Genomic DNA, 113,382 nt, shown 5'->3' on the forward strand with positions numbered 1-113,382 from the left:
GGAGCTGGAGAGGGAGAAGAAGCAGGCTTCCCACTGAGCAGGGAGCCTAATGCGGGGCTTGATCCCAAGACGCTGGGATCATGACCTGAGCTTAACAACTGAGCCACCCAGGCACCCCACCATGGAATATTTTTAATATTTTTCATTTTATCCATTCTGGAATTTGTATTGACTACTTTCCCTTTTAAAATCCCTCAATGCTTCCCATAGATTTCAGGATAAAAACCAAACTCCTTTGCTTAGCACCCAAAGGCTTCAGCAGTAGCTCTTGCTCCCCTCTCTGGCTCTGTTTGCCCCTGTGACCCCCCTGCCCCAACCCCCATCATCTTCTCCATATGTTGATCCCTTTGCTTGAAACTCAGTCCCCCACCATGCATTCTCTGGCCTGTCATTCTATACCCTGCTCAACTGTCACCACAGGGCTCCTCTGAATTACCACAGACTCCACACTGCCCTCCTTGACAGCACCCTCATGCTGCCTCCCCCTTTGGACTGTGAGCTTAAAGGTCAAGGTAGCCTCTTCTTCTCTTCTTATCTCGAGTTCCTAGCACTGGAACTGGCACACAGCATGCATTCAGAACAAGATTTGTTGAATAAGTTAGCGTGCCCAAGTAAGAATGCTCACCAGCACAATGGCTTTGTGAAGACTCTGCTTTGGACATTTCCTATGCAAGTTTTATGAAACTTGCAATAGTCCTTATGGTTAAAATTTATTTTTTTTTAAATTTTTTTATTTTAATAAACATAGACACGAATGTTTGATTTTTTTTTCTTATGGTTAAAATTTATTGAGCACTTGCTGTGCCCTAAGCTCTGTGCTGTGTGCTTAAGGTGGGCTGTCTCTGTTTTAGCTTCGTAGCAATCCTATCCTGAGGAGAGGATCCCAGGGGAAACAAGCAGGGCGTGGCCAAGGTTAAGGTGAGCGGAAGCGTAAAGGGCACTCCTGGGTCACTCCACGAATTTATTCAGCACGTACCCCTTGTCGTCTGCTGTTCAGGCCTCGGTAATCGATAGCCCCTTTTCTGTTCCTTGTGGGGTGAGTCCTTCTTTGCGCCTCTCATCACTCCAGTCTCTCTTCTGCCATGGCTCTGCCACAAGGAGCTTCAGTTTTGGGTTGGTCCATCGTCTAACCCAAACTTCAGCCAAGACTGTGAGCTCCTCGGCAGCAGAAGCTGAATCGCATTTGTCTCTGTGTCCAGAGCTGGCAGAGAAGGAGGACCTTGGTGGACACAGGTGAATCGTCAAATCTGGGGGATCTTGAATCTACGAGATATGGACCTGGAGCATCAGTCGTGGACATTCATCTTATCACCTGTTGCATGTGTCCACCCCGAGACCCCCCTCTCACGGCATCCTTGTTGTGCCCAAATGAAGCACGTCACTTCCCTGCATACACACTTTCCCTCTGATCGTCACCCCAGCCAGAAACCTGGGAATCCTGGAAGTCTCTTTCTATCATTCGCCACCAGCAGCCTTCTCAGGATTCTACGGTTTAAATACCTCTTGGGTCTCCCTCCTTCTCTCCATTCCTATGGCACGGTCTATGGAAGGCTGTCAGGAATGCTTCCCACCTGACCTTTGGCAGGAACCTCCTACTTGATCTCACCACCTGCAGGCCAGTGTTATCCGATAGAGCTTTCTGGAGGGCTAGGAATGTTCTCTGTGCCATCTGATAGGGTAGCCACAAGCCACCTGCCGCTATTGAACACTTGAAATGTGGTTAGTGCAATTGAGAACCTAAACTTGAATTCCATTTAAATTTTTAAAAAGATTTTATTTATTTATTTGACAGAGAAAGAGAGAGAGAGAGAGAGAGCACAAGCAGGAAGCCTGGTGTGGGGCTTGATCCCATGACCCTGGGATCATGACCTGAGCTGAAGGCAGACGCCTAACTCACTGAGCCGCCCAGGTACCCCCAGAATTAATTTTAAATTGAAATAGTCACACGTGGCTCCTGGCTGCCCTGTTGACCAGTGCAGTACTTGGCTCCCGCTCTAGCCCACCCCTCCAGTCCCTGCTCCACACTGCTACCCACGTGAACTTGCAGAACTGAACATCTGAGCACATCCCGGGGCACCTGGGTACCTCAGTCAGTTCAGTGTCCGCCTTTGGCTCAGGGAACGGTCTGAGGGTCCTGGGATCTGGCCTGCATCAGGCTCTCGGCTCAGTGGGAGGTCTGCTTCTCCTTCTGGGCTCTCTCCCTCTCTCTCTCTCAAATAAATAAACAAAATAATTTAAAAAAAAAATCTGAGTGTGTCCTATCCCTACTTCAAGTCCTCCAGCAGCTTCCTAAGGCATTCGAAACAAAGTTCCAACTCAGTTCAGCATGGAAGCCAGTTCCTGCTCCCTTCTCTCCACATTTCCTGCCAGCCCCTCCCTCTCATACAGCTTTCCCACCAGTCAAAGGAAGCAGCTTCTCATTCCTCCAGGCTTCTGCCTCTGTGCTTTCACATATGCTGTTCCCTCTGCCTGGAACACCCTACCCTCCTCCCAACCTTCTTCCCCAGCCAACAAACACCCTCTAAGAAAAGTACTGCTTCCAGATTAGGAAAGCTAACTTATATTGTGGTATTGGGATGCGTTAATGACAAAGGATTCTCATCTCTCCAGGAGAGCAAATCCTCCCAAACTCAGCCCCGGGGGTCCCCCTCATCTGAGGCATCCCGAGCCCTTAGTCTGGTCCAGATCCTCTGCTTTGGGGGTGCGGCTCTCCCGTGGAACCAACACACCGGTGTCATATTGCTTGGTTTCCTTCACCCTCTCTAGACTGGACAGCTTGAGACAAACGGTGTTCTCATTCACTCAGTTTTGAGTGCCGTGCCTGTCACTAGCAGATGTTCAGCCATATTCTTTGAGCAAAGATTGTGATGCCAGCCACTGCTTTAGGAGAAAACTTACAGCAGTGAACAAGATAGGCCCTGCCTATAGGGAGGAGACTGACAACAAGCAGGCAAAAAGATGAATGAGATCAATGCTGTCTTACCGAAACTCCTCTTTGTCCTCCAGATCCAACCCCCCTTTTCTCTGTGTACCGAGAGACTGACCTCTGCAGACTGTATCAGTGGGCTCCCCCATCTTCTGGCTTCTTGTTGGGTTGAGTCAATGGGAGGCACGAACATGAGACACGAGGGTGGGAAGAGAATGAGACTGGGGTACTTTTTCTCCACAGGTCCCAGCAAAGTCACTATGGTAGGCCACAGCTCCTGCCTGGCAGTCCTCCTCTCCCTAGTCTCTCTCTGGGTCTGGGAAACACCTCCTTCTTCTTGTATGTTCCAGCCTAAGAGAGTGAGGGCTTCTCTCTGTTACTAATTGTATGGTACCACACTATCCTGTGTTGGTTTCCCCAAACCCTGCCCACACCTTTGTAAATCATCCTTATTAAACTCTCCCTAATGACCCAGTTTGAATGGATCCTGTTTCTTGCAAGGACTCTGAATGATCAGTGGGTTCTTTGCAAATCTGTGGTACACCATCCTTGGAAAACTCAGCTTTTTGGCCCAAGCTGGTTCCCTCTGATCACAAGATAGCTGCTGCAGTTCCAGCCATCACATTCAGACATGACAAGGGCCAGAGGGAAAGACTGCACCTCTTGCCATGTATCCATTTTCAGAGTGAAGAAGCCTTTCCCAAAAGCTGTCCCAGTTGACCCTGGCTTTCAGAATAGCTTGCCTTGAAGCATTTTTTCATTAAGGGAATTCCCCTGTCCTTCCTATGGCTTTCAGTAAATGACCACAAATGTATTCCAGAAAGTATTTGGTCCCAGCTGTAATAAAATTGGTCTTAGTAAACAAACAAACAAACTTTGTCAGCCAGATGTTCTCGGATGTGCTCTCACTGTCTCTGCCAAGGAGGTGGTCTCTTTCAGACCTATCGGGGACAGCCTGGCTGCCCCACCAGACACTGACGGGCCACTTGACAAACTTAGGAACTCTATCCCACCTGCCCCACCACTTGTAGACACCTGATGACCATTCCTTATCTTTTAACCTGGAGAATAAAAACTCAAGCAGAATCTCAGTCTCTCCACCACACTGCTAGCTCTTGGCTTCTGTTTCCCTGCTGGCCACGAGGCTTTGGTGGGCCTTCTCAGGCTCTTGGGAGCCTCTGTCTTCCTGGCCAGTGGTGCAGGCACTGTCTAGGACCCAACACCCTTAGGAAGAGCAGTGGCCTTGACTTTCAGTCCCTCCCAGGCTCCTTGGCAGCTGCCTCAGTTGGACCTTGTTTCATACACAAAACATTCTTCTTTCTTTCTTTTTGTTTCATACTTCTTTCTTTTTGAAGGTTTTGCATGTGTTGTTTTCGTTAACCTGGCCTTTTTTTTTTTTTAAGATTTTATTTATTTGAGAGAGAGAGAGAGATCATGAGCAGGGGGAGAGATAGAGGGAGAAGCAAGCTTCCTGCTTAGTGGGGAGCTCGATGCGGGGCTCAATCCCAGGACCCTGGGATCATGACCTGAGCCAAAGGCAGACACTTAACTGAATGGGCCATCCAGGTGCCCCTTAACCAGTCTTTCTTAACCAGATTCCTATCATGAACCAGATTTCTCCTACATATCATTGGCCAGAATCCTATCACGGATCTGTGTTTAATCCAACCACCAGCAAGGCAACTGGGGCCGCAATGGCTGGTGCAGAGCAGCCGGGACCTACTCTCTCAGGTTGGGGGGTTAGGGTCAGCCTCCTCCAAAGGCACATAGCTCAGGAAAGGAGGATGGAGGACACTTGCACAAAACAGGGGTGGAGGAGGTGTTAGGAAGAAGAGAACTCAAGGTTATTGGGGGGGGGTGGAGAATGGCCATCAGGTGCCTACAGGTGGTGGGGCAGTTGGGAAAGGGTTCCTCTGTTGGTCGAGTGGCCAGGCCCTGGCTGGTGGGGCAGCCAGGCTGTGCCCCGATAGGTCCGAATGAGACCACCTCCTTGGCAGAGACAGTGGGAAATCATCCAGCAGCATTTGGCTGACAGAGCAGAGGCCTTGCTTTGATGACAGGATGAGAACATTCTCTCTCAGCAGACCTCTGTGTTTATATATAAAAGGGCATTTCTTTTTTTCTTTCTTTCTTTCTTTCTTCTTCTTCTTCTTCTTCTTCTTTTTTTTTTTTTTAATTTGACAGACAGAGATCACAAGTAGGCAGAGAGGCATGCAGAGAGAGAGAGAGGAGGAAACAGGCTGCCCGTTGAGCAGAGAGCCCGATGTGGGGCTCGATCCCAAGACCCTGGGATCATGCCTGAGCCGAAGGCAGAGGTTTACCCGAAGGCAGAGGCTTAACCAACTGAGCCACCCAGGCGCCCCTGTAAAAGGGCATTTCTAACTGGGAATCGGAGCATTCCCCTGAGCATGCCCAGCACCCCCTTTAGCAGGTCAAACATTTCCCTGCGAGGCTGTTTTCACAATTCCCTGGCTTGGTAAACATTCCCCAAAAGTAAAGGCAACTGCCAACCTGAGTGGAATTAGTCGAATTGGGACATATACTATGGGTCTAAATTATTAATATCTGTTGCTATTGAAGGAAAAGAGACAAAGGAGAAAGAAGGTCTGCCTTCGTCTCCACTGCCACTATCCCTCCCTGCCTAGCCTTCTCTGTGCAGTTTCCCAGGTCTGCCCCTTCCCAGCCATTCCCCACCTATCAAAACACAGAGGTCTCTCGTCCCAATCCTGCAGCGCTCCCTCTGTTGAGGGCCACCCCAGAGCCTGCCCTCTGCCCATTATTGTAGGGGACCCAATTGTGGCCCCATTGAAAGGAACCAGGAGACTTTGAAACAGAAAGAAATTGAGAACTTCTGGTGACCATGGCCATGTGGTTAGCCATGTGGCCTCGCCCGGATGCTGGCCTTGGACAGAAATGAAGGAGACCTAAGGTAGGACATCTGATCTGGGCCAGGCGGAGATGAGCTTCTGAAGGCAGGAGGGTGCCTGATGCCCTGTCTGCTGGGAACAGAATGACGGACAATCCCTTAAAGAAAGGATCTTTCTTTAAGAAAGGGGTGGGAAGATCCATTTAGCTGACCACCTTGGGCTTGGTGCCCTGCCTACATAGACCCAGAATCTCACTAGGCCTCTGCTGTTGAAAACTAGATGTGTTTTCCTATTTGGGGGTATCGCATGTTTCCATTCCCTTATGTAACAAATATGCATTTACCATCCACAATGTGCGGGTTTGCTGTTGATGAAGCATTGATCAAAACAGACAAGAGGGGGTGCCAGAGTGGTTCCATCAGTTAAGAGTCCTACTCTTGATTTTGGCTCAGGTCATGATCTCAGGATTGTGGGATTGAGGCCCTGCACTGGGCTCTGCACTCAGGCCGGAGTCTGCTTATCCCTCTTTCTCAATTTCTGCACCTCTCCCTGTTCTCTCTCTCTCAAATAAATAAATAAATAAATAAATAAACTGTATCTCTCCCTTCTCTCTCTCTCACTCAAATAAATAAATAAAATTATTTAAGTGAGAGAGAGAAGAGACAGAGCACGCAAAAGCAGGGGGAGTGGCAGGCAGAGGGAGGGAGAGAAGCATGAAGTTTATAAGTATACAAATTAAAACTCAAGTTGAGAAGGAAGGTAGAGTGGGAGTCAGTGTCTAGTCTTACATAGGATGACTAAGGAAGGTGTATTGAGAAGGTGATATATAAGGAAGTAGGATAGGAAGATTTGGGGAGAAATTTTCCAGGGGGAGGGGGAACAGCAAGCGCAAAGGCCCTGAAGTAGAGTTTAGAACTCTGGCCCCTTGCTTCCTGGCCAGGACTCTACCCACCACAATATCAATCCAGCAAAGCCTCAGGGACCCAAAAGTGGACAGGCTCAGCCCCTGGGTCAGGGCCCCCCATTTCCCTCTACTCCTGGACAAGAGTCTGGTGCTACTAGGGTTATGGGAGGCATTGCACTTCTCATTGCCAACCGTGTCTCAGTGAATAGTCCACAAGAAAAAGGGGCCTCCGAATCACCAGGCAGAGAAGGAGGGAGGCAGGCAGGAGGTCAGAGGTCCTTGATGTGGAGCTAAACAGCCTATCCTGGGTCAAAGTTCGCATGCCTTTGCGTGAGAAGACCTTTGGCTAGGATTCCCTAGCCATCGATCCATTTGCTACCAGGAACATGGGGACAGTGGGGCAGTGGGGAGGGAAGAGGGCTCTGGGCTGAGGGTCTTGGCCCAACCAACAGTGTTTGGTCAGCACTGTTGAAGACTGTGGTGGGCAGGGGGCAGATGGAGAGACAGTAAAACCCACACTAAACCCCTCTCCCACGGTGGGGATGGGAAGCACGCCCCAAACACAGCCTATGCTGAATCTGGAAATGTTCCAGAAGCTGTGCGAAGGCTGACACCTTGGGGTGGGGGCAGGTAAGGGGTTCTACCAGACGAGTGTAAGGGGGGCATTCCAGGCTTGAGGAGAGGGCATGGCAACGAAGATGTGGATTTACCTGCTTAACGGATTATTAATACCTTGCAAAGGCTTGGCTTATCAATCTATTTCCCCCAGGTTGGTGTTTGTTCTGTGTTAGGGCATGGAGGAAGAAATGACAGGTTGGGTTGCGGTCACAGCAAGGGTCAAATGCCCTAAGAGTTACTATGGAGGAGTGCTGGGAACATAGATCAGGAGACATTGAACTAGCTGTGGGGAGGACTTGGGGTGGGGTAAGGGCTTCCCAGAAGAAGTGATGTTTTAGCTGAGATTGACTGATTGATTTATTTAAAGATTTTATTTATTCGAGAGAGAAAGCATAAGCAGGGGTTGGGGGGAAAGAGGGCAAAGGGTGCAGGGGAAGCAGACTCCCCACTGATCAGGGAGCCCGATACCAGGCTCCATCCCAAGACCTCAAGATCCAGAGGCAGACCCTTAACTGACTGAGCTACCCATGTACCCCTACTTATTATTTTTTATTTTTGTTTATTTCTTTAAGAGATTTTATTTATTTATTTGACAGAGAGAAATACAGTGGGAGAGGGAACACAAGCAGAGGGAGTGGGAGAGGGAGAAGCAGGCTTCCCGCTGAGCAGGGAGCCCAATGCAGGGCTCGATCCCAGGACTCTGGGATCATGACCTGAGCCAAAGGCAGATGCTTAACAACTGAGTCATCCAGGCGTGCCCCTATTTATTTTTTTAAGGAAGATTTGTTTATTTATTTTAGGGAAAGAGAGAGAGGGAGAGAGAGCAAGGGCATGGGCAGTGGGAGACGAGCAGAGGGAGAGAGTGAATCTCAAGCAGACTCCCCACTCCCTCTCATGACCCTGAGATCATGACCTGAGCCAAAAATGAATTGGATGCTTTAACCAACTGAGCCACCCAGGTGTCCCCTAGATGACATATAAAATAGGGGAGATTGGGGCGCCTGGGTGGCTCAGTGGGTTAAAGCCTCTGCCTTCGGCTCAGGTCATGATCTCAGGGTCCTGGAATTGAGCCCCACATCGAGCTCTCTGCTCAGCAAGGAGCCTGCTTCTCCCTCTCTCTCTGCCTGCCTCTCTGCCTACTTGTGATCTCTGTCTGTCAAATAAATAAATAAAATCTTTAAAATAAAATAAAATAGGGGAGATTAGCAGTAGAGGTGGTGGGGTTCCTTGCTCAGTGGGAAGCCTGCCCTCCACGTATTTGCTCTGTCTTTCTAATAAATAAATAAAATTAAAAAAAAATAAAAAGTGTGACACCTTAAGATTTAAAAAAAAAAAAAAAAAGAGGAAGTAGAGGTGGTCCGGTCTGGTAGGTTCTGCCAAAGATTCTGGTTTCCATCCAGAAGGGAGCCACTCAAGGGGCATGGTTGAGACAGAATGAGAATTTCGCACTTTTGGAAAGACACCTGTGGATGCCACAGGCTTGAGAAGGAATTGGAGGGAGCAACAGGCAAGTGGGGACCAGGTTTGGAGGCTATTTTTACTCTAGGGAGCAATGATAGGTTGGGAAGATTTGCAGTGGGGTTGGACAGCTGTCAGGGTGGGTAACCTATCCTCTGTGATCTTCCTTGCCTCAGACCCCACAATGTGTCCATCTCACAAACAGGAGATGTTTCTCAATGGGGTGCTCTCTGCACCCGGGGATGGGGGCACTCCATGCTAAGAGAAATCCCCAGTCACTAGACCACTGCCATTTCCAGGGCCCCCGGTACTGTTCCTTACCCCCCCCCCCCATGACTGCCTTTAGGGGCCTTTGAACTTGCTGTCTCTTCTGCTTCCAGATACCTGTGTGCCTTGAGTCTTGATTCCACACTTTTGCCTCTGCTTAGTGTCATTTTCTCAGTGAGGCCTTCTCTAACTACCTCTTTTTTTTTTTTTTTAAGTAGGTTCCAGACCCAACATGGGTCTTGAACTCAGAACCTCCAGATCAGGAGTCCCTCCACCAACTGTGCCAGCCAGGCGCCCCTGACCACCCATCCTATTTTGAATTGCGATTTTCCCCTGGGGTGATTTCTACCCCTTCTCTCCTGTATTTTTCTCTAAAGCATTTTTCACCCTCTGACATTCTCTATGTGTGATCCGCACCCCGCGCCCTCTCCCCCGCCCCTGTCCCGACCCCAGAGTAAGCTCCATGTGAGCGGGAGCAGGGTCAGTTTTGTTCACTTGTGGATCCATTGCCAGCATGCAGAACAGTGCCTGTCACATAGTAGGCGTTTGGTAAGTATTTGTCCAGTGTTTGAGTGGAGTGGTGAAGGGGCGGAATGAGCCTCTGTTTGTGGTTGGGCCAGCGGATGGCGGTGTCATTCGCTGGGTCGCGAAGCACGGGGCGGGTTGGGCGGGTGAAGTGGTTAGTTGGGGACAGGATGAGCAAGACACGCAAATGCGACTTTTCCCTCCTGCGCGTTCTACAGCAGGAGGGCTCGGCACCGGCAGCGTCCAAGGCAGCCAGCCAGGCGATCCGTGTGGCGCTGGGGCTGCGTGTCCTGCCACAGGCGTGGACCACAAATATGACAGGCGCAGGCTCCTCCTTGCAGGCAAAAGCCTAGTTCCGCACGCAAGCCCGGGCCCTTTGCACCGCCCCCCCCCGCCCCGCAATCGCGCACCGGCCAGGCTTCGCGGTTCCTCTCCCTCCACCCTCACCTCCAGGCTCGCCTAGAGACTGGCGCTTTAAGAGCCCCTCCCCCGACTCCCTTTCCCCTTCGCGTGACTGTGCCGGGATCCGAGGTGGGGAGTCAGGCAGCTGGGTGGCTGCGCCAGGCTCCGGGCTCTTCTCACGCGACTCCCGGGCACCGCGCGCAGGCCAGGTGGAGCGGGGATGGGCCGCGTGACCTCTGCCCCCTGGAGGGATGTCCAGACAAGTGCACGCTAGCCTGGAGAGGCTTTTGCGCTGGGCGTCCCCCTCCTCGGTCCCTGGGCCCCCTCTCCTCCCCGGTCCGAGGGTCCCCCTCTCCTCGCTCACCTGGAGGTGGCCGCACAGCCCGCTCGATTTCTCAGTCCCGCCACTAAGCTGGCAGCCCCGGAGTCAAGAGGGAACCTCGAAGACCTGTGGGTTCCCCCTGGAGGTACCCCCAAAGTGGTCCTAGAGCTAGTGAGGGCCAGTGAGCGCTCAGCGAGACTGCGCGTTTCCATCCATTCCCACCTATCTATCGTCTATCTATCGGGGAGCTCAGACTTCGGCCAGTCACCCCGGCTCTGGGGGCTCTTGGGGAATGAAGCCAGCCCTTCGGCGCCTCTGGCCTTCCGGCCCGGTGACCTCAGGGCTGGGGTCGCCGTGCTTCTCACGCGAGCCCGGACTCAGTAACCCGGGGGAAAGAGGTCATCACAAGGCAGCCCCGCCCCGCCTGCCAGGCCCCCGTCAACTAGTAGCAAGGGGGAGGCACTTGCAAGCCCAGTGTCCTGGGGATGCAAAAATTAGGGTGAGGGGTTACCGCACCCGGATCTGGAGGGCTTCCCATACCGTGTCTTTGGGCGGTTTGGGGACTTCTTCAAATCCCCACCTCAGGTGGGGTCTGCGCTGTCCGTGGGGACTTTGGAACTGGGGTCTCAAGTATCCCCAGCCGTCACCCCTTTTCCTGCTGGTACTTGGATGAGGAGTCCCCATAGTGAGTTCTTACCTGTACCTGAGTTCCCCCAACCCAGTCTAACCCCCACTTCCCATCTCCCGTTCCTCCCCTCTATCCCCTCTATCCTGGAGCAACCCCCTCTTCAGTCCGCCCCTCCCTCTGCCTAGCTCCAGGGGGTGTGGCCAAGCGCTCCAGCTGTTTATAAAGGTGGAAGTGCTTTTCACCCTCATCCTGAAGGTGACAGTTCCTAGGAGCCTTCCCTGATCTTCTTTGGGGTCTCTGGCTTAAGAGACCACTCGTCCCAGCTCACTTCAGTACCTCCTCACAGCCGCAGGTGAGTGCTGGGGACTTCTGGCTTGCCCTTTCCCTCCCAACAGCAAGAAAATTTTGATGCCTCCTAGGTTTTCCTAGGTGGCCGCTGACCTGGCACCTCAAAAAAGGAGGCTAAGAGCGTCCTTAGTGACCAGGCACTCCACCTCCATAGTGGGAAGACTGAGGCCAGGGGAAGAACAGGAATTAGCCAAGGTCCCATGGCTAGTGCCAGAATTCTAGATTTTCCATGGACTCCCTTCAAGGACTCCAGGATTCAGCCTCCAGTTCCATTCCCACTGACTCTCTGAAAGCCTCTGGGCTTCCCCATCAGGGTCACCTGGGAGGCTGAAATACGTATACCGTATACCATATACCACTGCGGGAGGCAAGAATGATGTGCAGCCCCTTGTTCAAGCTGTGTGAGGAGGGGGGCTTCTCCCTGGGTGGACAGGTTGGATGGAGGGGGCAGGCTGGGTTCTTATCTCTTGTACCTTGCCTTATCTAAAAGCTACCCCTGGCTGTCTCAACCCTCCCACCCCCAAGGCCTGGCTTGTCAGACCCAAGATGTGCTGGCTAGGACAAGAGATGCTGATCTGAACGGGAGTCCTGGGCACTGCCCAGGGTCCCTCTGTATCCCACTAACTGCCTTCTCTATCCTGTGCTCGGGGGCAGTCTATGGGAAAGCCTACGGAGAGCTGGACTGTCAGTCCCTGAAAACTCACCAGTCACATCTTTCTTGGCCTCTTACTGTCGTGCTAAGGCTGGAGGTCATCTGGGCACCCCGTGTGCCGAAGGGAAACCATGGCACCCCAAGACCTGTCCCTACGTCACTCAGGGAGTCAGGGCTTGAAGGATCCAGCTCTTCCAGGAGGCCTCCCTAGACAGATGGCTGTATAAGGTAGGACCCAGGCAATCTCCCCATCTTGGGAAGTTGTGTGGGGAAACCAGGATTCAGATGGGGAGGCTCCCAGGTCAGATCTGGGTTTTCTCTTCTCTGAGATCTAACTGAGCCTCCTGAATCAAAGATCATACCCCACCTCCACCCCAATTGATATAACTGCCAGAAAGGCAAAATGACAAGCCCAAGGCCCGTGGACTTGGAATGGGGGAACCCTGGAGCTCCTCATCTCCAGTCCGGGACACCTGGCAGGAGCCCCAGTCAGAGGCCCATGTCTTGAAGAGAATACTCAATGAATTTGCACACCCTTTCTAGAACAAGCCTAGAGAGAAAGTATTGTTTCCACTTCTGTTAAATTTAGATTGATTCCTAATTTCCCCAATTCCAGTCTAGTGTTTCCTTGCAGCCCTTATCTGGTGGGAGTCTCCCATTTATTCTCTGTTCTCTGGTGACTAGGAAATGGGGGAGGCCCAGACCGTTCATTCATCTAGAACTGAGCCCAGTGGAAACCCTGGCCTGGATTTCTGTGACTGGGAGCCTCAATGTAGCTTGTCTCTGGTTGCTTTTAAACCCTGGGTCAGTCTGACTCAGAGAACCTCATGAGGCGGAGTAGTGTGGCTTAGGCAGTGGCTTTGGGGTTCCCTGTCCCAGGGTCTGGTCTGGCAGGATTCCCTAGACCCTGGGATGGAGATATAGAAAATGGAGGGTTCTAGGAGAGAATGTGACCACTCTTCAAAGGGAGGTAGCTGTGACAGGAGCTCCGGAACTTCCTAGGGAACTTTCCCTAGGAGGTCTGAGTCCCAGCTCTGTCACTGAGTGGTGGGTGACTTTAGTCAAGTCAATGGCCCCTCTGGAGGTCAATGTCCCCAAATGTGAAATGAGCCAAAAGGAGCACATGATCCCTAGTTCTCCTGACGTCCTTGTTTCCCCAAGTGAGGTGGATAGTACTCAAGGGGGTTGGTGGTGACATATGTCGATTATGTGTTTGATAAACATTAGGGGGAAAAAATCAAACCTGTACTTTGACACAGATATTTTTGTTTGGGATGATGCTATGTGGGTAGATTTAAAGTTGATTTTATTTTTTTTTTAAGATTTTATTTATTTGTTTGACAGACAGAAATCACAAGTAGGCAGAGAGGCAGACAGAGAGGTAGGCAGAGAGAGAAGGAAGTAGGTTCCTTGCTGAGCAGAGATCGATGAGATGTGGGGCTCGATCCCAGGATCCTGGGATCATGACCTGAGCCGAAGGCAGAGGCTTTAACCCACTGAGCCACCCAGGCACCCCTAAAGTTAACTTGAGAAAAGCAAAAAATAAGTGACAGTATAGGTGCTATATGAGAATCACAGACTGATGTGTAGAAAACCCTTTTTTAAAAATTTATTTTATTTTATTTCATTTCACTTTAAGGGGGCTCCACACTGGGCTTGAACTCACAACCTTGAGATCAAGACCTGAGCTGACATCAAGAGTCCGATGCTTAACTGACTGAGCCACCTAGGAGCCCCAAAGAAAAACCTGTTTTAGATAGGTGCAGCAATGTTCTGGAATTGGGCACTTTGGGTTAGGAGTGTGGATCCAACACTGTGTGACCTTGTGCTAGTTATTTAACCTCTCTGAGCCTCACCATAGTCTACCTTATAGGCTGTGGCCAGGACTGAATGAATGACTGTGAAATTCTTGGCACATGGCGGCATCTCAACAAACAGCTTCTCCCAACTCCTCCTCCCCTTCATGTCCAGATAGCTGTTCTGGACAGGAAAATTTCTCCTTTCTTTGACCAGCATGCTGACACTTTAGGACATTGGTTCTTCATATCCCCCCATCTAATATCTTGGTCTTTTCTCCCCACCCTGCCTCTCAGCAGCCATCTGGAGAACTCTACACTGATGATGTCCTCTGTGTCCAGACTCTCCATCCCCATCTCGGCCACAGAGCTTCTCCTGGCCTCTGCCGTCTTCTGCCTAGTGCTCTGGGTGGTCAGGGCCTGGCAGCCTCGGGTTCCCAAAGGCCTGAAGAGTCCCCCAGGGCCGTGGGGCTGGCCCCTGCTGGGGAACGTGCTGACCTTGGGGAAGACCCCACACCTGGCACTGACGAAGCTGAGCCAGAGGTACGGGGACGTGCTGCAAATCCACATTGGCTCCACACCCGTGCTGGTGCTCAGCGGCCTGGACACCATCCGGCAGGCCCTGGTGCGGCAGGGGGACGATTTCAAGGGCCGGCCTGATCTCTACAGCTTCACTCTGGTTACTGATGGCCAAAGCATGTCCTTCAGCCCGGACTCCGGACCAGTGTGGGCTGCCCGCAGGCGCCTGGCCCAGAACGCCCTGAAGAGCTTCTCCACCGCATCAGACCCGGCTTCCTTGTGTACCTGCTACCTGGAAGAGCACGTGAGCAAGGAGGCCGAGGCCCTCCTCAGCAGACTGCAGGAGCAGATGGCAGAGGCTGGGCGCTTTGAACCCTACAGATATGTAGTGGTGTCGGTGGCTAATGTCATCTGTGCCATGTGCTTTGGCAAGCGCTATGACCACGATGACCAAGAGCTACTTAGCTTAGTGAACCTGAGTAATGAGTTCGGGGAGGCGGTTGCCTCTGGGAGCCCCATGGACTTCTTCCCCATCCTTCGTTACTTGCCCAACCCCACCCTGGATTCCTTCAAGGACCTGAATAAGAAGTTCTACAGCTTCATGCAAAAGCTGGTCAAGGAACACTACAGAACATTTGAGAAGGTACTGGCTGGGGAGAGGCAGGTGGCTGTGGGGAGCAGTAGGGTTGGGGCCGGAAGGTCACAGACAACTGGAGGAGTAGGGGGTTCGGCGGGCTCTCAGGGACTTCGCCCTGGGATTTTGAGGCGAGCGGTCAAGTGGACTCCATCCTTGGCAGGGAAATAGAACTTTTCCTTGATTGGCCTTTGTATCCTTCCATCAGACAGCAAAATTTACTGAATACCCAGTCTGTGCAGGACCCAAGGCCAGTGGTTATGGGCAACAGAGAGTTAAAAAGCTGGTCTCCTGGCCTCATAGATGACACCTCTGTCTCTGGGGTCCCTTGAATTGGGGCTGCCAGGATTCCAAGGCAGGAGAGAGCCTTAAAGAGGCATGAGAAGCTGGTCTGGCAGCCTTGGGGTGGAGGGGTCACCTCCTGAATGAAGGTGCAAAGGATGTGAGGAACCAGGCCTCATGGAAAGGTAGGCCTGGGTTTGGGATCTCGTTCACCTGTGGGCCTTCCCTACCCAGGGCCACATTCGGGATATCACAGACAGCCTGATCGAGCACTGCCAGGAGAAGAGGCTAGATGAAAATGCCAACATCCAGCTGTCTGACGAGAAGATTGTTAACATTGTCTTGGACCTGTTTGGAGCAGGTATGAGCTACCCCGTCGTGCCTTTCCTATGCCCAGCTGCCCAGACCTGCCAACTGCTTGATCTTTCCCTTTGTTCTCCCCGGGGCAGGATTTGACACGGTCACAACTGCCATCTCCTGGAGCCTCCTGTACCTGGTGACGAACCCCAGTGTGCAGAAAAAGATCCAGGAGGAGCTGGGTAGGTGGGGGCTTCCTTTGAAGTGCTCAAGGCAGAAGGCCTGACCAGGTTCTGGGCAGCCCCTTCATGCACATAGTCCTTTTATTTTATTTTATTGTAAGTATTTTATTTATTTGAGACAGTGAGTGAGAGAGGAGAGCACGAGCTGGGGGAGGGAAGGGGGAGAGGGAGAGGGAGAAGTGGGCTCCCTGCTCAGCAGGGAGCCCGATGCAGGGTTGGATCCCAGGACCCCAAGATCATGACCTGAGCCGAAGGCAGATACTGAGCAGACTGAGCCACCCAGGCGTGCCACATGGTCCTTTATGTTCTGCAGACACAGTAATTGGCAGGGCCCGGCAGCCCCGGCTCTCCGACAGGCCCCAGTTGCCCTACATGGAGGCCTTCATCCTGGAGATATTCCGACATGCTTCCTTCGTCCCCTTCACCATCCCTCATAGGTGAGGCCCCATGGATCGACCGCTGTCCCTCCAGTCCGTGCACCCCATCAGGGCCAGTGGGAGGGACCAGTGTGGGAGGCAAGGGGATGTCCTTGCGGTCCTGAGCCTGACCGGGCTTCCTTCTTCCCCAGCACCACAAGAGACACAAGCCTCAGTGGCTTTTACATCCCCAAGGGACGTTGTGTCTTCGTGAACCAGTGGCAGATCAACCATGACCAGTAAGTTGAGAGGAGGCAAGGGCAACTCTGCCCTCTCCCGAGCTCCAAACCCTGCTGTCCTCGGGCCACTTGGCCATCCCCTGCCCTTCTGGGCTGGGGTTCAACCCACTGGATGCTTCTGATCCCCTGGGCTACTACTTTAGCTGCTTCTCTCTGATTACAGGAAGCTCTGGGGTGACCCGTCTGAGTTCCGACCAGAACGATTTCTCACTCTCGATGGCACCATCAACAAGGCACTGAGTGAGAAGGTGATTCTCTTTGGTATGGGCAAGCGGAAGTGCATCGGTGAGACCATTGCCCGCCTGGAGGTCTTTCTCTTCCTGGCCATCCTGCTGCAGCAGGTGGAATTCAGTGTGCCCCAGGGCACAAGGGTGGACATGACCCCCACCTATGGGCTGACCATGAAGCACGCCCGCTGTGAGCACTTCCAAGTGCGGGTGCGCACTTAGGGAACTGAGAACCCTGCAGCCTAGACTCTGCCTACCTGGCCTGTCTGGGCAGCCAGGACAGGGGGCTGGCCCAGGTCCAGGGGGTGTTCTAAGCCTCAGCCGGAAACCCACAGATATTGGTCTGGCTGGATTTTGCTGTCTGGGCTGCAGGCAAGGCTGAAGGATTGTGCCTGCCCACCAGCCTGGACTTGCTGCTCTGCGTACTGACCATGGACAGTGGGCACAGCAGGAGCCCCAAAGGAGCAGATGGAGCCTTCTGGAATTGTGCTTGAGCCAGGAGGCTTGGTTGGTTTGGGAGGTCCTAAGCCCCTGGAGAGCTCGAGGGAATGCACTAAAAGGCTGTAAACCCAGCGGCTGACTGGCTTTCTGTGGGGTGGATTGGCTGGAGAAACATTCAGAGCAGGCCACACCGGGGCCTGTCCAATCCCTCTGACACTTGGGAGCTGTCACTAATGAAGGGAAGAAGCATCTTTAGATCTGCCAAGCGATCTGACCACGGGATTCTGGGCCACTGTGATGCCTTTTTTGCTCTCCCTGCAGGCAGCAACAGTGCTGCCTCCCAGCCTTGGAAGGCCCCTGTTCCTGTCCAGGAGGGGCTGGGGACTTGGACATGTCTAAGAGGAGTAGAGAGCAGAGGGAGGGCCCAGATTCAGGCACCAGAGACCAGTTCTCTAAGCTTTATATAAAAATGCCTTTTAAAAATGTTTGTACGCAAGAAGCTTTTTTTTCACCTGCATTTATCATATACAAGAGCTTAAGAACAACTTACTGAGTGCAATAGAGAAAAAGGTCTAACCCAAGTATCCAGAAATGTGTAAGAAACACCTACCTAAGCTAAATAAAGATATTATCCAGGACTCCTATTGTGGAAATTTTTTGATTCTTGAGTGAATCCGTCACTCCTCTACCTGCCCAGTCTGAGCCCAGTCTCATGGTAGGTTTTACTCTGGGAGGAAGAAGAGGAAGAGGAGGCGGTGAAGAGGTGAAGCCACGGCTCTCTGACGCTCAGCGTCCAGCTGGGGCCCAGGACTACCGCCTCACTGCCTTTCTGTAACTGATCACACACCGATGAAGTACATTCTCTAGACCAGGCACTGGGGGATATACAGCAAATAAGACACGGTCTTGGCCTTCAGAAGTCTCCCAGACTCGGAGGAACCAACTCCTAAACACATCACCCAATTCATTGTGACGAGGGCTCTACCAGACAGATGCATGGAAGACGAGGCCCAGAGCTGGGGCTAGGTGGCAGGGAGAGAGAGAGAGAGAGAGAGAGAGAGAGAGAGAGAGAGAGAGTGTGTGTGTGTGTGTGTGTGTGTATGTAAGGGGATGCTGCAGATCTTGGGGATATCTATGCAGATTCTTCCTCAAAGAATGAGAGGCAGGGGACGCCTGGGTGGCTCTTGATTTTTGGCTCAAGTCATGATCTCAGGGTTGTGAGATCGAGCCCTGCCTCAGGCTTTGTGCTCAGTGAGGAGTCTGCTTGAGATTCTCTCTCCCTCTCCTTCTGCCCCTCTCCCCCACTCACATGTTCCCTCTCACTGTCTAAAATAAATAAATAGATCTTAAAAAAAGAAATGAACAATACTAAACTGCAGTGTCTGGGAATACACACTTGGCAACAACTCTTACAATAAGAAGAAGGAAATGATTACTATCAGGATATGGAGAGTGGTCGCTCTGGTAGGGAGGGAGTGTGTTATAATTGAAATGGCCATGTAGATGGCTTCCAGGATGATCGATAAAGTTCCACTTCTTTTTTTCCCAAAGATTTTATTTACTTATTTGACAGAGAGACACAACAAGAGAGGGAACACAAGCAGGGGGAACGGGAGAGGGAGAAGCAGGCTTCCTGCCAAGCAGGGAGCCTGATGCGGGGCTTGATCCCAGGACACTGGGATCACAACCCGAGCTGAAGGCAGACACTTAACAACTGAGCCACCCAAGCGCCCCTAAAGTTCCATTTCTTAATCTGGGTGTGGTCCAAAGATACTTGCTTTATAAAAATAAGAACCCCCCCCCAAATATCTTGTACTTCTCTTTGCTTTTTAGAAATGTAATGAATATATATGGTCGATGCCCTTCAACCAAAGACCACCAAGAACGTACTTGTAGTGACGCAAGCTGGGTTTATAATTCATTGCAGTCAGTGAGGGAAAAGGGCCACCACAGGGAACTGTGGGGTGTCCCAATAAGAGGATGTTAGAACCTCTTACAAAATTTGGGCTTTGGCTGAGTATTTTAGGGGAGGGTTAGTTCTGGATTGGATGCTGTTAGAAAGTGGAGACAATTCTATGCGTGGGTATCTCGTGGGTAGCAAGCACTGTGACCTGGCTTTTCTCTGTGCTATGACAAAACAAAGAAGTGGCCTTATGTGTTGTTTTTTTTCCCTACATTTTAAAAAATTTTGGTAGAATACATATAACATGAAATTTATCATCTCGGGGCACCTGGGTGGCTCAGCCGGTTAAGTGTCTGCCTTCAGCTCAGGTCAGGATCCTGAGCTACTGGGATTGAGCTCAGGTGTTGGGCTCCCTGCCCAGCGAGGAGCTTGCCTCTCCCTTTCCCTCTGCTACTCCCACTACTTGTGCTCTCTTGCTCTCTCTCTGTCAAATAAATAAAGAAAATCTTAAAAAAAAAAAAAAAGAAATTTACTGGGGGCACCTAGGTGGCTCAGTGGGTTAAAGCCTCTGCCTTTGGCTCAGGTCATGATCCCTGGGTCCTGGGATGGAGCCCTGCACCAGGCTCTCCACTCAGCGAGGAGCCTGCTTCCTTCTCTATCTCTCTGCCTGCTTCTCTGCCTGCTTGTGATCTGTCTGTCAAACAAATAAATATAATCTTTTAAAAAAATAAAGAAATTTACCATCTTAACCATGTTTCTTCTTCTTCTTCTTCTTCTTTTTTTTTTTTTTTTGAAGACTTTATTTATTTATTTGACAGAGAGAGACTCAGTGATGGGGGAACACAGGCAGGGGGAGTGGGAGAGGGAGAACAGGCTTCCTTGTGGTGCAGGGAGCCCAATGCAGGGCTGGAGCCCCATATGGGACTCAATCCCAGTATCCTGAGATCATGACCTGAGCCGAAGGCAGACACTTAACCCACTAAGCCACCCAGACATTCCCCATCTTTTCCTCTTTCAATTATTTCTAGTTTTATACCCATGCGGTTGGAAAAGATACTTAGTATTATTTCAGTATTCTTAAATTTGCCATGACTTGTTTTATGACCTATCATATGACCTATCTTGGAGAATGTTCCTTGTGCACTTGAATAAAATATGTTCTCGGCTGCTATTGGATGGAATCTCCTGTGTATCTGTGATAGGTCTATTTGGCATAAAGTATGGTTCAAGTCCAACGTTTCCTTGTTGATGATGTTCCTGGATGATCTATTGTTGACATTGATATATATTGATATATATATTGATATATATTGTATATATCATATTTATATATGATTATTATTCCTTGTTGATGAATTGACTCCTTTAGCATTACACAGTGACCTTCTTTGTCTTTTGTTAGCATTTTTGGCTTGAAGCCTTGTTTTGACAAAATATGGCTACCTATGCTGCCTTTTGGTTTTCACTTGCATTGAATATCTTTTTTCATCCCTTCCCTTTGAGCCTCAGTGTGTCCTGAAAACTGAAGTGTTTTTTGTTTTTTGTTGTTGTTTGTTTGTGCCTTTTTGTTTTTTTCTTGTTTTTGGAGAGCAAGAGCTCGGATGGAGGACTTTGTGACCCCAGGGAAGCAGCAGCTATCGAGCAGCCCCGAGAGCCAAATGGGCTTCTGAGGGCACGTAGGAGACGTGTGGCGTGCGCCGCTTGGAGCCCCGGCTGGGTCCTAGTGACGCCCCTTCCTGTTCACATGACCTTCACCGAGTGTTGTAAACTGTAAAGATCCCTCCGCATCCGCGAAAGGGCAACAAGCGGCCTTCGCAAAGAGCTAAGTGCCCGACTTCGCCAGCACGAGGCACCCAGCAGCTGAGTTAAGCCTCATCACGGCTGCGCGCGCAGGCACCGTCCCCCCAGTGTTCCACTTGAGAAAACAGAGACGCAAAGATGGTAAATACCATGTCCCGCGTGGTCCTGGGGCGGGGGTGGGGGGGGCGTCCATACATTATTTCAAATTCTCCTTTACTTCCAGTTGGGGCACGTCGGTAGCGGCACCAGGGAGAAGGTCAGGTCAGGGCTGAGGTTGGAGAACGCCGAGCACAGCTTCCTCACGCCTCCCTCTCTCCGGCTGAAACACCTGTTCTCACCCCCACGCTCTTTGTCACGCCCCCTGCCGGCTGCGTAGCCCTGAAGGACGCGGCCAGGGCTACATTTCCACTCTGGCCTCCTTCACGCGGTGAGGCAGAGAGAGGGCGGGAAGCGTGCGGTCAGGGATGAAGGCTGGGTGCGTGCTCCGTGGAGAAGCGACCTTTGTTTCCCGGCTCATGCTTGAGGCCACATGGGCCTGCAGCCTGGAGGCAACAGAGAGGGAGGGACCCGTGGGCCCCGGGGAGGTGAGTGGGGCTGACTGCCGGGGTGAAACAGAGATGGTCCGTCCGGAGGCTCATTGCGGGGGCTCACATCGGGCGGCTGTCTGCTGCCTTCAGCCAGGCCTGCTGGGCCCCCGGGGACCTGGGAGGGAAACCGCGCAGGAAGGTGGTAGGTGGGGACCTGGGGCCGGGCTGCGGGCCTTCCAGAAGAGACAGTGCTTCGCCGTGAAGAATGTGTAGGCGCTTGCTCCATATGAAAGTAGGGAAAGGCATTCCAGGGAGAGGGAACAGCATGCACAAAAGCTGTGGCTCCTCAAACCCTGGCTGTGTTCAGGGAGCTGTGGAAAGCCAGGTGTGTCCGAGGCCTGGAGGGCCCGGGAGTCGGGTAGCTGCAGATGGTCCTGGAAGAGAGGCGGGGCCAGCTCATGGACACCACGGGCCTGGAGCTGGGCCTTTGGGAGTGAAAATGGACAGCAGGGGACTGGCCTGTTGAGGTTTGGGCTTTGGAATGCCCCTGTGTCAGAGACTGTGGAGTTGAATGAAAAGGGGGAGATTCTAGAAGGGGGTGGGGGGAGAGGCAGAAGAAGAGCTAGCAGGAGACTGAGATACAGTTTGAACATTTATTTTATTATTTTACTTTTTTTTTTTAAAGATTTATCTATTTATTTGACAGATAGAGATCACAAGTAGGCAGAGAGGCAGGCAGAGAGAGAGGGGGAAGCAGGCTCCCTGCTGAGCAGAGAGCCCGATGCGATGCGGGGCTCGATCCTAGGACCTTGGGATCACGACCTGAGCCGAAGGCAGCGGCTTAATCCACTGAGCCACCCAGATGCCCTGGAGCATGTGACTCTTAATCTCAGGGTGGTGAGTTCAAGCCCCACGTTTGGCATGGAGGCTACTTAAAATTAAAAAAAAAATAAAATATTTAAAATAATTTTTGATAGGTGAGAACTAACTAATACCCTCTTAATTGGTTTACTGGCTATTCTGAGGTTCTCTTGCATCTTTCTTCCTCTTTCTGTCTTCCTTTGCGATTGATGGTTTTCCATTGTGGTATGCTTTGACTCCCTTCTCTTCATCTTCTGTGAATCTACTGTAGGTTTTTGCTGTGTGGTTACGACGAGGCTTACATAAAGCTTCTTCTAGATATAATTGTCTGTTTTACATGGATAGCAATTTAACTTCCAATGGATACATAAACTCCATTCTTTTATGCCCTCCTTTTGTTTTTGATGTCACAATTTACATCTCTTTATATTGTGTACCATTAATAAATTATTGTAGCTATAGCTATTGTAATCATTTTGGCCATAACCTATTTTCTTTGTAAAATTCCGGTATAATTAAATGTAGTTAATGTTATATAGGTTTCAGGTGTACAATATAGTGATTCAAAAATTTTATACATTACTCAGGGCTCATCACGATAAGTGTCTGTCCTTTCACCTTTATATTAGAGTTAAGTGGTTAACACATCACCACAGAACAGTATTAGAGGGGCGCCTGGGTGGCTCAGTGGGTTAAGCCTCTGCCTTCAGCTCAGGTCATGATCTCAGGGTCCTGGAATTGAGCCCCGCATGGAGCCCCGCATGGAGCCCCGCATTGCTTCTGGCTCTCTGCTCAGCAGGGAGCCTGCTCCTCCCATGCCCTCCCCCACTCTCTGCCTGCCTCTCTGCCTACTTGTGATCTGTCTGTCAAATAAATGAATAAAATCTTAAAAAAAAAAGGAACAACAACAAAAAAAGGAACAGTATTAGAGTATTCTGAATCTGACTCTTGCTTGCCTTTAACCAGTATGTTGTATATTTTCATTTGCTTTCATATTACTAATTAGCATTTTTTTGTTTCAGTTCGAATAACTCCTTTTACGATTTCTTGCAAGGCAGGTCTAGTGGTGGTAAATTCTCTCAGCTTTTGTTAAGAAAAGTCTTTTTTTTTTTTTTTTAAGATTTTATTTATTTATTTGACAGAGAGAGAGATCACGAGTAGGAAGAGAGGCAGGCAAAGAGAGAGAGGGAAGTAGGCTCCCTCGATCCAGGGCTCCATCTGGGCCTCCATCCCAGGACCCTGAGATCATGACCTGAGCCTAAGGCAGAGGGTTAACTTACTGAGCCACCCAGGAACCCCACTTGTTAGGAAAAATCTTTATCTTGTACAGGGTTTAACTTAAAATAGCTGATGAGACATATGTTACTTAATATGTTCATCAAATTTTAATTACATTTTAAGATTAAGAATTAAAACGTTAAGTACTATTGTCATCCAACATTGTAGGGTATGACTAAATCTTTACATATATTAAAATAATAATGTCAGTTATCAAAAAATTTTAAAATGGTAGGGAAAAAGGAACTTATAGGTAAAGGAATATTATAGGGTAGAATATAAATTTGCTCTGGATATGAAGAAACAAATAGTATTCTTTGTCCTCTGTACACTCTACTCAGACAATACAATTATATTTTGCCTCACCTATGTACATACTCTCAATTCTCAAAAATCTCATTTCTGTTTCCAAGCTGCTTGTTCCTATACTCCCTGGCTCTTTTATTTATTTTATTTTTTATTTTTTCCTACATTGTTCTAATAAAGCAACAAGAATTCTTTACTTCAGGAAGGATTTAAATTCTTAATGATCATCATGCTAACTTTTATTATGTAACTGTTTTAAATATTGCTATTATTATTCTGATTAATGAGGTAGCCAAAATAACATATTCCTTGTTCTTGAGGCCGGTCGGTTCCAACAACTTTTTTTGACACTGCCTTTCCAAAATTCAAAGTAATGAATTTTAAATTTGTAAGTCTTTGGGATAGTGGAAGATGGTTATACAACCTTGCTAATGTACTTAATGCCATTTAATTGAAACTTTAAACATGGTTACAACAGTAAATTTCATGTTATATGCATTTTACTACAATTTTTAAAAGAACAAGAGTCTTTTGTACCTAAATTGACTTTGAGATTTCCCAGATGGCCAGTAAGGAAACAGAGATTTGCTTCTTCTCATTGAAGGAGGAATAATCAGTTTATTTGTTACTTTCTAGATTTTATTTAACTGAAAATATTGGAAAATTCTTTTGTTTTCCAAACTCTGGATGAAAATCAATTAAACCTGACACTTCAAAAGAGTTCAGTTTTGATATTAATATAAGTATGTTTTAGGGACTGTCTTATATGCATTTTAACTTGAGAACAGGCATGCTCGTGCTCACCGACAACAACTGGAACAGTAACTGCACAAAGACTGATGAGTAACTTTTCTTTCTGGGCTTAAATACACATTTCAGTTGGGAACAATCATAAGAAAAAGTGTGGTCATGATCTCGGGTCCTGAATTAAGCCCCATGTCAGCTCCACACTCAGTGCAGAGTCTCTTAGGACTCTCTGGCCCTCCCCCTGCGCTTTCTCTCCCTCTTTCCCTCTCTCTTTCTAAAATAAGTAACCTTTTTTTAAAAGATTTTATTTATTTATTTGACAGAGAGAGATCCCAAGTAGGCAGAGGGGCAGGCAGAGAGAGAGGAAGGGAAGCAGGCTCCCCGCTGAGCAGAGAGCCCGATGCGGGGCTGGATCCCAGGACCCTGAGATCATGACCCGAGCCAAAGGCAGAGGCTTAACCCACTGAGCCACCCAGGCGCCCCTAATACAAATAATCTTAAAAAAAAAAAAAAAAAAAAGGAAAACTTTGTGGTAAAAGTGGCAGACTGAATGTGTATTATTCTCAAGAAAGCTTTCTACTTTCCTCGTTCTAGTATTTTTTTTTTTTTTTAAAGATTTTATTTATTTATTTGACAGATCACAAGTAGGCAGAGAGGCAGGCAGAGAGAGAAGTGAGGAAGCAGGCTCCCTGCTGAGCAGAGAGCCCGATGCGGGGCTCGATCCCAGGACTCTGGGATCATGACCCGAGCCGAAGGCAGCGGCTTCAACCCACTGAGCCACCCAGGCGCCCCTAGTATTGTTGATATTAAAATAGATCAGAGCCATTCAGTCTTATCATGCTCAAGTAGATTTTTTTTTTTTTTTAAGATTTTATTTATTCGGGGCACCTGGGTGGCTCAGAGGGTTAAGCCTCTGCCTTTGGCCCAGGTCATGATCTCAGGGTCCTGGGATCGAGCCTGAGCATCGGGCTCTCTGCTCAGCAGGGAACCTGCTTTCCCTTCTTTCTCTGCCTGCCTCTCTACCTACTTGTGATCTCTGTCAAATAAATAAATAAAATCTTAAAAAAAAAAAGATTTTATTTATTCATTTGATAGAGACAGAGAGAGAGAGAGGGCTCAAGCAGGGAAAGCAGTGGGCAGAGGGAGAAGGGGAGAGAGAGAGAGAAGCAGACTCCCTGCTTCTGGGGTTGGATCCTAGGACCCTAGGATCATGACCTGAGCAAGGCAGACAATAGACTTGAGCCAATGTTTTTTTTATCGGTCAGAGAGAGAGAAAAAGACCACAAGTAGGGAGAGCAGGGAGAACAGCAGGCATAGGGAAAGCGAGCCCGAAGCGGGATCATGACCCAAGCCAACCACTTGCCTTCTTCCTTACACTGCCACAAGTTATAGATCAGAAATTGAGTTTTCTAGAAGGAACATCAAAAAGCTTCAACAATGAACCATTACAGACACTCACCAGACTGTATTAAATAACCAGGTCAGGACCTTTCAGACCTTTTTAGTCCAGAAACATGGTTTTCATGAAAGTAGACAGCTTAACCCCAAGACTTTTCAGTCAAGATCAATACCCGAAAATAATTCTAATTTCTGCTAAAAGATACATTGTTAACAACTTAAACCTTTCTTTAAAAGGTAAATCTTTTGGGGTGCCTGGGTGGCTCAATTATTAAGCGTCTGCCCTCAGCTCAGGTCATGATCCCAGGGCCCTAGAATTGAACCCTGCATTGGGCTCCCTGCTCAGAGGGAAGCCTGCTTTTCCCTCTCCCACTCCCCCTGCTTGTGTTCCTTCTCTTGCCGTCTGTCCAATAAAGTCTTTAACAAAAAAATCACAATGAGATTGCTTTACAGTCACTAGAATAACTATAATAATCATCATCTTAAAAGGGAAGATAAAAAGTGTTGTGAGGGTGTGAAAAAAATTCAAACCCTTGTATATTGATGATGGGAATACAAAAAAGCAGCCACTGTGGAAAACAGTTTGTTAGTTCCTCATTAAGTTAAACACAGAATTATCATATGACCCAGCACTTGCCCTCCTAGATACATACCCCAAAAGAACTGACAACAGGTGTTCAAATAAAAACATGTACATGGGGGCACCTGAATGGCTCAGTGGATTGAGCCTCTGCCTTCAGCTCCGGTCATGATCTCAGGGTCCTGGGATCAAGCTCCGCATCGGGCTCTCTGCTCAGCAGGGAGCCTGCTTCCTCTCCCCTCTCTCTGTCTGCCTCTCTGCCTACTTGTGATCTCTGTCTGTCAAATAAATAAATAAAATCTTTAAAAAAAAAAACATGTACATAAATGTTCATAGCAGCAATATTTATAATAGCCAAAAGAAAGAAACAGCCCAAATATCTATCATGTGATATTAGATAGATAGAGAAACAAAATGTGGTTTGTTCACACTGTGGAATATTATTCAGCCATAAAAAGGGATGAAGTGCTGGTACATATTACAACATGGATGAATCTCGAAAACAATATTCTAATGAAAGAAGATACAAAGTCCCTGTATTGTGCTAATCCCATTTAAATGAAATATCTAGAGTCAGCAAATCCTTAGAGACAAAAGGCAGATTAGTAATTGACAGGGTTGTAGGGAGGGAGGAATGGGGAGTGACTGCTTTATGGGCGGGGTTTCCTTTGAGATGATGAAATGTTCTGGAATTAGTGGAGATGATTGCACAACATTGTAATGTGCTAAATGTCACTAGTGATAAATTTTATGTCATGTGTATTTTACTTAAATAAAAAAAATGTTTATGGGTGCCTGGGTGGCTCAGTCAGTTAAGTGTTTGCCTTTCGCTCAGGTCATGATCCCAGGGGCTGGGATCAAGTCCTGTGTAGGGCTCCTGGCTCAGCAGGGAGTCGGCTTTTCCCTCATCCTCTGCCCCTCCCCTTCTGCTCATGCTCTGTCTCTTGCTTTCTCTCGCTCTCAAATAAATAAAAATAAAAACTTAAAAAAATTTTTTTTAATGTAAAGGAAAAAAAAACTCATAAGGAGTGGGACCCTTGTGGAATGTTGAAGTAGCTTAGTTTTGGTCTAAGAACCAGTCAGAATCTTTTCCCGTGTCTGTTAGAGCCATTTAGAATCTCCATTTCTGTTGGAGCCAATCAAAATCTCCTGCATTTATTCAGTGTAAAATCTATCAGACCTGCTCAAGCGTTGCTGAGACTCTCTGAATGAACACAGGGCTCCCTTGCCTGGCAAGTTTAATTCATTCCTATCTTTCAGCTGGTCTTGGTATCTTATGAATAGGGCCAGTCTCAGCTCCTCCAATTACTGTGTGATCTTCCGCAAGTGACTTCAACAACTTGGGTCCATGTTTTCTCAACTATGAAATGGGGTAATACTTCCTACCTATTCTATATTGTGTACATGTTGCATATGGTAGGATAAAGTTGGTGAGGCCACAGGAGGAAACAGGAATGAGGCTTGGAAGGAGGACATTTGTATTCACAGGTGCCAGAGAGGGGGTCACCGCACACCACACAGGGCCACAAGAGAAGGGCCTTGTTACTTGCTTTGGTCAATAGAAGGAATTGCGGGGCGCCTGGGTGGCTCAGTGGGTTAATCCTCTGCCTTCGGCTCAGGTCATGATCTCGGGGTCCTAGGATGGAGCCTGCTTCCCCGCCCTCCACCTGCCGCCCCCCCCCCGCAAGCCTACTTGCGATCTCTTTCTGTCAAATAAATAAATAAAATCTAAAAAAAAAAAAATAGAAGGAATTGCAGGTGATGGTGTGCTAGTTCTGAGCACCCCTCTGTCCTTTGTTGGGCTCCTGACACCACCATAAGCAAACCCAGGCTAGCCTGCTAGAGAATACAAGACTGTGTGGAACAAAGAGCAGTCAAGGCCACCTTCAACCAAACAGACTCTGGCCAGCATTCCTTGAGCAAGTCCAGCAAAGATCAGCCACTCCTAGCCCAATCAGCAGAACTATCCAACTAATCCATAAACTAATGAGCTAATCCATAAACTAATGAGCTAATAAATCATTGTTATTTTTTTAATATTTAATTTATTTGAGACAGAGAGAGAGAGAGAACATGAACGGGGGAGGGGGCAGAGGAAGAAGCAGACTCCTCGCAGAGCAGGGAACCCTATTCGGGGCTCAATCCCAAGACCCTGGGATCATGACCTGTGCTGGAGGCAGGTGCTTAACCGACTGAGCCACCCAGGTGCCCCAAATGGTTGTTAATTTTAAACCACTAGGGGCGCCTGGGTGGCTCAGTGGATTAAAGCCGCTGCCTTTGGCTCAGGTCATGATCCCAGCGTCCTGGGATCGAGACCCGCATGGGGCTCTCTGCTCAGCAGGGAGCCTGCTTCCTCCCTTCTCTCTCTGCCTGCCTCTCTCTGCCTACTTGTGATCTGTCTGTCAAATAAATAAATAAAATCTTTAAAAAAAAAAGAAAAACACCACTAAATGGGGGGGGGAGTTTGTTACATAGCAATAAATAACTGATAACACTGTATTAATTTGGTTTCCTTGGTTGAACAATAAGCTTCTTCATGGCAGGCCTTATTTGTTGCCTCCATCCCAGCTTTTAACACTAGGGATAAGCACAAGGTTGCCATTCCATACATACTTGTTGATTTCTTCCCTAATAACTTTCTCTGTTGATTGGGTGACTTGGAGCCCCTTATTTTGCTTGTCTAGGTTTACTCCTCTCCTGTTTACACCTCTGTCTGCGTTTCCACAGGCTTGGGTCATGACTAAGTAAAGATATAAATTGCCCTGTTGGGGCTTTTTCCCTGAGCATTTCTTTCTTTCTTTCTTTTCTTTTCTTCTTTTTTTTTTTAGAGAATGGAGAGGGAGCAGAGAGGGGGAGAGAATCTTCAGCAAGCTCCATGGCCAGTGTGCAGGGCCTCTCAGGGGGCCCGATCTCATGACCCTGAGATCATGACCTGAGAGGAAATCAGGAGTCTGATGTTCAATCAACTGAGCCACCCAGGTGTGGGAGTTCCTGAGTGATGCAGGAGAGATGTTAGAGTTTAAGCGGATGGCCAAGAAAGAATTCTTGAGACGTCTTTGGTGAAAAAAGATGGCTTTATTAAAGCATGGGACAGGACCCATGGGCAGAAAGAGGTGCACTGGGGTCATGAGGAATAGCCCATTATATACTTTCAAGTTGGGAGGGGCTTAAGGATAGCTCAAGCCTCCCAGGTATTTTGGAAACAGGTTTCCAGGATCCTGTGGGGCTAGCTATTGTTAGGAAAAGGTCATTTATCACTATTTAGTAAAAACTCAGTCATGAGACCCTTCAGATGTATGTCAGTGGGTCATATGCTTGGAGGACTATTGCCAAAATGCATCTTGGGGGATGGAGATAAAGGAAATTTCCAAAGGAATTTTCATATGTTAAGGTAGACTTACAGGATCCTGGGGATTGGGCCTAAGATTGCCTTTTGCCCTTAACAAAGGATTAACATCAAAACAGCTGAGTTCCTAAAGGAATGTCGCTCTGCCTGTTTCAAGGACTTGTCAGTGGGCCGCAAGTAGTAGGGAAAATTAAATAATTTTTCTTCTGCCTTCGTTTCCCAAATCACTGAGCAGGCTCAATCTATTAGATTCAATCTATTTAAGAAAAATGCAGGGGCGCCTGGGTGGCTCAGTGGGTTAAAGCCTCTGCCTTCAGCTCAGGTCGTGATCCGCCTGCTTCCTCCTCTCTCTCTGCCTACTTGTGATCTCTGTCTGTCAAATAAATAAATAAATAAAATCTTTAAAAAAAAAGAAAAATGCAGACTCATGAAACAGGCCATGGAGTTCTTGGGTTTATCACAAAATTTGTTTAAAGGCTCTTACCCTGCATGTGAAACTATTCGTTAATTTCCCACTTGGCATTCTCTTAAAGGGGAAATGTCAGTGATCTAAGGATGTGGTACCCAGGTGAGTGGTAGTAGACAATAAGGCATCACGGAGATGTACAACCTGTAGTCATCACCCATTTGGGCTGTGGGGAGCACCCAGAGGTGTCCTGAACTCCTAATTATTCTGCACCACGAGTTCAACACTTGAGGTATGCTGGGGGAGGACAGCTGGCTTCTAGGTCCCCAGGAGCACAATGAAGCCAGAAGGGAGCTCAAGGTCTGGGCCATCTGCCAGAATGACCTAGGAGGTTTTTTTCCATGCAACCCCCTCCCTGCTGACCTCTGAACTTCCACTGGGTCCTGCTCTGTACCTGTGTAGTGAGATCTTCTCTCCTGAGTACTTTAATAGTAGGCTTGCAGGTTCCAGTGAGGAGAATTGCAAACCTGTGCACACCTGCACAACCCCTAAGGCTTGCCTGGGAACCTGTGAAGGGAGGCAGGCACTCCTGAAACTGTTTAAAACCCCAAGGCCCAAGCAGGAAGTGGTAAGTCAGCAACACCATTTGAAAAGGCCAACTGTAGGGGCACCTGGGGGGCTCAGTGGGTTAAGCCTCTGCCTTCAGCTCAGGTCATGATCTCAGGGTCCTGGAATCGAGCCCCGCATTGGGCTCTCTGCTCAGCAGGGAGCCTGCTTCCCCCTCTCTCTGCCTGCTTCTCTGCCTACTTGTGATCTCTCTCTGTCAAATAAATTTAAAAAATCTTTAAAAAAAGAAAAGAATGGCGCCTGGGTGGCTCAGTGGGTTAAGCCGCTGCCTTCGGCTCAGGTCATGATCTCAGGGTCCTGGGATCGAGTCCCACATCGGACTCTCTGCTCAGCAGGGAGCCTGCTCCCCTCTCCCTCTCTCTGCCTACTTGTGATCCTTCTCTGTCAAATAAATAAATAAAATCTTTAAAAAAAAAAGAAAAGAAAAGAAAAGAAAAGGCCAACTGTAGGGGAGCCTGGGTGGCTCAGTAGTTGGGCATCTGCCTTGTGCTCAGGTCATGGCCCTGGGATTCTGGGATTGAGTCCCTGCATTGGGCTCCCTGCTTAGTGGGAAGCCTGCTTCTCCCTCCCCCACTCCCCCTGCTTGTGTTCCCTCTCTTGCTGTGTTTTTATGTCAAATACATAAATAAAATCTTTTAAAAAAAGGAAAGGCCAACTGTTGCTGGGCTGGTGGACCTCCGAGGATGCAGGAGGACAAGGGGAGGGAGGACAGGAAGCTGAGCGGCTGGAGCTGGGAGCCACATCCTGGGTGAGGGGAGTCTGCGGCCTCAGCTGGGACCTTTGTCTGTTTTCTTCCTGGACATCATTTCCATCAGAAAACACACCCTCCCCTATTACCCAGCACAGTTCTACACACTCTCCTCTATTACCCAGCACAGTTCTACCTTCCCCTGGTTCTTTATGTTCATTATCTATCCCTGCCTTATTGAAAAAATGAAAGCATTCTCTCTCATTTAGACATTGGGAAAAGGGGCCCCTGGGTGGCTCAGTGGGTTAAAGCCTTTGCCTTCAGCTCAGGTCATGATCTCAGGGTCCTGGGATCGAGCCCCGCATGGAGCCCCTGCATGGACACCCCCCCCCCACAGCATGGGGCTCTCAGCAGGGAGTCTGCTTCCCTTCCTCTCTCTCTGCCTACTTGTGATCTCTGTCTGTCAAATAAATAAGTAAAATCTTTAAAATAGAAAAAAAGAAAAAAAATAGACATCATGAAAGGAGCTTGATAGAGAAGGCCAAGGAGAAGGTAAGGATCACAGGGTGTGGCGGAGAGGTGTAGTGGTGATGTAGTTTTGGAATACAGGTGAGGTTCGGTGGGGTGAGGTCTGGAGCCGATGACCAAGAAAGAATTATTGATCCGTCTTTGGTGCAAAATGGTGGTTTTATGAAAGCACAGGGACGGGCGGCGTGGGCATCAAGAGCTGCCGCCCCAGGGTGGTGAGGGGTTGCTGGTTTTATACTTGGGAATTGGGGGTGGGTAAGGAAAAGGGAGGTTTCAAAAGAACTTTCATATGCTAAAGAGGACCTACCAGATACTGGAGGCCTCGCTATTGGTCAAGCTAAGGTTGTTTTTCCCTCTAGTAAGACGTTAACTTTAAGACAATTGGGAGCTTCCTGGAGGAATGTCACACAAATCCCACCCAGGAGTGGGGGAGGGAGGAGGTTGCTGGGTGTCAGCCCGTGCCTTGCATCAGTTCGCCTTCTGATCCCTCCTCAGGCCTGATTCCCTCTAGCTGTTAGCAAAGTATTGATATTAAGGCAGCTGAGTTCCTAGAGGAATGTCACTCGGCCTGTTTCAAGGACCTGTCAATGTGCCACGGAAAGTAAGGAAATTTAATAGTTTTTCTTCTGCCTTTGTTTCCCACATCACTCAACTACTTACAGCCCATTGACAAATCCCTGAGTCAGGCAGAGTCTGACCTTCCTCAAGGAATACACAACCGCCTTAAGGTATTTGTCAATGGGCTGCAAGTTTTAAGGAAATTTAATTTTACTTAAATTTCTTTAGCCTTTGTTCTCATCTTGGAAGCAGCCAGTCACAAAAAACCACATGCTGTGTGATTCCATTAACGTGTCTGTAAGAGGTGAATCTATGGAAACCCCCTCACCCCTTTATGCACGGCAGCCATTTCCCCATTTGCTCCCCCTCAAGCCCCAGGCAAGCTCTAATTTAATTTGTCTCTACATTTATCTGTTCTTCTGTTGATAGACGTTTAGGTTGTTTCCATCTGTGGCTATTGGAAATAATGCTACTATGACCATTCATGTACAAAATTTTGTTCCAACACATGTTTTCAGTTCTCTGGGGTGTATACCCAGAAGTGGGATTGCTGGGTCATGTGGATATTTTAACTTTTTGAAGAGCTGCCAAAGTGTTTTTCACAGCCCCTGTACCATCCTCTCCCTTTACTCTCAGGGACTTTTAAAGGAGTACGGTCTTATTTAATTTTTTAAAAAAATAATTAATAATTAATTAATTTGTGAGAAAGTCAAGTTTGAGTCCAAGCTGGGGGGGGGGGCGGGTAGGGGCAGAGAGAGAAGCAGACTCCCTGCAGAGCAGGAAGCCTGATGGGGGCTCGGTCCCAGGACCCCAGGATCATGACCTGAGCCCAAGGCAGAGGCTTACCCCTCTGAGCCACCCAGGTGCCCCTAAGGAGTTGGCACACTCACATCAGTTGTTCAGGCTGTAATCGTCTAGCCTGTGGCTGCTCTATTGGGAGGAGAAAGCTTGCCTTTTGGTTGGAAGTTAGTACCCTGGCCATGGCAGTAATATTGATGAAGTTCTAGAACACAGGTGAGGTTCGGTGGGGTGAGGTCTGGAGCCGATGTCCAAGAAAGAATTCTTGAGACATCTTTGGTACAAAATGGTGGTTTATTAAAGCACGGGGACAGGACCCGTGAGCAGAAAGAGCTACTGCCCTGGGGATGTGAGGAGTGGTCTACTATATACTTGTAAGTTAGGGAGGGGATTAGGGATGATATAAGTCTCTAAGGAATTTTGGAAGCAAGGTTTCTAGGACCTTGAAGGGCTAGCTATTGTCTGGGGAAAAGGTTATTCACTACCAGTAATAAAAACTTCGTGTGAGACCATTTAGATGTGTATCAGTGGGCCATATGCTTGGGAATGATTGTGACATTATCTTGGAGATTTAGAGATAAAGTTTCCAAAGGAATTGTTAAAGTAGACTTACAGGATCCTGGTTGGGGATAAGGATTCTGTCAGGCTAGGATTGCCCTTTGCCCTTAGCAAAGCCTTAAGGTGGGGGTAGTTGAGTCCCTAGAGGATCGATTCACTCTGTCTGTTTTAAGGGCTTGTCAGTAGGTAAGGAAATTTAATAATTTTTCTTCTGCTTCTGTTTCCCACATCAATATGACCCAGAAATTGGTGTCTTGTCTTTATTCCTGTTCTTTTATAAAGTTGTCTTGGGCACGGGAGAGCCACCTAAATCACCACGACAGCTGCTAATCTTAAGATTCCTGTGTGAGTTTCCTCCTCATTGGTCTAATGTGATCCTCTCCATATCCCTGGTGTCACCTCTTCTGGCCACGAGAACTCCACTGCGAGCCGGCTGAAACCAGTACGTGATTGAATTGAAACCCAACTAGGCACCCTTTCCTAGGGAAGTTGGCTGTGAAGGCTGCGTGTGTTGGAATGTCGCTTAGACCATGATGGAAATCTATCTTTACTGTTTTCTGTCAGTGTCCTGTAACTACTTAAGCTACAAAACTGGGTACTTTCCTCTTGAAAAACTTTTTTTTTTTTTAAGTTGAAAACCTTTTCTAGTGTTTTCCATGGGTTAAAAACAGCGGGTTCTTTGTGGCCTTCATGGTGGGGACTTCAGCAAGACTAGCCAAGCTGTGGTGCAGCCTTCACAGTAAAGCAAACTCGTCCATACATCAGCACCCATCATAGTCTAGAATGCAATGGTTAGGGGTGCCTGGGTGGCTCAGTTGTTAAGTGTCTGCCTTCGGCTCAGGTCATGATCCAGAGGTCCTGGGACCGAGCCCCACATCGGGCTCCCTGCTCGGCGGGAAGCCTGCTTCTCCCTCTCCCACTTCCCCTGCTGTATTCCCTCTCTCACTGTGTCTCTCTGTGTCAAATAAATAAAAATAAAATCTTAGAATGCAATGGCAAAGCTGGGGAACGGGGGTGGCCGGCGGGGTAGAGGTGGGCAGGCCTTCATCCTACAGGGCGTTTACGGCAGGTGGTGATCATAGCAGTTTCATTTGAGGGATCCCTTGGGTCACTTTGGACTAGGAATCTCTGACAGATCTTGCATGTGGGACTCCACCCAGGAGTTGGGAGTTGGGGGTCAGGGGTCGGGGGATGGGAGTTGGGTTGGGGTGGCACACGTTGGGGGGTGATTTTCTTGGTAATGGACCTTCTCTCATCAGTCCCCAAGGACACTCCACTGGGATGCCTATTTAACCCACTGGAAACAATTCAGATTCCAAAATTTAAGAAGGGTACTGCGTGGCCTCCGTAGATCTAGCAGTTAGATCTCTTCTGCAGGAAACAGGGCAAATAGACGGAGGTAGCCTAGGTCCATCCAGACCTTCGGGGTTCTAAATCAGGACCCAGACCTAAATACCTCTTGCAGAATGTGTTTGGTCATAACCAGACTAGTAAACTCCTTCCTGATATATTGGATGATAATGATCTAAACAGGCCTCTTCTGAATAAACCCCGATTGGAGGAAACACAGGCCATCCCTGACAAAGGGATGCTGTTTCTCATTGTTCTCCTGATAGATGTAGGGCTTCTCCCTCATTCATTTCCCGGGTTAATGGCTATAATTGGAACCAACTGTCTGTTAGTTTACCCCAGCATGGGGGCTTTAAGGAATATTCCCGGGGCACCTGGGTGGCTCAGTCAGTTAAGTGTCTGCCCTTGGCTCAGGTCATGATCCCAGGGTCCTGGGACTGAGCCCCATGTCAGGCTCTCTGCCCATCAGGGAGCCTGCTTCTCCCTCTACCTCTGCTGCTCCCCCTGTTTGTGCTCTCACTCTCTCTAATAAATAAATAAAATCTTTTTTTTTTTTTAAAGGAATAGTCTCAAGCAGCTGTCAAAACTCCCTTTGTTTTGGGATAATTCTGTGTTCCCCAGCCAGATGTGGACTGCCTATTCCTTCTTTTTGGCGGGAAAATATGGCATCTGCTCCTCTGTTGAGCTGATCGCCTCTAGAACTGGGAACACTTTCTCTGCCTCTGGCCATACTTTGCCTCTTCAGTCTGCCTTTTCCCTTCGTGTTTCTGCACCGCCTTGGGTGCAGCCCGCATAAGTGGCTTCTAGACCGACCTCAGGGCCGTTGCCACCTTTGGCTCCTCCTCTTCCTCTCCCTGTCCAAGAGCAGAGAGCCTACTCTGGATTTAACACCGCCCACTTCAATTTCTCCACCAGTGTCTCAAGTAAAAATAACAATGGGGAGCAAACTCACGACTTTTAAAAGCGAATCCAGGTGGAACAGAGTTCGGTATTTAAACTATTTTAAGTTTTTTGTTTAATTAGGGTGGCCCTGTCTTTTAGAGTTATCAGCATTAAATGTGAAACTTTCATTCTACCAAGAATTGAAGTTCAGATAAGGTTGTGTTATATCTGTTGCAATTTTATTTTTTTAAAGATTTTATTTATTTGAGAGAGAGAGACCGAGCTCAAGTAGGCAGAGTGGCAGGCAGAGGGAGAGGAAATGCAGGCTCCCGGGTGAGCAAAGAGCCCGATGGGCTGCTGGAATTGGGGGGGGGGCTACTTATTATGTACCACATCTGCAACTGATCAAGGATGGGGTCCACGTCACCATCCACTCTCTCCTCTCTAAAGCCCTCCGCTCTTCTTTGGGGATAAGCCCAAGGGTGTAGAGGGAAAGCGGGAACTTTTCATCAGGACTGCGCCACAGAGTGGAGTCCCCCAGGTCCCTAGGCAGGAGAGTGGGGCAGGACCCCACCTCCAACCAAACCTCTACCCGGCAACAGTAGGCGGGGCTCACAAAATGGACGCCCATGCGCAGTTTAGGAAGGCCGCGGCGCCTGCCCTCGCCACCGTCTCCCAACCTCTCAAATTTCCCGGGCGCTCCGCCCCCCAACCGCCCGCCCTGTAGTTGCCAAGGCGTCGCGCCGGAAGTGATCTCACGACGGTGGCGTGGAGACGCGGGGCGCTTCCGGCAGCCGCTGTGGGGGTGGGTTGTGGAGAAGCCCCTCAGCCTCCGGGTCTTCTCCTGTTGCGGGGTGGACTTGGCGAGGTGTGCGGAGGAGGCGGCGGCCAGACGGCGTAGAGGTGGGAGCGAGGCGGCGGCTGGGCTGTGGGCGCTTGCGGGAGGGGGCTTCCGGGGTTGCCAGGCGGGTTTGCTTTTAGGCTTCGGGGTTCCAGGCCTTGTAGACTTTTATCGAGGCCGGCACGAGCTGGGGACCAGGTCCTAGGGGTTGCGTGAGGTGTATGGTTTGAGGTGGGAGACTGAGGGCAGCAGGGTTCTGAATAAACCGGGAATCGTGTGAGTTGCGAGGCATGAGCGGCCTAGGCTCTTGGTTTCGCCTCGTTGATGGCCGCTGGAGCTCGCCCACTGTTTGCTCCCTGCCTCAGTGTCCTTTTGCACAATGGAGTAGGTGGCATGGAACAGCTCGGGTGCCCCAGCCGTGACCGATAGCCTGAGGACGGAGGTGAACTGGAGTCTGAAAGGGAAGGTGGTTGATCCTGCCAGGGCGCAGCTTCTTGTTTCTTTTCAGCTGTAGGTTTAAGTCTGAGCTTCTTCAAGTGTTCTTTGTGTGATGTTGATTGAATTTATCAGTAGTTGGCTTGTTGAGCGGTTAAGTGTTTTGGTGTGCAAGGCGTAGTCCTCGCCTGCCTGGCTAGTTTTCAGTGACTCTCCCAATTCCAGAGCTAGGAGGAGTCCTTAACGACTCTCCTATGGTTACTGATGAGGAGTCCGAGTGGTTTTTGTTCTCTTCCCTAGCCAGCCTAAACTGATTTCAGTCTGCTGTCAAATACAGATCTTTCTACCCCATCAGAACATAAATGACTGTCTCTGAGCAGGTTAGTATTTCAGCTGGAAACCTCAGATGGATTCTAGGCTTTTTTTTTTTTTAAATGAATGGCAGATTAGGTGTACCGAGTTCAAAATTCCTGTTGGTTTCTCTGTGTGAAATGAAGATGGTTACAAACATAACTTTTTGATTACTAAGAATTTCTTTGGTGGAGTTTCCTTGTGGGGGTAGGGCTGTGGGACTAGCAAAGTGTGTTTCAAACTTTTTTGGACCTGGGACCCACTGTTAGATACATTTACATTATGACTTAATGTGCTCCCTGCATACGCAGAGTACACACACACACACAGCCCAAAAGTTAACCCGTTCTGCATATGATCCCCTTTGACACTTTCTGTTTCATTAAAAGAAAAAAATGTTGATTGCAACTCACTAAATTGACTATATGTTTGACCGCTAAAGACCCATAGTTTGAAAAACAATGGACTAGAAAATGTTTAAGATATTTGTAATTCCTGAGATGCTGTAATTAACGCAAAGTGGGAAATGTGTCTTTTTCCTGTCCTTTATAGGCAGAGGAGCAAGGGTACTAGAGTTATAAATTCTGTCGGAACAGCAGGACAGGACATTTAAATTGGTATCCCAAAGGAATGTAGTGATAGTGTGTCAGAATTTTAGCAAGGCATTTGTTAAATCTTTTATGAGGACTTGGTGGGTGATGTAGGGGAAGTTGCTAGAGTGTGGTAAAATTAGATGGAATCCTGGTTTTGAGCATCAGTGTCTGGAGGGGTTTGATTTATGGATACAACTTACAGTTGGGATTCTGGTGAGTTGAAGCTGCATCACTTTATTTATATACAGTATGTATTTAAAGCTTTGTCTGGAAGGTGTGCTTATCAGATTTGTTGCCTTTATGAAGTGAAAAGAGAAAATATCATCTGGTTAATCTCAAGATTTATCCAGTGCAGTTTAATGAAATGGAAGGGTCATATACGTGTGAAAAATTTTAGTTGGGCCCCAAAAAATGCAGTTATACCAGTTAATGAAGGTAGAGATATGACTTAGAAGGGGCTCGAGTAGAGTTTCAGTCATCTAAATCAGTCACGTGGTTAGAGCTGACGTGCCCTACAGTAGTAGATAACATTAGGAGAATGTAGAATCTAGAAGAAGAAAGGAAGGTTGACCCCAGCACTGGTTGACTCCGTTCTGGAGTATTAGGTGTGTCTGGGTACTCTACAAAAATAAATTAACTTGGGGGTAGAAGTTAAAAGGATTTGGAATTCGTCAAATTTTCAAAAATAATCTTTGTGTGTGTGTGAAGATACGATGGAGTTACTTTGGCATGAATGATTCTTTTTCCCTTGTTACTCGGGTCTTAAAACATATTTTAGTGTTCAGAACATTAGAAAATCTATGTATCTCTTACACGTTAAGTTGGCACTTGAAATTTTTCATCATGAATTTAAGTAGTTTTAATAGTTTAGGATGTAATTTTTTTTTTAATTTATTTGACAGACAGAGACCACAAGTAGGCAGAGAGGCAGGCAGAGAGAGAGAGGAGGAAGCAGGCTCCCCGCTGAGCAGAGAGCCCGATGCGGGGCTTGATCCCAGGACCCTGAGATCATGACCTGAGCCGAAGGCAGAGGCTTTAACCCACTGAGCCACCCAGGCGCCCCTAGGATATAATTTTTGATGTGTAAATACTGACTTTTAAAAAATAAGTACAAAGGGCGCCTGGGTGGCTCAGTTGGTTAAGCGTCTGCCTTTTTCTGCCTTCTTCGACTCAGGTCATGATCCCAGGGTCCTGGGATGGAGCCCCGTGTTGGGCTCCCTGCTTAGTGGGGAGCCTGCTTCTCCCTCTCCCTCTTCTCCTCCCCCTGCTTGTGCTTGCACCCTCTTTATCTCTGTCAAGTAAAAAATATAGTCTCTAGATAAAAAAATAAAAAGTACAAAGTTATCTAAATACACAATTTGATATTTTTATTTTGTTTTATTTTTTAAAGTAGCTCCATACCCAGTGTGGGGCTTGAACTCACAACCCCAGATCAAGAGCCACATGCTCTACTGACTGAGTCAGCCAGGAGCCCCTTGATGTTTTAAAAAAGTACAAATAACTTCTTTAAAAAAAGATTTTATTTATTTATTTGACAGGCAGAGATCACAAGTAGGCAGAGAGGCAGGGAGAGAGGGAGAGAGGAGGAAGCAAGCTCCCTGTTGAGCAGAGAGCCCAATGCGGGGTTCGATCCCAGGACCCTGGGATCATGACCTGAGCCAAAGGCAGAGGCTTTAACCCACTGAGCCACCCAGGCACCCCCAGATAACCTTTTCTATATTAAAAAAAACTCCTCCAAGATATGTATAAATGGTGTGTTTACTTGAGTTTTGGATATTAAACCAATCTTGTGTTCCTGGAATGAACCCCACTTAGTCATGGTGTATATATTTTTTATATGTTGCTGAATTTAGTTTGCTAAAATTTTGTTAAGGATTTTCGTGTCTGCGCTCATGAGGGATGTTGAAGTTTTCTTATGATGTGTTTGGCTTTAGTATCAGAGTGATAGTACTTCCATAACGAGTGGTGAAATGTTACTTTCTCTTTTGTTTCCTGAAAGAGTTTGTGTAGCATTTTTTATTTTTCTATATGTTTGATAGAATTTACCAGTGGAGTCTTCTGGGCCTGGGCTTTTTTTTTTTTTTTTAAGATTTTATTTATTTATTTGACAGAGAGAGCACAGGTAAGCCCAGTGGCAAGCAGAGCAAGAGAGAAAAGCAGGCTCTCTGCTGAGCAGGGTGCTCGATGCAGGGCTTCATCCCAGAACCCTGGAATCATGACCCGAGGTGAAGGCAGCCGCTTAACCAGCTGAGCCACCCAGGCGCCTCTTTTTTAAAAAAGATTTTTTTTATTTATTTGACAGACAGAGAGGAAACACAAGCAGGGGGAGCAGCAGGCAGAGGGAGAGAGAGAAGCAGGCTCCCTGTGGAGCAGGGGGCCTGATGTGGGGCTCAATCCCAGGACCCTGGGATCACAGTCTGAGCCGAAGGTAGATGCTCAACCGACTGAGCCATTCAGGAGCCCCATTTAAAAAAAAAAAATTAATTTATTTATTTGAGAGATAGAGAAAGTAGATGCATAGGGAAAGGGGCCAAGGGAGAAGGAGAGAGAATATCAAGCCGACCCCTCACTGAGCAGAGAGCTGGAAGGGCCCCATCCCTTGACTGTGAGATCATGACTTGAGCTGAAATCAAGAGCCAGAGGCTTAAATGACTGAGCTACCCAGGCGACCCACTTTTTTTTTTTTTTCAGATTTTATTTATTTGACAGAACAAGTAGGGGGAGCAGCAGGGAGCCCAATGCAGGGCTTGATCCCAGGCCCCTGGGATCATGACCTGAGCTTCAGACAGACACTTAACTGACTGAGCCACCCAGGTACCCCCTGCTTCTTTTTTAAGTTCATTTGTTATAACCTTTACACCCAACATGGGGCTTGAGCTCAGGACCTCAAGATTGAGAGTCACATGCTCTACCCACTGACCCAGCCAGGCACCCCACAAATTAAGTTTCTCTACTTGATACAGGTCCATCCAGATTTTCTATTCTTGAGTCATTTTTGGTAATTTGTATTATTCTGGGGATTTATCTGTTTCATAGTTTTCCTTTTTTTTTTTTTTTAAAGATTCATTTATTTTAGAGAGTGTGAGAGTGCAGGAGTGAGAAAGGGAGAGAGAATCTCAAGTGGACTCCACGCTGAGCTCACAACCCCAGCCGAAAGGGAGTGCAGGAGTCCAAGGCTCAACCAACTGAGCCACTGAGGCACTCCAAGTGTGGTTGTGTTCTGATTCAACTTAATTGGTAGTGGGGCCTATTTGGCCCATGGGCTGTGGTTTTCAGATTCATGTCTGAAAACATATTACTTCAGGAGTAATAAATTTATGGTTAAAAATCTTTTATTGATAATCCAATTGTGTGGGCTGTTTAGGTTTATAAAAGAGTATGGAAATGGATTCCCTTGCTTGCATATCTTCGTGTACCCCTAAAGATGTGTGTGTTTCAGTTGAAGATTGGGACTTCATTTCCAAGATGTAGAGAATCTGTTTTTGTAGTTGCGTTTTTGTAGTTTTGTTTGGGTGAGAATGGAAGTGGCCCTCACACTATGATTTTCTAGGGCTTTAACTCAAGTCCCTTATCCAGTCAATATTTCCACTAAGAGGAGACATTTGAAATAAAATTTACTAATAATAGGGTATATTCTATAATATATATATATGATATAATATATATTATATCATTTCTGTGTCTCAGAACACATCCTTAATTTGGAAAAAGTGGTAGTTTAGCATTTGAGCAAATAGTCCATAATACTCTAGGACTTCCTGTGTAATATGGCCAGAATAATGGGTACGTTTGTTCCCCACAAAGACAAATGCAAAAATGTATAATTCTTTATTCTTGGTAGCCCCCCAAACTGGAAATAACCCAGCTGTCTATCAGCAGTAGGATGAGGGGCGCCTGGGTGGCTCAGTGGGTTAAGCCTCTGCCTTTGGCTCGGGTCATGATCTCAGGGTCCTGGGATTGAGCCCTGCATTGGGCTCTTGTGCTCTACTTGTGATCTCTCTCTCAAATAAATAAAATCTTAAAAAAACACAAAAAACAGTAGGATGGGTTTATACCCATATAGGGTATAAATATAGGATGGGTTTATACATTGAAGGATGGGTTTATACATTGAAGTATAGTTACAGAATAGTATGTAGCCATGAGAAAGAATGAACTATTGCTACATGCAACAAGGATGAATTTCACAGGTGAATATTGAGCAAAAGAAGCCAAACATTTTAAAAGAGAACCTTTATGATCCCATTTACGTGAAGTTCAAAAACTGGGATCGAGCCCCACATCAGGTTCCCTGCTCAGTGGGGAGTCTGCTTCTCCCTCTCTACTCCCCCTGCTAGTGTTCCTCCTCTCGCTGTCTCTCTCTCTGTCAAATAAATAAATAAAATCTTTTTTTTAAAGGATTTAATTTATTTGACGGAGAGAGACACAGTGAGAGAGGGAACACAAGCAGGGGGAGAGGGAGAAGCAGGCTTCCTGCTGAGCAAGGAGCCAAATGTGGGACTTGATCCCAGGACCGTGGGATCATGACTTGAACCGAAGGCAGAAGCTTAACGACTGAGCCATCCAGGCACCCCCAAATAAATAAAATCTTTCAAAAAAAATAGTCTGTCTTGATATAGGTGGTGGTTATGTAGGTGAATTAGTATGCAATAATTCATTCAGCTGTACACTTAAAATATGGAGACTTTATATATATAGTATACCTTGATGGAAAGGTAGAATGTGAAAGGCATCAAAGGCTGGTCTCCTTGTGGCTCCTAAAAATATGTAGACTTTATATATATAGTATACCTTAATGGAAAGGTAGAATGTGAAAGGCATCAAAGGCTGGTCTCCTTGTGGCTCCTAAATCTCCTGCTTCAGCTGTTGCTCTTCTTTTGACATAAAGGTGTTAGCCCTATAATTGATGAAGGCTCTTTCCTTAGTGTGTTCATCTGATTAGGAACCCAGATGGTGACACTTGTTTTAGATTCACGGTTTTCACTTATAGAGGAATTTTCTTTCTTTTTTTTTAGATTTTATTTTTTTATTTGACAGACAGAGATCACAAGTAGGCAGAGAAGCAGGCAGAGAGAGGGGAGGAAGCAGGCTCCCTGCTGAGCAGAGAGCCCGATGTGGGGCTCGATCCCAGGACCCTGGGATCATGACCTGAGCTGAAGGCAGAGGCTTTAACCCACTGAGCCACCCAGGAGCCCAATAGAGGAATTTTCTTTATAGAATAAACCTTTTTGATGAGTTTTGAATAATGCATTAATGTTGTATTTTACATAGAGGGAAATTTCTGATAGTAACAAGAAAGGGCAGTTTGTTATGTGTTGAGTAGTTACTTTTTTTTTTTTTTTAAAGATTTTATTTATTTATTTGACAGATCACAAGTAGGCAGAGAGAGGAAGGTAAGCAGGCTCCCTGCTGAGCAGAGAGCCCAATGCAGGGCTGGATCCCAGGACCCAGGGATTATGACCTGAGCCAAAGGCAGAGGCTTTAACCTACTGAGCCATCCAGGTGCCCTGAGTAGTTACTTTTTAAAAAGTTTCTATTGTAGAACTGGCAATCCACGTGTTGAAACTATTAAAAATCCTGCTCAATTATTAACAGTATAAACTTGAATGTGCAACATCAGTGTCTTTTTTTTTTTTTTAAGATTTTATTTATTTATTTGACAGAGATCACAAGTAGGCAGAGAGGCAGGCGGGGGGGGGGGGAGCAGGCTCCCCGCCGAGCAGAGAGCCCGATGCGGGACTCGATTCCAGGACCCCGAGACTATGACCTGAGCCGAAGGCAGAGGCACAACCCACTGAGCCATCCAGGCACATCAGTGTCTTTTTAAATTATAGTTGACATACAATGTTGTATTTGTTTCAGGTGTACAACACAATAATTTGACAATTCTGTACATCATACTATGCTCACCATAAGTATATGTACCATCTGTCACTGTACGCTCTTACAATATTACTATGATTATCCTTGCTTTAAGATTTTATTTATTTTATTTGACAGAGACAGTGAGAGAGGGAACACAAGCAGGGGGAGTAAGAAAGGGGGAAGCAGGCCCCTGTTGAGCAGGGAGCCCGATGTGGGGCTCAATCCCAGGACCTTGGGACCATGACCTGAGCCGAAGGCAGACACTTAACTACTGAGCCACCCAGGCGCCCCCGTTATTACAATATTATTGACTATATTTCCTGTGCTGTACTTTTTAAAAAAATTTATTTATTTTAATAAACATATAATGTATTTTTATCCCCAGGGGTACAGGTCTGTGAATTGCCGGGTTTACACCTTTCACAGCACTCATCATAGCCCATATCCTCCCCAGTGTCCATATCCCCAACCACCCTCTCCTATCCACCCCCCCAGCAACCCTCAGTCTGTTTTTTGAGATTGAGTCTTTTATGGTTTGTCTCCCTCCCGATCCCAACTTCTTTCATTTTTTCTTTTCCTACCTCCCCCCAACCCCCCCCAACATTGCATCTCCACTTCCTCATATCAAAGAGATCATATGATAGTTGTCTTTCTCTGATTGACTTATTTCGCTAAGCATAATACCCTCCAATTCCATCCACGTCGTCGCAAATGGCAAGATTTAATTTCTTTTGATGGCTGCATAGTATTCCATTGTGTATATATACCACATCTTCTTTATTCATTCATCTGTTGATGGACATCTAGGTTCTTTCCATAGTTTGGCTATTGTGGACATTGTTGCTATAAACATTCGGGTGCACGTGCCCCTTTGGAGCACCACGTTTGTATTTTTAGGATATATACCCAGTAGTGCAATCGCTGGGTCATAGGGTAGCTCTATTTTCAGTTTTTTGAGGAAGCTCCACACTGTTTTCCAGAGTGGTTGCACCAGCTTGCATTCCTACCAACAGTATAGGAGGGTTCCCCTCTCTCCGCATCCTCGCCAGCATCTGTCATTTCTTGACTTGTTAATTTTAGCCATTCTGACTGGTGTGAGGTGGTATCTCATTGTGGTTTGTGCTGTACTTTTTATCCGTTACTTATTTATTTTGTAAGTGGAATTTTGTACCTCTCAATCCCCTTCATTTATTTTGCCTATCCTCCGAACTCCTGCCCCTCTGGCAGCCACCAGTTCTCTGATTCTTTTTCTGTTTGTTATTTGTTTTGTTTTTTAGATTCTACATGCAAGTGAAGTCATATGATACTTGTCTTTATCAGACTTATTTCATTTAGCAGAATAGCCTCTTGTCACAAATGGCAAGTTCACATGCATTTTGATGGCTGAATAATATTTAGGGTTTGTGGTGTACATTGCATCTTATATCTTCATCTCTCAGTGTGCACTTAGGTTCATTTCCATTTCTTGGCTATTGTAAATAATGCTGCAACGAATATAGGGGTGCATATGTCTTTCCTTTTTAAAAATATTTTATTTATTTATTTGGCAGACAGTGAGAAAGGGAAGACAAGCAAGGGGAGAGGGAGAAGCAGGCTTCCTAATGAACAGGGAGCCTGTAGTGGGGCTGGATCCTAGAACCCTGGGATCATGACCTGAGCAGAAGGCAGATGCTTAACAACTGAGCCACCCAGGTGCCCCTCTTTTTTTTTTTTTTTTTAAGATTTTATTTATGTATTTTGAGAGAGAGAGAGAGAGCATGAGCAGGGGGAGGGTCAGAGGGAGAAGTATGCTTCCTACTGAGCAGGGATCCTGATGTGGGGCTTGATTCTAGGACCTTGGGACTATGACTTGCGCCAGAGGCAGATGCTTAACTGACTGAGACACTCAGGTGCCCTGCGTATATCTTTTCAAGTTGATGTTTTCATTTCTTTGGGTAAGTATCCTGTAGTGGAGTTATTGGATTGTATAGTATTTCTTTTTTTATTTTTTAAGATTTTATTTTTGCATGTGCACGTGTGTGCGTGTGAAAGAGAACAAATGTGTGTGCACATGAGCATCGGAGAGGGGCAGAGGGATAAGCAGATTCCCTGCTGAGCAGGGAGACTCCATCCCAGGACACAGGCAGTTGCTTAACCAACTGAGTCACCCAGGCACCCCCTGATTGTAGTTTTGATTTGTATTTCCCTCGTATTTTGATTAGTGATGTTGAGCATCTTTTCATGTGTTGGCAATCTGTGTCTTCTTTGGAAAAATGTCTGTTCAGGCCCTTTGGCCATGTTTAATCAGATTATTTGTATTTGTTGTGTAAGTTCTTTATAAATTTTGGATATTAAACTCTTATTGGATATATCATTTGCAAATATATTTTCCCAGTAGTAAGTTGCCCTTTTCTTTTGTTGGTTTCCTTTCCTGTGCGAAAGCTTTTTATTTTGATTCAACATAAATGCCTTTTTTTTTTTTTTTTTTTTTTGAGAGAGAGAGAGAGAAAGCACACACATATGCAGGGAGGGGTAGAGGGAGAGGGACAAGCAGATTCCTTGCTGAGCGTGGAACATGTCATAGGGCTCGATCCCAGGACTCCAAGATCGTGACCGAGCCAAAGTCACGCTTAACCAATTGAGCACTCTTTATCAATTAGTCTTGAAGATATATGTTGAATGAGGAAGAAGTAAAAGTCTTTTTCACATCTGATCAATTTCTGGTATTCAAAAAAATTCTTGTTATTTTGGCTTTTTTCATCTATCTAATACAGGTATCTGTAGGATTATGATGGAGTATAAGTGATAGGAAGTGAAATTCATACTTTTGTGATATTAAGTAGACAAAGTCTTGTTAGGACATTGGAAATAAGCCTAAAGTGCATTTTTTGCCTTTTACCATCATCAGTGTTGTGGAAGTTGTGTTGTATTGGAAATTTACCTGGTTTCTTAAATTCTTATATTGTTAATTATAGCAGCTGAGTGATGGGTATGTGGGGCTCATTATGCTGTTCTGTTTACATTTGTATATGTTTGAAATTTTTCATAAAATGTGAAAAAAATCTTATGGTTGAGTCTGCTAATGCATTATTTTCTGTTCTGTTGGCATAGTGTTCTGATATTGCTTATTTGGATCACTGGAAAATAACCTGAGTTTTCTCCTTAGGTTTTTGTGTTTCTGATGGGTCATACTCTCCCCCCGACAAGAGTGTTTTTTTATTTTTCCTTCATTAGACTCTATATTTTATGTGGGTATGTTTCTTCTTCTTTTTTCTAATATTTATTTTTTTGAGAGAGAGCGAGTGAGCAGGACCAGGGGTGGGTGCGGAGAGACACCATGCTGAGCGCAGAGCCCCATGTGGGGCTCAGTCTCACTACCCCAAGATCATGACCTGAGCCAAAACCCAGAATCAGGAGCTTAACTGAGTCACTCAGGCACCCCTTATGTAGGTATATTTCTGAAATTGGTATTTGAAACCAGCTCAAAATACTATTTTTTATTTTTCATGGAGAACACTAAGCAATATTTCATTTTGTACTTAATACTGTATGTTATAATTACATTCTTGTGCTATCTCCTGACTTCCTTCTGTGTGTAGGGCAGTGTTAGATTCCATATCTTACATAGGATTTTGCATAAAGGGTATTATGATTTTAGAACCATTTCTAAGAAGGGCCACAACATTTAGATATAAATAGATAGTCTAGATTTTCAGCGATTAACTTCTGTCAGATTTATTACGTGTAATTCAGTCATTGATTGGATAAATATTTGAGTTTTTTCTCATTGTAAGCACTCTATTGGCTGAACAAGACAAGGTTTCTTGCCCTTATGAAGCTTACACTTTAGTGGGGTGATAGAACATAAACCAAAAAGATAATTCATATAGTGACGAATTTTGAGATCATAACAGTAGGTGAGGTGTTGAAGAGTGATGGGGAGTAGTGACATTAGATTAGGGTAGCCAGGGAAGGCCTCTTTGGGGGGTGGTGACATTTTAGATACCAGGAAGACAAGATAGAATTAGCTTTTCGTAGAGTTTTGTTGTAGCATCTTTTATTCCTTTTTGTTGTTGAGTCGCATTCTGTTGTATAATACCATAACTTGCTTATCTCATCTCCTTGTTCCCAGTTTTCCTGCTCTTGTGAATAAAGCTGCTATGTACATTTGTGTACAAGTTCTTTTGTGAATATGTTTTCATTTTTCTTAGGTAAATCCTGGGGATGAAATTTTGGGTCATAAGTATGTGTTTAATATTACAAGAAACCGCTAAACTCTTTTCCAGAGTTGTATCATTTTACACGGTCAGCCGTGTAAGGGGGGTTCCACTTGTTCCACATCATCACACATTTGGTGTAACCTACCAGCCCTTTTAAATTTAAGCCATTGTAGTGGGTGTAAATGGTATCTTACAGTGTTTTCCCCAACTTCATGGTTTTTTATTGCTGTAAAATACATATAAAAGTTACCATTTTGGGGGCGCCTGGGTGGCTCAATGGGTTAAGCCTCTGCTTTCAGCTCAGGTCATGATCCCAGGGTCCTGGGATCGAGCCCCGCATCGGGCTTCCTGCCCAGGGGGAAGCCTGCTTCTCCCTCTCCCATTCTCCCTCCTTGTGTTCCCTCTCTCGCTGTGTCTCTCTCTGTCAAATACATAAATAAAATCTTAAAAAAAAAAAGTTACCATTTTTAGGGGCACCTGTCTGACTCAGTGTTAGGTTAAGCCTCTGCCTTCAGCTCAGGTCATGATCTCAGGGTCCTGGGATCGAGCCCCACATCGGGCTCTCTGCTCAGCAGGGAGCCTGCTTCTCCCTCTGTCTCTGCTTGCCTCTCTGCTTACTTGTGATCTCTGTCAAATAAATAAATAAATAAATACATCATTTAAAAAAAAAGTTAACCATTTTTAAGTGTACAGTTCATGGCATTGAGTACACTCAAGTTGTGCAACCGTCACCACCACCCATCTCTAGAACTTTTCAGGCTCTCCCAAACTGAAATTCTGTACCCATTAAACAATAATTTACCATTCCCTCCTCCCCCAGCTGTGGCAGCCACCTTCTACTCTCTGTCTCTGATTGAATAGTCTCTTGTGATAAGTAGTCTCTTGACTGCTCTAGGGACCTCATGCAAGTGGAATCATACACGATTTGTCCTTTTCATGTCTGGCTTATTTCACTTCTCATAATGTCTTCAAGATTCGTCTGTGCTGTAACATACGGTCAGAACTCCTTTTTAAGACTGAATGATATTCCACTGTGTGTGTTTACCACATTTTGTTTTTCCATTCAACCATTGTGGACGTTGGAGTTGTTGCATTGTGTTTTAATTTGCATTGCCCTGATAATTAATGATGTTGAGCAGCCCTCCCTGTGTTTATTGGTCATTCAGATAACTTCTTTTGCTCATTTTATTTTTTTTAATTTTTAAAAAGATTTTATTTATTTATTTGACACACAGAAAGCGATCACGAGTAGGCAGAGAGGCACGCAGCAGGGGAGGGGGAAGCAGGCTCCCCACTGAGCAGAGAGCCCAATGCAAGGTTCGATCCCAGGACCCTGAGATCTTGACCTGAGCCAAAGGCAGAGGCTTAACCCACTGAGCCACCCAGGCGCCCCTGGATATAAGTCCTTTATCAGATGTATCGGCTGTGAATGTTTTCTTCTTGACTTGCTCGACCCTTTTTTTTTCCCCCCCTCTTGCTTTGGGGTAGTAAGAGAAGAGGGCGTAAGTTTCTTTTTGCTTCTTGAAGTACTTCACTTGGCTGCCTGGGAGGTAGCCTCCATTGAGGTGATTTTGGGATGTGGCTAGGTAATGTGGAATACCTTCCTAAATATTTTATTATATTACTGTTATTTTGTTATTTATTTATTACTTATTTACTTTTTTGTGGGGGGAAGAGGGTCTCCCAGTGTGGGGCTCAGTCTCATAACACTGAGATCATGACCTGAGCTGAAATCAAGGGATGCTTAACTGGCTGAGTCACCCAGGTGTCCCCTTGATGAGTAGAACTTTTAGATTTTGATGAAATCAAATTCACCGGATTTTTTTCTTTTATGATTAATACTTATTTGTGTTTTCTCTAAGAAAGCTCTCTCCCCTAAGGCCACTAAGATACTTCAATTTTTGTTTTTGTAGTAGCTTTAGTTTTACCTTTTATGTTTAGTTTGTTTCCAATTGATTTTTTGTATCTGGTGTAGGATAGGAATAGGAGGTTATTTTTCCTCATATGTCCACTTCTAGCACCATTTTATTTTTAAGATTTTTATTTATTTGACAGGGAGACCCAGGGAACAGCCACAGAGGGAACACAAGTAGGAGGAGTGAGAGAGGGAGAAGCAGGCTTCCCTGCCGAGCAAGGAGCCCAATGCCAGGCTCGATCCCAGGATGCTGGGATCATGACCTGAGCCGAAGGCAGCCGCTTCACCGCTGAGCCACCCAGGCACCCCTCTCACACCATTTGTTGAAAAATACTTGGATTTCTTCACTGATTTATCTTGGTGCTTTGATTAGTAGTCTGTGTGGGTCTGTGTCTGGATACTCTTCTGTTCCATGGATATATTCGCCTATGCTTGCACCAACACCATATTGATTTCTTTCTTTTTTAAGATTTTATTTATTTGTTGTAGGGGGGACAGGGAGAGGGACAAGCAGACCGTATTGAGCACGGAGCCCAACTTGGGGCTCAGCCTCTTGACACAGAGATCCTGACCCCAACAAAAACCAAGAGTTAGCTGCCCAGATTACTGAGTCACCCAGGTGCCCCAACACCTCACTGGTTTCTCTAGATATATGGTATATCTTGAAATAAGGTGGTATAAAACATCTAGCCTTGTTTTATATTTTCATGATTATTTTGGCTAGTCTAAGTATTTTGCACTTCTGTATACATTTTATTTTATTTTTTAAGAAGATTTTATTTATTCATTTGACAGAGACACAGCAAGAGAGGGAACACAAACAGGGGGTTGTGAGAAAGGAAGAAGCAGGCTTTCCACCAAGCAGGAGCCTGATGTGGGGCTCGATCCCAGAACCCTGGGATCATGACCTGAGCTGAAGGCAGAGGCTCAACCGACTGAGCCACCCAGGTGACCCATCCATAGACAGTTTAAAGCCAGTTTTTCAGTTTCTTCATAAAGACCAGCTGGGATTTTTTTTTTTTTTTAATTTATTTGACAGACAGAGATCACAAGTAGTAGGCAAGAGGCCCACAGAGAGAGAGGGAGAAGCAGGCTCCTTGCTGAGCAGAGAGCTCAATGTGGGGCTCGATCCCAGGACCCTGAGATCATGACCTGAGCCGAAGGCAGAGACTTAACCCACTGAGCCACCCAGGTGCCCCTCCAGCTGGGATTTTTATTGATACCTATGTTTGATACCTAGATCAACTTGGGGAGAATTGACAGCATTATCTCTTCATTTATTTACGTCTTTTAATTTTTCTCAGGGGTCTTTTATAGTTTTCATTATAGTGTTCTGCACATTTTTCATTAGATTTATTCCTAAGTACTTGATGTTTTTTAATACTATGATAAATGATATTTTAAAATTTCATTTTCAGGGCATCTCCATGGCTCAGTTGGTTGGCTGTCTGCCTTCGGCTTCTGTCATGGTCCCTGGGTCCTGGGTTTGAATGTTGCATAGGACTTCCTGGGCCAAAGGCAGCATTGCACTGGGTAGGACATACAGTATAGTGTTGAATAGAAGTGGAAGTGGTGAAAGTAGACATCCTTGCCTTGTCTTAGTCTTTTGGAGTAAAGGAGTCATTATTTCACCATTAATATGATGTTAGCTGGAATTGTTTTGCAGATACCACTACCCTCCCCTTTTTGATAACACAAGTGGATGTTGAATTTTGTCAGATTATCTTTCTGCATTTTTTTTTTAAGAAACATCTTTTTTTTTTTTTTTAAAGATGTTATTTATTCACTTGACAGAGATCACAAGCAGGCAGAGAGAGAGAGGAAGGGAAGCAGGCTCCCAGCCGAGCAGAGAGCCTGATGTGGGGCTCGATCCCAGGACCCTGAGACCGTGACCTGAGCCGAAGGCAGAGGCTCCAACCCACTGAGCCACCCAGGCGCCCCTGTTTTTTGTTTTTTGTTTTTTGATTTTATTTATTTGAGCGAGATGGAGAGTGAGAGAGCATAAGCAGAGGGAGTGGCAGAGGGAGAGGGAGAAGCAGGCTCCCCACTGAGCAGGGAGCCTGATGTGGGGCTCTATCCCAGGACCTTGGGATCATGACCTGAACAAGGCAGATGCTTAACTGACTGAGCCACTCAGGCACCCCTATTTATTTATTTATTTATTTATTTATTTATTTATTTAAGATTTTATTTTTAAGTAATCTCCACACCTAATGTGGGGCTTGAACTCACAACCCTGAGATTGAGAGTTGCATGCTCTACTGGCTGAGCCAGCCAGGCACCCATATGTTTCCGCATTTATTGATATTATACATGATTTCCTCGTTTATTTTGTTAACATGGTAGAAGACATTAATTTTATTTATTTATTTATTTATTTGACAGAGACACAGCTAGAGAGGGAACACAAGCAGGGGGAGCGAGAGAGGGGGAAGGGAAGTAGGTTTCCCGCTGAGCAGGGAGTCCAGTGCAGTGCTCAATCCCAGCACCCTGGGGTCATAACCTGAGCCAAAGGCAGACGCTTAACGACCAAGCCACCCAGGCACCTGGCATGGATTTTTTTAGTTACACTTTTTATTTGAGATACTTGTAGATTCGTATGCACTTGTAAGGAATAATACAGAAAGATTCCATATACCCCTCCTAGTTTTTCTCATTGATAACATCTTCAAAAACTGTAATACAGTGTCACTACCAAGATACTGACATTGATGTGGTCCAGATACAGAATATTCCCGTTTCTATAAGGATCCCTGGTGTTGTCCCTTTTATAGCCATCCTCATTTCCCTCCTTCTTCACACCCTTCCTAAACCCTGGGAATCACTCATCTCCATGTCTGTAGTTTGTAGTTTCAAGAATGTTAACATAGATTGAATCCTGTAGAATGTAACCTTTTCACTTTTTCTCCATGGTATGGAGGTACCAGTTTGTTTAACCATTCACCCATTGAAGGTCATCTGGGTTTCTAGTTTGGGGCTATTTGTATGAACTTGACTTCCTTTCTCTGGGATAAATGACCAGTAGTGCAGTTGCTCGGTCATGTAATGGTTGCATGTTCATGTTTTGTTTTGTTTTGTTTTTTAATAGATGGCTGAATTGTTTACCAAAATGGCCACATCATTTAATAGTCTCATCAGCAATGTATGAGGAATCCAGTTTTTCCACTTTCTTTCCAGGACTTGGTGGTGTCACTGTTTATTTATTTTAGCTATTCTGGTGGGTGTGTAGTGATCTTCACAGGAGGAGTTTTAATTTACCTTTCCCTAATGGTTAATGATGTTGAACATCTTTTCATGTGCTTGCTTGGTGTCTGTTTATTTTCTAGGTTGAAATATCTTCTTGTGTTTTTTGACCTTTTAAAAAATTGGATTGTTTGTTTTTTTTTAACTACTGGGTTTTGAGAGTTTTTATATATACTAGATATTAGTTCCTTGTCTTTTTCAGATATGTGGTTCGCAAATATTTTTTCCAGCCTGTAGTTTTTGTTTTTATCTTCCTAACAGGGTCTTTACAGAACAAAAGTTTTTAGTTTACAAGAACTCCAGTGTACCAGTTTGTGTTTTTATTGATTACGCTTTTGGTATCTAAGAATCTTTTGCCTCACCCTAGATCTTGAAGGTTTCTCTTATGTTTTCCCTAAAAGTTTTATTGGTTGACATACTACATTTAAGTCTATAATCATTTTTAGTAAACGTGTAAATTATGACATTTAAGTCAAGGTTTATTTTTACTGATGAATATCCATTTGCTCCAACACCATTTGTAAAAGCTGTGTCATTTTGAATTATTTTTGCCCTTTGTCAAAGTCAGTTCAGGGTTTATTTTGTGTGGGTCTATTTCGGGGTTTTCTATTCTATTCTATTGATTTACATATCTGTCCTCCTACCTATACCATGTAGTCTTGATTACTATACCTATATAATGTCTTGAAATTGAATAGACTGATTCCTCCCATTTTCTTGTCAAAATTGATTTAGCTATAAAATAGTTGCATAGTTTGTATGATTTGATGTCTAGGTAAATTTTATCTTTACTATTTGTTCTTTAAAGCATTTATAAAATTCAGTGTTATTTTTATTCACTAATATGCATGCTTCTACTAAAAAAAGTAAAACAAATTTTTTTCAATTCCAGTATAGTTAATATACAGGGTTATACTAGTTTGAGGTGTACAACATAGTGATTCATCAATTCTATACATAGAGCTCATCAAAATGAGTGTACTCTTGATCCCTTCATCTGTGTCACCCATCTCCCACCCACCTCCTGTTCGGCAACCGTCTGTTTGTTCTCAAGAGTCTATTTTTGATCTCATCTCTTCCCCCTCTCTACCCTGCTTTCCTTGTTTTTGTTTTTTAAATTGCATATACAATCAAAATCATTTGGTAATTGTCTTTCTCTGTCTGGCTTATCTTTTTTTTTCTTTAAGATTTTATTTACTTATTAGCAAGAGAGAGCAATGGGGTGGGGAGGGCAGAGGGAGAGGGACAAGCAGACTCCCTGCTGAGCAAGGAGCCAGACATGGGCCTCAATCCCAGGACTTTGGGATCGTGACCTGAGCTGAAGGCGGACACTTAACCAACTGAGCCACCCAAGTGCCCCATGACTGGTTTATTTTGTTTAGCATTATGCATTCTAGCTCCATCCGTGTTGTTGCAAATGGCATGATTTCAGTTTTGGGTCTTTTTTTGTGGCCAAGTAATATTCTGTGTGTGTATGTAAACACCATACCACACTTTGAGTAAATACCCAGTAGTGCAATTACTGGATCATAGGTTAGTTCTGTTTTTAATTTTTTGATGAACCTCTGTGCTGTTTTCCACAGTGGCTACACCAGTTTGCATTCCCATCGAAAGTTTTACTTTATTTTATTTATCTATTTATTTATTTAAAGATTTTATTTATTTATTTAACAGAGAAAGTGCACAGCAGGAGAAGCAGTAGGCAGAGGGAGAGGGAGAAGCAGGCTTGTCTAACAGGGGGGCCCATGCAGGGCTTGATCCCAGGACCCCAGGATCATGACCTGAGCCGAAGGCAGACGCTTAATGACTTAGCCACCCAGATGCCCCAAAAGTTTTATTTTTTATACTTTACTACTTCAGTTAAGGAAGTGACAGAATATGCAGTATTTTTTCTTTTTCTTTTTTTTAAAGATTTATGTGTTAGGGCACCTGGGTCGCTCAGTTGGTTAAGCATCTGTCTTTGGCTCAGGTCATGATGATCCCAGAACTGGGATCAAGCCCTGTCTCAGGCTCCCTGCTCAGTGGGGAGTCTGCTTCTCCCTCTCCCTCTGCCCCACCCCCCCAGTCATGCGTGTGTGTGCGTGCCCCCCCAAATCTTTAAAATAAATAAGATTTATGTATTAGCGTGTATGCACACAGGAAGGGGGGCCAGGCGGGGAGGGATAGAGGGGAAAGGAAAGAATCCCAAGCTGACTCCCCACTGAATGCAGGGTCCTATCTCATGACCCCGGGTTCTATCCCACAACCTAAGCCAAAATCAAGAGTCGGATGCCTAATGGACTGAGCCCAGGTGCCCCCAAAATATGTATTATTAAGGTTCAGATCCTGACATAATATTTGCTGAATTTAATGAAAGGTTTCTCTGTTTCTCAAGATTTGCATGACTCCTTCTCTCTACAGTGGTCTTACATCAGAAACATGGCTACAGATTGGCTGGGCAGTATTGTGTCCATCAACTGTGGAGATAGCTTGGGTGTCTATCAGGGAAGAGTGTCAGCGGTGGATCAGATCAGCCAGACCATTTCTCTCACCCGGCCTTTCCACAATGGAGTGAAGTGCCTCGTGCCAGAAGTCACCTTCAGGTGAGTGTCCTGACTGATTTCTTCAAATCTAGTCTGGTGGTCTGTGGAGCTTGGATCTAGGTCCAGTTGCTGACATTCTCTTGCATAGGGCTGCTTTTGAGTAGCGTCTTGTCAGGGGTGAGAATTTGCAGTCTTATCCCTCACAGTCTAGCTGCTGTTTCAGTATAGACTTTGTGTAGTAATTAGCTTTCAGCTACGAATCAGTGAAACCTTTTTCTTAGCTCTGTCAAGCCCTCAATATTCTTATTTAAATGGGTCAATTTTGGAATAAGCTTTCTATTTTCTTTGACTTTTATTATTTGTGTTTTCTTATATCTAAGGCCTTTACTGTTCTCCCCACCCCCCACATTAATGTATCTCTCTTTGTAGATTTGTGTCTTAATTTATCTCCAGAAGCACACTGTCACCAATAGCTGATGTCCTTAGTTACAGGAACATGTGTTTTTTAGTGTTTGTCTGCAGATTTCAAGTTCAGTTGTCTTCACATCCCTCTTTTCACCAGTTTGTCACAAAAGCTCCATTCTTAGGTTAAAATGGCAACAAAAACAACAACAAAACGGTCAGGCAAGAGCTTCCTTGACTTTCTGAACAATACCTTCACTTAATCTTTTCTCTAGGAGTATGCATTCTTTTTTTTTATTTTTTTTTATTTTTTTTTTATTTTTTTTTTTTTATTTTTTTTTTTAAAGATTTTATTTATTCATTTGACAGGCAGAGATCACAAGCAGGCAGAGAGGTGGGCAGAGAGAGAGAGAGAGAGGAAGGGAAGCAGGCTCCCCGCCGAGCAGAGAGCCCGATGTGGGGCTCGATCCCAGGACCCTGGGATCATGACCCGAGCCGAAGGCAGAGGCTTTAACCCACTGAGCCACCCAGGCGCCCCTAGGAGTATGCATTCTTAATGTCTTACCCCTTCTGAAGTCTCAGTAGAAGGCATACCCTCTGTGTTTAGGGCTACCCTTATCCCATATGCTTTATATACTATCCTTTTCCGTCTCCTTTGACACTGTTCTCTGTCTCTTTTGTGTCTTCATTTTCAACCTTCATACCTCATTTTCCTCTTTGCATTCTAACGTTCCCAGCCTTCCCCGACAGGTCACACCCTCCTACACACCCACATCCACTTACACACACGCACACCCACACACCTGCCACACCTTGGTGTTTGCCATTAGGTGTTGCCCTGTCATTTCCCTTCTCTTTATACCCACAGTTCTTTTCAGAGCAAAACAGTCTGCTTTCATTTCCTTTGTGGCCTCATTCTTTAGTCCTTCCTTAACCCCACAATTATCTTTCTTCTAACTTTATCATCTTGCTGAACGAGCTCTTGCCAAGGTTACAAATGACCGAATAGCGAAATTCAGTGGCAGTGTCTTAATGCTAACCTTAGTCAGATGCTCCCTAAGTGTTGAAGTGCCCTCTTTAATTTCTCTGTCACCCCTTTGGGTTTTCTATTATGTATTCCTCCATTCCTTTACATCCCCCTGGCACCAGATTCCTTTTCTTCTACTCACTTTTTAAGTTTGGTTTATTCAGGTTTTATTTTTTATTCTTTTCTTAGTCTGTAACCTCCCTAGACCATTTCATGTGTACTTCTTACACATTAATGGGACCCCAGACCTTTTTTTTTTTTTTTTCTTTTTTTTTGAGAGAGAGAGATCACAAGTAGACAGAGAGGGGGAAGCAGGCTCCCTGCTGGCCAGAGGGCCCGACTCGGGACTCAATCCCAGGACCCTGAAATCATGACCTGAGCCAAAGGAGGAGGCTTAACCCACTGAGCCACCCAGGCGCCCAGAGACTCCAGATCTTTAATTAAGACCCATTATCTGAACTCCAGACACTTACTTTGTCTATTGGCCATTTCCAGGTGGATATCCCAGAAAATATCTTACATTTAAGAATTTCAAAGCTGAGCTCCTTATATCACCTGCAGGTTTCTTCTTCCAAAGGTCTGCCCTTAATTGGTGGCTAATGACAGCTTTCCAAATTAGAAACTTAGAATCATTGTAAATCCTTCTTTCTCTTTGTTCACATATTCAATTAGTCACCAAACCCTGTGGATTCCAAATGTCTCTTGGGTTCATCCTCTCCTCTCCCTTTGCACTGTCACTTGTCCTGTTCATCCTCTCTTATTTCTCGCCTGTTCTCCTATTGGGTGCTTTTCCCTCTAGTTTTTCCACCTTTTCTATAGTCACCAGAAAAATCTAATGTGATTATGATCTAGTCCCTGATTACCTCCACAGCTTTACCTCTTGGTGGCTTTCCACAAGCATCTTTCCCATTAGTAACAACATGATGTTGGCACTTTCTCAGGCGGGCCACATTTTCTCAGTCTCTGAGCCGTGGTCTGTGATAGCTGCCCCCCACCCCCACCCCCCACCCCGCCACTATACTGCTGGGCCAGCTCTTATTTTCCCTCCCTGCTCAGGCTTTGTTTAAATGTTTCATCGATTTCTGCCAGAGTAGCTTACATATTTTGCTTTTGGGCTCTTTGGCCCCCTATACACACCTCTGTCACAGTGCTTAACACTTTTGATTGTCTACTTGTTTTTTCCACTGACCAGACTGTTTGTTTTGGGTATGTGTTAGTTTTTGTCTCTATGTAGTCCATTCTTAGCACAGGGCAGACCATAAAGTAAGTGCTGTATATACACTTACTGAATGACAAAGTGAGTGAATGAATTAAAAAAACGCTATTAGGCATTCTGAAAATCTAAGATGCTGGTGATAGTTTTGTGATTAATAATAGGTCTCTTTAAAGGCCAGTGCTGTGTCACTTGACTGTTGTTTGCTGAGCCTTGTCTTTAAGTATTCTACTATTCCTCACTTTTGCCTCTGATACTTCAATGAAATGGAGCCCTGGATTAAGAATTACAGATTTCCAGTTACAAATGAGTCATAGGAATGTAAAGTATAGCATATAAAATAACTTTATATGGTGACAGATGGTCACTAGACTTACTGTGGTGATTATTTCATGGTATATATAAATATCAGATCACTATGTTGTACACCTGGAACTAATGCAATATTGTATATCAACTATACTTCAGTTAGGAAAAAAACAAAAAACCACAGGTCTGCAAAAGTATAGCTGGTTGCTATTGATCCCAGTTTCATAATTTTTATTACTGTTAGACTTTGTGTGTGTGTACGTGTGTGTGTGTGTTTTACATTGCCTGTATTATTTTTTAATGTGGTAAGGTAGCCACAGCATAAAATTTACCATTTTAACCACTTTTCCGTGTACAGTTCAGTGGCATTAAGTACATTCACATAATGGGCAACCGTCACCACTCTCCATCTCGAGAACTTTTCCGTCCTCCCACACTGAAACTTCATACCCTGTAAACTAACTACAATCCCTCTTCCTCTAGCCCTAATAACCACCTTTTTACTTTCTTTTGCTATGAATTTGACGGTTCTAGATATCTCATATAAGTGGGATCATTTCATCACTGTCCTTTTGTGATGGCTTATTTTACTTAGAAATAGTGTCTTCAAGGTTCATCCATATTGTAGCATGTGTCAAAATTTCCCTCCTTTTAAAGGCTGAGTAAATATTTCACTGTGTATTTGTACCGTATTTTGTTTAGCCATTCATTTTAAGGGGGAATGGGGCTTGTACCTTTTGGTTATTGTGAAGTATGTTCTTATGAACATTGGTTGTAACACCATTACAGTTTTGAGACTTGGATTCTTTTGTGTATTTCAGGGCAGGTGACATTACGGAATTAAAAATTCTGGAGATACCAGGTCCTGGAGAAAACCAGCATTTTGGAGACCTTCATCAGACAGAATTAGGCCCGTCTGGTGTTGGGTACCAAGTGGGTATCAATCAGAATGGTACGGGCAAGCTGGTGAAGAAGCCAGCCTCTTCCAGCAGTGCCCCTCAGAATATCCCTAAGAGGACAGACGTGAAGAGTCAGGATGTTGCCATTTCCCCACAGCAGCAACAGTGCTCAAAGAGCTATGTGGACAGGCACACGGAGTCCCTGAGTCAGTCCAAAAGTTTCCGCCGTCGGCACAACTCTTGTAAGTTGGATCAAGTTGATGTTTCTTCTTAACCTTGTGTTTCAGGCCTATAAGCTCTTATCCACTGCTGTTCTTTAAAGAAATTCTTTATTACCCTCATAAAAAAGGATGCTGGCAGAGCTTCACAAAAATACAGCATGATCGACTTCATGCAGGGCTAGTCTCTCAGGATATTTTTTTTTTTTTAAAGATTTTATTTATTTATTTGACAGGCAGAGATCACAAGTAGGCAGAGAGGCAGGCAGGTAGAAAGAGAGCTGGAAGCAGGCTCCCTGCTGAACAGGGAGCCCGATGCGGGGCTCGATCCCAGGACCCCGGGATCATGACCCGAGCCGAAAGCAGAGGCTTTAACCCACTGAGCCACCCAGGTGCCCCAGTCCCTCAGGATATTAAGGGAAAGAAAATAAGCTGTTAGAGACTCACATCAGCTCCTTGCCCTCTCCCTCCATTTAACTTCCTTTAAGAAAAGCCAGTGACCTGCCGGGAGTTCACATAGACAAAAGTCATTATTAACTTCAATCTGGTAACTGATGGAAGTAGTGATGTTTGAGTTGAGCACGTGGCTGTTCCAGGGCATTTTTGAATAACTTGTGATTTGGCTTCCATCCTCAAGAAGACAGGAAGCGGGGCGCCTGAGTGGCTCAGTGGGTTGAGCCTCTGCCTTCGGCTCGGGTCATGGTCTCAGGGTCCTGGGATCCAGCCCCACATTGGGCTCTCTGCTCAGCGGGGAGTCTGCTTCCCCCTCTCCCTCTGCCTGCCTCTCTGCCTACTTGTGATCCCTCTCTCTCTCTGTCAAATAAATAAATAATCCTTAAAAAAAAAAAAGACAGGAAGGGATTGGCCTATGCCTCTCTGTGATCAGACAGTTTCTAATAGACTGTAGTTTTAAATTTGCTGTATTCCCTGTCCTTACTGACACATCAAGGAGGAAATACACAGGTGTATTGATTGCCCAGTTTTGTTTGGCACAAATTGTTGAATGCCATTTAATCACTATGGAACCATAGGTAATTCACTAGAATGCGGTTTGCTCATTAGCATATTCAGTTATGTTATATGTAATGTTATAAAAAGTGAAGTATAGGGGCACCTGGGTGGCTCAGTCCTTAAGTGTCTGCCTTTGGCTCGGGTTATGATCCTGGGGTCCTGGGATTGAGCCCCGCATCGGGCTCTCTGCTTGGTGGGAAGCCTGCTTCTCCCTCTCCCTCTCCCACTCCCCCTGCTTGTGTTCCCTTTCTCGCTATGTTTCTCTCTGTCAAATAAATAAATAAAATCTTTAAAAAAAAAAAAAAAGTGAAGTGTAACATTCACCAGAATCTGTAAGGCGTCTGTCTTAGGGGCCAGCAGTTTCAGGTTTTGAAGATGCCTTGATTTTGTGAATAAGCTATTGAAATTTTGGAAATTAAGGGGCGCCTGGTTGGCTCAGTGGGTTCAGGTCATGGTCCCAGGGTGCTGGGGATCGAGCCCCACGGCAGGCTCTCTGCTCAGCAGGGAGCCTGCTTTCCTTCCTCTTTCTCTGCCTGCCTCTCTGCCTACTTGTGATCTTTGTGTCAAATAAATAAATAAAAATCTTAAAAAATTTTTCAGAAATTAAAAAAAATTTTTTTCTGGACATTTTCCTTCATTGCTTAGGTAACTGTCTGAATCGGGGCACCTAGGTGGCTCAGTCAGTTAAGGGTCTGCAGTTGGCCCAGGTCGTGATCCTGGGGTCCTAGGATCAAGCTCCGCATTGGGCTTCCATCCCAGTAGGGAATCTGCCTCTCCCTTTCCCCCTCCCCGCTGCTTGTGCATGTGCTCTCTCGCTCTCTCAAATGAATATAATCTTAAAAAAAAAAAAAGAAAAAAACTGTCTAAATTGACAATAATTGAAAACCTGAGAGTGAAATTGAATTGTTACTTTGGTATCCTTGGAAAAAACTGTAGAATGCTTGGATAGAAAATTTGTTCTTTCCATTTCAACTTTAACCCTCACTTTTGCTTTACTCTCCCTTTCTAATTTTTAAAAAACGTCTATTTATTTATTTATTTATTTATTTATTTATTTATTTTAGAGAGTGAGCTTGCATGTACCTGTATGTGCTGGATGAGAGGAAGGAGGAGCCAGAGGGAGAGGGAGAGAATCTTAAGCAGGCTTCATGCCCAGAATTCGGACTCTGAGATTATGACCTGACCTGAACAGAAACCAAGAGGCGGGTGCTCAACTGACTGAGCCACCCAGGTGCCCCTACTCTTGTTTTAAAAAGCTCTTTTTCTTTACCAAAAACATGGACTTGTTTGTTTAAAGTTCAAATATTCAAGCAGTTTATAGGCTCATGTGCTTGGAGACAACCTTCATTAGCAGTTTTTTCCTAAATATTTTTTCCTCCTGTTATTAACATCTTACATTAGTAAGGTAGATTTGTTATAATTAATGAACCAATGTTGATATATTATTATTAATTAAAATCAGTATTTCATTCTCATTACCTGTTCTCATTATAGACTTCTGTCCCGCACACCACCTTACATTTAGTAGTCAGTCTCCTCTTGCCTCTGACGATTTCTCAGACTGATTGGTTTTGGTGACCTAGACTATTTTGATGAGTACTGGTCAGGTATTTTGTAGAATATCCCCCCATTGGTATTTGATGTTTTTCTCATGATTAGATTGGGTTATGTGTTCGGGGGAGGAAGACCAAGGTGATAAGTTATTTTCATCACATTGTATTAAGGGCATGTGATATCAGTACAGTTTATGACTTGATGTTGACCTTGATATCTGGGCTGAGGGAATGTGTGTGTCAAATTTCTCCTCTGTAGAGGTTTTCCTACCCCCTTCCATATTGGAAGGACATCTGTGTGTGCAGTCCATACCTAAGGAGTAGAAAGATATGCAGCGTATCTGCATAAATTATTCAGAATTCTTCTACATCAGAGATTTGTCTCTTCTCCCCTGTTTATTCAGTTATTTATTTTTTATCAGTAAGGACTCGTAGTTATCTTCTACCTTGGGTTATAATTCATCCCTGCTTTATTTTAGTGCTCAAATTGTTTCTGTTTTCGCAAACTGGTAGCTGTTTTAGTTAGCTCCTGTGTTCCTTTGACATTCCCCATTCTTGGGGGAGGGGTTCCCTACTACTTCTCTACTTTCTGGCAGTACAAGATGCTCCAGGTTTATCTTCTTTATTTCCTACCCTACCCTAAAATCAACCATGTCTCCAGGGAGCCCTGTTTCTTTTATTGGAGAATGGTATTACAAGCCACTATCTGGGTGCTAGATGTGCTCATTGCTATTGGGTGTTGCTTTTTGGCTGACAGAGCAAGGAAATAGGTATCTGTATACATGTATAGACATGTATCTATTAATATTTTCTGTATGACTTTCTGTACTATATTAAGCTAAATGTGAGTTCATATGGTTGTGTCCAGCTCTAGCCCATTACCATGTCACATCATTCTAGCTGCCTCCTTTTTTTATGTGTAACTTCTCACTCTAACAATGAGAGACCTGTCTCCTACTATCTGCCATTCATTGGCTTAAATGATTCCATTCTGCATGGATATAGCACTATCAGAGTTAACAACCTGTACCCACACTCCCTTCATTGACTTTTTTTGTACATTTGTAGCAGATTGTTTTGTCCCTTCTGTTGTCTGTCTTGGGATCCTCCCACCTCCTCAACGGTATTTTAAAAATTTGCATACATTAAGGCTAATTCTTTTTTAAAGATTTTATTTATTTGAGAGGGAAAGTGAGAGAGAAAGAGAGCATGAGCTGGGGGAGGAGGAGAGGGAGGAATAGGGAGCCTGAGGCAGGGATTGCGCTTAACCAGCTGAGCCACCAGGTGCCCCATGGGCTTATTCTTTGTGCTCTTAAGTTCTTTGGGTTTTAACAAATATAGTGCCTTGTATCCATCATTACAGTATTGTACAGGATCCCTGTTTCACCATTTCAGTCCTTCCCCTTTATCCTCCACGACCTCTCCCCCACCTCAGCAACTGCTGATCCTTTCACCATTTCTCCAGTTTTGCCTTTTCCAGAATATCACATAATTAAAATCATGCAGTATGTAGCTTTTTGAGACAGGCTTCTTTCATTTAATGTGTGTTTAAGATTCATTCATGTTTTTTTGTGGCTGGATAGCTCATTTCTTTTTATTGCTGAACAATATTCCACTGTATGGATGTGTCAAAGTTTGCCTATCCATTTATCTATCAAAGGGCATCTTAGTTGCTTCCAGCTTTTGGTGATTATGAATAAAACTGCTATAAACATTTGTGTGTGGGATTTGTGTGGACTTAAGTTTTCAGATCAATTGGGTAAATACCTAGGAGTGTGATTGCTGGATGTTACAGTAAGACTGTCTTTCTAATTTTTCCCCCCTTACCAACAATTATACCAACTCTCTTGAAAGAGTGCAGTTAAGTTCAAAACAAATAATTTATTTGATCTTTACTAAGTCACTGGTAAAAAAGTGGGATCACTCTCAAAAGCATTCCCTGGTAGATGTTTCTTCTGCTTTTGCTGGTGGGTGTTCAAGTGCACATAAATAAGGTAAAGAGGTCATGGCACTAAAATGTTATTCTAATTCAGAGAACTTCTTTTGAATCCAGGTTAGTGTGGAAAGTGTCTGTGGCCTGGGAATCTGATGATGAGATGTGGCTCAGAATTGGTTTGTGTTGGAAGGTAGAGTTGCCTTTATTTGTTCAGTGAACCCTGAGTTTACTTAGTAGACTAGTCTGCCAGAGACTTTGCATTTTATGTGGCATTTTAAGGATTCCAAGAAAATAGAGTGGTTTCTTCCCACCATAGTTGTAATGTAGATTTATCAGTGTTTTTCTCATCAATGAATGAAGAAATGGAGGTTAAGTATTTTTCTTATTAGAGATATGTAAGTAGAATTTTCTCTGGTATATGTGCATTGATACTGAGACTAGTAGATTGATAAAGTATAGGATTATAATAATCTCTCTGGTTTTTAGTGTTCTTTCAAGGTTAGTGATGAGTTGTAGAGGATTTGTTGGTTCTGGTTACCTAATCCAACATTGATGAGAGATTAGCACAAGCAGATTTTAATCTCTTCTTTAGGTTGTGTCTGTGTGTGTGGGGGTGGTTATGGAGGATAGTTCCTGTGACCTTGGCCATTGAACTGACCACTGAGAATATTTGTCATGTAGCTGAATGGAATATGAGTGTTGGGGAGTAGACGGAAAACCATTTGAGACCAGCTAAGGATACAGGTCTGTGTATAGTGTGTTCAGTGTAACAGGGACCGCACCATCTGAGGTTAGAAAGTTTTTATGGTCCTACTGAGGTCCTACTGTGACTTAACCTCCTTGGGTGTGCTTCATCCAACAGGCTTGAAAACCCTGGTGCTGCTGCTGGAGCCCAAGAAGTTGACTGATTACTAAGGCCTGGAATTTGGGGAGTTGAAAAGAAGGTCCCAGATGCTCTCAGTCACTTCCTCGTGAAGCCTGTTGAGTCTGACATTAAAACATTTGCAGTTTGACCTTCAGGTGCCCTTTAGCGTGCTAACTGCAGGACAAAGTTCCCCTTCACAATATGTGTGTGACAAAAACCAATAAATAAGTGGCAGTGAGGGTTATACAACAATGGGTTTGTTGTTAAGTTATCCTGGCCAAAGGGCTTTTGTGCCAGAGGCTGGCAGCAAAATGGCACAGGAAGGCGGCCAGCCTCTAGTCTTAACACATATTTGGCCCTTGTAATTGAAAGGTAAAGCAGTCTGCAAAGCACTGTTTATCTTTTCCAAGGGAAGTGCTTTTCTCTCTTAGTGGCCAGAGGCCATTTTAAATACAGAGCCAAGACCTTTGGGCTGAGTAACCCAAGTATTGAGACCACTTATTCACCCAGGACTTCCAATATTTGTATTCACTGTGAGCAAAAGGAAGAATAGGAGACAACTAAGCTATTGGCCTACCTTTCGTTTACTTTATTTTGTCTTCTCTTTTTCTTGCTGACCTATGATGTCAGTGTTTCCTCTTGGAGGTTTTTTTTCACTACTTTTCGGACAGTATGAACATAACTGGTCCTTAGTGTATATTTGTCAAACGAGTGAATGTAAGGTCTGTCTTTAGACAGAGCATGAGGAAAAACACCTGGTACTTTCTAAAGGCACAAGTCTGGTTTGGTTGTTAGTGGTGTTTGTAGAGTCTTTAGGCTGAGCCAAAAATGGCTTCCCATTTTGCTGCTTTTACCCTGCCTTCTCTTAAATTGATTAATTGCTTATCTTCATCTGTTGTTGTGATAGATCCGGAATAGTTCATTGTCACTTCCTACTGGGCACAGCTGAACTCCTTTCCTCTGAAGCCCCTGCCTTATGCTCCCTCTTGTATTACTGTTGACAACTTCATCTTCCTGTCCTTTTCAGTCACGCACAGTTTTGATAGATCCCTTTCTTTCCCATAGTTAATCTCAAGATGGCTTTTCTTTTGTGACCTCTTTAGACTCCTAACTTTTGTTGGTTTTGGGGGGTGTTTTTTTGGTGTGTGTGTGTGTGTTTTGATATAGCTGTTTTTATTCAGAGATTTGTGTATTTATGGTGGGCTAGGCATAGAATTGGATGATGGTCTGAATGACATGGTTCTGCCCTCTGCTGGCTTACAGTGTCCTTGGGGAGTTAGAGTAAGAACACAGATAACTGCAGAACAAAGTAGGTGGTATAGGGCAAGTGCCAGCTGAACGGCACCTGCACCGCTGCAGGCGGTCCAGTGGGGATGATCTTTCAGCTGCAGTGATCAGGGTGGTATGTTTGGGCTGAGTCTGTAACAATACGAGTGAGAAATAGCTTAAAAACTCAGCAGTGGGGATGGTGTAGATCAATAGGGTATAACCTATAAAAAATCATATAAAAAGATATTTGGAGAAATCTTCCATGAAACAGAAATAAGCTCTTAAGCAAGAAAGCAAGGTATAAAATTTTGTAAGATGGATGCATATTGGGGCGCCTGGGTGGCTCAGTGGGTTAAACCTCTGCCTTCAGCTCAGGTCATGATCTCAGGGTCCTGGAATGGAGCCCTGCATCAGGCTCTCTGCTCCGCGGGGAGCCTGCTTCTCCCTCTGTCTCTGCCTGCCTCTCTGCCTACTTGAGATCTCTTTCTCTGTCAAATAAATAAATAAAATCTTTAAAAAAAAAAAGATGGATGCATATTTTTGACTAAAAGGAAACATGTCAAAATGTTAAGTATCTGGAATTTTCTATACATTTTATGCATTACTGTGAACATTTGTTAAAAAAGTTATTTTTTTAATTTTTTAAAAAAGGATTTTATTTATTTATTTGACAGATCACAAGTAGGCAGAGAGGCAGCGAGAGAGGGGGAAGCAGGCTCCCCGCTGAGCAGAGAGCTCGACGTGACGTGGGTCTCGTCTCGATCCTGGGACCCTGAGACCATGACCTGAGCCGAAGGCAGAGGCTTAACACACTGAGCTATCCGGGCGCCCCCAAAAAGTTATTTTTAAAAAAGGAATGCTTGTTTCCTGTTCCTTTTGAATTCCTTTTTAGCCTTGTGCTATACTGAAGATGTTTTTTGCCTTTACCTTATGTGCTCATTTTCTAGATGTGATCGTCTGTTCGTTCTTTTAACTTTGCCTGGGTCTATCAGAGTTTTATGGTTTCCCTACTTGTTTCTACAAATTGCGTGGAATTTGGAATCTGACAGCTCAGAGTTCAAAACCTAACTCAGACATTTATTAGCCCTATCAGTTTGGAGCATCCTTAGTTTCTTCATTTGTAGAATGCTGATTTTAATCGGGTTGTTTGGAAGACAGACTGAGAAAATGTGTCTATCAAAGCCTAAGATGGTGCTGGGTACATAGGCTCTGCAAGATGACAAGTGGAGTGAGTCCTTAGTGTCTTCCTCTACTCTTGGCTAGTAAATGGAGACAGTAATAACCATCTTAACTATTTTCTCGCCTTTCTAATACCTTAACGATACTTTAAAGTGTAACAATGAAGTCATCTTTGGGGAAAAGCTCGTGGTAAATGTTCATGTACAAGTGGATTATATCAGGGTGCTCTGACTGAGTATATGTGCTGCTGAAGCAAGCACAGGGTACTCTGACTGAGTAATAGAAACCCTACTTCATGGCTCAGATAACAGAGAAATTATGTCATAGGTGAAGTCCAGAGTTGGGACGTTTCCAGGGATAGTACAATCAGGCCTTCAGTCTTGTTTCTCTGAAGCTCTCCTCTGTGTGTTGGCTTTGTCCTCAGACTGAAACTAGCTGGGTCCAGCAGTTCTGTGTGTCTCATCCAGATTCTTCAGAAGGAGAGAAGATACTGTCTCTTCCAGGGTATCCTCTTTAGCAGGGCTTCTTAACCTCAGTACTTTTGATATTTTGGGCCAGATAATTGCTGCTGTTATTGTGGGAGACTGTCCAGTGCATTTGTCTAATGCTTAGTAGCATCCGTGGACTCTACCTTCTAGATGCCGGGAGCTCTCCCCAACCACCACAGTTGTCATAAACAAAAATGTCTCCAGACATTGTCAGATATCCCTTGGAGGTAATATTGCCTCTGATTGAGAATCAGAAGTTCTTTAGGAGTGATAAAACCTTTATCGGAAACTGCTGGGATGCCTGGGTGGCTCAGTCAGTGAAGTGTCTGCGTTCGGCTCAGGTTATGATCTTAGGGTCCTGGGACCCAGCACCCCATCGGGCTCCCTGCTTCTCCCTTCCCACTGCTTGTGCACTCGCTCTCTCTCTGACATAAGTAAAATCTTAAAAAAAAAAAAGACAAAACAAAAAACCTGCAAGAGCTACCCTTTGCCCTTCCCCCAATCCTGTCTACTTGACCAGTATTCTTCTCATGCCCATGCTTAAATCAGTTGTTAGCATGAGCACCACATGGTTGATTCAGAAACTAATCCATTCCTTCACCTTAGAGGAGGGCATTGTATCTATCTGAACAAAAATGGGTTTTGTTCTGAGGGTAGAGAGGTATGGATGTTGGGTAGGCAACAGCAGAGTCTGCTTACAGGGCAAAACTCTTAAAATTGCTTATCTGTAGCAAGGACCTATTGAAAGTACATGGTGGAAGATGTAAGCAGTTTGACTGTCGGGTGTCCAGAAGTGATTGGGGGTGATCGCGAGGGGGTTTGAGTGTAACAGGAGAGGACTGGGGTCACGTTATATTGTTCACCATTGACTCTCTGGCACTTAGCACAGATCCTGGTGAACAGCAGATGCTTAATGAACATTTTTGAACGCATATAGAAAAATGCTGATCAGAATTTTCTCCTGAGTGAAATGTGGACCCCCCCATTAATTAATTAATTAGACAGACCGCGAGAGAGGGAACACAAGCAGGGGGAGTGGAAGAGGGAGAAACAGGCTTCCCGCTGAGCAGGGAACCCAATTCGGGGCTAAATCCTAGGACCCTGGGATCGTGACCTGAGCTGAAGGCAGATGCTTAATGACCGAGCCACCCAGGTGCCCCGTGAAATGTGTTTTGGATTCAGTAAGCAGTGGTATGATTATAGGTGCAGTTCGCTGAAATGAAGATACTCATGGAGATCCCCCCCCATTTGTGTCTTTCAGGTAAACTATATTCAGCTTCAAACAAATTACGCTTTGGCCTATATAGCGCCTTAAAATAAGCAGGCGTCTGGGTGGCTCAGTTGGTTAAGTAGCTGCTTTCGGCTCAGGTCATGATTCCAGGGTCCTGGGATCGAGCCCCGCATTGGGGTCGCTGCTCAGCAGAGAGCCTGCTTCTCCTTCTCCCTCTGCCTGCTGCTCTGCCTACTTGTGCTCTCTGTCAAATAAATAAATAAAATCTTAAAAAAAAAATAAGCATGAAATATTTGACTCATAATATTGATATTATTTCATTAGGTTTCTTGTACTTCCTCTTTTAAAACTAAACATTTGGGGCACCTGGGTAGCTCAGTGGGTTAAGCCTCTGCCTTCGGCTCAGGTCATGATCTCAGGGTCCTGGAATCGAGCCCCGCATCTGGCTCTCTGCTCAGCAGGGAGCTTGCTTACTCCTCTCCTCTGTCTGCCTCTCTGCTTACTTGTGATCTCTCTCTATCAAATAAATAAATAAAATCTTAAAAAAAAAATCTAAACATTTCTGTGACATTGACAACTCTTAATTGGCTCATCAATTTATTGTTTTCTGCTGTACATACATACACACACACTATATGTATATATTAGATACAAGACACAAAAGAACAAATTAAAAAAGACTAGATAAACACAGAGTAAACCTTTACAGTGATATTGGTTTAAATTTGGCTCAATGGTTCAAAATGTTTTGCTTATTAAAAAATTAATATTAGAACAGTGAATAACTGCAAGTCATTGACTTTTTTGGGGGTGATGGGAGGTGATGGATAGGTTTATTACTGTGATTGCAGTCATGGTATAGCAAGTGTTTGAATATGTCCAAACTTCTAGAATTGTATACATGAAGTATGTGCAGGTTTTTGTATACTGATTATACTTCGGTAAAGCTGTAAAAACAAAAATCAGTGCTGCACTTCTGAGCAGCTCAAGCCTGGCTGCATCTTTTCTTGGTTCCCAGGGATGAATCCAGACCCACAGTAGACTCTGACTTTGTGTTTCTTTAGTATTTTCCCCTTTGACTAATTTTGTGTTTTTCTTCGTTTTTGGTTTGTTTATAGCTAAGCTGTTCCCCCTCGTTGGTTGCAGCGGTGATTAGGGGTTTGCCTTTATGGTTTGATCACTTGACCTCTGTTAGGGGATTAATGTTTCTAGATACCTATTTTGTTGAATTAGAGACTGTTAACAGAGAATTAGGTTAGTCTTTTTTAATCTTTTCTATTTGTATATTTGTCTACTTTGAGTTCCAGTCAATTAAGACTTCCATCCACACTGGGAGAAGGTGGGCTCTTTAACCTCTAGACTGGTCTGTGTTTACTCTTGGCCCATGTCTGAGACTTTAGAATGGGAGCTGTAAGTGCTATTTCTCTGTATGTCTGTCTGTCTGTAATTCAGAAAGTTCTTTACCTTTACAAATTAAAAAGGATTAAATAACTATTTTTAAAGTAATATTTTATTAATGGTTCAGAACTTTTTTGCTCATTAAACATTAACATTTGGTTAGAAGAGTAATCAGCTGTGAGTCATTAATTTTTTAGATCTTGGTATGCCACTAAAGAAAATAGTAACCATGCTAGTTATTTCAGACGAAATTTAATAGAATTGGTTAAGTAGGTGTCAAAAGACCAAAGAAGCAAAAGGAGACATTGAGGGAGAGGAAGCCGGGAAGAGGTTGCTGTTGTCAGAACTGGACATTCAGAGAGTCGGCTTCTCAGAGCCACTGGTGGTTCTTCCAGGGAGTTGCAGTGAAGCTTGTTCTGTCTACACCAGCTCGAAAGAAAAACTGGAGACTGGAACCAGCTGGCAGGGTAGTGGTGGTGCGGAGAGCAAGCAAACAAGGAGGAAGTCCCTTCTCATTCCTCCTTCCTTTCTCCTTCCATTCTCTTCAGGTAACTACTGCTGGCAGTGGAAGCTAACCAGCAGCCAGCTAAGGAAAGAAAGAAAGAAAGAAAATTATAGTTTTAGAATTCCAGCCTGAAGATTGAGTATAGAGTTGAAAGACAGTAGTTTAGGGACACTTGGGTGGCTCAGTCGGTTAGGTTTCCAACTCTTGATTGGGGCTCAGGTCATGCTCTCAGGATTGAGCAACCCCACATTGAGCTCCCCACATTGGGCTCTGCATTCAGCTGAGAGTCTGATTGTCCCTCTCCCTGTTCCTCCCCCAGCCTGTGCTCATGCACTGTCTCTCAAATAAAAACAAAAGTTACAGTAGTTTAGTGACACACTTATTATTATTATTACTAATTATTATTATTGAAACAGAGGTTCAAAGAACTGGTCCTGGGCTCAGTTAATTAAAAAATTTAAAATTTTGATGCCTGAAGAGTCATTAGCCGAAAAAAAGAAACTTAGAGTAACCAAAAAGAATACCTCTGAGAGGCATGGTGGAGAGCAGGGCGAGCGAACTTCTATAAAAGGTCAGATGTTAAATACTTTAGGCTTTGCAGGTCATAAGGTCTCTTAAGTACTTTTTGTTGCTTTTGTAGCACAGAGGTAGCCTTAGACAATATGTAAACAAGCGAGTGTGGCTGTTCGAGTAAAACTTACTTACAGAAGCAGGCAGTGGACTGGATTTGGCAGAGTCTGAATAGTTCGTAGACTCCTGATATACAATATACACTTACTGTGAGGTTGGTCAGTGATAGCCCATATGCATTCATGTTTGGAATAACCTTAATACTTTTTAATTTGGGAGACCATCTTCTTTAGATCTGATGAATTTTGTAAGAACTTCATCCTAGCTAAAGAATGCCTGTAAGAGGAATAGGGGAAGTGTTAGCTCTGCCATGCGCTTGTTCAGTTGTGATTGCATTATTAGTATTATTTTAATAACGTTTCTTTATAGGAATCTTTTTAAGCCACTTATTTTATTTTGCTCTAGTAGCTACAAATTAATACAGTTGCACAACAGTGTGCATGTACTTACTGCTGCTGGGCTTCTTGTTATGTATATTTTACCATGATGAAAAAGAATTGATGTTACGTCCACTTGTATGGACGTCACTCTTTCCTCTGATACCTTGAATACTGACAGTGATCAGCTGGCATGAAACCTCATAAGGGTGCCAGTTTCTGTCCATACATTAAATTCATAAATCTTAATTTTCCTACTCTTTTTAGTTAAAAACTAAAGAGAAGTCAGTGTCTTTTCCCTGCATCCCAGTGGATCATCTTTTACACTCCTGGGTGTGCACACACCCACTGGAGAGAGACCACTGGGCTAGAGACTGTTGTCTACTAGGATGCCTTGATTTCGTATTGAGGCAGAACATTCGGCCTACGCACTGGACTTTTTTTCTGGCTGTTCCCCTCCCTGCTTATATTACTGATGGTCTTATCCTGACCTATGTTTTCCTGCCTGTTCTCCCATTCCTAATCCAGTTCTGCTTTCTCATCCACATTTCTATGATACTTGATATAAAGTTATAGTATAATTCTTACCACGTTGTATTTCAGTTACTAGCTGATACAGCTTTCCTCCTTCCTTTTTGAGTAGCGTGTCTTGGTTTATACAGCGTATTCCTAGCACCTAGCTGTGGCACACAGCATGCTTTCACTAAATGTTTTTGTCAGATTTTTGGAACTAGAACTTAACCCAGATTTTGACAAGCTTGTCATTGTTTAATAATTCAGGCTGTTTCTGGTGGCTCAGCTAGATTTTCCTCTACTTTATAATTTTGGCCAGCCTTAGTTTTTTTCAGAGGTCTAAATTTCATCTTCTAGCTCAGCCCTTTTCCATACCAATATTTGACATTAGGAAGGCTTGGATGCGAGTTCTATTTACATGGTACACATCTTTCTTTTTTTCTTTCTTTCTTTCTTCCTTTCTTTTCTTCTTCTTCTTCTTCTTCTTCTTCTTCTTTTTCTTCTTTTTTTTTTTTTAAGATTTAATTTATTTGACAGAGCACAAGCAGGGGGAACAGCAGGCAGAGGGAGAAGCAGACTCCCCGCCTGAGCAGAGAGCCCAATGCAGGACTCGATCCCAGGACCCTGGGATCCTGACCTGAGCCAAAGGCAGATGCTAAGCCACCCAGGTGCCCAGTACACATCTTTCAGAATAGTTACTGTAATTAATTTTGTCAGTGTTGATGAATTTGTTAAATATTTATTGACTGCTCACTCTATGCTAGGAATTGTGCTGGGGATACAACAGTGAGTATTTTACATACAAGGAGATTGAAAGGTTGAATGACAGGTGTAAGATAATGTGGTAATGAGAACTGCAGCTAGATCCTAGGTCTCCTGGCTGGTCTATAGGGCAGAAGGGAGTTTCTGTGAGAAGCTACCGTAGTGTAGTTGGAATGATATGAGTGTGGGGGTGAGGGGGTTTGCTCGTGATCATTCTGACCTCTAACCTTAATAATTGAGGAACTCAGTCTTTCAAAAGGAAGCACATTACATTTATTTAAGCCATATTGGAGGTTCCATTTGGCCTACCAATAACCTGGTCTACCCTTTCAGGGTGGTCGTATTGGGTTAGAGCATAAACTCAGTTCAGGGTTCTCTGTAAATGGATGGTTTGTAGAGTTCTGTGGGGTGTTCTGTCTTGGCTGCCAGAAGACTTGTTAACTGATGTGTGGTGGCCATGTGGAGGGTAGCTTCTTTTGGTGCTGGTGTGTATCTTGGTGTGGTCACGATAGAATCAGGTCAGTGTGGTCCTCGTCATAAATTGCTTACCGACAAGTGTTAAGTTCTGAGAAGAGAGATCACATGAACTAAGAGATCTAAAAACAGATTTATAAATCAAAATACCAACTTACAGTGATAGATGTATGCTTGGCTCAAGATCTGGAATCTCTTTAAACCAGAGATTCTCTCCGGCTGGTGTCTAGGCTGAGATCAAATTAAAAATCAGAAGGTTGCTTGCTTGGTAAGCAGAGAATTAGGAGTCAGTTGAGTATTCTCTTCCTTTGAGCTTCAGGTTATGAGGAGTTGGCCTTATTTTACAGTTGGGGGGGGGTGTATTTCTCTGTTCACTACTGCTGGACAATCAAGATAAAACCATCCAGACCTGTGGGAAGCTGCTGTACTCTTGCCCTTCCACTTTTTGTTATTCACTTGTCAAAAAAGCCTCTGTCATTACTAATTTCCTTATGAAGGATAGAACTGGTAAGATTTCCAGGAGTTGTACTTATTTTATCTTCACTGTTACTTGGTTAATATATGAAATCTATTATTCCATGAGATTTGTGGTAGTTTGTGCTACTTAATATGATCTAGGAATAGCCTACCTTTCCCATCTTCACTTTGATTCCTTTAACACTCTCCATAAAAGACTAATGTATTTTCCATTTCTACTGAGTGCTTCCTGTGGGCACATTTACCTTAGTCCCTGTCTTTTCTCTAGGGTCATCTAGTAGCAGACACCCAAATCAGGCAACTCCAAAGAAAAGTGGCTTAAAGAATGGCCAAATGAAGAATAAAGATGACGAGTGCTTTGGGGATGATATTGAAGAGATCCCAGACACAGATTTTGATTTTGAAGGGAATCTGGCCCTTTTTGACAAGGCAGCTGTGTTCGAGGAGATTGATACCTATGAGAGGAGAAGCGGTACCCGTTCCCGGGGCATCCCAAACGAAAGGCCAACTCGGTACCGCCACGATGAGAACATCCTGGAGTCAGAGCCCATTGTCTATCGGCGGATCACGGTGCCCCACAACGTGAGCAAGGAGTTCTGCACGGGTGAGTTGCACCAGGCCATCTCACTGGTTCTCTCTGCTTTCTGTTATGCTTGAAAGAGAATGACCTAAATTCTGAATCAGAGTGTTGCGGTAGGAATTCACTAAACTCACTAAAGTGGCTTTGTGGTTGGCTATTATTATTGTCTCTTGGGAATTGTGGTTACTATGGCATCCTAGCTACCACGGGGATGTGGGGGTGTGGTGTAGGGGGCTGATTTCATGTCCGTTTATATCCCATATCTGACAGGTTCTGGTCTGCTCTTTATTTAGTGTGTCATGATTAGCAATGAAAGGCAGAGGAGCCATCTATCTAGAGTCACATAATCAGATCTTTGGCTTTTCACTGTGGCTTGCCTGTTAGGACCTAGTTGTTTGTTGGGGTAAAAAACAGAGATGGACGGTTGAAACCACTGGCTAAAATTAGGGTTTCCATAAATTGTTTACTACCATGTCCTCCTCTCCTCCTATCCCTGGTCAGAGAGGGTTTGGCTAGTCCCATTTCTCATGTAACAAAGTAGTGCCTTGGTATTTCCGTCGGCCATTGTATAGGATAGTCTAGTCCATTACCTCAGTGGTTTTTAAGCTTCTTTTTTTTAACATTAGGATCTTTTCTTCAAACATGGCATTAGAGGGGCACCTGGGTGGCTAGGTCAATGAAGCATCTGCCTTGGGCTCAGGTCATGATCCCAGTGTCCTGGGATGGAGCCCTGCCTTGGGCTCCCTGCTCAGTGGGGAGTCTCCTTCTCTCTCTGACCCTCCCCCCTCTCATGCGCGCTCTTTCTCTCACACTCTGTCTCTCAAATAAATAAAGTCTTAAAAAACAAAAAACCCACGCACATAAAGAGACATGGCATTAGAGGCAGATAAAACCAGCTATGGGAGAGGTGGTCTACCTCATCCCTGTCCCTGTCCTTTCCCACTAAACCACATTATTACCTGAGCTGCTTCAAATACAGTTTGAAAACTATTCTTATTGAACGATCTTAAAGAGCTGAAGGAGGAATCATAATCATTTTAATTAAGTATAAAGGAACTAAGTACAACATTCGTTTTGGTTTGAGACTTTGAATATAGGGAATATAAATTTAGAACAGTAGTAGCAGTTATAGAAAGTGTTATGGAAAAGGCTTAATTACATTTGGAAGAAAATCAGATATGGTGTGGCATTTTTGTAGACAGCAGTAAGGCTGTTCTGTATTTAGTTTGCTGAATATAGAAGTTGGCACGTGCTTTCCATGTGGAAAAAAAATAAGACTGTCAGGCTAAGAGTACCAAATTATTTTTCCATTGTTCACTGGGGGACTCGTGGGGATACCTCTTTACCAAGGTAGTTTCCCTAAGTGGCACTGACAGTGTGACTTCCTCTGATTTTTACCACCTGTGTGTAGGCAAACAACCCAACTCAGAGTCAGGCTTCATTTCAGTTGCCAGGTGTTTAGCTTTTCAGAGGCATCCATCGTCCAGCAGGTCTGGTAGCACACTCAGTTCCTGTCATTCATTTGCCCCACTGCTCCCCTCTTTTATTATACTCATTTGCAAAATGAGCTGCTTCTGCAGGAGCTCTTGAGCTGAGGTGATCCAGTATGCAGCAGGTCGTTTCGCTGAAATTCCTCAACTTGGGGAGATACAGCCTGCCTTGGATATGGCTACAGGGAAGGGAAGAGCAGAGCAGAGTAGACTCAAGAAAGAGTCTCAGATCTAAGAGCCCGAGAGAACATTGCTAAAGTAGACAAAGGGGAGGGTGGGAATTTTCTCCTACTACACACTCCACCTCCCCAACTTAATTTTCACACCTTGTTTAATTTAACGACAGAAGGAAAAAGTCCCCTTCTCTCGCATGAAACCATTTTTCCAGAATTGCCATTAATAAGCGTACAGCAGACCGCGTGAGCTGGTCCTCAGCCAAGCAGTCAGGTATGGCGGCTTGTGTGCTGGTGACCAGTTGCACTTCATTGAGGCATGACAGCGAGGGGATGGGAGGCCCTGCAGCTTCATGCCATCTGGTTTTCCTCTTTGTCCGCAGAAGTGGTAGGAGTACAAATGAAGCCCTTTTTCCAAGCAGGGTCTGTGCTGGAAATAGAGCAAGTAAGCCGTTGCCTTGCTGAGTAACTTCTCCTACATCAAGTTTTTATCTCTGCTCCAGCAACAAGACACAAGCCTCAAAGTCAGTTTCTACTCTTACCCAGAGAGTGTCTGGCTGGGGACTCTTTTCTACTTGGATCTTCTCTGCAGATGTTACAATCAGAGTAAGGCGAACTATCTAGAATATGTGGGGAAACAACCTAAGACCATCAAATGTTAGTGTTAGGTTGCTCGATCACTTAGTATGATTTTTCTCGTTCTGCAGATGAGGACATTGAAGCCCAGAGAGATAATGACTCTCACAAACCTTCTTTATCACATTTCCTTCCACTTTCGGAAGGTGGCTAAGTTGAAGAGGAGGAAGGACGTAGGATCAGAGGAGAGGGATAGTGTAATGGCACAACAGACCACAGTCATTTCTCTTTAGTGTCCTCAGAAATGGACCAGCTTACATCAGCAGTTGTGGAGGCTAGCTTGGATAGCTTCCCAGCTAGCTTTTTGGCATTCATGTCCTAGAACCCCAAAACCTTATTTTCTCCTAATCCCCAGGGTAGCAAAAGAACAACATGTTTACTACCCATGTGGTGTGATGGCTTGGGTCTCAGGATTCTGACAGCTTGCTGCTGCTATCCAGCACGTCGACTGCATGCTAAGTGGTGTCAACAGTTTCTAAGCCATTATGCTGTAATTGCTCACATTCCTCTTGGCAGTACTCTACCAACTGTGTGTGTGTGTGTGTGTGTGATGGGGGCAGTGTTATAAAAGGTCTGTTGATTGGGAAAACACATTCAGGAAGCAACTAAATTCAGCTCTTTGTTTAACCCAAATCTTTTCTCTCTGGAAAGCCTTTTTGAGTCCTTTGACAGTACTGCTGTCTCCAACAATTGCGGATTGTCAGACATTCCTCCAGCTTGGATTTAGCCTGCTGAATAATATCCAGTGGTCACATACTTGTTTATTAAGTTTGGCTGTAAAATGTGAGATGTGTGTGAGCACTCCATTCAGTGGGTAAGAGCTTCTCAGAGAACACTGGTTAGGAGAGAGGTAAGGCTTCAGAGAAGAATCTTTGTTCAACATTCATATTCTTCTAAAACAAATAGGTTAGTCTAAATACTGTTGCTTATTTTGTGTAAGTCACTCTAAGATCTTGTATTTGTTATTCAGGTGTATTAGGAAGGGGCACCTGGGTGACTCATTTAAGCATCTGAGTCTTGATTTTGGCTCTGATCTTAGGATTGAGCCCTACATGGTGCTCTGTGCTCAGCAGGGCATCTGCTTGAGGACCCCCCCACCCCATACATATATGGTACATATATGTATGTACATATATGTACATACATATATGTACCATATATGCCTGGAGTCCAGTGAGTGTGGACATTAATTGCACTGGATGTTGAGAGGCAGAAGAGGTCCTGAAGGCTGGACTGATCAGGAACGGCTTCACAAAGGGAGCAGAACAGAAGCCTTGAAGCATGGGCAGGATTTCACCAGACAGAAAGGAAGAGGGAATATGTGGATAGGCTGGTAGGTGCTGGTCAGTAGTGAGGGTAAAGGGCCTTTTGGGAAATTGGCCATCAGCTGGTTTGGCCAGGCCAGAGAGTGTTTGTGTGGGGGAGTAGCAGGAATTAAATAAGCCTTGGACCACAAGAACACAGAGCCTTGTGTGTGTATATTATCCTTGTCCTGTGCCATAGGGAACAACTGAAGAATTCTGAAAATGACACGATCCCAGTCTCATTTAGGAAGACTTAGAGACTTTTTTTTTTTTTAAATAAAGATTCTATCTATCCATCTGACAGAAAGAGAAAAAACCACAAGCAGGGGGAGTGGCAGGCAGAGGGAGAGAGAAGCAGCCTGATGCAGGGCTGGATCCCAGGATTCTGGGATCACGACCTGAGCCGAAGGTAGACACTTAACCGACCGAGCCACCCAAGTGCCCCAGGAAGATTTAGAGTCTCTCTCTCTCTCTCTTTTTTTTAAATTAACATAAAATGTATTATTTGCTTCGGGGGTACAGGTCTGAATCATCAGTCTTACACAATTCACAGCACTCAACCATATCACAAACCCTCTGCAACGTCCATAACCCAGCCACCCTGTCCCTCCCCGCCCCAGATTTAGAGTCTTAAGGAAGACTGGTCTCATGATAGATTTCAGGGTGGAATGAGAGGAGAGAGACCGGAGTAGGAAGACTAGGTTCATGACGTAACTAATGTACCAGAGGTTTGGACTGCTGAATGGAAAGGAAGAAAATGTGTTGAAAGAATTGACAAAGGGAATTGATAGTTGAGAGCAGTTGGAAAGGGTTGAGTGAGCGGAGGACTCAAAGGCATTGAACCTGTGGGGCAGGAAGAATGGCAGTGAGAGTCTGGTTGTCATTAGATTGCCTGAGTCTGTAGCGGGCCAAGTCTGCATGGTTTTGTGATTTCCCTCCTGTGGTGCTCTGTGGTTGATCTTGGAGAAAGCAAATAGTAGAGTTACCACACTGAGAGAGAGGTCAGGGAGCTATTAAAAGGTTCAATGAGGAAGCTTCTGTAGAGTCAGAGAATGGAGTTATATAGCCAAATGAGGGCTACTGAGCCTGTTTCCTTATCTGTAAAGTGGGATAAAATTGTAAATTGAGATCATGAGGAAAAGCAGCTAGTGCAATGCCCAGTTTATGATTGTTAGTTTTTGAGTTCAAATGTGAATTGCAGAGGCGGCCTCTGTAAGGTTATTTCAAAGCATCTACATTCGTAAGATTTCTACTGTGTGTGAGGTAGCATTCTAGATCCTCTGGATAAGTCATTGTCATCCCAGGGGCCTTAGAGAGGAGCCAAATGTTACAGAGTAATTTTACAGAGTACTCTGTAACCAAATTATAGCAGTGTGTACAGGGTTTGGAGGTGGCAGCAAGGGGATGGGGGAAGCCTGGTTCGGGAGAAGCAACATTATCACGATCAGTGTCATAGCATTGAAAGTTCATTGGATAGTTACTGTGTCACGGGCACCATTCTGAGCACTTCACGTTTGTCACAGTTTTCATGGTGCATCTATTAGATTGCACTGTTCTCCCCATTTTGTTATTATCCCTGTTTTGTTGGCATTAAGTGATCCAGTAAGCCTTTCAAACCAGGAGTGACTTTAAAAAGTGTCTCAAATTGTTCGTTTCCTGAATGCTAATAAATTCTTCTTAGGTATATTTATTCAAGAACCCTTCCTGTTGGGTTGAATTCTTATTTAACTTCTGCCATTTGTGTTCCACTGTGTAGCCTCCTCCTGCCTCCAAGTGTTCAAAAGCCCAGATGGGAGGCAGCGGGGTGCTGTTGATGTAGACAGTGAGTGTCTGCGGTTGTCCCATTTGCTTTGCCTGAAGGCTGTTCTTTTGCCCCCATATTGTCTGCCTGCTGAGATTTGGGGAGCAGCAAGTATATGAGGAGGATGAGCTGAGGTAGAGTTACTGCTTACTGTCTTGCAAAAGGATCAAGTCCGGGTTTGAGTAAGGCACTCTGGTCTGAGCTCCCTTTGAGTCTGGCATCACTTAAACATGCTCGTTTCTCTTGGTAAGAGCAGTCGTGGTTCCTTCTCTGGAGGGAGCTGCTGGTGAAGCCACGGTTGGTTTATTCCTGCTGCTTTATGGCTTGCCTCTTTACTCTTCCCACCTTGGCTAGCTAAATTTTTGAACTTCAGTGGGGATGTGTCTTGCCCTCAGGACAAGCTTGACCTTCATTCACATTTGAGGCTGGCAGTTGTCTTCCACAGCTAGTGTTCCATTTCTGCCTCTGAACTCTGGCTGCGTTCTTTTGCTTCTTGTCAAGAGTCCCTTAAGAAGTATTCAGATGCAAAAAAAAAAAAAGAAGTATTCAGATGCTTTTAAGACCAGCAACGTTTGTATCTCTTAAAGAACAGATAATCAGGAAATCTGCTTTGGGTTTGTATGTATGTTCAACAGGAATTCAGGAAGAAATAAATCTTTGAGTTTAGAAGTGGCCATTGAGGAATTTTACCCTCAGGTGGTAAAGACCTCCTTCAGCAGTCATGCTCCGGAGAGCCACAGGGATGCATGGGGAGGTAAATTCTAGGAGATGGTTTGGATCAGAACATCTGCCGTGTCACACTTGTGCTGGAGCAGGTTCCGATGTAACTTTTCACGGAACAGAGGTAATGAACTGAGTTTCTGAAATGGTCTCTCTGCAGGCAAAATTCCTTGACAATGACTTGGTTGATTTTAGGAACCTCAGGTTCTAAGCAGATCTCCCAGTGCCAGGAGTTGAAGGAGTAGACAGTCCCTTTAATGTGGTGTCCTTTGGAGTTTCTGGGCCTGGATAATCAGATGGATACTTGTAGACCTGAAGGGCTTGGTTGAACTCATTGGCAGTCTTACGAGGTTTTAGAGCTGCATTGTTAAGACAGGTGTCTTGGGGGGCGCCTGGGTGGCTCAGTGGGTTAAAGCCTCTGCCTTCCGCTCCGGTCATGATCCCAGGGTCCTGGGATCAAGCCCCGCATCAGGCTCTCTGCTCGGCGGGGAACCTGCTTCTCCCTCCCTCTCTGCCTGCCTCCCTGCCTACTTGTGATCTCTGCATGTTAAATAAATAAAATCTTTAAAAAAAAAAAAAAAAAGACAGGTGTCTTGGGTAGGCTCTTGCCCCAGCAATGAACATTTGTGCTTCCTACAGTCTTTGCATGGGACAAGGTCTCATGGCAACGTGTTGTTAGAGATTTAATTTAAGAATTTAAATTCAAACTAAGGGCTGGAGGGTGTGGAGCCTTGGTACATTATGGCCCGACACCTGAGAGAGAGAGAGTTAGTTTTCTTTTTAAAGAGAGGACACTCGAAGGGCAGGGCAAAGGGCAGAGGGAGAGGGAGGAGAATTTCCGCAGGCTCCTTGCTCTGGCTCAGTGCTGCTGAACCCGATGCAGGGCTGGATCTCATGACCTTGAGGTCATGACCTGAGCCGAAATCAAGAGTCAGACACTTAATTGTCTGAGCCACCCAGGTGCCGCACCCCCCCCACCTGAGTTTTTGATAGAACTCTAAATGGGACCACTTTGCCCTTATGTATTGTCTTGCCATTTCAGAACCGCAGGTGTCTAGCCAGGGTGAGGAGGAGGAAAGAGTTTGATTTCTATGTACGCACCATCAAATTCGACACACCGCAGCTAAGTTAGTCAGCACAACACTGACACAGCAGAAGACCCCCCCCCCCCATTCCCGCAGTGCTCTTGCCTCTTTGCATTCTTGTTTCTTTCAGTGCAGTCGCCATTGTTAAGGTGTCTGGTGTAAAGCTTTGCAGCCACCTTTACCTTTTCCTTCTCATATAAATTTATGCCAGGTGCAGAGCCTCACTTGGATGTGTCCGGAGCTACAGAAGCTTGGCCTACCCTATGAGCTCCTAAACTGGACCTTTCGAGGCCTGTATAGAGTTCCTAGCAGGGGAGTGCAGCTACTCGTGTACCCTTGACGGAAGAACAGTCCTCCTCTATTGGGGACGGTTTCCTCTTTGACCAGCCGGCAGCTTTAGGAGGGACACCCACGGAACAGTGAGGGAGGAAGGCAACACCCGCTTAGCCAGTCAGACCAGCCGAATGAACCCTGGTGATCAGTGGAGTGACAGATGCCACAGCCAGATTGCCCTGACCTCCTTTTTTTCTAATTTCATAGCAGACATAGTGATTCCTTCTGTAGCAGCCCTGGCAGGGAGTTTCCTTTATCCTCTGTTCATTCTGGCTTGGGGCTCTCTAACTCCTTACTTGGTCACCATTGAAATGCTCATGATTTTTTAGTTTCTCCTGCTACCCTATGGGTTCCCTGTGTCCCTTGACATCAGTTCTACCTAGTCTTTCTGTCTTCATTTTCTAGCCCAGTCAGCATAGCCTTCACGTCAGCCTTCGGTCTCCAGCAGGGAATTTGCATCTGCACAGTCACCCAGATTCTAGCCTGTGGAACTTTGTTCATTGTTCCTCACACCCCCACCTGAAGGGCTCTCCCTCCCTCCTGTCCTGACTACAGTCCTGCCTGCTGTTCCAGGCACGGTTCAGTTTGAGAATTTGAACATTGCCTGGAGCTCCTGGGGATAACAGTTTACTGTGTGTATTTTCTGGTATTTGCACATACATATTTCTGTTTTCAGCTAGATTGTAAGACTGGGAAACAGGGTCTGTTTTTGTTTTTTTTTTTTTTTTTAAGATTTTACTTATTTGACGGAGAGAGACAGAGAGAGGGAACACAAGCAGGGCGAGTGGGAGAGGAAGAAGCAGCCTTCCCAACAAGTGGGAGCCCAGTGAGGGGCTTGATCCCAGGATCCCGGGATATGACCTGAGACAAAGGCAGATTCTTAATGACTGAGCCACCCAGGTGCCTCCCCCACTTTTTTTATATCGAAGACAATTTTACACTTTAAGTTGCTAGAATAGTATAATGAATACCATGCACTGTCCACTTAGATTCATCTATTAATATTTTGCCACACTTACTTTTAAATACAGACACACAGGAGCACACCTGAGCCACCTAAGGGTTCTTTGCTCTCGTCACGTTCCTGTACACTCCGCAGGGTGTTGCTCTTACAGCCATGCAGTGAGACTGCCCTCAGGAGACGTACAGCTAGCACAAAGTGTTATCTAACACACACTCCGTATCCATGGCTCTCCGGTTGTCTCAGCCGTGTCCTTTATAGCTGTATTTTTAGTCGACAGTTGTGTATCACATCGAATGAGATGTAGTCGAGACACAGCTGTCTTTTGTTTCCTTTAACCAGGAGAGTTCCCACAACTTCTGTCATCTCTTGTGACAGATTTATGAAGAGTCTAGGCCAGTTGATTTGCAGAATGCGCCTTAGTTTTATTTAGTGATTGTTCCTTTTGATTCATGTGATTTATGTTCCAGGTGATTCATGTTAAACATGTTTCCCAAGATTTTGGTGGGGGTCTGTCTGTCTCAGGGTATCACATCATAAAAATATACAGTGTCGTTTTGTCTCACCATTGGGGCTGAGCTAATCACTTGGTAAGGTTTTGTCAGCTGGGTTTCTCCTTTGTAAAGATACTTCTCCCCTTCATAATTAGTAAGTCTTCTTGTCAGCAGGTCCTTCACCCCTTGAGTCCAGAGCTTGTTCCAGTGGAGCTTCAACCTGAAGGAATGAAGTTCTAGGTGGACAGGGGGTTTGTCTAGTTGTTACAAATAGGGGAAGGAAAAGGTGGGGAAGCATTCTGAAACCTCTCTCTCACACTTACCTTTGGTTACAGCAGGCCTTTTACCCAGCTGCGGAATGGAACACACTGAGTCAGTTTTATCGGTTTCCTTCCCATTCATTCACTAATTGCACCCGTATTTATGTAGACCGCCCAGGCCCTTTGCTGACACTGAAGGCACTGTGAAGAATGGGTAGAGCCATGAACAAGACAGACATGGTCACTGCCTTTGTGGAGTTTGCAGTCTGGCAAAGTAGATAGTCCAAAAAGAAAAACAGTTATTTACAAGTTGTATTCAATACAGTGAAGAAAATCAGCAGCATGCTGAGACTGAGGGATATTTAAGAAGAGGGACAGAAGAAGAATGAGGGACCAGCCATGAGTGTGGGTAAAGCACTGGAAGAGAGAAGAGAGTCCCAGGAGAGGGGACATGCTTCCTGAGGCCAGCAGGGACTTGGAGTGTTCAGGAACCAGAAGGCAGCCAAGGTCCCTTAGAGCTTGGTGGGATTTGGGGTTCAAGGTAAAGGGGGTGAAGTAAACAGGGGTCAGATCATGGGGGCCTTGTAGGCCCTAATAAAGAGTATTGAGTATTTAGGCTTCTTGTAACAAATCCTTCTTTCAGAGAGAGACTTGACACCAAATTTCATTTTGTGTAGCTTTCATGTAAATCTACAGTGTAGATCTGAGGATATGAATTGGGATCTGATTAACCACAGGGTATCAGTGTGTTTAACTATAGAGAGCAAACTGGTGGTTACCAAAGGGGAGTTGAGGGGGGGGATGGGTGAAGTAGGTGATGGGGGTTAAGGAGGGCACTGATCCTGATGAGCACCAGGTGATTAAAAATAAAAACTTAAAAAAAAAAACCACACAAAAAAACAGTGTGATATCTCCCTGCAATGGTGTGGCCCTCCACAGAATAGAATTGGAATTCATAGCCCTAGAGAAATCACCATGCCCTCATTGAGGCATTGAGCCTTCAGTGAGCTATGCTCCTTGTTGGTAAGACATGGGGTGTGCACAGCCTTTCTAACTAAAGGGCCATGTCTGTGTGAGGACTGAGTTTAGATCTGAGCTGACACTTTGTTGTGGGAGTCTTTTTTTTTTTTTTTTTAATTTGACACAGAGAGAGGCAGAGACAGTGAGAGAGGGAACACAAGCAGGGGGAGTGGGAGAGGGAGAAGCAGGCTTCCCGCTGAGCAGGGAGCCCAATGCGGGGGGCTGGATACTAGGACCATGGGATCATGACCTGAGCTGAAGGCAGATGCTTAACAACTGAGCCACTCAGGCACCCCAAATTCCATTGTGGGAGTCTTGTCACACAACCAAAAGGCTGGGAGGTTTAAGGGACAGGGAGGGATATACACGCAGAGGCTGCCAGAGAAGGTTTGGATATAGTGCTGCTTGAGGGTGTGAGAACGTGTACAAATGTCCATACGAGAGGTGGAGTCCTTAAGTCGTATGTGCTGGAAGGAGCCGTGTGGCAGTGAGAAAGATTAGAGAAGCTGAAGCCACAGCAGACAATGTGGCAGCTGGCCTTGAGCTTGCCTGGCCGCCGCTGCCTGCTGTGGAGTGCGCTGCGTGGGGAGGAGTCTTACCTCCCAGCCCGTACAGAGTGTGCTCAAGCCGTTTTCCTGGATACCCTGAGGTTAATCAGATCCCGAGATGTGCTCTGCTTGTCACGAACTGACTGGAATTCTGTCTCCCTTTCTTGTTCCACCGACAGCTGTAAAATACATATTGAGAGAAACCCTTCCGACAGATTTTACTGCCTTGGTTCCAGAACAATAAAGATCTACCTTCCAGCTCAAACATAATTAAGCTTGGCTCATGTTCAGGCTTTGGCAATGTTATTGTTTGCCATTTACACGCTATGTTCTTGGTTCCCTTCCTTTGGAGTTTATTTTATCCCCTCTGCCTGTTTCTGATAAGCAGTCTGACTGGTGGAACTTTGTGTGTAAATGTTGAAAAGGAACATTTTGTGGTGCTTGCACATTCCTTCCAGAGAAACTGAGTAGGTGCAGCGGAGTCCTGTAGCTGGCAGGCTGGGAAGAAAGGGTGCAGCCTTGTCTTGCCTTAGGCTGCAGAGTGTGTGGGTTCATCAGCGTGCCCCTGCCACCAGTGAGGGGCTGGTGATGGATACCCAGCTCCCAGATGTAGTAGCCAGCCAGCCCAGGGTGTGGGGTCTGCTCTCCTCTCCCTGTACTGCGAGTTTTGTACCTTTCAGAACTGTGAGGAGAAAGGTAGCAGAAAACGGCTCTGCCTCCAGAGAGCCATCCGAATGGGAGAGGGGGGTGCCTGTACCTACAGCACAAGATGTAGACCCACAGAGAATGCTTGCTTTGTAGGGTGGTGTGCTCAGGACTCCCTGCCTGGATCTGTTTCAGATTCAACAGAAAGCAGATAAATGGGTGAAGAAATGCACAGGGTCAAGGGAACGCACTCTCTTGCGTGACTCTGCAGGTAAACAGGGTTTGGAAGTAGGCATGACTTGTCTGACAGGTTTAGGGTTGTTAGTGGCTTAGGACTCCTGAGAATTCCTTTGGCCTTTTCATACTGCTATCAATGATCCTAATTAGTTCTGATGATATGTGCATGTCTGGAGCAGGCCATAAAAATGGCTGTTTGAATCAGCTGTTGACATGCAAGGCCAGGCTGCAGCCTCCAGCATTGGCGCCTAGGACTGGCATTTCAGAAAGAGAGAGGAGACCGTGTTCCTGATGGCACTGTTTGTGCCAGGGTGGGCCTAGGACTCTGGTAGGTAGAAGGCTTCAGTTAATCAACAAGATAGAGTTAATTTTGATGTGTAGACGTCTTTTATTGTCATTATTATAGTAAGTCATTATTTAGCCTTCCTTTGAGAGGATGTATACCTTGGTGTTTTCGGTTCAGTCTTTGTGCTTGGATTTCTGTTGTTCAGATGTACCACCATAGCCTTGTTCTGTGTGGTTTTTAAGAGTCCGTGTAGGCGGGACTGGATATCTGATAGAACTTCAAGAAATTATTCCTGAAATGATAAAGGAGGAAGACAAGTTTTTCTAGACAGGGCTTTGCAAACATTAGGATAAATGAGGAACTTCTGAAAACTTCTGCCACAGAGTCAGGCCAGACCAGAAATAGCACCAGGTTTGCATCATTTATGTATTTGAGAGGAGTTGAGGAGATGGGGGCCAAAGGAGTAAAAGGTTTACTTCCCTGCTCAGAGGAGTGTACAGTCCAGTATAGATGAAGACACAGGATCTGAGAAGGTGTCTGATCCAGCCTGACACGACCCGTTACGTGCGGTCCCACGACGGCTTGCTGATTGGAGTCTGTGTGCGTTGGTCTGTCAACCAGTGAGGCCAGATGGGGCTCATGCGTGAAGGTCTCTCTTGGGGCCAGTCTTTGGCTTCTGGTATTTGTTAGATGGCATTGGTTGTCAAGACGAGCTGCTCGTTACAGATCACAATTTTTTACTTTGGCGGTTCTTTCCTGTCCTGGTTTTCTGGCCCTGAAACGGTCCCAGTGTGTTGGTGCTGATGCATATGAGACTCTTGCCTATGTCCCAGCTGCTGCAGACTTTGGCCTTATGAAACCAAGTATTTTCTATGCTGTACTTTCAGCGACTGGCTCTCCCTAACCTTTACAGAGTTTCTTTCTCTATGGCAAATAAAATATTCAAGATTCTTCTGAGCGGGCTGCTTTCCATGTGCTCTTGCTGTGAGGTTTGAGTATTAGGTTATACTCACCCCACATGTGGGGAGAAAATGATAAATTATTGGAGAAAACAAGTTGCTAATTAAATTTTTTAAGCAAAGAGGAAGGGCTGAGTAGAAGAGAAGAGGAAGAAGAGGAAGTGGGGAGCAGACGGGATCAACACATCATCCAGCCAGGACCTGAGGGTCAGGAGGCTTAGTAAGCGTCTGTTCCACTTGTCGGGAAGGAGGAGGAGTCTGCTCCTGAGGACGGTGCCACTGCCAGGGATGTCATTTCCCCCACTTTGGGAAAAGCATGGTCTCTTCTGACGTGGCCCACAAGTTGCTGTTCCACGCTGTGCCAGCCCTTTCTCTGTAATAACCAAATAGATCTTGGTAGATTTGGCTTTTGTGGTCTGGAACTGAACTGTTACGAGAGAAGCGCCTGGGTGGCTCAGTCAGTTAAGTGACTTCATTCAGCTCAGGGCATGATCCCAGGGTCCTGGGATTGAGCCGTGCGTTGAATCCCTGCTCATCGAGGATTCTGTTCATCCCTTTCCCTCTGCCCCCTACCCCACTCCTGCTTGTGGGTCCCTGCGCTCACGCTCTCTATCTCATATAAAGAAAACCTGAAAGAATAAAGTGCTCAGAGAGCTTAAGCTAGCCCCTGCTCTTTGGTAATGGGCACAAGGTGTTACTTCCCCAGCCGCTACTGTGGTGGGCTCCATGGTACACCTCCATCCCACTGTAGGCAGCTAGGCCAGGGGAAGGCCAGTCTTAGAGTCTTGGCTGTCACAGAATCCCGGATCGAGTATGTCCATTTGTTGGTCTGGTTTCCTGTCATCTCTTTCCCTTTCTCTCTTTACCTCCTTTTGAACTGCAGACTCTGGCCTGGTTGTCCCAAGTGTTTCCTATGAACTGCACAAAAAGCTCTTGTCTGTGGCTGAGAAGCACGGGTTGACTCTGGAGCGGAGACTGGAGATGACAGGAGTGTGCGCCAGCCAGATGGCCCTGACCCTGCTCGGAGGACCCAACAGGTAAACGCCTCTGGACTGGCGGGGGCTGCGGGTGGGGAGGTGCTGTCCTGCCGAGGCGCCACCGTGCCCCCACCAGAGGAGTCTGTCAGTGTGAAGTCCCTTCCTGGGGTGCTCTGAGGGTGTTGTTTGCCCCTCTTACCCCCTCCCAGAAGTCCTCATTCTTCTCTTGGCAAGCTGCCCTTTGACCCTTTCTTTCCTGGTAACAGCTGGCTTTGACACTCCTGCTGGCTCCCAGATGCCTGCCTTCTAAGACCCTTCAGAGACTCAGCCTTTGGCACTTGTCCTTCACTCAGAGGGGCCGGGTTCCATACCCGAGCACTGTTAGAACCACCCTGACAACTGGGTTGGGAGAGCTGGAGGTGGGTGCCTTCCTACCTTCCTACCTTCCTTCTGGGTCCCTGTGTCAAGAGCAGTGCTTAATTTTATTTGTGGTCACTTAGTGGTATCATGTGCCAGTCCATGTGCTAGAACTAGGCACACAAAGAAGAGTAGAATACTGCGCCTGCCCTCTGGAAGGCTAGTGAGGTGTCCAGAAAGTACACCGCGGCAGGAGAGGAAGCGGTATCGCCCGGGAGGCCGCAGCAGCATCCACACGGAGTCCTGTGGGGGGCTAAGGGGGCCGTAACAGGCCAGCAGGCAGGGCGGGGAGTCCAGGTCTGGGGAGTAGCCTGCCCTGAGGGCGGACAGAACGGAGAGCGTGGTCGTAGCCGGATCTGTGACGTCCTTCTGTGGGGCTGGGAAGTCGGGCTTTGCAGCAGCTGCACAGGGAACTGAGCTGCCAATGGGATTTCAGAAACAGCCTTGTGGGGGCAGGAAGTGAATGTCCTCACCCCATCACAGTGCCCTCCAGCCGGCTTCTTGGGGCCAGCTGTCTGTGGGCCTGGCTTTTCTCGCCACCTCTGACCTCTCCAAAGGGCCGTCTCCTCTAGCCCCTTTGAGAAGGGTTGCCACGGCTAGTAATCTTCCTCATGTGTGTCCAGTCCCGTGCAGTTCTCACTGTGCTCACAGCTGTGTTCAGTTTGAGCCTCATGGCTTCACCTCGAAGGTGAATAGTAGCCTGGTGTTTGAGGATGAGCCCGCTGAGGCTCTGAGAGCGGAAAGGCTTGCCCACCTTGGTGCCACTGCTACGTGGTGGAGCCAGGTCTCCCATCCAGATAGGCGTGTTTCCAGTGTCTGGTCCCTGCCCTCTGCTGTCGGCTGTGTGATGCCAGGGTCTGCGTCCTCCCATGGCAGTGCCTCTGTGAGAGCAGGAGTCTTCAGGAGCAGCCGTGGGTGAGGCAGCCGCCACGACGCAGCAGCGTCTGTGTGAAGGGAGAGGCACTCATTGTATTTCCTTCAGATGCACACGTAGTGGGGGAAATGAGTGGTTTGGTATATATGCAGAGTACATCGCTAAACGCCCCCAAATTTACTTGGAGCATAGGGGCTTCCTCTCTGACTGGAACAGCATCTGTCATCTGCCTCTTTTTGGGAGACTAGTAAGTGACTGTCACTGCTAAGGAGGGACCTAAGCCCGTTTCTTGCTGTCCATCTCCCCCTGCCTTCTGCCCCTGAGGCAGGCCGCACCGCCTGTGAGTTGGGAACAGCTCCAGAGTCAATCCAGACCTCCTGTGGCTCAGCTTTGAATGACAGGAGCTGGAAGTGACTTCATCAGGACGTGGGTAGCCAAGGGAGCTGCCGGCGTAGGAGCCCAGAAAGGCCTGCCTGCTGCCTCTGTGACCCTCGATCTAACGTGCCAGTCCTGTTCTGAGTGCTGTGTGCGCTTGGACACACACAGCATCCTGTGGAAAAGGTCTTGTTCGTATCTGGTGTTGCCCTTATTCCACTTGTTGGCGGCTCAGTGAGGAGCACTTGGCCTGGCACCTGATTGAGGACGATTTAGAACGGCCCTGTTTGCTGCTGCTGTTGAGTTTCTTAGGAGCTGAGCCAGAGTAACCCTGGAAGAGGTGAGGCTTGAGCTGGATTTCAGAGAAAGGGTGGGTCAGAGTTTGCCAAGCGAAGGGCTTTCTGCACAGGGGACCTCATCTGAGAAGAAGCAAGGAAGAGCCTTTCAGAAACAATTCCGTGTTTCTGGTCGGAGAGCAGTGTTCTGGCAACAGTGTTGCATGGCTCAAGATGTGGGTGAGCTGCCTTGTGAGAGGACCCAGTAGATGAAGTGACACCGGGGTGTGGGACCATGGGAATGCCACCCTGTAGCCCTGGGGTGCGTGGCTTTTCGCCCACTCTGGAACTCGGGACTGTCGAGAACTCAGAGCAACAGGTGCTGAGAGGCACTCATCTGGTTTAGGGTGTGAGGGATTGGCAGGTCTGCAGCTGATAATGCTTATTTGGCTTCTGTTCCAGGTTGAATCCCAAAAACGTTCACCAGAGGCCCACAGTGGCCCTGCTGTGTGGCCCCCATGTGAAAGGGGCTCAGGGGATCAGCTGTGGAAGGCATCTGGCTAACCATGATGTCCAGGTCATTCTCTTCCTGCCCAACTTTGTCAAGATGCTGGAGTCCATCACCAACGAGCTATCTCTCTTCAGCAAGACCCAAGGCCAACAAGTATCTAACCTCAAAGGTGAGCACTTGCCTAGGGCAGGCCGGCGCCCTCCTCTTGCAGTTTGATGGTCCGGTGCTGCCGCCCAGTGGCGACAGGTGGAACATCACAGATGTAAGGCATGCTCTGCCTGCTGGAGTGTTTGTACACAGAGGAAATACTTTGGGCGTTGACTTGCTTACTTCCCACCCCTTCACCGTTCTCCCTCTCTGATTACTCAGATGGAGAGCTGGGGGCCTACTTGTTCACTTTACAAACGTTTACAGAACAGGCACCACTGCCGACACTGAGGATGTGGCAGTAGATTGTTTTTTTGATCCGTATTTCCATGGAGCTTACACTCTGTTTAGGACAGAGAAGAGACAGATAAGTAATCTTTCTGTTAGGCCAGATGGTAGTGTTATGAGAGGAAGGAGGAAAGAGAGCTAGAGAGGGTCGGAGGGTTGGGTAGGGAGGTGCAGGTGGTAAAGTGCCTGCGGGTCACTGTAAGGGTTTGACTTTCACACTCGCTGTGATGGAGAGTCACTGGAGGAAAGGAAGGCAGAGGCCAGCTCAGATTCCAGATGATCTCCTGGCTGCTGCTTGGGAGTAAACTAGAGATTTACAAAGAGAAGTGTTAAGAGGCTATTGTGCTGGGGCGCCTGGGTGGCTCAGTGGGTTAAGCCTCTGCCTTCGGCTCGGGTCATGATCTCAGGGTCCTGGGCTCTCTGCTTGGCAGAGAGCCTGCTTCACCCTCTCCCTCTGCCTGCCTTTCTTGCCTACTTGTGATCTGTCTCGCTCTCTGTCAAATAAATAAATAAAATCTTCAAAAAAAAAAAAAAAAAAGTCTGTTGCATGAAACCGGAAGGAGATGTTGGTGGCTGAGACAGTGATAGTGGTAGGGGAGGTAAAGGGGGGGTTAGGTTGTTTATTTTTTTAGTATTTTATTTATTTATTTGACAGAGGTCACAAGTAGGCAGGCAGGCAGAGAGAGCGAAGTGGGGAAGCAGGCTCCCCACCGAGCAGAGAGCCCCATGCAGGGCTCGATCCCAGGACTCTTGAGATCATGACCTGAGCTGAAGGCAGAGGCTTAACCCACTGAGCCACCCAGGTGCCCCAGGGAGTTAGTTTCTTTCTTTCCTTTTTTTTTTTTTTTTAAATAAACATATAATGTATTTTTATCCCCAGGGGTACAGGTCTGTGAATTGCCAGGTTTACACATTTCACAGCACTCATCATAGCACATACCCTCCCCAATGTCCATTTCCCCACCACCCTCTCCCGTCCCCCCTCCCCCCAGCAACCCTCAGTCTGTTTTTTGAGATTGAGTCTTTTATGGTTTGTCTCCCTCCCAATCCCATCTTTTCATTTTTTCTTTTCCCACCTCCCCCCAACCCCCCAGGGAGTTAGTTTCTAAGTTAGTTTTGGAGCCAGAGGCTGCAGAGTGGATATAAGGGATGTGACAGGGAAAGGTTAAGAACAACTCCAAGGTGTTTGACCTGAGTGACCAGAAGGATGATGGTGCCATCCAGAGCTGGGAAGACTTGTTGGAGGAGGTTTGGGGAGGAAGGTGCCTGTTGAATATGCAGGTAGAAATGTTGACTGATACAGATGAGTCTGCAGGTAGGGGAAGGGGTCTGGTCTGGGTGCTGAGGGTGTAGGTGGGAATGAGCCCTAATGAACTTGGATAAGCTATCTTCTAGGAAGAGGTAGGGAAGTTGTTAAGTTTAAGTTCTTTGTTTAGAAGTCAGGGAGTTGAGAGAGCAGCTCAGGAGACAGGAGAAGGAGAAGCAGGGGAGCCTGGCACCTGGAAGGCAAGTGAAGAGGGGGGGTGTGGTGTGGTCAGCTCTGCCAGCAAGCTGCTCTGAGTTAGGCTCAGATGAAGGCTGAGAATTGACCACTGGATCTATGTGGGAGCCCCCTGATGATCTCAACCAATGATCTCAACTCAATCTCAGTGATCTCAACTCAACTCAACCAGTTGAGTCTGCTCAACTCAAACCAGAGCTGTTTCAGTGGGGATGTATGGGGGGCGGGTACAAAGTGATTAGAGTGGGTTTTAGTGAGAGCAGGGGGGGAAGAGAGAAGAAATATGAAGGAAGGGTCTTGCCAGGGGTCAGATGGCAAATTGGGGCCAGACCCTGGGCCAGAACCTCAGGCTCCTGTGTACATGTAGATGTGTACATGTGTACACGTAGAAGGTTAAGACCCCATTCTTACTCTTGAGAGCCTACTGGCCCCCGGCAACACCCCCTACCCCCTCGTCATGGTGGTCAGATCTAAGTACAGAAGCCCTGAGTCCCTAATTGAGAAATAGCATTATTGGAGCTGGGAAGCAGGCCTGTTCTGGGTTCCCCTGCTTGAGATCTGTAACATGATGCTCTGTTTTAGGCAATTCTTCCTCTGGCTACCTGAAAGCCTTCCAATTTCAACTCCAGGAGCCAAGTCTGAGGATGCTGACCTTGAATTTGGTCTGATTTCTCCTATTCTCAAGTTACTCTCTTAGGCTGGTTAAGGCTTACGTAGTTGTTGAGACATCTGTTCTGCTGTCCCAGAGGCTTGGTTTGAGCAGAAAAACTTTAAAGTGTCTGAAGAAGTGATCAGTTCCCTCTCCATCCTTCAGATTGGGCTGTAAGGAGAGCCCATTTTCATGAGATGGACGTGGGGCAGGATGCAGCAAGGCCAGGCTGGCTCGGGTCGTGTGAGGAGGCTAGCCCAAGGTTCTGGCCAGCTTGTTGTTGTTGGGCTAGTCACACGTGGCGGTCAGCCCATTTTTGCTGGGGTGTGGGCAGGGCTCCCTATGAGGGCCAACTCAGCAGCAGTCAGCTCCCCCTTCTCAGACCTCTTAGTGTACCCCGTGTGTTAGTTGGATGTGTGTCTGCTGTTCCTGGAGACAGCCTATACAGTCTGCAGCACAGGGCTTCGGCCTGGGGGACTCCATGAGGACATTGGTCCATCGGGCTGACATGCCCTTTGTCTCTGGTGCCCAGCCTGGCCTTGGAAGTCCTGGGGCTGGTCCCGCCTTGAGAAAGCCAGCCTGTGGTGAGGCCGCAGAGTGGTGACAGAACAAGACCCTCCTTGGGGCCATCTGGGTCCTAGTCCCTACCTGGGCTGCTCTCTCCTTATAGTGATTCCCATGTGGCGCTCTTCCCACCTGCAGATCTGCCCTCTAGCCCTGTGGACCTGGTGATCAACTGCCTGGACTGCCCCGAGAATGCCTTCCTGCGGGACCAGCCCTGGTACAAGGCAGCCGTGGCCTGGGCCAACCGGAACCGGGCGCCGGTGCTCAGCATCGACCCTCCCGTCCATGAAGGCGAACAGGGTATCGACGCCAAGTGGTCGCTGGCTCTGGGCCTGCCTCTGCCCCTGGGGGAGCGCGCGGGCCGTGTCTACTTGTGTGACATCGGCCTCCCCCAGCAGGTATTCCAGGAGGTAGGAATCAGCTACCACTCACCCTTTGGCTGCAAGTTTGTCATTCCATTACACTCTGCCTAGAGGGCCTCTGGGCGAGTTGGACTCTGCAGTCCCCCGCTGCTCTGGACACACTGAACTTGACAACGAACGCCTTAAGGATGTGAAGCTTCATGGACCTTCAGTTTTTTCACTTTTGGATTTGTTACTTCTGTGAGAGAACAGATCATATTTAAAAATGACCTGTCACCTGCCGGTAGCCAGGGAGGCTTTCCCACTGGGTGTCCTGGGTGGGCAGCAGGCCAAGTGGCTCTAGGCATCTCTACACTTGGCCCCCTGTGTGGCTGGGTGGGGCTTTGTTTACAGACTTAGGCAGCTCACGGACTGTGTTTCAGGTTTACAGTCACTGGGGCCTGGGCAAGCACCTTGCAGGGTGGGGCGGGTCCTGTTTGGGGGCCTGTACTTGCTTTGGCTCCGTGTCCTCTGCTCCCCCCCCAGCCCTTCTGATCATGTCGAACTGGCTGTGCTGCAGCCGCCCGCCAGAGGGCAGACTCGCACTCTGTTCCTTGTCAGAGCTCTGAGGAGGCCTTCCCAGAGCCCCGCCACAAGTTGGTTTGGGGGCTTTTGACCCTTTTTCCTGAGCTGATGCAAGCTATATGTTGGGATTTTTCTCAAGGGTCCTTCTTCCTTTCCACTCCATCATTCTGAGAGGCAGGGAAGGGGGTGGCATCAGGATGGTTTTACTGTATAGGGATTTTATACTGTTTTTCTGTTTTCAGCATAGGTAGTACAAGGTCATGTTACTGTAGAACCACAGTGCCCATCTTGCCAGCAGTGCCCCCCGCCCCATACCCTCTCTAGCTGGGGCCGGAGCCCTCAGGGTGCAGCTTTAATGTTCAGTATTGGGAAGGTCCCTGAGGGAGCCTGGTGCTGAGCCAGAAGTGGCTCCCTGGTGCTTCTGTCTTAGGCCACTACCACCCTGCTCCTGCCTCCTTGCCTGCCCATGTACCCTCCTTTCTCCTGTCCCTGCCCCGTCTTCCCGCTCAAACAGTCCTCTGCAGCTGTCGTCCCAGAGCAGGGCGCATGTCCCTCCCCTGTCTGGGCTCTACCCCAGTTCTTACAATGTCTGGGCTTTGAACCCTTTATGGTTGTCCACTCGAGATGAGTAGGCTCGGGGCCAGTGCCCTATCTCAAAAGATGCCAAAATGAGGCTAGTTCTAGATGAGCTAGCTGGCAGGGCTCAGCCACAGGAACATGCTCAGCCACAGGAACATGCTGCTGCTCGGATTCTAAGGCGGGAAAGCCCTCGGACCTCACAGGCTTAGGCCTTGGAGGCTGCTTTCAGAGCAGGAGCCATGCCTTGGAGTCCTTCACAGGACTCTTGCAAAAAGTTCATGCTTTAAAGCCTTTTTCAGGCCTTCAGGCATAGCTTCTGCTCTGCCCACCCACTCTGGTTAAGGGGGTGCGTGTGATGGCTTGCCAGGGATCATGGACACAGGATAGGCCCTGCTACCATGGGTTTCAGGCTGCTTATCGCTTTTCTTATAGGAACATAGCCAGGAACAGATGAGGCGAGGCAGAGGGCTGGTCCCTCCTTTCCTCCCATCCTCCCTGAAGGTCTGATCGTCTCCAGCAGTGGGAGGAGGCCAGAGGCCCAGAGCCTTGTGTGTATCCTCCCTGAGCCTCTGCTCACTCAGGGCCGAGAAGCTCCCAAGATGGAGCCCTCTCTTTAGAGGCAGGGCCGTGGTCTGAGCAGCAGTGCTGGATCGTAGGCATTTTAGTAAGCAACCACTGCAGTTTCTGGGTGCTTGCCTGGCCATGCAGTAAGGCCCCCCAGTTGGGTATGGTAGGGGAGCAGCTTTAGGAGCCCTGGTGCCACAGACTGCTGGCTTGGGTGAGTTGCAGCGGCCTTGGGGGTGAGGGCCTTGTGGAGGGGCACTGGGAGCTTGTGCCTGAGCCTGGCTTTTCCCCGCAGGGGGCTCTGGAGCAGCTTCCTGCCCTCAGCATGGGCCTTCCCCGGTGGTATTCACATCAGCATGATTCCTCTGCCTTCAGCTCCTTCCAGAGGCATCCTGTCCCCAGGGGGCCCCAGTCAGGGGGTCAGGACTGTCACTCATGCAGCTCTTGGGGAACCAAAAACCAGCACTTAAAATAAAGCTGAATGACAGAGTCCTGGGCTCTGTGGTAAATCGCTGTGTAGGCTGCAGTGAGGTGCCCCCCACCCTGCCCCAGGAGCCCAGCTCATGGTCGCCTGCCTGCAGTCAGGTGATTGGGCAGGTGGTGATGGGGCCAGAGGCAGAGGTCAGATTAGCTGCTGACTGGCCAGGGATTCCATGGGCGCCGAGGGAAACTGTTGCCTTCCAGCAGGCCTGCCACCTGGGGGCTCTTCTCCGTGGCCCAGAGGGACACCCGGCTTCTGTCTGGTCACTGGCTAGCCCTTCCATGCCAGCCCAGTTCACACTTAGCTCTCCACAAGCTGAACTGCTAAGAAAGTCTTTATTAATAAGGTGGGAAGGGAAGGCAAGGAGCCTGGAGACGGACACACCGGTACCAGGGGTTACAAACAGTAAGAAACACTTTATTATAACTTTACAACATATAAATAGCTTGGGTCAAATCTGTGCTTTCTGGCAGCTGGGCATCCAGTCTTGTCCCCTGCAGGCTCCGGCCTTCCTTCACATTGCACTGTTCGCTGGGTGGCTCTGGCCCTGGGGCCCGGTGGTGGAGGGTGGAGAGAAAGCCGGGCAGCCCCGTCCCGCTGTCCAGCTCCCGGAGGGGGGGCGGGTGCCCGCCTGTCATCTGCTTGGGTTGCGGCTGGTGTGGAAGGACCGCTCCTCAGGGGTCAGGCCAGCAAAGAAGGGGTGCAGCAGGGCCTCCGCCAGTGTGATGCGCTGGGCAGGGTCGAATTCTAACATCTTCCTCATCAGGTCAAACAGCTGCACGTGCTCCAAGGCGTCCTCGAGCATGTAGCTCTGCTCAGGGACACAAGGTGCCGCAGTGTGACGGCGGGGCCAGGGGGGCCACTGCAGGTCCCCGGGCCTCTGGGAGGCCTTGCTGCAGGGCTCGAGGAGCCAGTGCTTGCCCCCCGGAGGACCACTTCTGCCCTCCTGGACCGCGAGCGGTTCTGCTCCTTGCATGCCCGTGTAGAGCTTTTGGCTCTGAGCGTCTCGCTGGCTTGGTGCCTCTGCCCCTGCATGCAAAGTCCCAACAGGTGGGCAGTGTCCCCTCTGTAGAATTCACTGGTCCGGGCACCAGATGCCGTCGACAGAGGATTTCAGGCCTACAGCTTCCCTCCCCCTCACCTCAGTCCTGCCTAGTTCTTCCCAAAACTGAGAGAAGAGGAGCACCGGAGGCAGCAAGGTCTCTGACATCGGGCTCTTCTGGTGCTCCCCGTTACATCCATGGCCACCCTGTGTGGGAGGGGCAGGGCTAAGGGCCCCTCGGGGGGCGGTTGGCAAGCAGCCCCACGGCCCGCACCCAGCAGCCTCAGGTGTGGCCTCCCACAGAGCCGGAGCGAGGAGGCAGCCTGTAGCTGCCCGGCCGGTCTCTGCTGTGTGTCTGCCCAGTGCCTGGGGCCTCCTTGGCATGAGCTGAGCTGGGGGAAGCCAGAAACTGACCTTCAGAGGTTTGCAGTTCTCCTTCACATACCGGCCATCAGAGCTGTTCTCATCCCAAACCAGGCCCCCTTTGTAGAAATATTTCTGTTTCCTGAAAGCGAAAGAAAGAAGGGGTCAAGCCGCAGGGGTTGGGGGAGACATGGCAGTCTGGGGAATGACCGCAGAGCCACCGGGGATGCTCTAACTGGCCCAGTGCAGCCGGGGAAGAAGGTCTGGGCAAGTGTCTGCCAGCTCAGAGTGCGGTATGGGAGGGAAGGCCACTAGGAACCTGGGGGAGCCAGGGTGTCCCGAAAAAGACTGGCTTGTGACCCAAGGCCAAGATGGGAAAGGCCCCCACGGCCACCCCTGAAGGCGTCCCCACAGCTGCTTACCTGGTACGGTGGATCATGTGTGAGGGGATGGGCCCTAGGATCTTCTCCATCATCACCAAATGTTCTCGGTTTTCGTGGGTCTATTGGAAGGTCAGGGATACAGCAAGCCGGAGTCAGTACCAGCCTCCGCCCCCGCAAAAAAATAAGGGACCCAAAAAGATGGGCAGGTGCCTTCCTTGCCCCAAGAGATGTGAACCCACCGGTGAATGGTAATCCCGGCCTCTGATATGGTGGCAGCCTGCCAGACAGTTCTCTCAAGGTCAAGTTCACGCTCCTTAGCCTTTCGGGTGGACTTAGCCATCACCACACCCTCTCTCCAATGACTTCCCTCACTCTTTCCAAAACATGCCCCACCCCAGTCCCCCTCTGCCCCCTCCTCCCTCAAGCTGTGCTCCTGCCTCAAATGCTCGCTCCTCTTGCTATGGTCCTCCACGCCGAGGCTAAGCACAAGAATCCCTGGGCGCTCCACTCCTCAACCTCAGGAGCCCGAGTGTCCCAGCATGCTGACGGGGGGTGGTCACAGGGCTCTCCCACGCCAGCCCCTGCAGCCTGCCCGAGGAGCAGTGCTCAGCTGAGCCCCGTGATGCAGGAGGCCTTACCTGGAAGAGTGTGAAGCCCCGGTAGTACTCGAAGAGAATGCAGCCAATGCTCCAGACGTCGCAGGGCTGTGCCCAGCCCAGCTCTGAAAGCCAACATGGGAGGAGACCGTGACACTCAGCCCCCTGCTCCCAGCCCAGATGTCAAAGGACAGCTGTCACTCTGGAGGGCGGGACCCTAGCCCAAACCCCAACAGAAGGCCCTTTCTCGGGTAAGGCCAAGTGAGCCGCCACAGTGACACCGGCCCCTGGGGGCAGGCACATCCTTGCCCCTAGTCCTCCCCTCCTGACGGTCCGCTTTATTGGGCTGGGGGCTAGCCAGTCACTCACCAAGGATCACCTCAGGTGGGCGGTAGTGACGGGTGGCCACAATGGTCGTGTGGTGCTCATGGTCAAAGGTGGCACTGCCAAAATCAGCCACTCGGATGCTGGTGTTCTTCACCGCCTTCTCCTCACAGCTCTGAGGCAAGGGGGGCGCGCGGGTCAGGAGCCTGTCCCAGTGGGTGACCTACCACAGAGCACGGCCTTGCCCTCTCCCGACCCCTACCTTGTGCTCATTGTAGAGAGTTTCAAACTCTGAATTCACAAACAAGATGTTCTCTGGCTTCAAGTCTGTGTGGGTCAGTTGGTTTTCATGTAGAACTGGGGAAGCAGGAAGCAGAACCTTGAGAACCCCGGCTGCTTCTCGGGCCCCGCTGCCGGCGCGAGACAAAACTACAACCCCACAGCTGGTCTGCCGGCCACCCTCTCCCCCTGCCCCTGCAGGGGGGCACAGCGGACTCTGCCTCCACGCTGGCTTCCCTCTCGAGTGCTCGGTGCTTGGGGCTGTGGCCAGTTCTGATACTTCACAAGAGGGGCGGGGACACTCTTCCCATTTAGTATAGAAAACCTCCCTCCTCAGCCTGTTTCTGGCCGAGGCTGCAGCATGAGCCTGGGGGCTCCTCCTCCCCAGCACCGGCTGCGTGATTTGCAGGCCGGGGACAAGATGAACATGCAGGTCCCCTCACTCAGGAGTCACAAAGAATGTTAAGGTGGCAGCAAGCAAACAATGAATAACCACAGGGCCGCCCCTGAAACACAACCTAAGGCCGGCTCTGCCTCTTCCCATCCCTCAGCCTTCTCCTTCCAGCTCTTGTCCCACCAACGGTGGCACCCAGGCAGCACCTTCTGACTCCACGCTCCCAGCTGGTGGTCAAGACCCAGCCCGCAGCGTAACCCACCTCTCTCCAGCCTGGGCCCTGCTTCGTTAGAGGGAGTTTCAATACATGCCAGGGTCTGGGCACCCCCCCACGGCCCCCTCCCCATCTGTGCAGACCCAAACAGCCTAGCTCTAGGCTCCTCCCCAAGGAGCCTTTGTCCTGTGTGGACCACCATGCCCTACGGTGCGGGGCACCTCTGAAAGCCCTGCACCTCCAAAAGCAGCTCTGAGAGGCCGGTGGGCAGATGGGAGGGGGTGGTCAGACGAAGGGTGTCTGCGTGGGCAGTGCCTGGGGCTGGGATCCACAGTCAGGCTTCAGCCTTCCCATCCCCCGCAGGATGGCCAGAGAGGACGAGGGGATGGATGGAACCGCCTCTCCTTTCTTCCCGAGTGCCTGGGGCATAGGTGGGCTCAGGGGCTCCCTGGAGGGGAACCAAGCCTTTCCGTCCTCCCAGACAGTCCTCCCTGAAGGCCTTTCAGCCAAAGGGGACCCAGCGCCTCTGGGGCCAGGCATGATGGTTGGCAGCACACTGGTGTGAGCCGGGGGTGGGGGGGCCGGAGGCCACCAGGCACAGGCATGGACACTTACATCGGAGGGCGTGGCAGAGCTGGTAGGCCATGTGCCGCACGTGCGGCAGGGGGTAAGGCTGGAAGTTATTCTCCTTCAGGAACTCAAAGGTGTTCTTGCCCAGGAGCTCAAAAGCGATGCACATGTGCCCATGGAAGTTGAACCAGTCGGACATCAAGACACACAGGCTAGAGGAGAAGATGGGGTGGGGGGGCTCAGTCTCCGCCCCTCCCTCAGATGAGGCCAGTCCCCGCCCTTAGGCCACTGGGTCACCCACGCCCATGAAGAAAAACCCTCAGTTACAAAGAGCATGTCTCCCATCAGAGACCACCCCTATCAGATTCAGGGCAAGGACTAAACTTCCTGCTGCCACAGGGGGAGTTCTGGTCCAAGGCGTCCTGCCCCGTCTACTTAAGACGTGGCCATAATCCAAAGAGATGGAATCACTCCTGCCTTTCTTCAGCTCCCTTAACTGAGCTTCCCGAGTCCGCGGGGCTCAGCACCGGGCTGGCGGGAGAGGAACTGCTCAGTGTGGGTGCCCTGGGGCGGCTTCACTTTGGAGCCTTCCAACTGTGTAAGTGCTGCGGCAGCTGCGGGGCTGTGTCTGGTCTGACTCCCGCCGTGACCCATGAGGCCCTCACTTACGGAAGCGGGCCTGGGAGGCCACCTCGGAGCACAGAACCCTTGGGGTGGAGCCTGCCCAGCGACCCCAGGGCTCCTCCAGCGGGACTCATGAGGCCCGGCCACGCTGCTCAGCACGCCAACTGGGTGACGGGCCACGGCTCTGCCAGGGGTCCAGGCAGCTGCAGCCGGAGCGGACACCGTCCCCACTGAAAGCTTCCCTCTCGTACCCAAGACACTCACAACTTGTTCTCTTTGTCCTTCTCCTTGATTTTTTTGAGAACGTTGATTTCTAGCCGGGCGGCCTCCCGGTACTTGCCCACATTGCGAATGATCTTCAGGGCCACCTGAGACTTCCCTCTGGGAGCCGGAAAAGAAGCAGAGGTTCTCAGAAGTGCCCTAGCCCTTCCCCGCCCCCCACCCTCCACCCCAGTCTTGCAGCTCCTGGCAAACTGTGCTCAGGACTCCAGGTACAGGACCTGCTCCGGAGGCGCAGACGCCTGGCCCCCAGCCTGGCCCCAGGCAACGCCCCCCCACCCCCACCCCCGCCCCGCCCGCTCCCCTGGCATCTGTGAGTTAGTGCGTCAGGGCCAGCCTGGGCTTCTTTGATGCCAGCCGCTGCCAGCTCCCCAGACAGCAGGCAAAGGAGAAGAGGCCCAGCCTGCCGGCCGGCACCAACACCAGCTCCCTCAGTAACCTGACCTGCAGGCCAGCCAGCCCTGACCCTGGCCAGGCCATCCCAGCTAGAACCTTCCTACAGCACCTCCTGACCTCCCTAAAACCCATCTCTAGGTCTGGGCAAATGGCTCTGCCTGGGGTGGGGGTTCCAGGATGAGACAAAGCTTTGGCAAGAGGGTAAGGGTGCCAGCAGTAGGGTCTTCTCGCTGGGGGTCCCTGGGTTGCTCCCTTTACTACACTCCCTCTAGCCGCCTGCCAACCAACCAGCTGCAGAGTTTCTCGGAGACCCCCGAGTGGTGCCAGGAGGTCTCTTCAGCGTCTAGTAAGGATTTGAAGAATGCCTGCTCTGTGCTTCCCATCCGCCAGCCCTGCCCCCCAGGCCACCTACAGGACGCCCACGGAGCAGGGACCACACTGAGGTTCGAATGCCAGGCCCAGCGGCCAGCGGGAAGGGCCAGCCAGACTTCAGAAGCCCGGGGCGGAATGAGAGTGAGATGGCGCTGGCCCACAAGAATGTGGCCTCTTGAGGCCCCTGGGAGGCTAGCTTGGTGCCTAAGGAAAAAGCTCACAAGCCCCAGGGCAAAGGCATCTTCTGGAAAATAACCTGTTTTTCTCTCCCTATCCCACTTTCCCAGATTTTCAGGACAGGGAAAGACCTCAGAGGAAAGGCCACTCACTCCAGGCTCCTAGGACAGGATCCCTCAATGGCATTCTCACCTTGAGCAGAGAGCTCATAGCTCCCGCAGGCAGCCACCGCCAGGGCTGGATGGCGCTGGGGATCAGGCCCTTCCTTTGGCTGAGGTCAATTTACCCCCCTCATAACCACCCTGCTGGCCAACTACCTTTGGATCCCCTAACAGTCCCCCAAGAGTCGTGGCTGCCCCTTAGTGACTTCAGAGACTCACTTCCCCTCCACCTACTCAGGATGGGGGGGGGACACGGCCCAGACAGCTTAGCTGCCCCCACGTGTCACAGCTCGCAGATCTGCCTCCCACCTCTCGGGTCCCAGTATGGTCTACATGTCCGTCCCTATGCCCACCGGCCCCAGCCCTAACCTCAGGGGCCACACTGGGTCTGAGGGGTGTTTAAATGGGAACTGGGAGCCCAGGGAGATTTCCAGTCAGTCACTGTCACTACCTTATATGGAAGGCCACCGGGCTAGCTGGATGGCTAGGTCTAACTGTCCTTTCTGAGTGCCCAGTACCATGGTGGCCCACTGCCAGGGGAGTATGGGTCCTATCTCTTCACCCCGTGCACAGTGGGAAGGTCGTGATAGGCAACACATAGCTCAGGGGGACAGCAGAGACAAGGTACCTGGTAGCTAAGGCACCAGACCAATGAGAGTGCCCTCAGAGGAGAGGCAGCAGGCTCCCGGGAGGTGGCCTCCCAGCCCAAGAGGGGCAGAAGTTCTGGTCTGCCAGAATGGCGAGGGAACAGAAGTGTTTCACCGTGCAGGCTGGAAGGCAGCACGGCTCCCCAGAAGCCCCCAAACACACACCAGAGGAACCCCGTTCTACCTGCATGCACCCAGAGGGACGCGTAATCCGGCCTGGCCATGTGGGAGAGGGCAGCAGCCGGCAGGGTCAGAGAGCCCGAGTCTGGTTCCTCTCAACCCAGCCATGCACCGGGTTTAGGGGGTCCAAAGGAAGTTGGCCAGCAGGGTGGACAGCCGGGCGGCCAACCTCTCAGACAGACCTCCCGAGCCAGAGAGGGGTTGCTCAGGCTGGGCTCTGCAGTATTTCCCAACCTGCCTCCCAGCCCCAACCCGACACGAGATGGCAGGAAGCGGGCCCAGACCACAGAAGGGCCAGGACCTTGGCCATGTGCTGACAGCCACTACCGAGTCCTGGGGCCAAAGGGCCACCAGGGCTGTGCCCCTCGCCAGCCAGCAGTTTGTGGGCAGGGAGGCCACCTGGCTGCGGAGCCCCGGGAACGGCTCCCTATCTCAGGGGATCAGCAGAAGCCCAGCATGCGCAGGCCGGCCCCCTGCCATGAGCCCACTGGGATGCCCACCGCCCACCCTGCAGAGCTGCTCACCTGGCGTGGTCCAAGCACTCCACCACCTTGCCGAACGTGCCTTCGCCCAGGTTCCCCACAATCTCATCTAGGAGAGAAAAGAAGCAGGGCATGAGGGCCTGCAGGGCAGAGGGCTGGCAGCTCCTGCAAGTTCACAGCATTCAAATTCTCAAAAACAAAAAAGGTTTCTCTCTCACGGCTACACTCTTAAAAACAGAAGTTGCTAGCGTCTGCGTCATTCAGGCAATTACTGGTGGCCCCGCTAAGGCGCCACGCGCACTAGAGGCCCCTCCGGGCAGGAGAGGTCTCGTCTAACAGGGGGGAGGAAGTAGAGAGGTAAAGTTTTACGAAAGGTGGCTGTACATCGCTCCTGGAGCCAATCGCCGGTCCGACACACCAGGTGGCCCTCCTTGTCATCTTCCACACTCCGGCTGCTGCGCTTACTGCTCTGTTGGCTTCTCTGCATGCACCGCCCCCCGAAACGCCATCCGACCCATCGCATGGTAGGCGGTTCCGATTGACAGATTGAGGTGTCAGTCAAAGGCAGAGGTGGAGACGGTGAGGAGCCGGCGGGTTGGTTGGTTGGATTTTCCAGATCCCAGCATTTCATAAGGCACACAGCATATATAACGATAGGGATATTGCAAGGGACACGTCAAGACACAAACTGACTTCAAAAACAGAAAAGTAAAAACAGCTACAGGTATGTAAAGAAAACTCGGACATTATCTAAGAGAAGGGCGCCGCCAGCGCTCAGAAAGACCACCAAGCCTCTGCTGCCAAGGGGCCAGGCCGCGCCGAGAGCCACAGCCCCGACTCCCTTCGCCACCGCATGTCCCCCTCCCGGGCCCTCCCGAGACGGCCCCTGCCTGGCTGAAGCCGTGCTGAGGACGGCGCAAGAAGGCAGCCGGCTCAGCGTGCAGCCGGTCGTGCGGAACGGCTAGAGGCCACTCTGGCCTGAGTGGCAGGACGCCCGGGCCGCCCCTGCCTGCCTCTCTGCGCACACGCAGCCCTGCACGGGCCCGACAGCTGCCACTCAGAGCCACGCCTGCCACCTGCCCCCGCGGCCAGACGTCACGTCACCACCACAAACGGCCTGCTGCGGGCGGCCCTCGTGCCGCCGGCCTTGAGCGGGGGAGCCCGGGATCCGCTGGGCCAGGCGGCCTCCTACCACGACGGCCCCCGCGGGCCCCACGCCAGCTTCTGCCCTGGCCTCGGCACCCACGTTCTCACGGCCTCATGACGACAGAGGGCATCAGAAAGAGATGAAGCAGAGCACCAGCCCTGCACTGCCATCCTGCAGCAGTGTGTGGCTGCGGGCACAGAGGCCACCAGGCCGTGCTCGGTGGTCGCGGTCAACCCTCAACCTGTGGCCACTCAAGGAAGTCGCAGGAAAGCTGAGCAGAAGAGATGCCTGGCCCCCTGCACTGGGTCCGCCACTAATCCTCAGGGGCCTCCTGGCCGGCGGGAAGGAAGAGGGACGGGGAGGAGAAGAGAAGACAGCAGGTCCCCTGACACGCGCACAAGGGGCCTGAGTGCCCCGTGGGCTCCCGGCCTCGGCCGAGATCGAGACCGCCTCCATCCGTGCCAACACCACGGCCAGGGCCCGCACCTGGCGCCCAGCCAGCAAGCAGAAGAGGCCTGGGCCGCAGGCCTTTCTGCCACTCGTCCATGCGCCCCATCACATGGGCAGCCTGTCTCCTCATCTTGACCGCCCCTCCCGGGAAGAGGCGAGGCTGCAGAGGGCCCGGCTGGAGATCAAGGTCAGAGGGGCCACTCCCGGTCTGAGCTGACGGGCAGACCTCCCCTACCCGTGGGCACTCCGGCCTCCGGGCCTCTGGGGAGGGCTGCAGACCCGAGAGACTGGGCCACGCATCTCCAGATCACACACCAGCAGCCCTATCAGGTTCCCTAAGTGTCCCTGGTCACGCACACCACGTGGCCCGGAGCAGCGCGGAGACATAGACAGGCGTGGGGTGGGGTGGGGGGGGGTGCTATCGCCGGAGCCAGAGCCCCTCTCGCCACCAGCACAGTGGCCCGAAGATGGAGGGGCCGGGCCCCTGGCTCAGCCCTGCACCTGGACCAGACGACACAGACACACACACAGGCACACACACCCAGTGCGCGGGCGCAGGGCTGGCGGTACTCACCCGGACCCGCCAGCCTGAGAGAAGGCTAGAAAGCCACGGGGCCCCAAGGCCCCAGCCAGCACACCCCAGCCACCACTCACCGAGGAGGCGCTGCTACAAGACCTGGTGCGGCGTTTGTGGCAGTGGTGGGCGTGCTTGCGGGGCCGGTATGGCTCCCTGTCCCGTGACCGCCGCCGGTGGTGGGAACGCGAAGACCCATAGCAGTCCTCCCCGAAGGACGGGCTCCGCTCTTCACACCGGTACGTGTCGCTGTCCCGGCGCTCCCGGTACCTCCTCTGGTAGGGCAGGCGGTCATGGCTGCCAGGAGGGGGCGAGGACACCAGTAAGATGGGGCGCTTCCTCCCACCAGCCCGGGTTTTGCTTCTGGGCAAAAGGCGTGTGGCGAGGCCCCCAACAAGAGCTCACGGGGCGGCCGGCTGGAGCAGAGACATCTGGATGGGGGTGGGAGGCATGTGCACGAAGTCCCACCTCCAGAACCTGGGCTGCTGGCAGTACCTCTCCAGGATAGGAGGCAGAGCACGGGGGAAGGTGAGCAGGGTGAAGGGCCTTGGAGGGTCCTATCTCCCCAAGACTCCCTGGGGCTGCTAACACAGGATGAGGAGCCAACCTCCGGAAAGGTAAGAGGCTGTGTTATGAATCCCACTGAGGGAGGCTCAGAAGTCAGCAGGGGAGATGCTGGCCTAGAATTGGGGAACCAGTCTAGAGAAGGAAGACTCAAGGACAGAGAAAGGGGCAGCAGGATGGCAGCGAACACGGAGGCTCAGGAACACAGCTGAGATGGGGGGGGTGGGGGTGGGCAGAGGCGGCAGGTCCTGAAGGAGCCCAGGGCCGCCCCAAGCCTCCACACTGTCTCCCCAGCCCTGCCCAGGGATGGAGCCCGTTCCTCCCACCTAGCCCCCTGTCACCTTCTGGACCGAGATCTCCGGGGCGGAGGCTCCCTTCGAGACGGGTACCGCAGTCTCCCTTCATGCTCCCGACTATAAGACCTCCTCCTCTTCCATCGGTAGCTCAGGTACGGGTCTGGCTCAGGGGAGCGGTATCGCTTACAGTGATGCATCTAGGCCATGGGAAAGGGAGCCCCGCTCAGCAGGCAGCCAGGCAGCCAGTCACCTCCGGCCACTCGGGCCCCGGGGCTGCTCGGGGTGCCCAGGCGCTCCTGAAGAAGAGGCCCATTGTTCTGTTTGGGGGCAGCCCCTCCCAGGGGTTTATGAAGCAAAAAAGAGCTCTGAGGTCACACTGGCCCAACAGCACACAACGGGCAACACCCTTCTGTGCCAATGAACAAACAAACAGCTGCCTCCCCAGCCCAGCATCTCGGGGCCCGGGGACCTGAGTGCTCAGGTCACCCAGCGAGCCGGCACAGGTGCAGCGACAGAATGGGGGCTGGTGAGCACCATCCCAGAAAACCAAGGCCAAGGAGAGAGGAGAGCCTCTTGGCCACCATTCCCTCCTGTCTGTGGGCTTCTATGAAGTGACTGGCCTGTCAAACCAGAGGCCCAAGGGCTGCTGACAGGGAACAAACACACAAGAGCAAAGGGTGAAAGCCCTCAAGTTTGAGGCCAGGTTGCCTGACTGAGGCCCTGAACTGGAACCCACTCAAGGGAACAAAGGCCACACTTCAGTGTCAGGGGCCACGGGCAGAAACAAGAAGACCAGCCTTTAGAGAAAGAGGTGCACAGGGTCTTACAAACATTCCCTAGCCGATCCGACGGGCCGACCAAACAGACCTGGGGGTCGGTCCAGCCCCTGCTGCCCCATACTCTGTCTTAGCACCAGGAAACTGACGCCAGCCTCCTCAGAGCAGCAGAGTCTCTCACCAAGACCCCTGGGGCACCCTCCGACCACCTGCAGTGCCATGCCAGGCAGCGCCTCGCCTCCAACTGTACCACCGCTGCCCCCTCTGCTAGATCCCCTGTTCTAGTCCCCTCTCCTGTGCTCATCTTGGGAGAAGCCGAAGGGCTGAGTGTCTGGCAGCCTGTGTGCTTGGAGAGGCCTGCCCAGAGAGCCCTACCTCACCGTGCCTGTTTGGCAGGGACTTAAAATCCACCACAGGAAACCGCCAGGCTGGATCAGACACGAGCTGAGGAAGGAGGCTATGTGAGGCCAGCTCCCTTTTCCACCCACACCCAGAACCTGGACACTGCCTCCGCTGGAAGGCTGGGCCACAGATCGTGGCCAGCCTTCCTCCCAACCCTTTACTTGGCTTTTGCCAGCCTTCAGTGGTCAGTGCTGGGCTCGCCTTACTCAGCACATTTGGACAAACCCACCGAAGCTGCCCCAGCTCACGAGAAGGGTCCATCAGGAGAGCAGAGTGAACCAGCTCCTGTGGACGGGCAGGGCGGCCGGGCCTATCTGACCAAGCCCCTGGAAGCTTCTCCACAATCCTGAGAAAATCCCTGCTCCAGATCTCTCCACCAGCAGGTTTCTCCCCATATCTACCTTGAAGCCCAGGCCCCAGCAACCCTCAGAGGTAAACACCATGTAAAATCACCAACTGCTCCTCGAGAGCTTAAAATGCTGTTTTGTTTTGACGATCAGCTGACTAATGAATGTTTCACGGTTTTCCTGCAATTACCCTGGGTCAGGTGCCCGAGTTATGGAATGAAGGCAGTATGTCACATCTCCCTAAGTGACAGCGAAGATGCTCTGGTGGCCAGGCAGGCAAAGCTCCAAAGCTGGACAACGTGGTCTGGTCCACACCAGGTCAACTCCTCCAGGGACCCGGAGGATTCTCATGCCCACCCCCGTACTCGAGTGGGTGGAGCACAGGTTCAGAGTAGACAGATGTTGAGTCCCAACACTGCCACTTCTAGCTGTGTGCCTCCAGGCAAGTTATTAAACTACTCTGACCTTCAACTTCCTCTTGCAACAAGGGAGTAATAATCTCTTATAAGGCTCTGTGAGGATTAAATTACGCCACTCCTTTAACAATGCCCAGCACATGCCTTTGGGTCATTTCATTAACAAGGTTAGAAAGATTCCAAGTAACACCTCTGGGTCTAAGTTAGGACACAAAGGATATTTTACAAGTCCCTTCCAAGGGGGGTGAGAGCCCTGGGTAGAAAATCCCAAACTAAATCCCAGTGCTCCACTTACTGGCCTCATGACTCTAGGTCGCCATACCTGAAAATTGTGGAAAACACCTTCCAGCCAACTTGGCAATGGAGATGACAAGGATGAGAGCTACAGAGTACCATGCAAGGTAATCAGAGAGGAGATAACCTCTGCTTCAACACTTTCTAGACAGGGGAAATATGGGGAATACCAGATGTTCCTCATTATCTTCCCAGCCAGGGCTCTAGATCCCATTTCTCACCAATTATCTCTGAAGCTCTGAGACCCCAGCAAATAGGTTATTTAAGGAAGCTAAGGGTCACAATTATGTTCAAGAAGGCTCTGCTCTTACACAGCTAAGAAAGAGATAATGTAGAGAAAACCAGGCCAAGGATGCCAGCTTTTCTGAGCAGAGGCCTAGTCGGCTTCTCATCTGCAGTTCCTGGCCAGAGAACTGGGTTGACAAGAAGAGCAGCCAGCCAGGTCAGCGTCTGCCCTCCCGGAACCCAGCCACTCCAGCGCCCCATGGTTATTTTTGGCTGACGCGGCCCCACCGCTGCAACCTCAAACCTGCCACCTTACAAGCCGCCACCACCGGGTGAAACGCTCCTCCTTTTCAAGGGCATGGAGGAGGGAAGCTGGAAGGCCGCCAACTCCGCCTCAACGGGGGCCTGGCTCAGGCAACTCCCACCCCAGCTCCACACCAGGGCACCCGCACCCGGAACTAAAGCACACAGACTCCCGGACCAGGGAGCAGCCCGGGCATTTGTAGTGTCAGCTTGACTCGGCCCCTCCCCCGGGCTGGAGAGGCTCCATCATCACAACAAAACACGCTGGAGGCCTGCGGCCCGCTCGCGTCCCTTCCTGACGCGCCTTGGGTCTCAGGGATCCAAGCCCCTTCCCCCACAACCGCCGCCAGCGGCGGCGAGGGGCTACCGGGGGGACAGGCGGACGGCCAGCCTGAGCTAGAATCAAACTTCAGGCCGCGCGGGGAGGAGGAGTCTGCAGGCCTCGAGCAGAGGGTATGGGAGGGGTCTGAAGGCCCCTCCAGGCTCTCCCAGGTAGGACCCCGACCCCACTCCGCGGGAGGTGCAGGGCTGAATCTGGATCCCTGCAGGGGCCTCAGCCGCCGCTCAGACTCCGACACCGCGGGATCGAGGGGTCGGGGTCTGCGGTGACCAACCCTCCGGGGGAGAAGCGGCGGGTCAGGGGTGAGAGGTCGGGGCCGCGACCAGAGGCGGGCCGAGGGAGAGAAAGAGACTAGACCGAGACGGAACCGAGAGCCCGGAGACCCGCACCCACTGCGCCCGCCCTTTCGACTCACCCCCCGCCGCCGCCGCCGCCGCCGCCACCGCCGCCGCCGCCGCGGGCCTGCGCCCACACTCACCGTCTCCCAGGATCCGGCTGCGGCTAGGCCCCACTCCCCACTCCGAGCGCCTCTTCCGCTTCCGGCTCCGGCCTCCGCCCGCGGCGGCCCCGCCCCTCGCGTGACGCAGACGTCGCCAGTCCCTACTCGCCCAGGCTCCGTGGCCTGGCCGCTCTAGTCCCCGACTCGAAGGCTCTGGAGGACCCACCTTTGCCGCTCCCGTCCGGGCGGCAGGAGTGGAGACTGGTTCCGGGAGGGCAGAGGGGACGTCCCCGGCCGCGGCCCGCCCCTGCCGTATCGCGCAGCACGTAGGCCTCAAGACTCGACTGGGGTGCAGGCCCAAGCCGCGGGCGCCCGGAGGTGGAGCCCTGACCAGGCCGGGGGACCCTGCCTGCTCTGCAGACCCGACCCCGCCCGTGCCCGCCAACCCTTTCCTGCGCGCGGAGGGGCGGGCATTGTTTCGCTGTTGCCTCAGTGAAAACCAGGCGGGCCTTGAGCGTCCGCTTGGCCCCGGGACCCCGGAGGGCGCCAAAGATGACGGAAGCTGGTGTCGCTAGGCTCGGGAAGGCGGGCGCCACTCCCGGTTTCGGGGAAGACGCAAATGAGACCTTACTCTGTGTGGGGGGCTCTATTAAGGATCTGCGTTACGTGCCCGTTCCCGTGTGCGTCCAGAACCGTTTCGGGGAAGATACCCGAGAGCCACGTCGGCGGGTTTCTGGAGGGACGTGGTCTGGGGGCAAGGGAGTCCCCTCTACCCTGAGCAGCGCCGACGCAGACCTGCACTGTGTCTCAGTTCATGAACCCCAGTCTCTCGCGGTCAGGCCGCGCGGACCATTCCTCCCAGCCACTCGACGCCCTTTTTGCCGAGGCTGCGCGGGTGGGATCGCCGGGGCCCGTCCCGCCCCTGGCCCGGTTGGGATAACGAGACCCCACTTTCCACAGGAGAAAGCCAAGGTCGGGTCCTTTGCGGGAACCTCAGGGATTGTAAGCGTTCACGCCCCACGGCTCTCGCTGGTACCACCAGGCTACGCGGCCGGGAGCGGCCACTGCGGGCCCACACACCCAGCCAGGGCGGGAGCTGGGTGCCGGGGCACCCTCCCGGGACCGCTCTGTCGGGGGCGGGCCGCCCACTCCCCCAATGAGGGCTGGGCACGCCCCCGACGCGAAACGTCCTCTCCCCGCCCCGGCTGGCGCGCTGCGAGCCCATCGGCTCCCTCCGGATTTGTGGCGGTTCCCTCGGTGTTTGGTCTCTGGCTCTCGCTTAAACTGAGGTCCGACGGCGTGGCCTGAGCGGGGTGCTTAGTACCCCCCGTCCCCCAGTTCTCTGTTAGCTCCACCACGCCACCCGAAGTAACCAAGCGAAGCTAAGGCAACACGGAGGCTTTCTATGCTAATGCGGCCTCAAGAACGGATCCCAGTGCCCTCCCAACCAAATGCACCCGCGCCCCAAACAAATTCAGAAGGCGCTTCCAGTGTGCTGTGTGTGACCGAGAGCCCGGCTGTCCCCGCCCCTCGGTCCCGCTCCCTTAGGATCCTGTCTCCGGGGCCAGAGGTAATGAGTTGCCATTCTTGGCTGGGGCGCCGTGCGTGGCCTGTGGCCACGGCCTGCATTAGCCTGGTTTCATCTCGGGGTTTCACCCACACAGACAAGATGAAAGGTGTCTCCCCCCACTTCACCCCAAGCGTCATGGCTCCTAGAAGCCAGGACCGCGTGGGCAGCTGAGAGTGGAGGAGCTCGGGGAGGCTCCTGTCTTCCAGCCCTGCACTGGGCTCCGGGCTCCGAGGGGGCAAGTCGGG

General features: G+C 48.3%; 3 protein-coding genes across 11 annotated transcripts; 2 read left to right on the top strand and 1 right to left on the bottom strand.

The window, feature by feature from the left end:
• Positions 1-11,163: 11,163 nt before the first annotated feature.
• On the top strand, positions 11,164-17,648 carry LOC308346441 (cytochrome P450 1A1). Of its 3 annotated transcripts, XM_080809378.1 has the most exons (8): positions 11,172-11,269; positions 14,011-14,256; positions 14,383-14,875; positions 15,383-15,509; positions 15,598-15,687; positions 16,001-16,124; positions 16,256-16,342; positions 16,506-17,648. In XM_080809378.1, the coding sequence occupies exons 2-8, from the start codon at positions 14,036-14,038 to the stop codon at positions 16,789-16,791; spliced, it is 1,428 nt and encodes a 475-aa protein (XP_080665504.1). In that variant the 5' UTR covers positions 11,172-11,269; positions 14,011-14,035; the 3' UTR covers positions 16,792-17,648. The 3 variants fall into 3 exon arrangements, with proteins under 3 accessions (XP_080665502.1, XP_080665503.1, XP_080665504.1); XM_080809376.1 differs by having other exon boundaries at positions 11,164-11,269; positions 14,011-14,875; XM_080809377.1 differs by having other exon boundaries at positions 11,164-11,269; positions 14,014-14,875.
• A 19,266-nt stretch (positions 17,649-36,914) lies between these two features.
• On the top strand, positions 36,915-97,948 carry EDC3 (enhancer of mRNA decapping 3). The gene is made up of 7 exons (XM_080808303.1): positions 36,915-37,054; positions 55,994-56,175; positions 59,888-60,207; positions 75,120-75,455; positions 89,267-89,420; positions 91,764-91,981; positions 95,100-97,948. The coding sequence occupies exons 2-7, from the start codon at positions 56,012-56,014 to the stop codon at positions 95,432-95,434; spliced, it is 1,527 nt and encodes a 508-aa protein (XP_080664429.1). The 5' UTR covers positions 36,915-37,054; positions 55,994-56,011; the 3' UTR covers positions 95,435-97,948.
• Positions 97,828-111,872, bottom strand: CLK3 (CDC like kinase 3). 7 transcript variants are annotated; one of them, XM_080808306.1, is made up of 13 exons: positions 111,794-111,872; positions 108,071-108,222; positions 107,246-107,462; positions 105,379-105,475; positions 105,037-105,103; positions 102,565-102,681; positions 101,722-101,888; positions 100,482-100,576; positions 100,265-100,394; positions 99,938-100,020; positions 99,339-99,418; positions 98,968-99,058; positions 97,828-98,322 (listed from the first exon to the last, which is right to left on the bottom strand). In XM_080808306.1, the coding sequence occupies exons 2-13, from the start codon at positions 108,220-108,222 to the stop codon at positions 98,146-98,148; spliced, it is 1,473 nt and encodes a 490-aa protein (XP_080664432.1). In that variant the 5' UTR covers positions 111,794-111,872; the 3' UTR covers positions 97,828-98,145. The 7 variants fall into 7 exon arrangements, with proteins under 7 accessions (XP_080664432.1, XP_080664433.1, XP_080664430.1 ...); XM_080808307.1 differs by lacking the exon at positions 111,794-111,872 and adding an exon at positions 111,607-111,677; XM_080808304.1 differs by lacking the exon at positions 111,794-111,872 and adding an exon at positions 111,544-111,662.
• Positions 111,873-113,382: the final 1,510 nt, after the last annotated feature.

Source organism: Martes martes (genome assembly GCF_963455335.1).
Source record: "Martes martes genome assembly, chromosome: 7".
In the NCBI taxonomy this organism is placed as follows: Eukaryota; Metazoa; Chordata; class Mammalia; order Carnivora; family Mustelidae; genus Martes; species Martes martes.

Excerpts from the sequence above, each read along its gene's own strand:
- LOC308346441 (XM_080809376.1), top strand. The coding sequence starts at position 14,036 with ATGATGTCCTCTGTGTCCAGACTCTCCATCCCCATCTCGGCCACAGAG. Across the intron at positions 14,876-15,382 it reads ACTACAGAACATTTGAGAAG|GGCCACATTCGGGATATCAC; the intron begins GTACTGGCTGGG and ends TTCCCTACCCAG. Across the intron at positions 15,510-15,597 it reads CTTGGACCTGTTTGGAGCAG|GATTTGACACGGTCACAACT; the intron begins GTATGAGCTACC and ends TCCCCGGGGCAG.
- EDC3 (XM_080808303.1), top strand. The coding sequence starts at position 56,012 with ATGGCTACAGATTGGCTGGGCAGTATTGTGTCCATCAACTGTGGAGAT. Across the intron at positions 56,176-59,887 it reads GTGCCAGAAGTCACCTTCAG|GGCAGGTGACATTACGGAAT; the intron begins GTGAGTGTCCTG and ends TGTGTATTTCAG. Across the intron at positions 89,421-91,763 it reads CTGCTCGGAGGACCCAACAG|GTTGAATCCCAAAAACGTTC; the intron begins GTAAACGCCTCT and ends CTTCTGTTCCAG.
- CLK3 (XM_080808306.1), bottom strand. The coding sequence starts at position 108,222 with ATGCATCACTGTAAGCGATACCGCTCCCCTGAGCCAGACCCGTACCTG. Across the intron at positions 102,682-105,036 it reads GAGTGCTTGGACCACGCCAG|AGGGAAGTCTCAGGTGGCCC; the intron begins GTGAGCAGCTCT and ends TCCGGCTCCCAG. Across the intron at positions 100,577-101,721 it reads GCTCTGCCACGCCCTCCGAT|TTCTACATGAAAACCAACTG; the intron begins GTAAGTGTCCAT and ends CTGCTTCCCCAG.